This window comes from Trachurus trachurus (genome assembly GCF_905171665.1).
Source record: "Trachurus trachurus genome assembly, chromosome: 13".
Classification (NCBI taxonomy): Eukaryota; Metazoa; Chordata; class Actinopteri; order Carangiformes; family Carangidae; genus Trachurus; species Trachurus trachurus.
Window position 1 is genome coordinate 37974673 of NC_139892.1, and position 144179 is coordinate 38118851.

The 144179-nt window shown below is 41.4% G+C and overlaps 1 protein-coding gene across 1 annotated transcript; it reads right to left on the minus strand.

Moving 5' to 3' along the window:
* Positions 1-4941: 4941 nt before the first annotated feature.
* LOC310995925 (leucine-rich repeat and fibronectin type III domain-containing protein 1-like protein) lies at positions 4942-78070 on the minus strand (the record flags this gene model as incomplete). Its single annotated transcript, XM_083985137.1, has 9 exons — positions 4942-5080; positions 7660-7912; positions 12582-12765; positions 49152-49462; positions 53391-53603; positions 57933-58173; positions 65657-65823; positions 71518-71718; positions 77807-78070. 9 exons carry the CDS (start codon positions 78068-78070, stop codon positions 4956-4958), a joined length of 1959 nt encoding a protein of 652 aa, XP_083841263.1. The 3' UTR covers positions 4942-4955.
* Positions 78071-144179: the final 66109 nt, after the last annotated feature.

Below are 144179 nucleotides of genomic sequence, written 5' to 3' on the forward strand. Positions count from 1 at the left end.
GTTAATTGGCAACTCTAAATTGTCCATACATAGGTGTGAATGAGAGTGTGAATGATCTGTCTATATGTTAGCCCTGCGATACACTGGCGACCTGTCCAGGGTGTACCCCGCCCAGGGCCGTTGCTAGGAATCCTGGGCCCCCTGAAAGAATACTAAAGTGGGCCCCTACCCCCAGACTTTTCCACTTTTTTTTCTTAGACTATGTATGTATTATCATTTTTTATTTAGCCTACTGTGTTTTGATGCTAATGCAGTATTACTATGAGTCATTAGTCAGGGTCTTATGCAGAATAAATCAGTACAAAGATTAGATTTATTGGGTTTTTGTGGGCCCTACTGGGTGCTGGGCCCCTAGAATTATCATCACCTTTCTCCCCTATACACCACTTTCCAGAGAACGACGCTGGGTGTCGCCATGACACTCCATTCATTACATTTTAGATTAACATTAGCTGGGCTAACCGTTAGCTGTTAGCCATTAGCAGTGTCTTAAATAACTCAATAAACGGCCCATGAAATTTTTTTTAAATCTTTTTATTTTTAATATCCTAGTTACAACATGACTGAGCTAACTGGAGTAGTTTCATGTTGTGTCCGACAACGGGAGGGTTTTAACCATAGATATATAAACGTAGATGCCGCGTTCCATACTGCCGAACAGCGCCACCATGCGTCTGCTGGCGGCCATGTTGTGCAGGGCATAAGTTCTAAAGGACTGCCGTTCTAAACGCTGTAACCATGGTTGTAACCCCAGATTTTGATTAAATCTATTCACAGGCGTCATTTACGCTGGGGACGTTAACTACATTATCCTAGAAGCAGCTGAAACAGTGCGCACGGCGCAGAGCTTCCTGTAGGTACGCCGGAGCCAACTCGCAACAATGTAGCTTCAATTAAGTAGTTCTCAGACTCTTTCTGTCATCTCCCGCTTTGCACAAAGAGGGATTTCAAGACGCACCCATAGACTGTATAAAAAAGACGCACCACGGTGATATGCTTAATGTCTGGGTGCAACAAAGTCCCTGTTAACAAAATCAACATCTAATCCCTTCAAATTAAAGTTAGTGACTGTTTGGAGCAGCAGCTGACAGTGACAGTTTTCTCATCACTAAACCTGAGCCATCAGATCCACTCAAAGTCTCTTATTGTATATTCTGTGTTTTTCCTCTCTTTAAAGCAGATATCAGCTTCACGGCCGTTTCGGCTAATGCTGCGTTCAAGGCAGGCTTTTGAAACCGTAAGTTACAGCTTCAAGTCACAACTACGACTTGGTAGCGTTCCAGGTAACCCGTAGCTCGTGTTTTTACCATCCTGTTGTCTGTGAAAGTTCCCTATAACGGCCACTCGTAACTTCCGACCCGTGAACTCGTACCAGATCGAACTGGTATGACTTCACAGGAAGGAAAAACACAAAGTACGAGTTTCTTTGAACGCACCATGAGTTAGCAGCCCCCGCCCTTGTCAGGCATCAATTGGTCCTCGTGCTACGTCACCACATTCACGCGCATCCCTTGGCTGCACACACAGCCCTTCATGCCGTTCTCTCTCCTCATTGGATAACACTTGTATCCCACAAGGAAAATTTTCTCCTCGGGTTACAGCAGAGCAGAGTGACGGAGAGACTCGTGTTTAGGCTGAAATACTTCATGTAAGTGATTGCTGACGGAAAATAGGACTATTTAGGACTTATATTAACAAAAACATTCCACTGATATCTGCTTTAACCGTCTCGTTTGAGTTTTTGCCCGGTCAACCTGCATCTGGTGCATCTGCTGTTTCTCTCGCGCTCACTCGCTCACTCTTGATCCGCATATGAATATTATATAAAAAATAAAAAGGAAAACACACAGACGCGCAAATTGAAATGACCTACTGTAGTGTAGTCTAACAATTCAGTGACCTAGAGCTGTAGACCTGTAGATATCCCCAAAGAAATTTAAATCAAACGCAACTGGACTCGGTTATTTTGTCTAGGAAGACGTTTCACCTCTCATCTAAGAGGCTTCATCAGTTCAGCTACGCAACTGATGAAGCCTCTTGGACCTGGACAAATGAGAATATTCACAGGCTTAGACGTTCTGTGTCCTGCACAATATGGCGGCCCCGCTGACGTATCGCCAGATATAGAACGCGGCATCTACGTTTATATATCTATGGTTTTAACAGCTGACGTCCTGATGTTGGTTTGCTGCTGCTGTTAGCTTAGCTGTCAGCAGCAGCGAAGCTAACGGCTACGATAACCTGCCTAGTTGCAGAGGCGTGCACACAGAAGTGGTGGTGTTTGTTCGGTAATTTGTTTTGGAGACTTAACAAACATCAGATTAGTCAGGGCGGTTTTGGCAGCCTGGAGCCCCCACATTTGGTGCCTAGGACCGGTGGCTAGCGCTACCAGTTAGCCGCTCGCTAGAATGCTACTACGGGGTGAAACGGAAGTTGAAAACCGACTTCCGTTGTGGTGTGACGCAATGGATCATGGGAAAATAAAGTGGTGGATACAAGGGCCCTGACCCCGCCTCTCGACCAAAGTCAGCTGAGATGAGGCTCCAGCTCACCCACCATCCGGATAAGCCGTATAGAAAATGAATGAAGGTATTTCAAATAATTCAAACGTGGGCCATGACATAAACCTGTGACACATATAACCTGTTTCTGTGCTGAGGAACACTGAGGTTACCGAGGTTACCTATGCGAGGCAGCTTAAAGACCACTGATCATTACATGAGAATCAGTGAACTTTACACATGTACTGAACAGAGCAATGAGACGTTGTGGTTTTTATGGCTGCTGTTTTAACACAGTGTTGCCCTGTATTGATTTTCATAGTCTCTATTAATATGAAATCAATGGGGCTGTTACAATCTGTTTACTGGGCAGGAAACTGCACAGGTGTGTGTGTGTGTGTGTGTGTGTGTGTGTGTGTGTGTGTGTGTGTGTGTGTGTGTGTGTGTGTGTGTGTGTGTGTGTGTGTGTGTGTGTGCATGTGTGTGTCTTTTGCAGCTTGATAAAGTGGGTGATGCCTTTTTTACTCACCCTGAGGTAGCAATTCTGCATGGTTGCAACATCCAACTGTGTGTGTGTGTATGTGTGTGTGTGTGTGTTTGTGCCTTATCCAGGTGAGTGACTGTTCATTAAAGTGTATTTCTAATAGGGCTGTTCAGTTGGTGCTCAGTGGTGCAGGCTGAATGAACTTTGTCTGCATGGTTCGCTGCCTCTCCCCTCCATCCCTTCCTCTCTCTGGCTGTTTCACATTTCAATTTCAAACAGACGTCACTTGAAACTCTCTCTCTCTCTCTCTCTGTCTCTTTCTATGCTGCATTAAGTCTGAGGTGTGTCATATTGAACTGAATTCATTCAAGCAAGAAAAAAACACGAGTTACACCCACATATGTGGGAGCAGGGATGTCGGGTTCATTTTGGATAATCCTAATGAATACAATGTGGATTTAAGCGTTGTTCAACAGCCGGTAGATCCCGCCCAGCGCCTGGGGGGTTTATCTGGTCGGGTTTGAATCTGACCGGTGGCCCTTTGCTGTGAAATGAAATGTACTTTTTTTTAATGTATATTTCTTGAATTCAAGAAACAACCAGCCATCCAGTGTGAAATGATGGTCTGTTTGCTCCTGGGTTACAAGTTCACAAGTTTCCAATTACACCTTCAAAATGTATGTCATGGTTTTTCATGGCTTTTTTTCCCCACTTCATTTAATTATAGTGATACATGAATTCACAGCTAAGGTATGGACTAAGATGAGATATAGAGCATTGCACTAGTGTTAATCTAAAAATCTCTACTGCCTGTATTCCTAAACTTGAAGCTGCCTTCACCAGTTCTTGCTGACTGACCTATCCCATGCTCCATCCCATATTCCATGTTGTAAAGTGTTTTCTTGTCTGTTCACAACATCTCCTGGGTGAGGGATTCCTCCTCCTCTGTGTCTCACTCTGAGGTTTCTCCTGTTGCAGTTTTTTCTTGGGAGTTTTTCCCCAGTGGATGTGAGGGTCTAAGGTCAGAGGATGTTGTTATGATGCTGAGTAAAGACCTTTGAGACAAACCTGCCCTGTCTAATCTGGTTACGTTTTCCGAGAATCAATGAAAAACAATACCCCAGTTACTACAGAAGAGGATTAGGGCCGCTGTGGGGGAAAAAAAAGTGAGTTCTGACTTTCAACTCAGAATTCTGAGATTATAGATGAGGAGATTTTTTTTTTTTTAACAACAAAAAAAAAGTCTGAATTCTGAGTTTAAATTCTGACTTTTTATTTTTACCTATTCTTCCCTTTAAATGATTGTAACTACTTCTATATTATTCTACTTTTACTCTTCAGATACTGTTTCATCTATATTAGTAATGGTTCAAAAATGTTTTCAAGCTGTCAGTTTTAAATTAAATTAATAAATCAATCTTAGTAGACTTTAGCCTTTCAATTTCTTCAACAATTCAAATAATTTCCAATCATTTCATACTCTTCATATATTGTTTCATCTCTTCAAGATTGCTTCAGCAGTTTCTTCACTTAATTCTGCATTGTTTTATCAATTTATTCAGCTCATTCAGCTTCCAGCTTTCAGCATTCACCCGTATTTCCTTCAGGAAATGAATTCTCTAGTTTTGTTGTTGTTGTTGTCTATAATCTCAGAATTCTGAGTTTAAAGTCAGAACTCTCTTTTCCACAGCGGCTCTAATCCTCAACTGTAAATTACAGTACATCAGGAAGTGAATGACTCTCACCTCCATCCTTCCCCCCTTCCCTCCCCTCCCGTCCCGACAGCAGCTACTCACCGTTGAACGGAGCGGTTCCTCGGCGTGAAGTGGAGGTTGGTTCCAGGCACCAGCAACAAATAAAAAGAAACAAACAAAAAAGAAAAGAAAAGAAAAACAGGGGATGGGAGGTGGAGTATTGTTTTGGGTTTAAAGACTGATGGGTTGTGGGATGGACTGACAGTTTTTCATGTGTTATTGGGAGATGGCGTCATCCTCCTGGGTGGGGTTCAAGTCCACTACAGTCGTGCCTCGAAGCGAGGCTCCTCCCATCCCCTCTGACGACGACGACGGTTGGGAGGTTTTATTTGCGACTCCACCTGCGGGACGACAGCACGGGGTCAGATTATCAGAGGCGGGGGGGGGGACAAAGAGGAGGGGGGGTCACATCTGGTTGTTTGTTTTGTTTTATTGTTTGCACCAACAGACATACAACTGGTACAAGTACAAGATCAGTAAAAGACAAAAAAAATGTGCAGGAAAGATCATAAAGCGACCTCCCCCTTTAAACCTATGAACAACTTTTCTTAAGATTTTACTCCCCCCTCCCCACCGTATACCCCCCCCTCTTCAATCACATATGCACACACACAAGTGCATATCTTCGTCTCATACACAGATATAACATTCACCATTAGTATAGCAAAATAAATAAAAAATAAAATACATACAAAACCCAATGATGCAAGGATGTGACTAGGTCTGGAAGTATTGTTTGAGCTTGGTTTTAAATGTATTTAAAGAGAAACATGATTCTAAAAGAATAGGTGCAGTAAAGGGTTAAAAATAAACACCATGGGACATCTTTTCATCCTGGTACCTTTTAGAGTCTTAAAGTAGACACTTTAAAGATTAAGAAAGATCTCAAAATGTTTTCATTCAGTGCACAGGATTTTGGTATAGGGGAAAATATACATACGATTTTAGAATTGTCAGCTAATTTTTGATATTTTTGTCCCAAAATCAAGTCAGGATGTGTTAAAAACTTAAAAATAACTATTCTATTGAATTCCTTGGCCCCAAATTGTGTAGAAAAACGTGTTAATTTGTCTCTGTGAGTTGTTTACTTAAAGAGCTATGCCAATTTCATTTTCAGTTTTTTCAGCCTCGAATTTGGGATAGGGGCAGTAAAGGGTTAAAAATAAACACCATGGGACATTTTTTTCACCCTGGTACCTGTCAGAATCTTAAAATAGACACTTTAAAGATTAAGAAAAAACAGGTGGGGAAAAAAAATCAGTATGTGCTCGTGGACCCCTGTTTCCATCTACTAATGTTTTCTATCATTCCACAGCACTGCACCTTGATAGACAAATGAGAATTTAGCAACAGAGGTCCTACAGAAAGGAATGTGTAAATCATTCTTTCTTCTTGTAGAATATGCATGGTAATGTGAGTTAAACTCAAAGTAACTTTGAAAAAAAATAGGTAGAGATGCAGGACGCAAATTACTTTATACATAAGAACCCCTGTTTGGTACTTAGTCACCTCATAAATTGTAAGAAGTTGTAATTGTTTAAATAGTGGTTTTGTTGGGGCTAGATAGGAAGAGTTGGTGGCTATTCTTACAAAGGATTTCTGACATCTGTGAATTGCTTGTAAATAAGAAGAGTAGGTGCTGGCCCAAATTATATTGCAGTATGAAATGTGAGAATAGATTAAACTGTAATACAAGATTAGAAGTGTACTTTTTTTCAAATGTTGTTTTACCCTTTTTATAATGCCTAAAGATTTTGAAACCTTTTTACAAACAAATTCACAATGATTCTTAAAGCAAAGTTTTTCATCAATGTAGACACCCGAGAACTTCGCTGATGAAACTTGTGCAAGTACGGTATCATTGATATAAATGTTAAGCCAGGAACACACCGCCACGACGCTTCCCGACGCCGACGGCTTTGGGCGACGAGTCTGTCGCCTCTCGTCGGGAGAAAGGAAAAAGTGAAACACACTGCCCCGACTGCCGACCAGAGCGATTGAGCGGCGAGGACTCCCCCATAGAAATACAGACCAATACAGACCAGGGGCAGCCCTGCTCACTGTTCATTCAAACAAACTAATGCCACTGCCACAGTTAATTTCATCAATGAGACCAACATTTATCTCCCCAAAACAGTTTAACCAGCCACGTTTTAACAGCGCTAAGCCTAAATTAAAACAGTTTTAGCAGCTGCTGTGGCTCGGTTGCCGCGAATTGGCGATAGCCGATGCTAATTTCTGTTAGCCCGTCTATGGTGTTTTACATTACACATTAGCATTAAGCTAGCGGGCTTTATATGCTTAGTTGTGAGCTGTGTGTGTTTTGAACGTTGTTTCAAACTATGTGGGTTTGATTGAACATCTTTGATGTTTAAATATATATATATTGCCGCTTAATATATTGCTTTACTCCTCTTTTTATTTTGTATACCATTTTTACTGTAGCACAGGCTAGAGCACCGTTTGTTTACTGTGGTCACTTCCGTCCCTCCCACACACCGCGCTGATTCGCTTAGGGCACCGCCAATCAGAATCGCCATAGCTAGCACACAGCCAATCAGAGTACCCGACGAGTCTACTCTCCCGACGGCCGACGAGTCCCGACTGAGCATGTTCAATCGGCCCCGACGAGACCCGACAAGACCCGAGGCTCCCCGACGGAGAGGAACACACCAAACAGACGAGCTGCCGACGCCCGACGGTCGGCTCGGTGTGTCCCTGGCTTTAGCTTTATCTGCAATATAATAATAAGTTTTTATTTCTGAAAATAATGAAATTAGATTTTTTGACATTCAGTGATAACTTATTTAACTTAAAACAATGAGAAAAATGGAGAAGTCCAGTATTAGCTTTAGCAATGAAGGAATCAAAATTCTTGTCGGTGACAAAGAGGTTTGTATCGTCAGCGAAAAATGCTCACCTTGGCCCGCAGAGGAGGAGGACGGAGGCAGAGCCACGATGTTGGTTCCTCCTCCTCCTCCTCCTCCTCCTCCTCCTCCTCCTCCTCCTCCTCCTCCGTTGGTCTGGGAGCAGACGTTGGCGTGGCGCGCGGCGGCTTTCTGCTTGTAGTGGTTGCTGTGCAGCTTGTACTTCATCAGGAGGATGAAGATGAAGACGAGGACGGAGGCCACGATGATCCCCCCGATGATGATGATCATGGTTCCACCCAGGAACTGAGGAGACAGGATTCAGAACTGTTAGTCTCTCAAAGAGGTGATTTAAAGGAATAGTTCCCCAAAAAATTAAATTCATTATTTTTTCTTTCTTTTCTTTTTATTAAGGAGTTCATCATACAACACAAACAACAAGACAAACACAAGTAAAATAGAAAATAGAAAATAAACATTTTGCATCTTATATGCAATTTGGGATCACAAGCCCCCAGCTAACCACGCACACTAACTACCTAACTTCACCTACCTACCCTTACTAACTATATCTTTCCTAGCAGTAACGGGCCCGGGCCGCTGCGTGTTCCGCTCATTTCAAAATTCATTATTATATATAGTCAGATGCACTTTGAGGAATAAAAAACTACTTAGGAGTATTCATCGGGAGAGTGAGTGAATAATGACTGAATTTCATTTTTTGGTGCACTATTCCTTTAATCTCAGACTCAAGACTTGCAGCTGTAATGAAACAAACTGCTTTTATAAAGCTGCTTTTTACCTCAGTGTGAGGTCTGACCTCAGAGACACTGAGCCAGTCTCTGCAGAGCGTACTGTACAAATTGACATTTATGTGCAGCTCCATGACAACTGAGCGAATCCATCTGCCGAGGAAGATTGTGTGTCATGATTGAAAGCCCCAGACCATGACCTCCAGGCATTACATATTGTTTCCTTTGCTACTTACTTATTTTATTTCTCTCTTTGTATTATCTATGAAGTTTAACCTTGTGGCCTCCTCTGTGCTGTGGAAAATTCAATCATTAAATTGTGCAAGTTAAATAAATAAAAGCAAGCCCCTGAACAGCTACTAAATGCACCTTGAAATGGGATTATATTCTTCGCTATTTACTTGTTAATCTTTTTTTTTTTTTTTTTTTACATCTCTGATGGGAACATAAATCCTCATCATTGTATCACGACATCACAACATTCTGTCACCCAGTGTGTGTTGACCTGTGTCACTGTTTCATCCTCTGTAGATGAACAGGTCCTGTTTACTTGAACTAACCCTGCATTTTAAAGGGATAGTTCAACATTTTGGCAAATTGGCCCATTGCCATAATCCCTATAGTCATAGCAGTAGGTTCGTTACCTTTAATTGTCGGTGCAAGCTGTTTTTAGAACGGCGGAGCAGAGCCGTGAGCTGCTCAGAGCTACGCTACGGAGGCTCATTATGGGATTTCTTGGTTTCCCTCATCAAACTCATCAAATACACAATCCAACAACTCGAAAACGCTCTGGTGGACAAGTTGTGACCTGCACATTCACCACGCTATGAGATAATAACACAACGTTACCAGACAGAGTCGTTTTTGAGGTAAATTCATGCATAACAGCCAATGCGCGTTACAGATGGGGGCAGTTACAGTTAAGCAGTCACTGCATTTGCCTCGAAAACAACTCAGTTCACAAGGAGTGAAATGTCTCAATTATTCACCCCCCTGTCAGCTGTCACGTACACTGGGGTGGGACATGATTAGAACAGAAACTTGACAGTGAAAACTTCTTTTTTTACTTTTTTAAAAATGTAATTAGAGTGTCTAGTGTGTCTTTGTAAGTCATGTCTGTTAAATACTCCCAGTCATTGTCGTTAGAAGTGATTTGGGCATAATAACACACAAAATGTTCAAATGTTCCCCAGCTTCAACAATTTCAAACTGTGGTTTTCATCATGAATCCATTCACACAGAGAATAATTTTTAAGTAAAATATTCGTCTGTGAATATTTCACATTACCTTGTCTTTTATTTGTCATGTCCCCATTGTGTTAGGGACTTTATACAGCTAACAGCACTGAAATGATTTCCCCTTAGTTACAGTTAACCCATGTGACACTGAAACTGGCCTTTGACCATTTAGCTATACAATGTTTTCACTTCGTTTTATCATCATAGATATTTTTAAGTTATTAAATTGTGTCTTAGTTAGTGTATGAACTTGTGTGTTGCAGTTGTGAAATTCCCTCTGAGTGTCCCTGATATAATGTTATTCACAACAAAGACCACAAAAATCTAATCATCATCTTTCAGTCAGAAGGAATGATGGCTCATAATTTGAACACCGGTGTTGCTGAGATATCTAATCTACAAGAATGACAATGATGTGTCTCTCCAGCCCTGGCTGTTGCCTGTGGTGACAAGATACCATCTGAATAAACCACCTTCTGTATGTTATTGTTTTCTTGTCTGTTCACAACATCTACAGTACTGCATCTCAGTCCATCCTGGGTGAGGGATCCCTCCTCTGTCTCTCACACTGACCTTTCTCCTGGTTTTTTTTTCTTTGGGAGTTTTTCCTCAGTTGATGTGAGGTTCTAAGGGCAGAGGATGTTGTTATGATGCTGAGACAAACTGTTGTAAAAATGAGCTTTACAGATAAACTTGCCTTGCCCTGTTGCCACATAGTTAATATTCCACATTATAAGACCAGTGCTGAAATAAAACCCTGTGTAGGAGGCTTCTTACTGAGTAAGTTTGACAAAGTATCGATGTAGCCTACTCACATCTGGCAACTTTTTAACATTTTTGGCTACCTTCTTTATGATAGACGTTATCAATATCTTATTATGTTTGTTTAACTGCTATTGTCATGGCACGCATTTTGTGGCCTCTAGATGTGTGCCATTTTAGTCTTATTTTGTTGCAATCTATATTGTCTATATTGTTAAGTGTTTTCCTATTGGTCATGTGGCCGTAAGTTACAGGTAGTGCAGTCATTCTTGCTCCATGCGGTCAGGCAGACAGCTCCTCTCCTCTTTTCTGCTATACGACCGCCTTAGAGAGCCTTTGCTTGTAAGTTTTGTTACTTTTTCTGTGTTTTTCTTCAACAGGGAATATAAATAATTTGAAATTCTTAACTTGGATTTAAAAACAAAATAACTTTGATAATATAATTTGCTAAATGCTAAGCAAAGCTAAACTTAGCTTATTGTTATGGATTGTGCATTGAGACTGTAATTAATGTAAATTCATTCTGGGTTGTATTTTTGTGAGTTACTAAAGCACTGTAACTTTATATTCATTTCAGTTTTACAAAAAAAGGATGGAAAGAAGATTAAAAAGTAAAGAAAAGTAAACATATTCCTGTGTCCGACTTTCTCTAAATCCTGCTGTTATAACTATCTGTCAGTTTGTGCATAATGGTACGCCTCAGGGACAGAATAGCTATGTAGTCGATGCAAGCAGAGTTGAAGCTAAGTCGTTTTTGGGGGAAAAGAGGCAAGTAACTCTGATGAGACTCTGCTGAGACTGAGGTGAAAATACATTTGCCTTACAATTAGTTGCTAATCCTTATTTGTTTTTCCGGTAACACTTTACTTGACTATCTCTATAACGCATTATAACCATACTCATAATGAGTTATAATGCAGTTATAGCACTGTATAACTATAATTATAAACACTCATAAATGATCACAATGCTTTATAACAATAATCATAACACATTATAAAGCATTTTATCATGACTTATAAGATCTTATAATACATTATAACTGTTAGTAACTCACTGACAATGCCCACATCGATAATACATTATAAATATAATGTGTTATAATTGGCTTATAAACGTGTATAACTATCATTATAAACACTCATAAATTACCATAAGGCCTTATAACAATAAGCATAACACATTATAGAGCATTTTATAATGGCTTATAAGGTCAAGTATTATAATAGAGTTATAATTGTACTATGATGTCTTATGGTAATTGTTATAAAGACTTATGATAGTTCATGAGTGTTTATAATGATAGTTATACACGTTTATAACTATATTTATAATGCATTTATTATCAATGTGTTATATTAACGTCTTATAATACTTGACCTTATAAGTCATGATACGATGCTTTATAGTGTGTTATGCTTATTGTTATAAAGCATTATGATCATTTATAAGTGTTTAGTTATACAGTGCTATAACTACATTATAACTCATTATAAGTATGGTTATAATGCGTTATAGAGATAGGCATCAAGTAAAGTGTTACCATTTTTCCTATCCCCCTGTAGGCTACATGCAGGTAAAGCAGCTAATAAAAGCCCATTGACCCCCACTCCACTGCCAGTTGAGTTTGTCTCTTCTGTTCAGACTGAGGACACACACCGCTGTCGTCATATGTACTTATAGAGCACACACACACACACAGGCTCAGTAGAGTCAGTGAGCTGCCAGCCGCTGGGCAAACTGGTGAAACAGATCTGTCACAACTTGTTCACGTGCTGTCATCAAAGTATCTGATCCCGCGTGTTGAAACGTTTCAATTGGTGATTGTGTTGTTTTAAAAACTCGAGGTGAAGCCAGTGTGTGTGTGTGTGTGGTTAAACAGGTGACAGGCCGGTGTGTCTGTGCTGGAAATGAACGGGTCCAGTCGAGCGTTGTGTTCACACTCCTGCCTGTTCAGAAGTTTCGCCTGATTTTTAATCGGTTTCAGTTTCTATTGTGTCTAATTTCTCTTTGTTTGATCCAAATGTGTTCAGAGCTGGGTTACGGCTCACACTGAGAGAAGCTCCGCTGTGCACCGAGTGACAGGTTTCCACAGCTACACATGAAATGGAATAAATCCATCCCGCGGTGTCCCCAACAATTAGAGATTGACTCAGGAGTTGCAGAAGGAAGAATTCCTGCTGCTGAGCTCATCACGTTGTCCGACACGTGAAGACACTGACCTGGTCTCGTATGGAGTGACAGCGTCCGTACTCTGTCTCCGTGGTGAAGGACACGCAGCCCACCAGCTTGGTGCCCGTCAGCGCCGTGATACCGTCGTCATACACGGCCAAGACGCACAGCTCATAGTCCCGCGACGACGCCAGGTCACTCAGCAGGAAGTATTTGTGGTTGGCCGGGATCATCCTGATGAGAGGAAGACAGAGACAGAGAGAGAGAGAGAGAGAGAGATTGTAAATCACAGTCATGCCAATAAAGCTTGTTGAAACTGAAACTGAGAGAGAGAGAGAGATTTGATTTGATTTGATATCAAAAACAGATGTCTGATTTCAACAGTAGATCGCTGATAGTCAGTTTGTGACTATGTGTGATTCACATGTGTGTTTTCACATGGGAATCATGTTATTTGCACATGGGAAACATGCGGTTTTGGCCCAATTTTATGTGAATCACATGTGAACTCCCATGTGAACCCATTTTTCACATAAAATTGGGCCAAAACCGCATTTTTCCCATGTGCAAATAACATGATTCCCATGTGAAAACACACATGGGAATCACATGGGAAGTTCATGTGGTAGCTATTTCTGTAAGGGGATTAGTATGTTCACAAAAACTTCACATACACCATCAGAAGTTGCTCCATGCGTGGATTATATGTTGACAGTAACAGGAACAGCGTTTTAGCGGGGGAAACTGTAACTTTTATGATTAGGCCTACTCGTTACTGAAAAAAGTTGCGTCGTTAGTTACGCTGTTATTCCCATCACTGATTCAATATGAAAGGAGGCTGAAAATCACCCTATCAACATATCTGTTGTAAAAAGTGTCTTTCTCTTCTATAATACACATTCAATGTGCAATCCAGAGGTGACATCTTTCCTTCTCCTTTCAAACAGGGCCAGAGCTCTGTGGGAAAAAGTAGGAGAGTCACAGCCCGAGGGGGAACGGGGATCTGACACAACACTGGAGGGAGCAGTAGTTCCATGGAGCTGTGCAACACAGACGTGCACGAAAAAAACAAGCGCCTCGCACTGAATCAAGCCGCTATGGGTTCGTGTTGGGTTGTGAGCGCACATGACCTGTGTCTTCATTGAAAAGTAACGGGTTTGTGTGCACAAAAGAACGAACAACGGGAGTCTCCAGTGTTATGTTGTAACGAGCAGGAGGGCCGTTGTGGTGAGCTGGGAACAGGGTGTTAGCGGCGGATGCTAACCACTACCGCTAGCCGAAGTTAGCATGGAGCTATCCCCTCACCACAACAGCCCTCATACTTGTTACCACTCGAGGCTTTAGTTGTCGGTGACGTCCGGGTATCCGTCCACAGCTCGAGCGCTTCACTCAGGCTGTATTTCTTTTTCTTTGTGGTCCTGACTGCTGCTGCTGCTGAGACGTGCTAGCGTTTGTTAGCATCCGGGACAGCTAGTACACCTAGCAGCCCTGAGACCTCCTACTCTGCTGCACATAGCCAAAGATATTCAATAAATGGAAAGATTCTCCATGAGAGGCTCCAATGATATGAAATGGTTTCACTTCCTGTCTCTCTAAGTGGGCGTGGCCAACCGTCAACACCTCGTCTGTGATCGTGTGTGTAAATACAATGTGTAGGTAGATGAAAGTGAGATATTTATATTTTCTTATGATAACATTAAATATTTACACTACTAACAGTCATATTTAGCATGACAAAAATAATTTAAATAATTTTCACGGGAGTTCGCGGCCGTTTGTTTGACGTTGCCTAGGAGATCTGAGCCAAATCTGGCGAGAGTGTGTCGTCGTAGAGACAGAGACAGGTCTGGAACAAAGTGGATTTTCTCCTCATGTGTCTGTCTGAAAGTTGCCATTTTGGTGTCAAACTGTTCAGAGGAGATCTGGCTTGTGAAAAATGAGTCCAAAATTTACTTCAGTGACTGTGGGGAGAAAGGACAGACCATAATCGGTGTTCACGTTAAATTGTCCCATTGGAGTCAATACACTCTATGCTGCCTCTGGTCTCCCTAAAGGGGCGTGGCCGAGCAGAAGCCTAGTGACATCATACAGGAAGCTGACTCCTCATGGAAGGTCTTGGTTTATAAACCGTCTTTGACGTAGCTTCACCTGAGCTCTGTCATTGGCTGGAGAGAAAACATCGACTCTCTCGCTCTCCACCCAGAAACGTCCATGTGCACAACAAAACAAAGCAAAAGACCAAAATACAGGCACAGGAGGAGGGGGAGGGGGGGCTGCAGACACAGAACTAGAAGCGCATAGGTGATGATTACTGTAAGACGGATTTCATTTGTATAAGTCTAGCCAAAACTCCAGACTCCTTTTACTCCTTTTAAGGTAGTGGCCAAAATTACCCAGGCGGTGCCTTTGCCTTAGATCGGCAGTGAAAACCCTGTGTAACACCATACCACCGCCTTTATCCTTTTCATGTCCTGCAACACCTAGCGGCAGCTTGCTCACCACAGGGGGTGTGTGCACAGTACCAGACATCTCTGACTTGAACATAAAGCAGTAAAGACTGGAGAGGTCAGATTACCTCTGAGCTGCCAGTCCATTGTTGATGATACAGTAAATACAGGGACAAAACAGAAATCAACTTCATTCACTGTGACTGTGACAGTTATTCTGTTGTGGAGAGGAACAATACTGAAGAGGGTGGCTGCTTCATATTGAAGCACACAGAATGACGGATTTCTTGTATGGTTTTTCCCTTATTCCACATATAAAAGGTTGAGAGAGCGTACTACACTTTTATAAAACTGTTCATATTATTGTGGTGCTGAATAAGCTGTTTCATTTAGAAGATACACGTTTTCAATATTGAGCCGAGACCATGTTGTGCTGATGCAGAATGAAACTTCTAGGTGTATGAAGCTTCTGATGGAAGTTTCCCCTGTAGCCTATAAATAATTAAGCTTTGGCGTGGCTTCTTTATCACAGCCTCAATATTTACACTCTTGCAAAAATACACAGCCTACTGTGTGAACAGTGAACAGCACAGTACAGGGCTACTGCTTAATCAACCTTACACCAAATTACATTATTTTCATAGCATTAGAGCAGAGTCCCAGGTTGTTTGATGAATGTTCTGCACCACACAACGACAAAAATGATGATCAGACTCTGAGTCTGTGAGTGGCATAAACATCGACATTCATGAAGTGTACCGAGAGAGGCTGGGGCAATCCAGCAACCGGTCTCAGCTCAATCATGCAGCACTAAGTAGTTCACCAACTGTAGAGCATATGTGCCAAGGACGAGCACATGTGCAGCGTCATTAATGGGCTCTCGTTTCACTGGTGATGTGCCAGATGTAGAGACCGTGGGGGGGTCCGGGCGAGTTATGAGGCTGCATGTTGTGATGAGTTGAACCTGAATCCAAACACAGGTGGAAACAGAGAGGAATCAACCTTGACGACGCTCAGCACAGAAGTGACATTCAGAAAACAAATATGTCATTTATCCTGTTTTTATATAGCCTACAATATATGAAAGTATACTTTTCAGTTGTTTTTTTTAATTGTCATTTACCTGAAATAACATTATTATAACTATAGGTACCCACAGGTTTCTGAAGAGTGGTTTTGAAGCTCATACTGTGCTGCCATCTTGGCAGTGTCTGACCCCACTGCCTAAATTGCAGCTAGAGGTGGGACTTACAGTATGTGGAGCACCTGTCACTTAAAGAGGCCACGCCCTAGATTAAACAGATTCTGTCAACTACCAACTTAAAGCTATAGTGCGTAACTTCTACGTGTCTGTAAATATCCGTTTCACCCAAGCCACTACAAGAGGAGATGATACAATGCTGATTAAGCCGTTGGGCTCCTCTAACACCTCGCGCTATTTTTCAGTATTTGTTCTTTTTACACTGGGCCATACACCATATTGAGGTGCCGGCCGTATCGTTGTAATAACGCAGAAATCCTCTAGGGTATAGAAGTTACGCAGCTTTAAAACACAATTCAAGAATATCTGTTGAAACAAGATGGAGGAAAAAAAAAGTCCCTGTTTATTTTCAGCAGGCAGGACTATTGTAACGGTGCATTCATAAGCTTCGTAAAAAATCTGTGAACCAGGTCGCAGCTACTTCAGAATCCTGCTCCCAGTCCTCTCTGACTCCATGACAGTGGAGCACATCATACTGGTCCTCAAATCACAGCCCTGTCCTGTTGTGGCTCAAACATAGGTTTTAAAACCCTACCCCTCCTCTAAAAGTCTGAAATGATCTAAGGCATACACACATTTCTGATTTTCTTGTTCATTACAAAGCATCCAGACCCCTCAGGTGAAGTGGGACAGAGTTACTCAGTGTTCCCAGAATCAGAGCCAAGCAAGGTGAAGCAGCTTTTAGTTTCTCTGAACACCTGCCATCTGCAGAGGCTCATTTAAATCACACCTTAAAGCATTACCAATAAATTATATTTTTAATCTTTAACAATTATCTTCTTGTTTTTAAGGGTCTTTTAAATGCAATTTTAATGTTTTCTTAATGTCTGATTTTTAATGCATTCCCATGCCTTGAAGCGCTGTGTCTGAACGGTGCTGCATTAATAATCCTGCCTCGTCTTTAAATTAAATGTGCTGCTGCTGGAGAGTAGAGAGACATCCTGTCCCCTATGTTTCAGTCTTGGACCCTTGCTGTCCACTCATGCAGATATATTTAGATTATTGTATTGTATTGATATTGCAGTTTTCATTCGGTTTCAGTCATGCTGAAGAGAAAACAACAGAGATCAAACACAGCAGCCTTATAAAGAGATGATCAAGGGAGTTCTCCAAATGAAAATAGAGTGAAACTAAAGTAACACTGAAGTGGAGAAGTTCATACAGAACAAAAGACAGAGGAAGAGAGAGAGGAGGGAATGGAAAAAGGTGGTACACTTTTCAATTTTCTGCTTGAAAACTTAAGGAAGATGAGGAAGACCATGGTGAAAGGAGGAAAGAAGAAAGAGAAAACAGACAAAGAGTAAGACAGAGGACGGGTGATGAGAGAGGGGAGATGAGGTGAGACGGAAACAGGAAAAATAGGGAGAGAGGGTGGAAGTGAAAATAAAAACGGAGAAAAATAAGCAGAGAGTGAGACATAATAAAGAAAGAGATGTCAGAAACAAGGGACAAGAGATGGATTCAGTGACAAGATGGGAAAAGATGAAAATATAGAAACTTTACATATTTCAGTTGTGGGTCAGATTCACAGAGAGAGAGTCAGTATCACCTCCTTATCTGAGTCAAAGGGTCAATTCTGTCTCATGCACAGGGTCAACAATACAAGAGAGACGACAGATACAATACTATTGTAGGCTATGTATCTGTTCACACACATTTTCCCTCTCCACTATTACAAGAGCTGAGTTTTTGACTTTTAACCCTCAATTTTCAATTCAATTTCAATTTTATTTATTTAAAGCCCCAGTATGTAACTTATTTGGCTTTTTATAATCACAAATCAAATGTTGCTTTCATAAATACGTATTTCACTGAAGTGGAATCACAGCTGCATACAAATGAAAGCTTTCTGGTTCCTTAGAATGAGTTGTTACAAGTCGTTACAAATACATAAGTGGGCGACGCACCGAACCGAGGCGGCCATGTTGCATCGTGACCGTAGGTAACCACGGAAACTGAGCGGAGCTGTGGGCTCGGCCTGTTAAAACTGTCACCACTGTGTAGTGTGAGGAAGGACGGAGGCACTGGTGTTGCATTCAGGTGCAGTCAGGCAGACGGCCGTCGGCAAACCAACCGGATGTCATTTTACTCCACCAGAGAAAGACGGTAAAACAATACCACATCACCATGACAACATATTGTCACATTGCCTGTATTGTTTTGTCTCGTGCTGGCGGACCACTTGTTTACATAGACGCTTGTTTATCCTGTTACATGCAGTGTCTGTTGTCTGTCTGACGTCTGCCCGATGTCACGTGAATGCAACATCAAGAATACGTTCAGATATGCAACCGCACCGCTAGATGGGGGGAATTCCTACATATTATACCTTTAAGAAATGGGACAGTATATATTAATGGACATTTTTAATGTAAATATGAATGAGATTATAGCCATATGGCTCATTTCCATCTATTGTCCCATTGTCAGGTAGGTGTTAGATAGAAAGACAGGACACAGAACCACAAAGCTGCACCAATTAGAAAGAGAGAGAATTGTGCACTATACTGCTGGATTCTATTGCAAGATGCCCGTAATAAAGTGCTGGATTGTACAGTAACGTGCTGATTTGTATTGCAGAATGCCTGTAATAAAGTGCAGCAAGCATACAACAAAATCTTGTAGTGGTGGTGGAGCTTGAACCATGAACATTTTTTATAAAGAAGTACAGAATCAGTGTATTTTACAGTGTTTTCCTGGTTCATTCCCTCAACACGAAAGTTGCTGTGAAAACTAGAGTTGCATTAGCACCAAAGCACCAACGAGGAATCTTTAACTGTGTCACCCCTATAGACAATGAAGAGCCTGGTTCTGAAGACTGATTCTTGGAAACTAATTTGAGTGGAGTTGGTGATGGAGGAAAGACGATGGAACAGCTCGTAAAGAGAGCGGAGAAAAAGAGTATTCTGGGGCGTAGAGATAGATAGAGATGTATAATTGAGTGGAGGAACATGGGAGCTGTGAACTAGGCCACTTTCTGATGCACCGAGATTACTGCTAACACACACACACACGCACACACACACGCACACACACACACACACACACATGGGGGAAATATAAACACACATGCAGGAATACAGACAGATGACATAATATGCTCAGAGTAGATGTGTGTTGTGATATGATATGGCCTGACAATCAACACTGATAGTATTATACTACATTATCTATTCATCACTGATTATGTAACCTCATTCATCAGTATTTTTGTTATAAATATATACCGTAAATCATATAATAATTAGAAGCCAGGGCTTTAATTTGCTGCAACTGCCAAACTGAACCGGCTTATATTAGAGACAGGCTTTTAATTCATTTCGCACAAATCCTTTGCTCAGCAAAGATGGGAGCATACTGACTGATTTTAAGCATGAAAGTGTAAGGAAAGGGCATGTATTCATTCAGAGGTTTAATTGGCACAATTAAACTTATTGTAAATAAATGCGTGTTGCAGCTCTTCCCTTGGGTCAGTCAGTTGAAGTGGCACCAAAGGCAAGAGCGCTGTGTTGTTTAATTCACTCTGGAAGTCATTTTCTTGACTATAACAGTGGCACTGAGAGTAAAAAAAGCAATTTAAGCGGTGCTGTCTAACTATTGAATGCATGAAGAGTCCTCAACCAGCCAGGTTGGGCCGACCAAACTGACTAGATGCGCTGGTTCGGGTTGAAACAAAAGACCTTGGGGCCTTGGGCTTCCTTTTTGTTCTTGGCTGGGTTTGTACATTCACAAGAACTTGCAGAAAATACATAGTTCAAGTTATATATTTTCTGAAAATAGGCCGGCTTTTATTTGCTCAAACCTGTAGCCGCTACAATCCAAGTGTCCTGAAGGGATATAGTCCAGAGTTTACTCAAAACAACGTAATTTCAGACATTTTTACAGCCTAAACAGTCCTGTATTGCGCGCTGATGTTCACACACGTAAACGCGAGAGCGCGCCCCAGGAAAATTCAATACAGGACTGTTTAGGCTGTAAAAATGTCCTTGATCAGTGGTTCTCAAAGTGGGGTCTGAGGACCCCCAGCAGTCCTTGAGAGGGTTCAAGGGGGTCCCCAACTTTTCTCTTTCTCTCTCTCTCTTACCATTTTTTTTCCCAGAGATTTCTCTACAACTTTTCCCCAAATGATGCCATTGGCCCTAATTTTAACTTACATTGACTAAAAAAGTAATGTTGTTCAGTCTCAGAACAAATATTTGTGTATTTCTGGTGTTTGCTTCAAAAAAAAAAGTTTGAAAACAACTGCCCTAAATGATGTTGTCTCGAGTAAACTCTGGACTATGTCCCTTCAGGACACTTGGATTGCAGTGGACGAGCAGTGTGGAGGAATATTAAATGGTTTTTGTGTAGTTTTATGGACGTTTTTGTGTCGGGCGCTATTGACTCTCATATACAGTAAAGTTTTCGTTATACGAACCCCCCTCCCGGGTCTCCAGATGCGCTTTGAGGAATAAAAAACTATTCATCAGCATGAGGGTGAGTCACTAATGACTGAATTTCATTTTTTGGTGAACTATTCCTTTAAAGGTTAAACGGTTAGGTCAAAGGTTATGGAACATCTGGACAGAAGCTCCTCTCTGTCTGGAGAAGGTCGAGTTTTAGAGACAAGCCAAAGTATAAAGAAGGTGTTTTGGGGTGAAGAGAGAGAGATCTCACATTGGCACTAGAGATGCTCCAGGATTCAGTAGCTATTATTGTCACATTCTTCTTTCTTGTAATGAACTCTTTTTTGAATGCAACTTAAGATGTGACACATCAATATACAACAACTGACTCAAACTATCATGTGTGATGTGAAAGGCGTCTGTCATGAGAATGATTATCAGCCCTCTTCTTGAGTTTTTCATGGGTTTTGCTCTAAACACACATTCCCCCGTGTGTTTCCAGAGGCAGGCAGCTGTTCTCATCAAATCAGCTCCCATGAACCCGCTGCACAGCACCTGTCCAGCTCAAACAAACAAACATTTTATATAATGAGCAGTTGATGGAAGACAAACACTTCTATCTCTGTACAAGACCATCAGTAATGGACGAATCAGACGAATAATGCTTGTTATTTTCCAGCAGACCTGCACCGTGTGGCTCGGGTCGAAGCGTGGTTTATATCCACCCTGACCTCAGCACCCTCTACACATCACAACACTTTCTGCAACCAAGCCTGTACCCTTGGTGCTGTAAACTGAGATCGTCCTGTTTGGATGTAACTCTAGGCTAAACTGGACAAAACTAAACTAAAGCTTCTGCCTGAGGGGGAAATATTTCATTAGATGTGTGAAAACGCATTGCTTAATGTTGTCGTATCAACTTAAGGAGTTACAGTAAACGTGGCTTCAGAAATTCAACATCATTCCACCTAACAGCACTGAGATTGTGAACTGTGTGAGCTGTTGGCTTTGTTATAGTTAAGTCGAGTGAATCTGAGCCGAGAAACACACACACAGAGACAGAGACAGAGACAGAGTGTGTGTTTGTGAATATATTTGTACTTGTACCTGTGTATACACCTTGTATTCTCTCCGTCAATGTGTGTGTCTATTTTCTGTGTGTACCTGTGGGTATTTGTACGTCCTCAGTGTGTGTATGTGTGAGCTATATATTATTCAGGTGTCAGACAGTGCAGGGCAGTTCCTATTTATCAACACTGGAGCGGAGGTGACGAGACAAGGAATGGAATTATAAAGCCTGCCCTGACCCTTTGGGCTGTTGTCTGTGTGTGTGTGTGTGTGTGTGTGTGTGCATACGTATATGTGTCTGTGTGTGTGAGAAACAGGGAGGGAGAGTAACAGAAAAATAAAAAGATAGAGACTGTGTTTCTAAGAGACAGCTGCTCTATTATAGAGGTCTGGTCTATAAGCGTTGCAGCGTTTGGGGTCAGTCTAACTGGTTGAGTGAACGCCCTAAGGCTCTGAGTTGCACGCACAGATACACACATGCACACAGATACACACATGTAGGGCTGGTACTGTTGTTGCCTGTGGTCTTTTAGTTGCTCGAGGTAAGAAAGACATGTATCAGCCTGAGGCCTGTTGATACAAATACAGGTCAGGGTTGGTGGTTCACTTCCCTGTGCAAGGCTCAGAGGGCAGGGGCAGAAGGTGAAATGATGATTAACAAAACCTTATAAGAAAACTTAAAGAGATAGTTCAACATTTTGGCAAATTGGCCCATTGTCATAATCCCTATAGTTTTAGGAGTAGGTTTGTTACCTTTAATTATCGGTGCAAGCTATTTTTAGAACGGCGGAGCAGAGCCGTGAGCTGCTCAGAGCTACGCTACGGAGGCTCATGGGATTTCTTGATTTCCCTCATCAAACTCATCAAATACACAATCCAACAACTCCAAAATGCTCTGGTGGACAAGTTGTGACCTGCACATTCACCACGCTATGAGATAATAACACAACGTTACCAGACAGAGTTGTTGTAGAGGGAAATGCAAAATGCAGAGGGAATGCACATCAGCGGTTTTGCATGAATTTCCCTCTAAAACAACTCTGTCTGGTAACGTTGTGTTATTATCTCATAGCGTGGTGAATGTGCAGGTCACAACTTGTCCACCAGAGCGTTGTGGAGTTGTTGGATTATTGTTTATTTGATGTGTTTGATGAGGTAAACCAATACATCCCCTTAGCCTAAAACTATAGGGATTATGGCAATGGGCTAATTTGCCAAAATGTTGAACTATCCCATTAAAGAGGTTGTGAAACATCTCCTAGAATGCTATACGGTTCAACATGATGAGATGTTTTCAGTTAAAACATGCTGGTAGGGAGGGACTCAAATTTTGATTGACATCTACAGTAGCCAATAGCGTGGAATGTACGTTAACCACCGCCTGTGGGACTGTCAGTTCTCCTGTAATCAGGACTTCTCTCCTCTCTCCACCTGCCGACCTCACAGGGGAGTCAGGGAGGATGAAACGTAAGAAGATGATATTGATTCTGTAGTGAGATTGTATATGTTTGAGCTTTAGTTGAAGGTAGCAGTGATGCTAGTGGGGGAGAGACAAACTGACAATTAAGATGTGGATGCAGGATTAAAGAAGGAAAATATATTTTTCATTCCATGGGGTCATGAATCTATAAAGCTTTGGCTTTTTCCTTTTGTACAGATGGATGGGTAAGTTGTACATGTAATATTACTCAAATTACTACTAGAAATATACACAACTGTCTTCAGTTGTTTCTACATGTGCTGCAATGGACAGAGGCACAGTTTTCCTGTGAATCACTCCAACATGTGGCCATTTATCAAGCGTGTGGCTCCAGCAATAATTCCTCAAATGCATAAAAGCTAGTTTGCAGAGTTAAACAATATTGGCTCGCAATATTTCATTCCTCATAAAAAAAATTTAATATGTCTTTTGTGTGTTAGTGTGTCCATCCAAATATTAAAGCTTCATCCCATATCCATATATCACCAACAGACAATAAGGCACTGAAACTATCTCCATCTGCTCATGTAAGTTTAATAAACAGCTTTAATGCCCTTATGTAAATCCAGTTTTATGGTGTATATGGAAGCAGGCTGATGTATGATGTGCTCAAATGAAATGAGTAACTGCAGCTGGAGCTTACTGCCAGTGAAGGTTACTCTTTACACCGAAGCTTTACGTCTTATATTAGCCTCGCCTTGGGGACAGAACCAGTTAGAGTCCTGCATAATGGAAAACAGGAAAGATCCAAGGTAACTGCAGTTAAAATATGTCGACAGAGTGTATCAGTTAAGGGTTTGAATAATGCTGTGCATGCAGTGATAGACTGAACGCTCAAGAGGATTTAAATGCACAATGTGGAATTTGTATGCTGCTAAGTCTCTCTTCAAAATAATAACAAAAGACAGACTGCAGGAAAAAAGCCAAAACTCTTTGACCTTTTCTTCTCAGCTTTGATGGGAAACATCACAAGGTCAAAGGAAGATGTGAAGGAGAATTCATAAGGACTTAAACTGAAAAGACACAGTGGTGGGAGGACCCCACATTTGTTACAATCCAGTTATAACACAGTCAGTGTGTTTACGTGCACAGCTAAGTTGAGCTATATCATAGCTCCAGTTGGGTGTCTCATTGGAATTCCATCCTTGTCCCAGTTTATGAGAAAAGAAACACGCCTCCTCCTCAACACTAGGTGGCGATATGCATTGTTCCTTTCTGGTTGACCTATTCCGTCACCTGGTAAACAACTGAGAGTTCCGGGTCGGGTTGGGACGGGTAGGGCTTCCTTTTAAAAAACAACAACAACAAAACACATCTTCTTGCTGGTTGTTCTGTGTGTTGCACTAAATCGGCACTGAAACATCAGGCCAGGCTTTTTTTTTTGGTTGTTTTTCTTTTTTGGTTGGGTTCGGCCGGCTTCTATGCTACACTTTGTGCCGCCTCTACTGCTACGCACATTGTATTGTATTGTCTTCAATCGCATTATTTGGGTGTTTTAGTCGGACCTGAAGAGCCATAATTCGGTTTTTCAACTGTCATGTAAACATATTGACTGAGGAGGGGCTTTAAAGGGGACATATTATGGAAATATCACTTTTTGAAGGCTCTTTAACATATATCTGGGCGTTTGTCTTGCCGTCCGGCCACCAAAATGTGAGAATTGACAAAAAAAAGCTTCCTAGATTGAAATCCATGTGGTTTTATGAGCTGTTCCCTCAGTTGTCTTCCAGTGATGTAACTAGGATTCAAATGTGCATAATCCCACCTCTACCTGGGACCGGTAGAAGGGGTGGGGCAAGCAGTGGTTCATTTGCATTTAAAGGGACAGACACTGAAAGCAGCCGTTCTGAACAGGGCTGTTTAGAGAGGATGAAAAGAGCTGTGATGTTTGATCCTTGGGGGATTTTGACCAAAGCATGTCACAGACATGTCTTTAAGACACCTGGGAACTATTTTAATTTGTGGAAACGGGGCAGAATATGTCTCCTTTAATCTGCTTGTTTTTCATGATGGTCCCAAACTTGGCAGATTTGAAAGAGCAGAAATTTGTATTTATACATTTGGATTTCCAAGTTCTGGATTACATCACAAACCATTGATTTGCTCTTGTTACATTAACAGGGGAGTGCATCGCTTTAAATGTTGCTGCTGCAGGGAACGGCTTCCTTTCAGAAAGGAAGACCCAGTATTTCCAGTGCTGAAGAGCTGAGACAGGTTGGACGGACTAGCTCTCATCATAATACGTTCAGGGTTATTTTGCTCAGTTTGAACCTTCCTGAGAAAAACAGAAGGCTCTTCAACTTCATCTCTCCTTTCCAAACCAAACAGACCAGGTGATTAAATCAGGTAAAAACACAGTATAAAGCAGTTTAATGTTAAAATCAGTATTTTGTCCAACCACAGAGGCATGATGGGAGCATGCCAAGAACGGCTTATTGAGTAAAGGTGTACCAATACAAAAGCCTACGGGGGGTGAGAGCCGGCCAACAAGCCGAGTGTGTAATTGACAGCAGTGAGTCAGAGCTGTACAATTAGTATTGAACCTGAGGGAAGCAGCTGGCAGGCTGTCAGCCATCTGAAGACACTGAGCTGAGGGAAGCAGAGAGAAAAGCTCTCCAATAATCCAATAATCCAAACACCAGGAAGAATGTGAGCCACAAGAGCCCGACTTTAATGGCCACGAGCTTTCATGGAACTTGATTCCAGATTCCATATTTTTGTGACGCACTTTACAGTACTGCTGCGGGACCACACTGAGCGCGACAATTAACTGCAAAATAAATCAATACCAACACAACTATCCTTCATTTTATCTCTACTTTTTTTTTTCACCCAATCCATTTGGATTCTTGGAAAGGTGACTTTATTGAGATTCCACAGGAGAATCTAGGTATAAAATATACAGGGATAATTCCCTTCATACCCTCAACACAAGGTCAGGGTGAGAGTTTCTCTGCATATCCTCACTTTCATCACCTCTCATCCTCTGAATATCAATAAGAGAAGCCAGAGAGCAGAGCAGAGCGAAACAGAGAGCGGAGAAATTGAGAGTGGATGGAGTGTAGGAGAGGAGGGGGAGGAGAAGAGACGAGGGGGACGGGGGAGAATGAGCAGAAGAAGAACAGAAGCCTCCTTGTGCAGATAAAGAGAGAGAGAAAAAAACCTGTCCAGGCACACTTGTCTAATACCACAGCTCATTCACAGCTCATTACACAAACACTGCGTGTTCTGTGTCGCACAGATAGCGCGGATGAAAGCGGGAGCAGATAAATAATGTTCTCAGCAACACGTGTCCACGGTGAGCGAGCTGCAGACAGTCAGTCAGTCAACTGAAATGCAGGTGTCTGAATCAGCTTTTATTGCTGCTGTTTTTATTGATAACGCACCTGTGTGTTACTGTTGTTGTGTTCACTATAACAATCAGCAGCAAATACAGCGGGTGCTGCTTGACTTTGTAAGCATCATCAATAACCCCTAAAACCACTCCAATATTGCCCAGATCAGCCAAATAAATTTTGTTGAAATATTGCCCATATAGGCAATTATGCTAATGTATGCTAATGATGTCAATTATGCTAATTGCCCAATATATATAAGTTAGCATCCGGCAGTTTCTGAATACTGGGGATCCATACTATCTATTTCTAACATAAAACTTTGGGGTACTCAACATTTCCGGGTACTCATTGTTGGCAAGTAGACTAATTGGGGAGGTGTGACAAGAAAATGTCAACCATGACAACCGTAGCGTCGTGTGTGATGCTACTGTAGTGGTCTTTTGCTTGGTTACGAAAAATAAAAGGAATAAAAAACTATAGTGGACCTGTTTCCTGGGTCTGGTGAAGACAACAGTATGACTGTCTGTCCTACAGAGAGAACATGAGGTATGTTAACTCATTCAGTGCCAAGAACAAGTTTTTTTTTTTTCACAGTTTACGCTAGAGGGCGCCCTTCCCTAGCCAGGCTGGCGCCGCCTACTGGTTCCGGCGAATTTCATTTGCCTCAACCATGTAGTCAGGAAACTAGCAATGCGTTTCGGTTTGCTCCGTCCGCCAAAACGGTAGGACCAATCAGCGAGCAGATGTGGCGATGACGGGCGATGACGTTGAACTGAAGCACCCAAACTTAAATACCGGTGTAGTTCCCAAGCTGCTGTAAACAGTTGACGAGATGGATGTCGGCGAAGCTATACGCTCTGTGCTTGAAACTATTCCGGATATTGAAGACTTAAAGCCAGAACAAGAAGCATGTTTGACGAATTTTTTGGAGGGCAAAGACGTTTTTAGCATACGTCACCGCCAAGCAGCAGCGATTAGTCGAAGCAAACGGAAGCAACCGCCTCCCGGAAGCAAACGAATCTCTACGGCTCGTGTTCAGACGCTATATGAAATGTAATGAAATAAGCGGCTGATGCATCAGGCTAGCCCTTCCCCACCCTGTGATAAATTTTGGTGATACTGTGATGAAAGGAAGCCATGTGATCATGCATCACATGACTAGATTTTATCAAAAGTCAAGCCTTATTTATCTTTCAATGACTTGGAAAGAGTTATCCATGCCTTTGTATCATGTAGGCTCGATTTTGGAATTCATTATGTTGGTCTTGACCAGAGCTCACTCCGCTGCCTGCAGCTGGTGCAGAACGCTGCTGCTCGCCTTTTGACTGGCACTAAAAAACATTAACACACCACTCCTGTTCTGGCCTCCCTCCACTGGCTTCCTATCCGCTTTAGGATTGATTTTAAAGTGTTATTAATTGTTTTAAAGATTTTAACTGGTCTGGCTCCTCTATCCTTTATCTGGCAGAACTTATACAAATCTGAAATCCAGCCAGAGATCTACGGTCATCCAGTGAGTTGTTGCTGGATGTACCGAGGTCAAAATTAAAAACCACGGGCGATCGCGCCTTCTCTGTGGCTGCTCCCAGACTATGGAACAGCCTGCCATTACATGTTAGACATGCAGGATCAATGGAGAGGTTTAAAACACACCTTTTCTCCTTGGCCTTCGGATCAATAAGGACTTCTAATCCTGGCTAGTTTTGTTTAAATATGTGCACTGTTGTTTATGACTAGTGTAGCTGTGCACGTTTGCGTATGTATATGTACATACATTTGTGTGTGAGAATGTGTGATGGCTACGCATGTCATCTTGTTTCTTGCACATGCATATGTTTTTGTTTCTGTCTCTGCTCTGTGAAGCACTTTGGACGACTGTCACAGGTCTTTTTAACTGTGCTATAGAAATAAAAGTGAACTTGAACTTGAACTAGAGTGCTACACGTGACCACAACAAACTCATCCAACCTATTCTTAGGTAGCCGTAGGAGCAGACTGTAGCAGTCAACCGCGGCTTATGCTCCGTACAGCGAACATAAACGGACCGAACCGGCCGCGAACGGACGGCCAGAAGCCCCCTGATCACGCCATCACGTAACCATAGCAAACAAGTGTCTCATCAAACCTATGAACCCTGGTTGAACCCTTTGTTTTCATGTAATCAAAGTCTTAGGTATTCACGATATCAAAACAAACTGGCTCTCTCATGACATAAACACATCTTGTCCCTTATCAAAGGCAAAGCCAAATTTTTTCTTTGATCCATCCCACCAATAATAGGCTAATAAAAAAAAGATTAGTTTATTTAGGTCATTTAAGAGAGACAGTCAGACACAGAGAGAGAGACAGAGAGAATCGTCGCAAAGTCAAAAATAGTCAAAATACAAGGTCCAAAAGAGAGTTCTGCTTGAAAATGTCTCCTTCACTTTAAACCTGATTTTCTCAGAATTATCCTCCCATAATGCTGAATTTGGAGAAAACATGCTGTATTCAAATGAGGATAACTAAAAAGTGGGACATGCTACAAACTCAATTGTTTTCCTGGTGAAAGTAGAGAGTCTCCCCTTTCATCTGAGATATTCTGTGTCATTTTAATGAAAATTGGCATGAATTTGTGTAGTCTGATCCTGGCATTAGGCAAATCACTTTCTTCTCTTTCGTCTTTTCTTTTTCTTTTTCATCAAATCACATTTTTTCCAGCTCCCCAAGGTGCCACAATTTCATCACATAAACTTGCTTGAATACCTCACATATTCCATCGCAATTTTAAGGAAAACCTACGGCATAATCAATGGTTTTTAGACAATCAACAATCACAAAAAACTCTAGGAGGACTGTATAAATGAATTGAATACAGATGTCAAAGGGTCTATGACTGGGCTCATCTATGAGCCAGCAGCAGGTTTGACGAAGCATCAACATATAAACAGGTTGATTCATCTCTGTTCTAACCCCAAACCCTCTGGAACTGATCCTGCCAGGATCACTGGCTCTGATGGTCTCAATAAAGACTGTAAGACTGTAACCTTGGTGCTTTAGAGAAAACAGAGACTGTTTTCGACCCCATACTGACACACAAAGTCAGACAGATTCTAACTCTTATGCAGACGTATAAGATAAAAATGTCTCAGCAGAAGTTACTGTACCGCAGATAAATATTTTCATACTTTCTCTGCTCAACAAAAACACGGGCTCCGTCTTAAAATAAAAACACACTTGCAAACAGAAGCTTCGCGGTCAGGTCTCGAAGAGTTTCTTCCCACTCCCTATGTATTTTCTTTTCTTTTTGGCATCTACAAAAAGAATATGTTCGCATCTACCTGGCAGAATTAATGCAGCTCATCTTTATTCAGATTTTTTTTTTCTGAGCCAAGTTTTAAAATCTTTCTGGAGATTTGTTTTATAACAGAAAGAGAGAGGCTGACAGTCATAAAATGCAGAGAAGGTGAGACGGCTGCATGGTGGAGAGAGTGGGCATCGTTAATGGGAGGGGGTCAGCACAGGCAGGTAGGGTTCACTTGTTACATGTTCACACGTAGCAACGCAGGGCTGCTGGGATGTGTGACTGAGCGACTGAGGCAGGTGTGTGAGGTCAAGAGATAATGGTGTCGGATATAGATAGTCCACTGTGTGTGTGTGTGTGTGTGTTGGGGGTTGGCTGGGATAGACAATGGAGGACAGATGAAGCTGTAGAAGAAATAGCTATGTTTATTGACAAGGGCTGTCAATCGATTTAAAGGGTTATGCCAACTTTTTTTTTTTTTTACGTGTCTTGCCTCACTCCCGAGTCCATGACCAGCAGATAGACACCATCCTTTCGACTGTGCGTGCAGTAACAAGGGAGATAGAGCCGTATCGCCCGTAATTAGCTTAGCTATAGGTTGGAAGAGTATCGGTAATGCTAGCCTGCCTCCACCTAAAGTCATCAGAGAAACTCTTCAGCGACTCTAAACAGAAACCGGCGGGCCGATCTTCCTCTCAGAGCTGACAAAACTCTCCGGTAAGGCATCTTGAGCGGTCAAATGCCGGTAACGGGACGAGATCGGTCAAAACGGAGGGTTCAAGCACAGAAGGTTTATTTTGGTTCAAGCTAGCTACATCGAGGGTAGGTTAGCTTCCTATTTCAAAGTAAAAGCACAAATTCTATCGTCATGGTGTATTTTCTGTATGTAAAGGGCAACGGGTGTTTTATTTTGTGAAAGTAACCGGAAGTGCGTTCGTCACAACGGCTAACTTGAGTAGCGCCAAATTCGTCCAAACAAAATTGTAAACAGCTGGTATTTAGACAAATTAACGACACACTGCTGATCTAAACGGCTACTTTCTCACCTAAACATGTTTGAAATGTGGATAAAGTGATATATTTACAGAGTTTAGAGCTAAAATGAAATCAGCTTCTGACTACTGATTTCGGCTCGGTTAGGAGGCAGGCTAACACTACCCATACACTTCCAGTGTTTGAGCTAAGCTAATTAGCGATGCGCCAGCTCTGATATCTCCCTTGTTACTGCACGCACAGTGGAAAGGATGGTGTCTATCTGCTGGTCATGGACTCGAGAGTGAGGCAAGACATGAAAAAAAATGTTGGCGTATCCCTTTAAGCATCTACAAAGAACTTTCATTTTGTGTTGATTTTGGCGACCCCTGTGGACAAAAGCAGAATGACGACTGCATTTCCCATGAGCTCTGGCGCGTAATTGCTTGTGTTTCCCCCCTTTTTGCCACTATGTAAGGAATAATGCCATGCAGACGAGGTGTCCATTATCATTTTTTAACAAACACCCCACAGCCAATCAGAACAGAGTATTCCCCCAGACCATGGTATAAAAAGGAATAAACTGTGAAGGTATAGGAAGAATGTTCTCATGCAGACAGATAGGGCAGGGACTGGATCCATTATGCTGCTGCAGTGTTACGCATCAAAGGGTGAAATTGCACATTCATGGACAGATTTAAGGAGATTTCCGTATCCAGATATACATTTATACAGATACGGCCTTAGAATATCGCAATATTAGGGGCTTTAAGCAGCAACAGATGGAGGAATATGTGTGTGATGTGATGATATATACATTCTAACACTTCCTGCTGTTGCAGCCCAGCTGACGGCCACAGGGGGAGGACTGGTGTACTGTACCATGTGATACGTTAAACACATTTTCACATTGAATTTAGCATAAATAATCCTATGAAAGTCCTGAGGATGAAGGGGTGATTCTGTTTGCTGTGGAGGAATCTGTCTGTAGACAACGAGGAATCAGACAGACAGAGCTAAGAGCAGTTCCTTGTACCGCTGGCTCTCCTGTTTTAATTTTCATGCAGCAGCCAGGATGGCGTAAGACTTGACCTCTGCTGTCTGTGGCTCTAACACTGAGAGCAGGAGAGAAAAGCTTTTTGAATTGATCTGAGGCTAAAAGCCCGCCTGTCATCTCCTGTACTGGATGTTTTCTAACTGGAGAGCCAGAGGGACAAAGTGACATTTGGGCTGATGGGAAAAAGAGCAGAGGGAGGAGAAAAAACAGATGAGCAAGTGAGACGCACACGGAGGTGATATGATGGAGTGAGGGGAGAGAAAGAGAAGATGACATTACAGTGACTTTCTAAAAGGTCTGTGCACTGGCAGAGCAAGAGAGAAATGGATGGAGGGGACAGAGGAGTGAGAAAAAAGTGAGTAGTAAAAGAGGAAAACTGATGCCTTATCATTTCAGCAGAATATGATCAGCTGTCGTTTCCAAGGCCCTTTACCCCGTCTTCCTTCCTCATTTCCATCCACCTCCTGTATCTCTGTATCAGCTGAGTCAGAGGAACATCCTCTCCTATTCACAGCACCACAGCAATCTACCCCTCCTCTATCCCTCCCTCCCTCCCTCCCTCCATCTTTCCAGTTTTCCATTCGGCCTCTCTCTCTCTTCTTTAATCTCTCCTTCGAGAGTCAGGCAGGATGGTAATTAGAAAGCCAGAACCCACACAAATTCAAATGCGCACGCACACACACACACACACACACACACACACACACACACACACACACACGGTGTGAGACAGAGAAAGAGGAGCAGAAGAGAATATTAAAGGAGGTAGAATCAATAGATGAATTTCCTTGTGCTGACAGAGGTTGATCTCTCCCTGGACCCATAATCCATAGAGTGCATGTGTATTAAGTGTGTGTGTGAGGGAGAGAGAGAGAAAGAGGGGGAGGGGGTGGGGTGGGGTGGTGAAGGGTAATGCTGGGCAGATTATTCTTGCCCCAGGGCAAAAATTGAGAAAAGGGAGAGTTGTAAAAATCCAGCCACTCCCCAACAGACACAGAGACAGAGAGATGGGTGAGGAAATGTCGATCTGTTATCTCGATGCTTCGGTCGTACACTTTTCTGCCAGCGCAGCAGTTGAACTGAAAACCTGAGTGTGTGAGGAAACTGAGATGAGGAAAAAAAAGAGAGTTGCTGAGATGGAAAGCAGAGCTGTTAACACTGACTGCACCATGAGAGCAGCTTTTAACTCTCTGTCCCTCTCCCATCCTCCCATCCTCCCATCCTCCTCTCCTCTCTGTCCTTGTCTTTCACACTGTCCTGGCTCCTTCTTGCTTGATGTAGTTCAGCTCAGCTCCGTGAGTCTGACACTGCTGGTTCTGGATATATTATGACAAAGCTGCCTATCAATTGGCTCAGTTCTCTCCGGGTTTAGTTACGAACTATTAGCTACTGGGGGAAAGGAGGACCTCATTACAAGCTGACCACACTCAGCTGTTACTGCTGCATTCTTCTTGGCTCTATAATGGTCCTGTCCCTGCTCAGGCTAGTTGCTGCCTCTCAGACTGGGTTTTCTTGTTCTGATCAGATTTTGTATGTCTCAGTTTAGCATGTATGGGGAATTCCTCCAACAAAGCTAAAGGAAAAGGCTAAAGAAAGCCTGGCTCATCTGAAAAAGCCAGGCTTAAAGGAGAACTCCGGTCATTTCTGACCCCTAAATCGTTGTCCTGATGGTCACCCAGTGTTGGTTGGAGCAAAAAACGCGACTAAAATTGATGCAGGCAAACCAGAGTTACACCATGGCTACCCGACGCTAGGGATAGCCACAACGCTAAAGTATGAGGGCAATTTTTTCAATCACAACAAACACTCAAAAAACAATCAAATATCTATGGTACATGACTGGAATCCTTATGACACACTACTGAACCCATAAACTGTACGGTTATACTGAGTATAAACAGTATAAACTTTGTGTTTTTGCATTTAGTCACTCACCTCAGACAGACGAACTCTGAAACATCCTGGAAAGACATTACTATCCGATTGCAGAGCGCCTGCTCTCCCCGCCACAGAAACTAACACTTTCTCCTTGTTGTGATGATTTCTTTACAAAAATAAACGGACATTACCACTGCACTGCTCGACCGTTTATTTTTGTAAAGAAATCATCACAACAAGGATAAAGTGTTAGTTTCTGTGGCGGGGAGAGCAGGCGCTCTGCGATCACTTAATAATGTCTTTCCAGGATGTTTCAGAGTTGAGCTATCTGAGGTGAGATGCAAAAACACAAAGTTTATACTGTTTATACTCTACACTATATGAGTTCAGTGGTGTCTCTAAGGATTCCAGTCATGGACCATAGATATTTGGTGTAACTCTGGTTTGCCTGCATCAATTTTAGTCGCGTCGTTTTTTGCTCCCCCCAACACTGGGTGACCATCAGGACAACGATTTAGTGGTCAAAAATGACCGGAATTCTCCTTTAAACTATAGCACCATGTCTTAGTTAAAGAGGAACTAAGCAGGATTTCTCCCGTGGCTATGCTACATTTTTACCTTAATTAAAAAGCTCTGGAGCTGTTATGTAAGTTGTACAGCGCTCCATGTATTGATTTTTCGCTGGCTTCATTGTAAACAAATGCACATGACCAGGAGGAGGGTTAGCAACACAGAGGAAAAGCCACCAGACTAGCATAGTTCCTCTTTAAGCCTCAAGTAGCGATGTGCGGATCCATACTCAAGTATCGATGTTTCTGATACCAAATGTGTCCGTCCGCACTTATTAAGGGTTGCCAACTATTTTCATCCCTGCAGACAGTAATTTAGCTGTTTAGGACCTATTCCTCACTGGTTGGAAGGGATCTGCTTCCGCCTCTGATGATGCAAACTACGGTAGTTTAATTTAATGTGGCTGCACTCACAGACCTAAAGAGAGCAGGTTTGGATGTTATTATTGAAAAGTGTTTCAAATGAAATAAAAATTCAGATAATTTGTGATTATCCTCAAAAATAATGTCCTAAATCCTAAATCAATTTTTTTGCCACTAACAATTCAAATGAAACCAGAAAAGGATAGTCTGTGTTCTAGTGTCATTGAGTAAATATAATTCAAAACTGTCTATTTTTTTGTATAATTCACACGCTTTTGTAAAATGTATTGGTATTCGGTTTTACTTGGCATCGGATTGGAAAATAATCAGTGGTATCACACATCACCAGCCTCAAGTTTTTCCACTAATGGACTCCAGACTTATCCAATAGGCTGACCTGCATAGCCTCACAACCTCAGGTATATGAGAGATGATCAAAAGAGTGACAGAGGTGAGAGGTGGGGCCCTAATTTCTTGGCGCAACTCACGGGGGCGCAGCGAAGCGAGCCCTGACGCAGCTGGCGCAGTGGCATTTTCCTCCAGTGCAACAAGGTGCGCAGCGGATTCGGTAAATTGGTGGACTGCTGTGCGCTGAGATGGGAGTGGTCGCGCAGCAGGGGGAGGTGTCGACAGATTCGCCGTGGCGCAGTGACAATTTGTTGCCGATAGACCGCGCGGAGAGTGCGCCGAAAGCTCGCCAGCTCCAACCTGGTCTAATGTCAGCGCAAGGCGAAGCGCAGCCAGCGCAGTGGCAATTTGACTGCCCAGCGCGCAGTGCAGACACGTCACCAAGACCTCACAGGCAGATTTCCACACTTCCAGGCACATTTAAATGCAATTAATAATAATAATAATAATAATAATAATAATCATCACAATAACCCCTATTTATTGTATCTGAATCAGCACATACACCTATATCTATATAGATTGTCCCGTCACACTGATGACCATCAAAGGCTTGCGTAATGGAAACTCAGCCTGACTGAATTAACACAGATGAAACCAGGGAGGGACTGAGACAGCCGTGGATGTCCCAAGAGCAGGTGTTGACACTACACACTGTGCCGTTGCAGATGATCAGCTATTTATTTATTTATTTATTTACTTATTGATTTATTAGGGGCCAGCGCCGCATCGTCACGCGACCATAACAAATACAACTGAAAACAAATAAACTATCATCTCTCACAGCAAACCACAATCAGCCTCGGCACCATAGTGAGCAGATATTAACATCTCCATCTCAGGTAAATTCTAAAGAAAAAAGAAAAAGAGAGACGCTCCGCGATGCCTCGTTACGCCCAGCTGTTTGTTATGTTGTGATCTGTGCACACTTGTTTAAATATAGGTTACTAAATATGAGTGTCTTTATTAATGGAAAAGGGCTGTGTGTGTTTTTTTTTTTGTTTTTTTTTACTGGGCAACAGCAATCTGTCAGAGCAAACATCATAACCTCCTCCCTCCCAGACTACTTTTGCACCATCAGCCCGTGCGGTCTGTTCGCGTGACCGGACACTGCCAGCTTGGACCGGACCAGAACATCAGTTTCCTCCCGTCTCACTTGCTCTGACAGATTGAGAGCTGTTGCCCAGTAAAAAAAAACAAAAAACAAAACACACACACCCCTTTTCCATTAATAAAGACACTCATATTTAGTAACCTATATTTAAACACGTGTGCACAAACAGCTGTGCGTAATGGATGCATCGCGGAGCGTCTCTCTTTTTCTTTTTTCTTTAGAATTTACCTGAGATGGAGATGTTAATATCTGCTCACTATGAGCACTATGCCAGGCTGATTGTGGTTTGCTGTGAGAAATGATAGTTTATTTGTTTTCAGTTTTATTTGTTATGGTCGCGTGACGATGCGGCTCAATAAATCAATAAGTAAATACATAAATATAGCAGATAATCGTGTAGTGTCAACACAGCAGTAATCCATCCTCATCTTTCATCTGTGCAGCCTTTGATCTGTCATCAGTGTGACGGGACAATCGATATACTGTAGATGTGCTGAATGTGTATGCTGTAATCTGTATGTGCTGATTCAAATCTTCTCTTCCACGGTGAAATCAAACGTCCGCCTTGCGCGCGCGGCGGATTTAAAGGTGAGGAGAGGAGCTCATTTGATTGGTGAAGATCTGACTCGGCTGTGTCAAACCCACTCCACGCCTTCTCTCCTCCCTCTATGCCATTTGCGCCGGTGGGAGGGAAGTAGGCGGGATGCGCTCCGCTGCGTCTCGAAGCAAAATCGCAATCTGCTCCTGGCCACTCCCCGTTGGCGAAGCGAAGGCGAGGCGCAGGGCAGATCCGCTCCGCCTGCACCTAGTTCACGAAATTAGAGCCCGTGGAGTCTTTTTTTTTTTTTTTTACCAGCTGAACAAACGCTGCTTATAGAGCTGTATGAAGAATTTAAAGATAAAAAACAGTTGTCATTAATAAGGTCAGGGAGACAGCATGGCAGAAAACTGCTGACAGACTAAATGCAGAGGTTAGGCAAGTGTCACAACTTTCCTCTGTATGAAATTCACTTCACAAATGACCTCACCCTCCCTTAAAGTGGATTCAATTTTATCAGTAATCTGGAAAATAGCATAAGGATGTTTCATAACTACATGACAAAATATCACGTATCATATAAAATTAGTTCCACATTGGCAAGTAGCCTATAATGTAGCCTAATCTATATTTTATTTTCATAATATTTCTTTATTCTCTTAATTTGATAGATTTTCCCTGTGCTTGTAGCCCATTCAATTTCAGCTGTGTCACAGTAGAGAAAAGGCTGTGTCAGTGGGGAGGGGAAAATCACTAGATAAGTTCCCAATGCAAAAAAAAAAGGAAAAGAAGAAAAAAGGTTAAGTTTTTTAACATCTTTTTAAATCCACAGAAATGAAAAAGTGGAAAAGCTGAGGCGATGGCGGACTAGTTCATCTGTAATGCATAATTTGTACGGCTGAACTGTGCTCCCCTGCAGCATGGGCAGCGGAGATAACCGCAATGATGGTCACTGAACTTCACTGAACTTCTAAAATGTTCATCCCCATTTGTCATGCCATTATGATAGGGCGGCGGTAGCCAGCAGGGAACAGCCGGCGGCTTCAAACTGGAAGATCAGCAGCTGGGAGAATGAACGAGTAACCCCCTACTCCTCCTCATCCTCCTCCCTGCCAACCAACCCCCTCCACGACTTCCATGATGAACCCCAGAGCTGCTGCTTCACCGGCCGCTGACTGCAGTTGGACAGTACTGGACGGCAGCTACCAAACGTGAATGTGAAGTAAGCTGGTGAAGAACGGCGGACATGCTTTTTTTTTTTTTTTTTCCTGGAAAGATAAAGGTGAGAAAGAGGCCGTGTACAGTTTGGGAGCTGTTAGTGGCGAGTTTGACAGAATCCTGACTTTTCTAACAGTGGGTGGGTGTATTTTAATGAGAGCCTGGAGAAGGTGGCGGCGGCGGCGGCGGCGGCTTTGAATCAGAAGCTTTGAGTCTCAACTGAGAACATATTTTCATCACAGCTGCACAGGTTTCAATAGCAGTGCTGATACTGCAGTTTGTCCACATTACAGTACAAACGTAAAAAAAAAAAAAAAAAAAAAAATCAGTCTGGTTGCTACACTCTTATAAATGTTGGGTTAAAAACAACCCAATTTGGGTAGTTTCCCGACCCAGCGCTGGTTAAATATTGGACAGAACACACGCTGGGTTAATTTAACCAAACAAATTGGGTTGGTTCCCTTAAAGGCCTCATGCTGTTCACTTTTCTCTGGGTTTATTTACCTGCTGATATCCCTAACAAGATGTATCATTGGTTTTGAGTACCTGTGATCTGCTTAATATGGTTTATACTGCCCCTTTCTGTTGCCTCTTTCTGGAGCTCTAGCAGGCACAGGTCATTTGGCCAATCAGAAGAGAGAATGAGAACCTCTCCTCTGATTGGCTCACTGTTTTTGAGTGGCGTGTGGTCGGGCCAATCACAGGCAAGTAACTGAAACCTAAGCTGCATTCATAAAAATTGAAAAAAAAAAAAAAAACCAACTGGTCGCGGTGGGTGGAGTTACCTTGTGTGTGACATCACAGAAAGGAGGAAGTGCTATCCGCTCGTCTTAAAGAGACAGTTCCTACAAATGGGTGGTGTGCGTTTTTCCGTTTATGACCAGTTTGATGCATGGGGCAGTATATACGTGGCCCAGAGACCTCCCCAAGCACAAAAAAATAACCACAATCACATTTTTCATGCCATGGGGCCTTTAAAACAACAATTGGGATGTTTATACAACCCAATTGGGTTGTTCATAACCCAATAAAGGGTTCACATTGACTACACTGGTGGGTTCTTAAAACCCAGCAAGTTGGGTTGCTAAAGTACTCAATCCCTGAAGCTAGTACTCAACAGTGCGTCCCAAACTTACATCTTAACAACTACATTGTGGCAGGCTATAGGGTTCTATAGTAACATTAACTCAGACAGAGACTAACTTTAGATCTTGTAGCAGCTCCTGTGCTTCATATACCACTTAACTACAGGAGAAATGCTGTTTATTATCCCCTGCACATAAAGGAAGGGAGGTCACTAACCAAACACATTACTTCACTTATGGTGTCAAAGTGCTTATTTCCATAACAGTAATTGTAAATTTAGTAGAACATTGAATTAGTAAATTAGTGTGAAGAACTGTATCACTAAAGATTGTGTAGCTGTAGCAGATAACATCTGTGGTGATATTTAACAGAAATAACCTGAACTTATATTCACAAACACACTGTCCCAAAGCATGCTGGGAAACTCCTCCCACCTACCCCCCAACACGCTACAATATGAAGCCTTATGTAATAATATAAAGTCAACTATATGGTAAAACAATAGTGGTCATGTAACACACCCTGCTTTGTACAGAATTGAGTCTCATCCCATCAGTGGTCTGAACATAGCTGTCGGGGTGGAGTTAGTGGGTGGTGCTTGGTTGCGTATGCTCGAATGTCAACCCAATGTGTTGAGTTGTCCAAAATAAACCAACACAACGTTATAGAAATTACAACCCAACAGCTAATAACTCCATTCCCAACAGAAATAACCTAGCCAATTGGGTTCTCAGAATACCCAAATCAATGAAAATAACCCAATTAAATTAACCAACAGGCTCAACCTCGCAGTTGGGTTGAAAAAATAACCCAGCATTTTTGTGTGTGTGTGTATGGATATGTCATTATTGTGGACGGACTCTCTCACATCCCTGCCTTCCCTGCTCTGACTGTCGGCTTTAAGATTCAGTGGAGGTGCAGGCTGCAGAGGAGCTGCTTCACACTCAGTCTGACACACTTACATATCCACTGTTATTTAGAACAGCCTTGTAAAAAAAAAAGATCAAATGCTGCACACACTCACATGCTCCTGATCCCTAGAGTCTATGAAGTCTCTCAGTCACACAGGCAGCGGTGGGACAGATATCTAGCACGACAACTCCAACACGAGTACATCACCACAGCATCAAAAACAAACTTCACGTTGCCTTTTACGTTATTAAGTGTTGATGGGATGTAAGCAGACTGCAGCGCTTCTTGAAAGTTGCCGTTTTTCAATTCTCCACGTGTGCGTTGAAAACCCAGCACAGTTAACACTTCAACACCTTGCAGTTAGCTGTGTAGAGGATATTTTGAGATTACTAATTGGGCTTCACGAGTGAAACTACATGTGAGATCGCATGTCCTTTCTATCCAATCACATCGCTTTTCTCTCCTGCACTTTTAGAATATCAGTTCACAAAAGACCTGCCAGCACTGTGCTGCTTTTCACCTCAGCACACAAATAAACACATGTAGTCAACATTGCTTTTCTTGTTGCGTGCCTTGTACCTCAGCCTTGTCTCTTTGAAACTCTGTTTATATAATAAACAGGTTTTGAAGACGAGACGTTCTGCCTGGGCATTTGTGCACTGCGAGGAATCTGCAAGTGTGTGTGTGTACTGTATGTGTGTTATAAGCAGTTCCTTTCCTTTAATCACACCTGAGTAGTAAAATAAAAAGCCATGATTTTCAGCAAATAAGGCCCAAAAAGTGGCAATAATTACGATAATGAACGTGAAGAGCTCCAGAGTGCGGTGCTGCATGCATCAGTGTGGGATGATGAACTGCTCGGATGCTGCGGCTGCTCTGATTGTCAGGGTTTCTGTTAGAGCCCGGGACCAGACTGCAGAGAGGGCAAAGTGGGCGTCATGAGTCTCCTCTATTACAGTGTTCAGTGGAGAGGCCAATAACTCTGCCAGAGAGCTCCACTTGCGTTATAAAACGCTTTGCACTTAAAGTCAAAAGTATAAGCACTGCCACTGTGAGCTAAAATGGATGTTTTCACTGGAGCCGTGGATCGTACAGGAGGACAGAGAAGTCACAGCAGAAACCATCAGCACCCAGGCATCTGCTCAGCAAACTCTCACTTTAGTCTTTATGATTTATAGTGACCACACAGTTGATTACATTTGCCATATTGTTACCAGTGATGGGAATAGCTGCATTAAAATAAACGGCGTTACTAACGGCACTACTTTTTTCAGTAACGAGCAATTTAAAAAGTTACTGTTTCCCCCGTTACAATGCCGTTACCATTACTGACAATAAGATGCACCGTTATCAGCGTTACTTGACTCAAGAAGTACCATCAGAATATAATACACCCGTTTAGAGAGGAACTAAGTCCGGTCGCTTTTCCTCTGTTTTGATAACCCTCCTCCTGGCAATGTGCATTTGTTTACATCTATCACAATTAGTCCGGAGCTATTTAATTAATTCCACGGGAAGAATCCGGCTAGTTCCTCTTTAAAGGTATAATGCGTAGGAATTCCCCCCATCTAGCAGTGCAGTTGCATATCAGAACGTATTCTTGATGTTGCATTCACATGAAATTGGGCAGACGTCAGACAGACAACAGTGGTGGTCCGCCAGCATGAGGCAAAACAATACAGGCAATGTGACAACATGTTGTCATGGTGATGTGGTATTGTTTTACCGTCTTTCTCTGGTGGAGTAAAATGACATCCGGTTGGTTTTCCGACGGCCGTCTGCCTGACTGCACCTGAATGCAACACCAGTGCTTCCGTCCTTCCTCACACTACACAGTGGTGACAGTTTTAACAGGCCGTTTCCGTGGTTACCTACGGTCACGATGCAACATGGCCGCCTCGGTTCGGTGCGTCGCCCACTTATGTATTTGTAACGACTTGTAACAACTCATTCTAAGGAACCAGAAAGCTTTCATTGGTATGTGGCTGTGATTCCACTTCAGTGAAATACGTATTTATGAAAGCAATATTTGATTTTTGCTAATAAAAAGCCAAATAAGTTACATACTGGGGCTTTAATTAAAAAAATAAAGAAAATGACATTTAAGATTTAATTTTCAAAACATCCTCCAGCAAAACAGTACCAAAGTTAAATTTGAAATGTCAAATTGGAAAATTAAGAATTCAGAAATCAAATGAAAAAGCAGTTTGGGTTATTGATTATTCATTTTATTTTTGAGTCAAAAAATGCAGCTTTATTTTGAAAATGAAAAAGCATGTTTGTTAATCCATTTTAATTTGAATTATGAGACACATTTGCTTCGATAGTAAGGGGGCAAAGGGCTCAATCACTGACTCACTGACAAAGGGGCAGCCCACACACACTCACAGACTTCCTATGAACACACCTCTAATATAAGTCAGTGAGTGTGTGAGGAATTGGGCTATTGTGTCCATGGTACCTGCCCCTATGATAAAGATACATTCATTGCTTACATTCAATCAGTCTTCTTTGCAGCCAGTGCAGAAACATACCTGTCTATGGAAAGATGGCTGACATTCTCCACCTTGATGTTGTAAATGATCAAAAATTATAATTGACACAACCTTCCTGCTTCTTTGAAAAAGCTTTGGCTCTGTTGGATGATACCAGCTTGCTCTTCACCAATGAGCAGAGGAAGTTCAATCACCAAACTGAGTGTTGCTCAGTCTGAATCTGCTGGCAGCTCCAGTGGAGCGGCTGCAGGCCGTTAGGTAAACGCAGAGCTCAACAACAGCAGCTCCTACTAAAGCAGGAGAGAGTGATTTTCCCAGCCAAAAAAGCAGAAAATCAAACTGTTGACCTTTATTACAGAAGAAGTGCAGCATCTCTATGCCTGCAGGCTCAGAGTGAATGTTAAAAGAAGACACGGGCTCAGCGGTACCTGCTGTAAATACTGAAGCTGCTCTGAAAACACACAAGAAAGCAAAAGACGACTGGACCGTTTCTGTTTTCCTTTTTTTTTTTTTGCTCTGAGTTTGTTTAGACACAGAAGCAAACAGGCCACTCTTATCTTTCACTTCTGAAAAAGTAAAGCCTGTACTGTTTTATTAAATGTTTAGTTTGGGCACCAGGAGATAAATGGAAATGCAACGAATTGTAAAATAAAATCAGTAATGAGTTCCTTTTTTATCAGCATGAGACTGTGAATGTTGGATTCATCTCTACTTTTCCATCCCTCTGATACCACCCATAGGAGAGTCTGTTATATCTCTATATATTATCTATTATAGACCTGCCAGACCATGATTGGTTACGCGGTTACATAGTAAAGGTCATGACTCTGTGAGGTTCAGTTAAAGATTGTAATTTGGGGTTTGTTTAAGCAGACTACATTAGACGACCTTTATTGTCACGGTTACAACAATGGTTAACTTTGTCAAAGGCTCATGAATGATGGAAACAACATCAACAGCTACTGGTGGGAATAGAACACTGCTCTCCTGTGTCATGGTCCTGTATTGTTACATGTATACGGACCTTTCATATCAACTTGTTTTCTTGGTGTGCTAATTGATAAAAACCTGTCATGGAAACCTCATATTTCACTGATCTCATCTAAAATTAGGAATAATTGGGGAAAATCCAGTATCTTCTACACACAAAAGTTTCCCTCAACCTTTATTATTTGATGAATCATTCCTTTATCAGTTACCACAACATTGCTTGGGCCGGTACTCACCAAACAAAACTGCAACCAATTCTTAGGTTGCAAAAACGAGCAGTGAGAATCATTGCCTTTTCTCCTCCAAGAAGTCACTTATTATTGTAGTTTGGTAAACTTGGTATCCTCCATATCAGATCAGATTAGATTGAGATTTCACAAATTCTTCTCCACAAACAATCCATCCATCCATCCATCCATCCATTGTCCGCCGCTTATCCGAGTCCGGGTCGCGGGGGCAGCAGTCGGAGCAGGGATCCCCAGACTTCCCTCTCCCCGGACACTTCCTCCAGCTCTTCCGGGGGGACCCCAAGGCGTTCCCAGGCCAGCCGAGTGACGTAGTCACCCCAGCGTGTCCTGGGTCTTCCTCGGGGGCCTCCTCCCGGTGGGACATGCCCGGAACACCTCACGAGGGAGGCGTCCAGGGGGCATCCTATACAGGTGCCCGAGCCACCTCAGCTGACTCCTCTCGATGTGGAGGAGCAGCGGCTCTACTCCGAGCTCCTCCCGGGTGACAGAGCTCCTCACCCTATCTCTAAGGGAGCGCCCCGCCACCCTGGTGACAGAGCTCCTCACCCTATCTCTAAGGGAGCGCCCCGCCACCCTGCGGAGGAAACTCATTTCGGCCGCTTGTATCCGGGACCCCGTTCTTTCGGTCATGACCATAGGTGAGGGTGGGAACGTAGATCGACCGGTAAATCGAGAGCTTTGCCTTTCGGCTCAGCTCCTTCTTCACCACGACGGACCGATACAATGACCGCATTACTGCGGCCGCCGCACCGATCCGCCTGTCGATCTCGCGCTCCCTTCTCCCCTCACTTCCACAAACAATCAATTTCATAATTATTCAACCTGTAAAGCATCCCACCTTCGGAATTCATGGAATTCACTTTCTGCCCACTTTATTAAACTCCCTCATGTGTCATTTAAAAAGTCTGTGAAACATCTTTCTCTCTCAAGAACCTAATATATGTATACCTGATAGGTTGATTGTGTATTCCAAATGTACTTTTTTGTCTCGGCTATATTGTAAATGAGGTTGCTACCTCAATATATTTCTGAGTCTAAATAAAGGTTATAATAGCCTGATGTGTGTGTGTGTCTGTGTTTTATTCATGAGGGTGGTTGCATCACAGGTGTTTGGTGTGATATCTTACATTTATGTCCATCTTCATGCTTATTTAGAGGAGTCCTCTTACCAAGCACCTTGAGGGTTTTCCACTTCCTTGCATGTCTGCTCTGTACAATATTGCTATTACTTACTTTTAATATGTGCTAAAATAAAGAAACAAGTAACAAACAAACAAGTAACAGGAGGCTGATGCTTGTAAATCCACTAAACAAACTGTTTTTGTGCATAAACGTAACAGAACCACGTCCATCCATCATTAACTGTAGCCGAGTCGGATCATGTCTGTGCTTCACAAAAGATGTTCTACTGATGAAAACGCTCTCTGCCTTGAATACCACTTAATATTGCAGACTCGTATAATTACAGTGTGCATGAGGCATTAACTGATGACAACACTTAAGTCATGAACCCATCAGTACACTAACTCTGGAGAGAGGGAAGAGGCTTCTGGCTTTGTCACGGTCAGACTGCCTCATTGTAACGCTCTGACCCCCCCCCCCCCCCCCCCAGCGGTGAGACACTGATGAGGTCACTCCTGTGGCTCCATGTGAAATAATCCAGTTGGACCCTCCGCACTTGACCACGTGCACTTTGCCTTTGCCTGGAGCGAGTCGAGTGTCTTTGGTTGTTGGTTAGAAAGAGAATGATTGAGGCCATGGACACATTTCAAACTGTCATCTGTCAGCTCTCCAAACGCTTTGTAATAACACTCAATTATGCATTCTGGATGACGTTGCTAGGTTACAGAGCTGCCTAAGTGGCTGATGGGACCATCCAGTGGTGGCTCGGTGGTAGGCTACCGTGGGCTGACAGAGAGCAGCCCACACTCAGCCACTTTGGCAGCTCCAGCTCCAAAACATGTGCCGAAATCCACATCTGGTGATTAGGACGTGCAGATGGAGACGTCAAGTGGAGGAAACAGGAGGGAGCTCAGGTTTGGAGAGGAACAAAACTTTCACTGCTCAATTACCTTTTCATTTAATCACTCATTAGTCACGTTTTTAAATGAATGCACCGGTATCTGCTGTAGTTTTTTCTCATTTGTAGCTACTGCTGATTGGACAGCATGATTCAAGAAAAACACAAATCACTATGTAGGCATTCAGTGACTGTTTGTTGCATTGATTCATTCCTCTGGATATTGTTCTACATTATCTTTGTTTTAATACTATAGACATGCTTGACATTAATCGTAATGCTCTGCCTTGCTTCACCCATTAATTGTCATATTTGTGCTGTTGCATCCTTTGTTTCCTTTTTATTGCAGATATGAAGATGTCTGCTGCCTTTCGATCTTAAACACAGGGTTCCTACACATTCGACATTTCAAAATTCCATACTTTTTCCAGACTTCTTGGTCATTTCTTGAGGAGTAGCTTTGTTACCTTAAATGTTTGGTGCAAGCTGTATTTAGAATGGCAAAGCAGAGCCGCGAGCTCCAATAATTTGTGACATTTGAGTGATTAGATGTGTATCATGTAAATAAATTATGCAATTAATCGTTTATTCTGAATATGTATGCCATTATGTCACCAAATCATTTCCAGGAGATTATACAAAATAATTTCCCCAAATAATTTCACATAGGACCAAACCCAGAGAAGTACTAAGATAACTAGAGAATGCATTTCCTAAAAGGAAAAACGGGTGAATGCTGAAAGCTGGAAGCTGAATGAGCTGAATAAATTGCTGAATTAAGTGAAGAAACTGCTGACAATATCAAAACAATATCTGAAGAGTAAAACTAAAACATTTAAGAAGCATGCTGTATGAAATGGTTGGAAATTACCTGAACTGTTGAAGATTAGTATGAAGAAATTGAAAGTCTGAAGTCTACTCAAATAAGTTTAAAACTGACAGCTTGAAAAAATGGTCGAACCAATATCTGAAGAGTAAAAGTAGAAGTAGTTACAAAATACAAAATAATTTCCCCAAATAACTTCACATAAAACCAAACCCAGAGAAGTACTAAGATTAATATATTTCCATTTTCCATACTTTTCCAGACCTGGAAATGTATAAAATCTAATTTTTCCCTACTTTCCAAACATGCATAGGAACGCTGTACACATATCCACTGCTGTTACATTTAATTTCCTTTGTTTGTGTCTGCCTGACACCTGAACCCCGTTGTGGACCCTTGGACTCTGACATTGTCTCTGTAATCCCCCCGGCTGAGAGTTTAACACCAGAAAAATCTGAGGCTCTCATTAAGAGTTGTTTATTCTGAGGGGGGATTTTTCCCTCCGACACTCAACCGGTGCACCTCTGCCATGGAATAATCACCAAGCGTGAGCAGAAATTAATGCTGCTTTGTTGGTTGTGAAGGTGGCTTTTACTTTACTTTGCAGACAATCAGATTAAGCTCTACATTACTAGCACAAATAATGGGGATAATATCAGAACTCCTAGGTTTTTCACAAAAAAACAAAAAACGTTTTGGGAGCTAAAGATTTGAAGTGGTCTGATATCTGTTGCCTGAAGCCAAATCCCTTTTTATTTTAGTTTATTCCTCTTTTGTTGCTCACTGAGCTGCTCTCTCTCTCTCTCCCAAAAAAGAAAAAACCTGAACCAGCTCGAAAGACCCCTGAAACAGCCTCCTACGTGAGGAAGACCTTGGATGAAAACTGCCCACACAGGGATGATGTGTGTTTGGAGCAGAAATCACACACACACACACACTTGCAAATAGGGATCATGTCATAGAAGTTGTTAAAAACACAATGGTCTGTTCACTGCTGCGGTGACATGTTGATCGCCAACATGTGACAAATACCCATCACTGATAACACAGTGCAGGCTGTGTACTGAGGCGCTGAGCTGCCTACCTGATGCAGTTTTAAGAATAAACCCCAGCATCCTGCCTGTGTGTGGTTACACACCAACACAGCCAAACGCGGCTTAACTTTTAATTCCAATGCAAATCTCAAAGTTTCCAACGGTGACACAGGATGTCAGCTTCAGAGCAGCGTGGGAACAAGATGATAAAGAATATGAACCCTATAACCAAAAGCTAAAAATGATGTTTGGTTTTCCCTGGACCTGAACCCAGAGTATTATTGCATATATATATCGCACAGCCGAGTTTCTCAAAGGTTTCATCTAGTGCCGGTGTTAGGTACCAAATGTGTCCGGGGCCGCGACTGGCGATGACGTGGCACACCGTGATTGGTCGTGAGGATTTATAAAAGTTGTAGGTAGACGAAAGTGAGCTATTTATATTTTCTTATGATAACATTAAACATTTACACAACTAACAGTGATGAAAATGATTAAAATACTGTAATTAGCGCGGGCGTTCACAAACGTTTGTTTGACGTTGCCTAGGAGATCTGAGCCAAATCTGGAGAGAGTGTGTTGTTGAGCCTGAGACAGAGACAGGTCTGGAACTAAGTTCATTTTCTCCTGATGTGTCCGTCTGAAAATTGCCATTTTCATGTCAAACTGTCGAGAAGAGATGTGGCTTGTGAAAGATGAGTCCAATATGGGGCCAAGAGACTAACTTCGCCAACATCCGCGGTAGCATCCCAGTAACATATTACGCCACCACGACCAATCACAATGTGCCACGTCATCGCCAGTCGCCGCCCCTGACACATCTGGCAGCCCGAACACATCTGGTACCTACACCGGCATTGCAAGTAGGGGTGGGCAAAAATATCGATATGGCAATATATCGCGATACTTTATATTGCGATACGATATCGATATTCAATATTTAAATATCGATTTAAATTTTTTCTTTTTTTAAATATTTTTTTTGGCTTTGGATGCCTTTATTGATAGTATAGTTGAGAGAGACAGAGAGAGGGGGGATTGAGGACTGTAGCCTCTACATGGGGCGCCTGCTTAACCTCCTGCTCCACTCGACGCCCCCCAATATCCATATTTTTTCAAATAATAAATCATGTTTCAGACGTAAATCCAGTCCGACTTCCGCACCTCTGCTCCGCGAGGTGTCACTGTACTGCTACCTCAGACAGTGTGTTGTACATGCAAATATGTTGTTGTAACTTGCACTTGTATAAAATGGCATGGATCATTTGAATTACATTGTTTTGACTCAGTTTGTCCCATAAATTATCACTATCATCTGATGTACATGCAACTCAGATTTTAAGATGCATAAAGCCTTTTACATTTTTCAGTGAACTATGTAGAATATCGCAATATATCCCAAAATGTGGATATCGCAATATCGTATCGTATCGTGACTCAAGTATCGTGATGCGTATCGTATCGTGAGGTCATTGGCAATACCCACCCCTAATTACATGTATTGCAGATATCAGGAACACACGGGTGTTTTCTGTTTCTAACCGTTCCTGCAGTGAAGCCAGACCACTTTCAGCTTTCAAGTTGAATCACACTCTCTCCATCCAACCCACAGCAGCCACTTCTGTCCTACCTGTATATAAGTATGTCGTCGGTGGAGCTGTTGTACTGGATCTGGTACATGCGGACCCCCGGTATGTGGTTCTGCGGCGGCCACCTGATGGTGGCGGAGCCGGACGTCAGGTCCGACACGCTGACCCTCTGCTGGTCGGACCGGGCCTGACCTCCGCTGATGTTGGACTTGATGGAGGTGGGGATGTCCGAGGGCCCCGGGTCAGGGTCCAGCTTGGGGTCGAAGTGAGGAGAAGGGTTGACGACCAGCTCGACAGGCGCCGTGGCCTCCCCGGCCGCGTTGGAGGCGATGCAAGTGAACTTCCCTGAATCCTAGAGACCGAAAAGGCTCAAGTTTCATCTTATGTATTTTTTATTTTATTTTATTTCATTTTTATTTAAGGAGGACAATGCACATTAAAGCAGAAGTAAGCAATATTTTTGTGTTAATATAAGTCTTAAATAGTTATATCTTCCGACAGCAATCACTTACATAGAGTGTTTGGACCGAAACACGGGTCTGTCAGTCACTCTGCTCTGAGCCGAGGAGAAAACTTTTCTTGTATCCTACAAGTTTTATCCAATGAGGAGAGAGAACGGCATAAAGGGGCAGTCCTCTCTGTGTGTGCAGCCAAGGGATGCGCCTCAATGTGGTGACGTAGGGACGAGGACCAATAGATCCATGACGAGGGCGGGGGCTGCTAACTCCATCGGCTGACAAGACGTTATGGTGCGTTCAAGGCAACCCGTAACTCGTGTTTTTCCGACCTGTGAAGTGGTACCAGTTCGATCTGGTACGAGTTCACGGGTCAGAAGTTACGAGTGGCCGTTATAGTGACTTTCACAGGTAAAACAGGTCGGAAAAACACGAGTGGGTTGCCTGGAACGCTACAAAGTCGTAAGTTGTGACTTGAAGCTGTAATTTACGGTTTCAAAAGCCTGCCTGGAACGCAGCATTAGCCAAAACGACCGGATCGCTTACTTCTGCTTTAATGGACATAATAAAATGTAAAAGTGCCAGTGTTAGTCAACGGCTAGTTTCCGACTTGTAGTCCTCCTGACAAGGTGTTAAAAGCCATTAAAATAAACACAAGGACATGACAACAGAATTCATAAAACAGGAAAAACACACATGTATCCAACAGAAACCAACAGACAAAAAAAACTACAAAGAGAGACAATTAACATGACGCTACTATGACAAAAGAAAAAACAAAAACAGACTGTTTATGGATGGATAAGATGGATGAAGATGCAACAATTATGTGAGTGCATTTCCATAAAAAAAATGTAATGAGCATGATGTATTATGTGCTTCATTCATGATAAAATAAACTACAAAAAGGTCAGTGATTATTTATAATATATACACATCATCACCATGGTGATTGTGAAGCCTACTATATCTTTGCGTAACAACAATCGTTAACAATGACGATGACAATGTAAGTGGGACATTTATTGAGCCTCAGCCCTCGACGACTCTGTCCGGCATCCTTCAAACGCCTCTGCCAAGAATTACTGGCTGGATGCCTAATATTGAGCAGATAGAAATCTCCAACAACACCCCTGCACACTCTGTGGATAAAATAAATGTTCAGTTCAGTGTTCATTGCCGGGACACAGGGCTGTACAGCCAAGAACTAGACAAGAAAGAAAGACAGTTGGTTTAGCCTTTCTGCCTGCCAAAAGGATGAATTTGTCAAATTGGGAAATTCACCGACTAAAATGTTTCTCTATAGAAGCGTGGGATCCTGAGTTTTTAAACCTCCTAGGTATGGAGTGAGGGACAAATACACTAAAGGACATTAAGATTAGGACTGAAACCATTTGGAGTCAGGTGCGGGGGTGCATCATCATCGCAAATTGTTTTGATTGATTACGAAGTTGATGAGAAATCCTATGTTTCTGGTCCTGTGTTGTTTCGAAAACTGATCCAGCCCTGTGCAGGATCATTTTGAACCTTTCTGACAATTAAATGAATACTTACTGTAACTAAGAGAACATGCACTGTATATCCTCCCTCCATGTAGTATTGTTGTGAAATATGTCAATGTTTTGTTGTTTTTTGGTTTAGTTTGCTTGTCTTTTGTACTTTATGGGCCCTAATTTCTTGGCGCAACTCACGGGGGCGCAGCGAAGCGAGCCCTGACGCAGCTGGCGCAGTGGCATTTTCCTCCAGTGCAACAAGGTGCGCAGCGGATTCGGTAAATTGGTGGACTGCTGTGCGCTGAGATGGGAGTGGTCGCGCAGCAGGGGGAGGTGTCGACAGATTCGCCGTGGCGCAGTGACAATTTGTTGCCGATAGACCGCGCGGAGAGTGCGCCGAAAGCTCGCCAGCTCCAACCTGGTCTAATGTCAGCGCAAGGCGAAGCGCAGCCAGCGCAGTGGCAATTTGACTGCCCAGCGCGCAGTGCAGACACGTCACCAAGACCTCACAGGCAGATTTCCACACTTCCAGGCACATTTAAATGCAATTAATAATAATAATAATAATAATAATAATAATCATCATCACAATAACCCCTATTTATTGTATCTGAATCAGCACATACACCTATATCTATATAGATTGTCCCGTCACACTGATGACCATCAAAGGCTTGCGTAATGGAAACTCAGCCTGACTGAATTAACACAGATGAAACCAGGGAGGGACTGAGACAGCCGTGGATGTCCCAAGAGCAGGTGTTGACACTACACACTGTGCCGTTGCAGATGATCAGCTATTTATTTATTTATTTATTTACTTATTGATTTATTAGGGGCCAGCGCCGCATCGTCACGCGACCATAACAAATACAACTGAAAACAAATAAACTATCATCTCTCACAGCAAACCACAATCAGCCTCGGCACCATAGTGAGCAGATATTAACATCTCCATCTCAGGTAAATTCTAAAGAAAAAAGAAAAAGAGAGACGCTCCGCGATGCCTCGTTACGCCCAGCTGTTTGTTATGTTGTGATCTGTGCACACTTGTTTAAATATAGGTTACTAAATATGAGTGTCTTTATTAATGGAAAAGGGCTGTGTGTGTTTTGTTTTTTGTTTTTTTTTACTGGGCAACAGCAATCTGTCAGAGCAAACATCATAACCTCCTCCCTCCCAGACTACTTTTGCACCATCAGCCCGTGAGGTCTGTTCGCGTGACCTGACACTGCCAGCTTGGACCGGACCAGAACATCAGTTTCCTCCCGTCTCACTTGCTCTGACAGATTGAGAGCTGTTGCCCAGTAAAAAAAAAAAAAAAAAAAAAACACACACACCCCTTTTCCATTAATAAAGACACTCATATTTAGTAACCTATATTTAAACACGTGTGCACAAACAGCTGTGCGTAATGGATGCATCGCGGAGCGTCTCTCTTTTTCTTTTTTCTTTAGAATTTACCTGAGAGGGGAGATGTTAATATCTGCTCACTATGAGCACTATGCCAGGCTGATTGTGGTTTGCTGTGAGAAATGATAGTTTATTTGTTTTCAGTTTTATTTGTTATGGTCGCGTGACGATGCGGCTCAATAAATCAATAAGTAAATACATAAATATAGCAGATAATCGTGTAGTGTCAACACAGCAGTAATCCATCCTCATCTTTCATCTGTGCAGCCTTTGATCTGTCATCAGTGTGACGGGACAATCGATATACTGTAGATGTGCTGAATGTGTATGCTGTAATCTGTATGTGCTGATTAAAATCTTCTCTTCCACGGTGAAATCAAACGTCCGCCTTGCGCGCGTGGCGGATTTAAAGGTGAGGAGAGGAGCTCATTTGATTGGTGAAGATCTGACTCGGCTGTGTCAAACCCACTCCACGCCTTCTCTCCTCCCTCTATGCCATTTGCGCCGGTGGGAGGGAAGTAGGCGGGATGCGCTCCGCTGCGTCTCGAAGCAAAATCGCAATCTGCTCCTGGCCACTCCCCGTTGGCGAAGCGAAGGCGAGGCGCAGGGCAGATGCGCCTCGCCTGCACCTAGTCTACCAAATTAGAGCCCTATATCTTGAAAAAATCTGACATCCATCGATGGGCTCCTCCAAGAAGGGTTAGAGGTGATGAGAGCCTTTCTTTGTTTATTTTGAGAAAATAACTTTCAGTTATCCCCGAATGAGACTCCGATGGGGAGGGTGGGGCATGGTGTTGAATATGATATGTGGAATAAAACTAAAAGACACTAAAAGATGACGCTATGAAACTTTTGCTTATTAAAAAAACTAAAAAATCAATGAACAGAGTTGAGGATGAAGATGAAAGCACCGCTCTACCTTGACGGAGGCCTTGAGGATGTCCAGAGAACCGTTCTCATAGCAGATGGTTCTGGACGTGTTTCCCATCAGCTTCCCGTCCGGACTGACCCAATGTGTGGAAGGTTCGGGATCTCCCACCGACTTACAGCGCAGGCTGACCTCCTGACCCTCCATCACAAACATCTTGGAGGTGTGGCGAGTGATCATGGGCGGCTCACAAACAAACTCCTCCTGGTAGGGGACAGACACCAACCACTGCATGTTAATTCAAACTCAACATTAAAGGGACATTGTGTAACTTCTCCTGTTATCTAATCACGACAATCTATTATTTGGTTCAAAAGTCTGTTTTTCATTAACCAGTAATCCCCCCCATCAACAAAGTGAAGTGTTCCTTTCAGCTCTGAATGAGCCGTTCATATCATTCATATCTACATGGAGCGGGTAAGCTCGGTGCTGGCTGCCATGTGGTGTCAAAAAGGAGAAAAGGTGTTTGCGCTCTTGCTCACTGTCCAAAAAATCCTCTTTTCAGGTGCGTAGGCCAACAAACATTTGAGAGCAACAGGAGGAAAAGGCTCGCACACTGATCAAAAATGGCAATGTCCACCAGAGATTAACGGATGCAACAAAGATTTAATGGTCCATCAAACATAAAATATAAAATAAAGTAAAGAAACGAAAAGAAGTAAGACAAAAATGTTTCAGCCTACACAGCCATCTTCAGTCTGTCCTACACAATGTACCTTTAAAGCTTGTGTTACTGGATCTGAAATATCACAAATTGTTCTTCTTTTTTTTCTTCTTCTTTTTTTTAATCAATATATAAATATAAACCACCAGGAAAACGTAACAAAAAACAATAACAGATGGTTCAAGTGAGATAAAATTCAAGTGATTCAGAAAAAAAAACAGTACATTCCTCTGCATATGAGCTCGGGTTGACTTTTCGCTGGTGTTTTCTTCCAACAGACTTTCTGAAGGAGTTCTGTTGTTTGCGCATGAAGATTAAGTGATCTCAGAGTTTTTCAGCCCTTGCATTATTTAAAACCCACCCACTGGCACCTAAGCCTGGATAAAGTCAGCCAAAACCCTGGTGGAGTATTACTGCGGGGCCAAGCAGGGCCAGCCGCGGCTTACCAGGGCTTACTCATCATTCCTACCACTCAGCGCGTCTCCAAACCCTTCGCTGCCCCCCCCCCCCCCTCACTCTTGTTACCAACGGTGATGATTGCTGCCCTGGTGAACCTGCACCAATATAACCTTTCAGTCTTGTATTACATCCTGACCCTCAATTGCTCCTGTGAAGCTTAGGAGTAAAACACTGTGATTGAACCGGGCCCTTCCCCTGACGTCAGTGTTTGGAAGCGTGAAAGTATGAGAAGTTACACTGCAAAAACTCAAAGTTACACTGCAAAAACGCAAAATCTTTCCAAGAATATTTGTCTTATTTCTTGTCAAAATGTCTCATTTCTAGTCAAAACTAATCTCTTTACACTTAATACAAGACTCATCACCTAAAAATCTACTTGTTTTTAGATCATTTTCACTTGTTTCAAACAAATGTTCACTTAGAATAAGTAGAAAAATCTGCAAGTAAAAGGAAGTTTTCTGTGCTTGCAATAAGAAAGAAAAACTTGCTCCACTATCAGATTTTTCGAATAATTTCAAGTGAAAATATACTTGCCAGAAGTAAAAAATGTCTAAAACCAAGCTCCTTTTTATATGATGAGTCTTATTTTAGGTATAATGAGATTTGTTTTGACTAGAAATTACATTTTTGACTAGAAATAAGACAAATATTCTTGAGTTTTTGCAGTGTAGGCGTAGGATGGAGGAATATGAGCGCTCTGTAGTCTTATTATGGATGGAAAAATCTCATTTGTCCTCATTAGTTTTCAAATTCCAACCAGTGCTGGACCAGTGTATCCTCGCAGTGCACACGCAAAAAGCAGCAAAGCAGCTTTTATTGATTCTAAATAGGGAATTCCCCTGGCAGCTGATGGCTACTGTCTGACCTCTGATGGATGCTGTGGGGGCTCACTTGTCCTGGCAGCAGGAAAGAGGCTATTAACTCCCTCAGAATTAATATGCCCAGACACTCTAGTGCCACAGAGGTCTCCGACTCGACCTCTTTACAAGGCTAATCCTCTTACAGTGCTCCTACAGTACCTCTCTGAAGGAGGTCTACAACCATAACTCCAGCTCTGTGCATCATCCTCTCTAATACAATACCAATTAATCCCATCTTTATCTCATGTTGCACCTCCACTTATCACTGTAGCTCTCCAAACGGCCCAGGAGGGGGCAAAGCTCTCTATAGCTACGTCTTTAAAGTAATGTTGTGGACCACACACATTCTGCCATTATCTCTGCAGGTATCACCGTGGCTCAGTGTGGATTTTTCCAGGTGTTTAGATGAAGAATAGACCTCTCAGTGTCTCCTTAACCCTAAGTCCCCTGCACCTGACTGCACTATGGAGCAGTAGCACAGACACGTTGGTGCTGCTTTGTGCTTTCTGAGCTGCTTCACGGCGTCTTTTGTGGCTTTGGCTTTGAAGTAGGAGAAGATCATCGACATAAATGACTCTCCATTACCAAGAAAAAGTGTAGCAGTGTGACAAGAAGATCCTTCAGGTAAGTTAAAGGGATAGTTCAACATTTTGGCAAATTGGCCCTTTGCCATAATAGCTATAGTCATAGCAGTAGGTTTGTTACCTTTAATTGTTGGTGCAAGCTATTTTTAGAACGGCGGAGCAGAGCCGTGAGCTGCTCAGAGCTACGCTACGGAGGCTCATTATGGGATTTCTTGGTTTCCCTCATCAAACTCATCAAATACACAATCCAACAACTCCACAACGCTCTGGTGGACAAGTTGTGCGCTGCACATTCACCACGCTATGAGATAATAACAGAACGTTACCAGACAGAGTTGTTTTCAAGGTAAATTCATGCAAAACTGCTGATGCGCAAGAAATCCCATGAGCCTCCGTAGCGTAGCTCTGAGCAGCTCGCGGCTCTGCTCCGCCGTTCTAAAAACAGCTTGCACCGACAATTAAAGGTAACTAACCTACTCCTAAAACTATAGGGATTATGACAATGGGCCAATTTGCCAAAATGTTGAACTATCCCTTGAAGATGGACTATAATTTATGTAAACACATAGAGTAAGACTGATGGTGCTACGTCATGTTTGCTTCTGAGTTGATCTTTTTTTTTTCAGGAGTGGGAAGAAGCACAGGAGGAACTCCCAACAGCAGGTAACAGGTAACAAACGTGTGTTATATCAGGTAAAACACAAAAGGAGTCTCCAAAGTCCAACAGAAAAAAAAACAGAAATAACAGCGAAGAGGTCAACAAGGTCTGACAAGCACAAATGAAAATAAGAAAGAACAACACAAAAGACTAAGAAACCAATGAATCCAGTGAATGGTACAACAAAGAGAGGCCACACAGGAGGGACAGGCTGGACGAGACCTCCTAGTGTAAATACACAGACAATGAGACACATTGGAGCTGAGTTGGAGGGTGTGTTGGGATGAAGCTGGACTGATAGTTTGCTCATCCCATCATGCACCGTGTTCATCTTTTATCTCAGAAACCTGTTTTTAATGCACTATTATGGGTTCATGTTTCCAGGGACTTGTTGAGAAAAACAGCTTCAGTTCTACATTTACAGTAATGTGTATTAATGTCCACTGGGCCTTTTAAATAATATATAATACAACTACGGGTGAATGAGTGAAGGCCAAACACTGATCAGCAGGAAAACACACTGAGAGCACCATGGCCCCCAAAACACACCGAGGCCAAGGTCTGTGAGCAGCATGTTTAAAGGGATAGTTCAACATTTTGGCAAATTGGCCCATTGCCATAATCCCTATAGTCATAGCAGTAGGTTCGTTACCTTTAATTGTCAGTGCAAGATATTTTTAGAACGGCAGAGCAGAGCCGTGAGCTGCTCAGAGCTACGCTACGGAGGCTAAGGGAATTTCTTGGTTTCCCTCATCAAACTCATCAAATACACAATCCAACAACTCCACAACGCTCTGGTGGACAAGTTGTGAGCTGCACAATCACCACGCTATGAGATAATAACACAACGTTACCACACAGAGTTGTTTTAGAGGTAAATTCATGCAAAACCACTGATGCGCGTTGCCTTCAGGGGCAGTCTCTGTATTTCCCTCTAAAACAACTCTGTCTCGTGACGTTGTGTTATTATCTCATAGCGTGGTGAATGTGCAGGTCACAACTTGTCCACCAGAGCGTTTCGGAGTTGTTGGATTGTGTATTTGATGAGTTTAATGAGGGAAACCAAAAAAATCCATTAGCCTCCGTAGCGTAGCTCTGAGCAGCTCACGGCTCTGCTCCGCCGTTCTAAAAATAGCTTGCACCGACAACATATCTACTCCTACAACGGGATTGGGGCAATGGGCCAATTTGCCAAAATGTTGAACTATCCCTTTAAACTTTCATGGTCTGCTCTGATGAGAACTTTAAATGAAATGAAATGAAATGAAGGGAAGGGACGGCCACTCTTCATGTGTAGCTTTTACAAACCTCTTTGATGGTCCAGAAGTATTTCCCGGCCAGCTCTCTGGGCGAAGCGCAGGTCTCCAGGTCGTCCTCTCTGGTCAGCCGGCGCAGCCACACCAGCTCACAGTTGCAGTGCAGAGGGTTCCCGCCAAAACTCAGCACCAGCGCCGTGAGGGGAGAACCCTTCATCTTGGCGTACACGGGGATCCGCAAGAACAGCGGGTCAGGAGGAATCTTCTTCAGTTTGTTGGATGTCATGTCCAGTCTGATGATGGAGACACAGGAGGAGATTTTTTTATTTTCATCATATTTTCATGTGTGTGTTGCAGCAGACGGGCATGTTGGTGGAATCATCAAGTCTGTTTGGTTCATGCAGCGCAGACAAAGTGAGATCACATGTGTTGATTAGATCTGAATACTTTTACGTAGCCAAAGGCCAAGTGAGGGGAGAATCTAAAAGAGTATACAGCGGGTCTAGGTTCTATATTAATATTGTAGATAGCCTACATACATATCAAAGGCTCAGCCTCACAGAGAACTGCACACAGCCTGTATTCAGAAAGAGAAAGTTCAGAGCCTCCTCTCTTCTGATTGGCTCACTGACCTTCTCCAGGGAGAAGGCTGAGAGAGGAGATGTGTGAGTAATCTCGGATGACTTTTTGGTTCTCAAACCCAGTAAAATATCTTCTTAGTAGTAGAATGATTAAAGTAAACACAGAGAAAAGGAAAAAAAACTGTTACAAGTTTGGTAACACTTTACTTGTCAGGTGGGTGCATGGCAGATTCATAAAACCTTTTATTTATGTAATCTGCCATATTTTGTAATAAAATTCTTGAACATAATATGTAATAAACTTTAGCGCATTTTGCAATAAGTTGTTACATAATGCACCAAATTATTACGTTTTCTTCTTGAAAAAAAAGTGCAACAGGCGCATTTTGTAATAACTGATGCAATATGTAACAACTAACAAAATGCGGCAAAGTTTATTACATATTGCCTTCAAGAACTTTATTTCAAAATGTGGCAGATTATTACAAGATGCAACGTTATTACATAATGAGGTGAAAATGTATTACATTCAGGGTGCAATTTGCCGGGGGGGGATGGTGGGGATTTCCCCCCCCCCCCTCTGTTTTTGATGTCCCCCCCTCTGGTCATTTATTATCATCCCCGGTGGGGATACGTGTTGTCCCCCCCTCTGGTCAGACAGAGTAATAGCCTACTTTATAAAAAAACAAAACAAGGCAGGGGGTTCGATTGTAGCAATTACATGTATATTGTGTGTTTTTCCTCTCTTTAACCGTCTCATTTCAGTTTTTGTTGGTTGGCAATCATCTGGTGCACCCGCTGTTTCTCTCTGGCGCATTCACTCACTCTCGATGCGCATATAAATGTTATAAAAAAAATAAAAAGGAAAAAACACAGATGCGCAAATTGAAATGACCTACGTAGTCTATTCAATGACCACAGTTGATCCCCAGCTGTCGTGCCACACCTGTCACGTCTCTATGAACACAACTAGGCTACGGGCTTCTTTTTTGTTTTTTTGCCGCGGTCCGGCGCAGAATTAATAAAAACATAATGCTCGTCAGTCCGACCGCATCGGGTCCAGGGTCCAGGCTTCAACACTGGTCGGACCTGGTCGGGTCTCTGCTCATTTATTTGCTCAAACTTGGAGCCAGACCCGGTCCACTAGGAGACCAGAGTCTGGTTGAGAACGACTCAACCAGATCGCACCCTGATTACATTGTTACATAATGTGGTGTTATGGCGCTACAAGGTGTTCGTAATGCATTCAAGATGGCTTCATAAGGCATGACTCAGCATTCATACATCGGGTTAGCCTGGGTATACCCATGATGCCTTGCGCGCAATTTTATTCGCTCTGCAAGTCAGCCTGGAAACCATGGACCCAATTTTTCCCTCAACGACGGAGCCAATCACAGAACGGGGGAGGGGGCAGCAAGATGATGACACACTGAAGTGACTTTGTGGATAGCTTGTCGATCCAACATGGCGGCAGATGCTTTACCAGCGTTACAAAGTGTTTGAAGTAGTTTAGACCGCAAGTTTATTTGGAAAAAAGAGCAATGTTTAGCGTTTCTTTCCTCATCGGATTTCTGTCGCTCTACATACGACATCGTGGTCGTGATCGATATGATTGGCTGTAAGCTACATACAGACGCTTTTGATAGACATTCGTAGCGCCCAATAAACAGCTCTGGGCTTTAGTAAACCATGCCTCAAATACGAAAAGGCTAACATCGGGTTACATTGCTATAGAATAACAAACTGGGATTTTTTTTTCAAAATAAAAGTCCCCTATTCACAATACAAGTTACACAGAAAAGATTAATGCTGGATTTTAACATTTAGAATTTGACTTTTTGCCCTCAACTTTAACTTTCTCTGTTTAAGGCCAAACGTCTTTTTATTATATTATTATTTCTTAAATTAAAACCCTGTAAATTAAGTTAAGTGTGTTTTTGTTTTTGTTTTTTTATTTTTTCCAGCACATTTTTAATCTTGGCAGCACGGAGAAAGCTTTAAAACAGCATTTACACCATTTTGGTCTCATTGAATTTCTGGCTATGACTCTGATCACTTGACTTAAATCCAACACAGAGTCAGGGAGGGATTAAATAAAGTGAAGCAGCTGACAGTCAGTGTAATGATCCCTAATCCTCAACAGGGATGTGGTGTTCGGTCTGAAGTGTAGTGTATGTACATTTTACTATTTGAGCCCATTAAAATGTTAAGTGGCTGAATGTGTTCCTCCAAATCTTACATATCACGTTGTTGTTAGTGTGTCATGCAGACAGACAGAGAGCTGACAGTAGATCAGCTGAACAGACTGGATTACAGGTATGACATCATAACTAAAGGTGAGACAGAGGGAGGGAGGGAGGGGGAGGAGGAAAAGATGGATACACAAATCCAAGTTTCTCGTTTGCCCATAAAGGATGATTGCTTTGGTTTCCTTAATGCAAAACCGGCAGCTGGATCGATGATGTTTGTGCATTTCCCTTTTGCATTCTGCATAAAACAGCAGATTGAAGTTGAAGCACACAGGGCAGCCTGAGGAAACCTGCTCCAAAAAAATAAATTACTTCATTGCAAAATAACATGAGCCCACATTTGGCAAATGTTCCGAGGTATCAGCCACTCATCATCTCCAGTGATTTTCTCCAGAAATCACTGCTCCTGGTGTCAGGGACTAATCATATACATTTCATTATCGACTGTCCCTGAAATGAAATATTCAACAGTGGATTTACGCTAGTAACTGTGCAGAGTGATGAGCATGTTGCACTTTCCAAGATAGAAACTGGACACACCGTCAAACCAAATGGTGGATACCACACTTATAGCAGTGAAGAAAAGGAAATGCAGTCCGAGTCCGAGTGAGGCCAGGTATGGACCCGACGCTCCAGCGGCTCGATCGGACTGTATTTCCTTTTCTACTCTGCAGAGTGTGCATTTGGCATTTCTCCCTGTCCTCACTTCCTGTTTTATTTTGAAGTCTGTGTCCTACCCCTGTCTTCCTGTCAAGTTTCCCACCTGTTTGATTACCTAATGTGTATCACACATGTTGATTTCCCCACCTGTGCCTTGTTTCTCCTCATGTATTTAACCTCAGGGTTCTCCCTTTGTCTTTGTGTGTGTGCTCTGTCTTCTCATGTTCCTGTCCTGAGTTTTGAAAGTCAGTTAGTTTTTCAATAAATCCCTCAATGTTCAGGGTCTGAGTCTGCATTTTGGATCCATCTACAAACCATCAACCTGACAGCGTTCTGTCATTGGCTGGAGAAAACACCCCCACTCCCCACCCAGAAACGTCCCGATTACAACAAAACATCAAACTACAGGCAAAAGGGGGTGGAGCTCTGCAGACACAGTCGCCACCACACATGACTAGAAGCCCATAGGTGATGATTAAAGGAATAGTTCACTCAAAATTGAAATTTCACTCATTATCTACTCCCCCCTCATGTGGACTAAGGGCTGGGAGAAGTTTCAGAGTCCTCCGTGGCTTCTCTGAGTTACAGGGGGTCTCGGCGTAGCAGTGCATGTCCATATAACGGTTGCAAATGGATACCAACTGTCTTCGTCAGTGCGATTACTGACGCCGGCGCAAATCGCACGAGATTTGGACGGACCAGGAAGAGGAGCTTCAAGAAGCTTCCGCTACAAACAAGCTTGAAATATAGACTTATTTAATTTTTTTCGGGACAATTTCGCATTTCAGGGCTTCAATACAAGACGGACATTACATACGAGCAGCATGGAGGTATTTGGATGTTTTTTGGTGTGTCTTTTTGTTACAAAGACAGTTGGTATCCATTTGCAACCGTTATATGGACATGCACTGCTACGCCGAGACCCCCTGTAACTCAGAGAAGCCACGGAGGACTCTGAAACTTCTCCCAGCCCTTAGTCCACATGAGGGGGAGGAGATAATGAGTGCAATTTGAATTTTGAGTTTTGAGTTTGAGTTTTGAATTTTGAGTGAACTATTCTTTCTTCTTCTGCAGGTTTTCTTTTGTATAAGTCTATATTTTGTCTATTATGAAGATCCTACACACTCTAGGTTTAAATAAATGCATGTCAATTTGTCGGGAGCCAAGTGGATTTTCCCTACTTCGGTCATAAATTCAAATTGATCACTGTCAGTGGGGTTCAAATGTTATTCAGCACCTGTAGAGTCGAATTATTCACACATGTAACGGAGGTCCACAGGTAAAGCCATAGTCACGTGGTACCAGTGAGGAGAAGTAGCGGTACTGAAGTTAAAACTCACTCGCCCATAAAAGACGTGCTAACCCACTTGCCAAGTGGTCATTGACCTCTTGGCGAAACGGTTAGCATCGTCACCCACGGTGCGGGAGACCCGGATTCAAAACCCGGTCACACACAGATGCAATAGACTATGAACTATCTTGTTTTCTTTGTGAACATTGGTAAAAACTTTTCAAAGACCTGCAGAAAACAGATGAAGTCATTAACAATGAAACACAAAACTAGTCCGAACACTCACCCTACCCCTAACTCCAACAGTGGTTGAGGAGGTGCATTCTTAAACAGACGATCGATTCCTTAGTGTATCGGTTTCTGTTTTACTTTTCAGTCTTTTAACTCGGCCATATAAGTATTTTAAAAGGAGGTTCATCACAAGGTTCAGCTGTCATGGAGATGGCTTAGTTTGTCTTTTGTGTGTGAATATTTACACAGCAGCAGCAGAAGAGCTGTCTGAGGTCACTGTTTCAAATCAGTCAGTCCAGGCTACAGCTGCTGAACACCAGTTTGACTGCAAAGTGAGTGGAGCCAACCAAAGCTGAACCTCCATTCAGAACAAGATCTGCCATGGGAGGACTCCCTCTGTGATTCTGGTTCAGCTGTTTCCTGCCCTAGTTTGAAGTCTAATTGGTGAGAAAATCAATTTAATTAATAAATAGCTGATCAGAGGGCCTGATGCTGTAGAACAAAACATCATGTCAAACGGTTTATTTTCACTCTGATGCCTTCAGAAGATGTTCTTCAAGAAGACAGAGGCGCTGACGACTCTTTTATTCTTCATTCTTCCCAGCAGTTTTTGCCACTGGGAGATTTAGAGTTCATGTGGTTGCAGTCTTAAATTATGCATTCATCCAAAATTAACAATTTGAGCCCTTTTATTATACAACTCTGTAACTGCTACTTCATTATGCATGTTTTTTTCTTCTTTCTTTGTGTGTGTGTCTGTGTTAATACTTTCAACAGCTCCTCTGACCCGATCAAGCCTACAGGTTGTTTACCCTGCACGGTTCTGACATGAGGATGCTCTGGATAGTCTCTCTGACAGTCTGAGTGCTGCTTGGTGCTGAGCAGTGGTCAGACGCTGTACGACAGCTTGTTTGACGACGGGCCTGGTGAAAGTGGCTGAGGCTGCAGTATACAGCACACTGTAAAGCTAAAGCTATGGGCTAAAGGAGGCTCAACACATCCACCGTGCTAGACGCAAGGCAACTGCTGTATGTCACAGCCCTATGCAGCGTTCAGTGCTGACTGCACACAAACATACACAGGACTTGGCTGCTACGTTCAGATGCAATACACTGAAAAGGAGCATTCATTTAAATTCAAGGTGAGAGGAAGCAGAGAGATGATACATACAAACACACTGCTTAGAATTCCCAGTGAAAAGCACTTTTTATATATAATTTATTTATTTTATTTATAGTTTATACAAGGGACAAGGTGAATGCATGCGTTATGGCGTTTCCGTTTGGTTTGGTAATTTCTCAGTTAAGTTAAGATCACAGATAAATACACTGGTTCATTCTGCAATGAAAGTGATGCAGGTGAAAGAGTTCCCACCCTCCAGACGCTCTTTGATCAAACTCTTATCAGCCAGGCTATAAGAAGATCATGGCCGACTCCTCTCATGTCCTGCACAAAGAATATGAGCTGCTCCCGCCTTGTAGATGTTACAGAGTTCCAGTAAAGAATGAAAAACGCTACGTCAATAGATAAAGAAACTCTTTTATTCCTCTTTCAGTTAAAGCCTGGTACAGACATAACGATAATCTGGCTGATTTTGGGCTGATTTTCCCTCCTTCCGACCAAGGACAGCAAACGCCTGATTATCTGATGGCTCTAAATGTTATCCTATGACATTATCCTGTGCTGTGAGGTGTGTTTAGAGTCAATTTGATGACGATCTGCTTGGAAAATGGTCGGGACTGACGGTCGTAACTTTTAAACCTGTTCAATATTAACGATAAAAAGTCCTCTTGTGTGTGGGGGAAGCCGACAATCACCGACTCCATGGGTTGTGACGTGGAACTAGCCAATTAGCCGTATTCACAGCGTCGGGGTGGGAAGACTCAACGCCGCCACATAACAACCGTATCAGCTATCTAACCTCCGGTGTTCACCACAACATCTGATATCGACTAAAAACACAAGCTTGTTAGCAACTTCCAGGCTTGAATAGCGTGAAATGTATCTCGGGTGTGCGTTGACTATCCACTGTTTTACTGCTTTTCTATCTTTCTACATTACATTAGCAAGGTGTCATATCAACATTCACGTTACCGTTAGCAGTCACAGCTAACGCCAGCAAACATTTTTTTTTTACCCACTCCGATCGGTGACGTAAGGAAAGATGACACTGAATATGGTCAATAAAGAAGTGACATAGAAGCATAACAAACTATTATGTTTACCATCTCTATGGCTACCATCAACAAAACCTTCTTCTTCCTGCTTTGGTTTAACGGTTATTTTGGTTTAACTGCCTCCTAGAGGTCATTCGGGGTACTATGTCAGATCACGTTTGATCACGCGAGATTTCTGGCTTCGGGGACGAGACTCTAGTGTGTTGTAAGACAAATCTTTATGTTATGTGGGTGGTGTGCTGAATTAGTAACATCGGAGCACACACAATCAAAACTGTTCAATCAATGAATTTTTATCTTCATGTGTTGGGTCTCTCACAGATAAAAAAAAATCTGTTGAGATTGTGTGTAGCAGCCTTTACTCATGGAAGCAGTGTTGATTGTTGATTTATTGTATTGTGATTGCAATTTAAACCTGTCTATGCACCATGTACTGTACTGTATGTAGCAGCACCTGCATGTCCCAGACACATTTCCTTCAGGAATCTTGAATGCATGGATAAGGACAAGTTTATTTTCTTTTTCCTGCCAAGTCAAGACATGAAACCTGTGTGGGTGCTGTGTGGTTGTGAACACATGATCCTCACCTGGCCAGCTTGTGCAGGTTGGAGAAGATTCCCTCGGGGACACTTTCTATCAGGTTGTGGTCCAGACTCAGGGTGTTGACGGTGGCCAGCAGGGCGATGGTGTCCCAGGGGATGTCCACCAGGTTGTTGTAGCTCAGATCCAAGTCCTCCAGAGTCTCCAGAAAGTCCTGACAGAGACAGAGACAGAGACAGAAACAGAGTCAGAGCCGTGTGAGCATGACAGAGCATTTCATTGCACAGAGCATCGCTGCAACATTTGAGAAAAAACAAACCCACCCACCACCACCACCCCCACTCGTCTTTTTTTTTTCCTTATCTCAAAGACAGCTGAAGGAAAGCAAAGAAATACACAAAGACAAAAGAACGAGAGGGGAATATAATGGAAGGAGTAAGAGGAGCTGGATGTGAGTGCAGCAGAAAGACGGAGAGAGGAGAGATCGCAGCCTGCCGCCTGTTGTTGTTGCTGTAATTGCTCTCATAATTCACACAATCAGGACGGTGTTTGAATGTCACAATGACTCAATTCTCATTACAATAATCTGTGCTTTATTACTTTCTGAGCAAAGGCAATCTCATTCCTTATTGACACAAGAAACTTTAAAAGCTGTGGAGAAGGAGTGCAAAGAGCTGCGTGAGCAGAAAATCAGCCCTAAATTGCCTAAAATATCTCATGACGGTCCTGGAGGGAGAAGAAATGACACTGCTGGTTTTTATTCACACTGCTGAGAATGACTTAACTTTCATTTACTTTCAGTTACATAGTGGATGGAGGAGTGTGAGTCTCCTGGCAACCAGACTAATGCTCAAACAGTCAAATAGGTGGTAACTGTCAGTAGGTAGGAGGCCCGTGATTAGCAATTAGCAACAAGGTGGAAGTGTGAGACACAATCCCGCCAGACAAGAGGCAGAAAATAACTTATTCATCAAAGCGCGCTAAACTCCATAATAATAAATCCCACCAAATACAGCAAAATAAACAGCTTGAAATTAAATGTCAACTCAAAAGTACAAAAACCTTTCATCTGCAACACGGTCACATTGCACAGTGACTGAATGAAGTGCACAGGTGGAAACCAGCAGCACAACACTGACTCTATTAATCCGGTTTAATTAACATGACTAGAGGTGCTGGGCGTGAGAAGAGTCAGAATTAGCATCAAAAAGAGGAACATCCCAGAAACTCTGTGACCTAATACACTTATGACCTAACATAGGTCAATGGACACACACAGAGAAGACAAAGACATGAACTCCTGAACTCATGTGGTTAGTAGAAGAGTTTAACACAGACTTATGCTGGGTTGCTGCTTAACAGTGCCACTGTTTTACTCTAAAAATATATTATTATTAAACTATTATGGAACGTCAGGAAAAGGTCACTTTTGAAGTAGAAATAAAAGAGTCAGGGTGATGAAAAGATGACTGGATGTTGGAGTTGGATTGCAATTGTGACTCAGAATTCCTCACGATACTGGACTGTTCAAAACCTTTCAGAAGGATCGGTAACACTTTGATCCAAAAAATCAGGATTACTCTGATCCCAGCAGTCGGGTGGATTTCAGGAACAGAATGTAATTTAAATCAAATTCAAACTGGTTAAAAATGTGGTATTTATATATACATGTACTTATTTATATTTTGCACCCAGTTTTTAAACCATCACATCGATAAAGTAAATAAAATTAACATTTGGTCATTCAACAAATTAACTATTTTTTCCCCAATTACTGGACATTTAAATTAAATTTGAATTTTAAATTTGAAACACATGGATAATAGTCACACTGTTTTTGAGTAATGTATATTTGCTTATTTATTTATTTTTTGTAGGTCAGATAAGGTCTGGCTGTTTGAAAGACACAGAATGCAGTAGAAAAGTAAAGAGTCCAGTGACTTTTAGTTTCAAAAATGCATGCAAGCTTTTACTGACTGTAATAGTTTGAGCAACTCAACTCTGTTCATTTCCCTCAACACACACTAGTTATTATTAGAAACAGAGAGGGAAGACAGATAGGATGCTGATGCATTCGGTAATCGACTTGTCAGGGCTTTCCCACAACTAGCAAGCAGTTGGAGGAGAGTGGGTGAGTTCTTCCTCATTTCAATAGAAAGCAGGCACAGCTAGCAGGTGTTTGATGCCTTGTATTATGTGCTTGGACCCTATTTGTACTGTTGATGAAGATTATTTTGTAGCACAACCATTTTAGTGTTGTTTAGGCTTCATAAACGGGGTGTGGTTACGTTGAGTGACAGGTTCGCAGACAGTTACCAGCCGTTAATTGGTTGCTTCGAGTTCAGTTGGCGGGTTCTCGGCCGGCAAACCGCCGCACCTCTCCAAATATGGAAAGTAGACTTCCACTAAAATCCAAGATGGTGCAGTTCAAATGCCCGTAGTAGGAGCACAAAACAGACTCCCCCAAACCAATGGGTGACGTCACAGGTGCTACGTCCATTCTTTTTAGGCAAGGCAGGGCAATTTTATTTGTATTGTATAGCCCGTTTTTACCAACAGTTTGTCTCAAAGGGCTTCACATGGCATCATAACAACATCCTCTGTCCTTAGACCCTCACATCCACTGAGGAAAAACTCCATGGAAAACCCTTTTAACAGGGAAAAATCGGAGAAACCTCAGGGTGAGCAACAGAGGAGGGATCCCTCACCCAGGACGGACAGACTGGACAGAGATGTTGTTACAGACAAGACAGTTTACAGTTTATGACACAGAATGTGCGAAATATGGAAATGTTAGCAAGAGTTGACAGTCTATGCATGACACACAGGGTAAACAGAGGATGGTAAAACATGAATTTTAAAGTGAGGTGAGGAAAGCCCCCAGCTAGTGTGTGACAATCACAGTTTCCTGAAGGGATTGTCATCTCCAGTGAGGGAAGTAAGTTAAGGACATGTGACACAGTTGAAATTCACACAGCACATGCGAACGCATAGTGTGTACTGTACACAGTGTATGCAGAGCATTGTGGAGTAATGCAACTGCCTTAGGAGGGAAAACATTTAATCATGTTCGTTTTGTATCATCATCACCCATTTGTCATAATGTGAGCAATTAAAACTGCAGCATCAGGGAGTTCAGAGTTCACACGTTTCCTCTAAATGAAAGTCCTGCAGAGGTTTAAGAGCCGGTCCAGAGGGGACCCTCCGAAACCACGGCGCTGGACTTTTAATGAGCAGAGAGAGAGAGTGGACAGTGTCATTTAATGAAGTGCAGAAAACAGTTTATTTTAAGAGCCTGGTTATTAAAAGTGCGTCCAGCTGACAGGCCGGGCTGGTTCTGTGGGGTCTCACAGTCACTTGACCCTCAGCGCCACAACAACTATTCTGAAGAGCTTCCAATGACTTTGCAGGAAGTTTTCAACTAACTTTTTTGAGAATCTTGGCAAATGGCAATCTTTCTGAACGCTTCGTTAGTGACTCAGATGCGTCGTTGGCGGCACCGATCCAAAGTTGTTTGGTTTAAAATAGTTTGACTTGTTTCAGTGTAGAATGGGTAAGAAGAACATATCTAATGTTGGGCAGGACAGCCTGTGTGTTCATGATTGACTCACTTATTAGGAAACTATGAACCTTTGAACTGTGAATTCATGTTGCCTATTGGCAAACCAAAACCCAATTTGTAGAGAGACAAAGTTTTAAATTGAAAAAATGATTATAATTTATAGCCGATGAAGGCCTGAGGGTAATTGGCCAATTTGTCTGACTAGATTCATTCAGCTAATGAGACCTTGGCCCAAATTGTCCACATTAAATTTAGCTAACAATGAACAACAATGAATAATGAAAGAAATAAGAGAAACTGGCCATGTCTACAGTTTGACCTCCACTGTAATGCACTGACTGAACCACGCAGTCTGAAGACATGCAGCTTTTATTCATTTGTATGTGTAACAGCCGTATAAAGACACGTGTCCAATCAGTTCACTATCACTGAACTATGAGTGTGAACTACTCCCAGTCATTTTCATCTGTAGGAAATGAATTTCTAAGTTGCTGTTTTTAGGTGTGAACTGACACAACACAGTGGCAGGTATACAAGTCAGCTGACTGCCACATGACATGGAAGTCCACCACTGGTTAGCCGGCCTACAGTAGTTGCTATATTTACAGGAGAGCCTTTGCAGAAAAGCATGAACTTTAATGACATCTTGGACAAACCCTGATTATCTCTATATAAAAGTAAATATAAATAATGAATGAATTGCACAGTTTTATTCCATCAACAACAAAAACTATCATTTAATATTGTTTGAATCTTTTAAACTGTGAACACAGATTCTCTCCTGTGAACTACAGATTTCTGCTTAAACCATCAAGATCGTAAAAATTGACTGTCAGGCTTAAAGGGATAGTTCACCCAAAATTGAAAATTCACTCATTATCTACTCACCCTCATGTGGACTAAGGGCTGGGAGAAGTTTCAGAGTCCTCCGTGGCTTCTCTGAGTTACAGGGGGTCTCGGCGTAGCAGTGCATGTCAATATAACGGTTGCAAGCTTCTCGAAGCTCCTCTTCCCGGTTTGTCAAATTTGGACGAACCGGGAAGAGGAGCTTCGAGAAGCTTCCGCTACAAAACAAGCTTGAAATAAAGACTTATTTAATTTTTTTCTGGACAATTTCACATTTCGGGGCTTCAATACAAGAATAACAACAATAAAATCTTCAAATCTTGATAGGATTGTTGTTTTTCGTTCCTTATCATAGGGCTATGTTTTTGCCACTACAAACTAATAACAAAAATGTTCCATGGATTAGTTTGAGGATCATTTCAATTTGAAAAAGGTCACAGCAGTCCATGTAAATATGAAAAAAGAACAAGGAAAGATTAAGGTGCGTTCACACCGGACCTTTTATTTTTGTCGCGGAGAGTTGGGATTTCTCATCTCGAGCGACAGAGCGAAAAAACGCTCCGGCGCTCCGAGCCCCAGCGTTTTTTCACCTGGGCGATAAAACGCTCAATCCCTCGTTTGCATTGACTTCACATGTAAACTCGTCGCTCGTTCGAAAAACAAAAGGTCCAGTGTGAACGCAGCTTTAGAAGAATGAATACTGCAGAGTAGAGATGTCACGATTACTTGTTTTCACAATTAATTGTGGTATTTAACGCCACAATTAATTAATCGTAAAGATTCTTAAATACCGTCACTTTCCATAAAAGATTATGTTGGAAACACAGAGGCAGATGTGCAGAAAAGTTAAGGTAAATGTAAGAAATACTGGTCCATTTACCTAACGTAACATACAATTGGTATAGGAATTGAAATGTTAGCATCTCATTTGTGATAAAAAAAACAAACAAACAATTTAAAAATGGTATAGATGACAATTAATGATTTGAATATTTAAAAAACTTCCCCTGGAGGATTAATAATTGGTTATAGATGAATAGTAGATACTTAAAATATTTAGTGTAAAAATTTGTAATGTAATTATATTTTGACTGTATTTGATTTTACACATTCATATGTTGAGAAATTAATGAATGCATAATAATCGAGATAATCGTAATACCGTGATTATTTCTCTGACAATAATCGTACAAAGAAAATCTATAATCGTGACATCCTTACTGCAGAGCAATGGACCCGAGAAACACTGGACATCTTCATAAATTCCTGAATTCTCAGAGATACAGTAAGATAAACCTGATGCTCTGTGAAGCTGAAGCCTGAACATAGGACAGTAGGCCACATCCTGTCCAGTGTTTCCCCCAGTAGCTGTAAACTCATGTACAACAACAACAGCAGTTTCAGGTGCAACAGAAGAAACACGGGTAATTGCATGACTGCAGCACTGCAGCACTGCAGCAGGGCCTTGTGTTGGTATCATGTGGGGTTCCTCATGTGTACCTGAAAGGCTCTCTCTGAGATGCTGTGCAGCTGGTTGTTGGCCAGGATGAGGTGCCTCAGGTTGACCAGACCCTGGAAGTGGGAGTCGTCCAGCACGGTGAGGCGGTTGGCGTCCAGGTGGAGGGCGTGGAGGTCCTGCAGGTCGGCGAAGGCGTACGGCCGGATCTGACTGATGGTGTTTCTGCTCAGCGTCAGGTGGATCTACAAACACAGGGGAAGATCAAATTAGTTTTTACCCCCAAATAAAAACAGAATCAAACTTGTTCTCTGCTGATCATATTCTCCTCCCATCCTTTTCAACCCTTAAAACGTGCACCAGGAGATACACACTCTTTAACATCCTGTAGGTGACTAACTGGAAGGTTTTCCTCCATTAAGTTATTATCTATCACTAGTCTTGTCTGGTATAAGCATATTAGCATATTGATCACAAGATTTAGTTCATCTGGTCATTGTGTATTATTCAAAATGTTGTATCAAATTAGAAATGGATGTAAATATTGATTACAACAACATATTATCCCTGCAAAGTTATGTATATTACAACAGTTATAGTTGTTATAATACAGTTTTATGTTGACATTCAGGTTGCAGTTGCATTTATAGTAGAAAGAAGAAGGCAATGCAGTCCCATTTTTGGCAAAAGAAAGTGGTTGTTATGCCAAGATGGACAGAAATGTCCTAAAAACAAAATTCCACCCACTGTAATAGTATAAGTATAGTATATATCTATCTTTGTGCCACGTTTTTGATGTATGAAAAGTGCTTTATAAATGAATTTTAATTTGATTTTGATTTGATCTATCAATTATTGTTTTGTAGATATGCCTTATGAGTGTAAATGCATGCAAACAAATGTTTCTTTAGTTTTTTGCAACATTTTTTGGGCAGTCGCTATTTAGTAACAAAGCTGCTTGGTAAAACTGAATGAAATCTGTTCAAAAACGAAAATGCGTGAAATAAATGACCAGGAAAAGCAATAATGCATAATTTCTCCCCATCAATTAAAATTACCATTTTAATGCTTTTTATAACATATCCTGGGAGCTACAATTCATAAAATCCAAAATATACCAGACTTAAAAAAAAAAAATCAATGGGAATGTGACTAGCAGTGACATTAAATTACTTTTTCACTCCTCATTTTCCATTCCTGCCTGAACCTCTGTAAGATTATTTAATTTTATACCAGCAATAATTTATTGAGGCTTCGCTCTTATGTGAAATCTATCCTGGTTTAGAATGACTCTCTTCCTGTCCTCCTGTGCAGGGAGGTCAAAGGTCGCGGTTAGCAGATGAGCCAGCACTTTTCGAGCTAACAGAAGTTCAATACTTTGTTAAAAAAAAGTGGTGCAGCAAGTTGGACCCCGAAGGCTGAGGGGATTAAATCAGCAGTCAGGTGGCAGGATGCTGTTCAAACACTCGGTCACCCTCTAACCTGTCTTCATTAATAATAATCTACGTAATTAATAGTAGAGTACGGCGGGTCAGCTGAGACATGTGTTCAGTGGAGGACTGCTGTCCCTCACAGACTCTATCTGGACATGGAATTACAGATGACATTATTATAAGATAAGCCTGGACTCTATTAAAAAGTTAATCAGACTATTAGAAAACACGCAGTTGAGTTGAGTTTGTACATGACTGGATGTATATGGATTACCATTCTGTGAAGATGCAGAAACATTTTCTATTAACACCCAAGAAAGGGTCAATCAACACCCACACTTTTGTAAATGTGTTTTGGAGGTGCACCGTGATCACTAGAGACGTCTGTGTGGCGCCGCGTTCCTGCTCGCTGCCGGATAATTAAAACCTAATTTCCCACGTTGCCTTGTGTGTGTGTGCAAACATCATCGTGTTTGCGTCGCGGTAATGACGCCGGAGAAGAAACTTATTTCTCACACATTAAGGAAGTCTCCAGCTGCGAAACGTTATTTCTATTTGGCATTTAAATCTTGATGGCGTTGGTGTTTCTTCTCTCTGTGCTGCATGTGCTGAAGCGTCTCCACCTCCGCTACATGATTAGAGTGGATGTAATCTGCAAAGTTCTGTCAGTGCGTTACCTTGCGGGAAGCAGATGCTCCTGCAATATTTATGCTTTCGGCAGGGCCGTTGCTAGGAATTCTGGGCCCCCTTAAAGAATACTAAAGTGGGCCCCTCCCCCTAACTTTTCCTTTTTTTCTTCTTCTTAGACTACGTATGTATTATCGTTTTTTATTTAGCCTTATTTGTTTTGATGCTAATGCAGCATTACACTGCAAAAACTCAAGTATCTTAGCAAGAATATTTGTCTTATTTCAAGTCAAAATGTCATTTCTAGTCAAAACAAATCTCATTCTACTTAAAATAAGACACATCATATTAAAAGTAGCTTGTTTTTAGACACTTTTTACTTCTTCAAGCAGATTTTCACTTGGAATAAGTGGAAAAAATCTGATAGTGGAGCAAGTTTTTCTTCCTTATTACAAGCACAAAAAACTTACTTTCACTGGCAGATTTTTCTATTTATTGTGAATCTAAGTGAAAATGATCTAAAAACAAGTTAATTTTTAGGTAATGAGTCTTATTTTAAGTGGAAAGAGATTAGTTTTGACTAGAAATGAGACATTTGGACAAGAAATAAGACAGAGTTTTTACAGTGTACTATGAGTATTAGTCAGGGTCTTACGCAGAATAAATCAGTCATACAAAGATTAGACTACTGGGGTTTTTTATGACTTATCACCTTTCTCCCCTATACAACGGCCCTGGCTTTCGGTGTGGAATAAGCATAAAAAAAAGGAAAGTTTCTTTTCTGTTTTTCATGTTGGTGGCAGCAGTAAAAACACTTTTCTATAGTCACACCATTAGCTTTAATCTGTGTTGTTCAGCTTCATTCTGAACTCTACTGTGTTGGTTCGCTTCCTTCACTTCTTCTTTTCACTTGTGACTCAAATAGACACGTGCAGTATTTCCCAGAATGGCATTTAATAGTCCTGTTCAACAGATATTTATGTTGTCCTTACGAATGCGGGCTACACTTTACAGCTGGGGGAGATAACTCAAGAAAATGAATATGTTTAAGATGTTCTATGACTGCACTTCTCAGAGACAGAGCAGTCACTCTGCAGCGCCTGCAGCTCTGTGACCAGACATATACTGATAATGGCTTTAAGTGCAGTTGTTACCATGGTAAATGTACAGAAGTGGGGTATAGAAGTATTTAAAGGAAGAATTGAGATCTCACAAAAAGCAACACAAACAAAAGAGTTGTGTTTGGATCGAAACAAATTAGGGTTTGTCTCTTTTCAGGAAGCCCACAATAAGAGTATGTTCAGGTTGTCCATCATACGAAGAGAGAATATCAACTTTTGCCCTCAAACAGGTGTTACAGAGTTCCTTCTTTCAACCAAAATAAATTCAAACATTCTTTTGTACAGTATATCGGTCCATCTTACTGCTGAACCAACTAAGATAAAATTAAGTCTTCTCTTCCCTGCCATATGAGATTGCTATTTTGGTATCTGCTTGTATGTTTTGCTATATTGTTTTCCCCTTGCATATATTCATGGATTCTTAATTTGTCTGTACAAATCATGTCTATGTTCTATGTTTGTCTGCGTCTAAGATTCTATCTATGTGCTGTGATTGTATTAGCTCTTGTTTTTTTCCTTTGATGGACTTTGAATGGACAATTTTAACCTAATGTTTGGACTCTAGGAAGAAAATCCAATGGAGATTCAATAAATGAAATGAAGTGAAATATGAATCCAGGGTCACAGATCTGCACAACTTGTAATGTATGAGGTTGTATGAAAGGGAATGTGTCATTTGTGCTTGTTTACCTGAGTATAATGTTGTATGTGGAGATCAGTATCTGTGCACTGTTGTACAATGTGGTGTGTCAGTAGGAGGTGGTTCATGTTATATGTTTCGTCCTTGTAAATTGTATTTGATTGTATGTCCTACACGTTATGTTCATTATTTTGTTATTATTAAATGAGCAACCCAGGGATGCAAAAAAGGAATTATCTTATCTTATCTTATCTTATCTTATCTTATCTTATATTATCTTCATCTGCACATGGTGTTCAGGTTGTGGTTAAGAAAATATCATAAAAAGCAGTCGTTAATGTTGGACTGTGACTCTTGTCTCCTTCTTGAAATCACTGTCAAACTTATGAAAAGGATTCAGCTGCTCTAAAAATAAAATAAATACAAGCTAATGAGCTGCTGCTATCTTTCTTTTTTCTGGCAGGTCACTTCTCATTCAGACTGGACAGACACAGCTGTGACTTGTTGGACCAAAATGAGCAGCAGGCACTGGCATGAGCTTATAGCCTGTGAGCTAACTTAATATACTTTGATTAGCATGTAAGTGGGCTCCGCTGTGTTCTCGCAAATGCGCTGGACTGACGTCTGAGACCAGAATCATTAGACACACATGAAAGGCGCCTTCTTCTGAGTGGTCCGAGTTGTTTTTTGTTTTTTTTGTTTTTTTTAAACATTTCCTTCCAGCTTCCAAATACGTATTAGTGGAGCTCTGATTGCTGCTGATTCTTCCAGGCTGAGAGAGCTCTGAATTCAGGACCTGTGGCATTCATTAAAATTTTTGCGTCGACATATCTGACACATCACTGGGATGTCTTTTGGTACGGTGGAGTGGAAGAGGACTAAACTCGCTCTGCAGTTGAAGAAGTCATGCTGTGATTCACTTGAGCAAAGTGCATTTTACATGCAGCTCAGAGAAGCACCCAACACATCAACAACATAAGGCTTTATATAATTCATGTTCCACCAGCTATCTCTAAAATTAATTACACAACGAGAACAAGATGAGAAATAGCATTACTGTCTCCTTCAATCACACTAGTTTCTCTTTAAGCCGTGTTTCCACCACTAACTCCACTCGACTCGACCCAGATATGGTACCAGGTTCTCTTCTGGAGGTCATTTCCATTACAGGATAGTAGAGAGAACCGCTTTTGGAATGGAGATTTAATATAGACTTATCTGTACATGTATTTATTGAAATGTGGTGATACGTCGTGTACATATGTAGCCACTGGTCCCGGCCGGCTGGTCCCATAGGGAAGCTCTTCACATCTCCGAAAACGTCGGAGCAAACGTCCAAAAAGGTGTTATTTAGATAAACTGACCACATGTTGGGATCTAAACAGTTACTTTATCACATGGAAAACATTAAGGCTTAATAAAGTAACATATTCACAGACCTACAGTAGGAATAAAACCATCTTTTAGCTGTGCAGGATATTCTTACATCTAATCTTAAAACATATATGTTCTCGCAAGCTTTTAATTCGTTTTTTGTCTGTTTGTCTGAACACATTGGCTTTTGTTTTAATATGCACTCACATGTATTGCATCTTGCTTTTATTCTGAAGCACATTGAGTTTATGCTTGCCATATGAAATGTGCTATATAAATAAATTGACATTGACATTGACATTGACATGCCGCGCATTGACGACGCAGTGACGATTCTTGACCAATCGGTGGTCTTTTTCCAAATAAAACGCAACGAGTTGAGCTGGTACCACACAGTAGAAACGCAGCATTAAGGGGATAGCTCAACATTTTTGCAAATTGGCCCATTGCCATAATCCCTATAATCTTAGGAGTAGGTTTGTTACCTTTAATTGTCGGTGCAAGCTGTTTTTAGAACGGCGGAGCAGAGGTGCGAGCTGCTCAGAGCTACGCTACGGAGGCTAGTGGGATTTCTTGGTTTCCCTCATCAAATACACAATCCAACAACTCTAAAACGCTCTGGTGGACAAGTTGTGACCTGTACATTCACTATGCTATGAGATAATAACAGAACCTTAGGAGACAGAGTTGTTTTCAATGCAAAATGCAGTGACTGCTTGCCGAAAAACTGCCCTCGACGGGAATATGGATTATGATAATGGGCCAATTTGCCAAAATGTTGAACTATCCCTTTAACATCCCTCTTTATCCAGAGTCCTGAACCATTCGTGTGAATACTCATCATAAATGCTGTGTGAGGTCTTGAGTAACGGCTAAAATGTGTTTTTTGAGGTCACATTGCCCTCTGACCTTTAACCCCCAACATCTAATCAGGTCATCCAAGTGAATGTTTGGGCCAAATTTGAAGAAGTTTCATCTACGTGTTCCTGACATACCAGGTACAAAAGAATGGGACGGACTGAAAGAACAAAAAAAAAAACTAAAAACAATATGGCCCCAGCTCTGGCTGCTATTCAAGTTAAACAAGAACAGCACAGTCTTATCACATAAAGGGTATGAGGAGAGGTTGAGTCCTGACCAGGCTGGACATGTTGGCGAAGTCCCGGTGTCTCAGCGTTGTGATGAAATTGTCCATTAGCCGGAGCTCAGCTGTCTGGCGGTCGATGTTGGGCGGGACGAAGAGGAGGCCCGTCTTGGCACACAGCACCGTGTAGGACGGCAGCAGGTTCTGGCAGGTGCAGCGCTTTGGACACAGCATGGAGGAAGAGGAGCAGGGGGGGAGGGAGGACAGGAGGACGAAGGAGAGGAGGAGTGGGCAGACCAGCGAGGAGACCACGTCCATGGCTGTTCTCTTCCTGCAGGAGAGATAACAGAGAAAAAAAGCAGGAGTCAGTTCAGTTGACGACGTCTTTCGGTGTTCCTGCTGCTAGATTTTCAAAATAAAAACCTCAGATCACTGCTTGGTGGGTTTGATTGACAGATTTTGTTCACTGCAAAAACTCAAAATCTTTCCAAGAATATTTGTCTTATTTCTTGTCAAAATGTCTCAATTTTAGTCAAAACTAATTTCTTTCCACTTCAAATAAGACTCATCACCTAAAAATTAACTTGTTTTTTAGACAGTTTTCACTTGTTTCAAACTAATTTTCAATTGAAATAAGTAGAAAAATCTGCCAGTGAAAGCAACTTTTTGTGCTTGTAATAAGAAAGAAAAACTTGCTCCACTATCAGATTTTTCTACTTATTTAAAGTGGAAAATGTGCTTGAAAAAAGTAAAAAGTGTCTAAAAACAAGCTACTTTTTAAATGTGATGAGTGTTATTTTAAGTATAATTAGATATATTTTGACTAGAAATGACATTTTGACTAGAAATAAGACAAATATTCTTGGTAAGATTTTGAATTTTTGCAGTGTTGTTGTCTCCTTGCCCCCCACCGTCACCACTGCTGTTCCGTTATACAATATGAAAGATAAACTGTGGATATTGGGACATTTTTTTTTTTTTACTTCCCCTAACTTTCCAGATGAGTGGGTTACAGAAAAAAAAGTATTATAATAAATACTTCATGAGAGAGAGGAGATGAGGACACATATACAAGGCAAAGTGGGGGGATGCAGGGGATGATGGTAGCACGGAAAACGAGGGAGGTAAAGTGTTTTATTGTGTGTTGGCGCAGCCTGCGTTTCTTTCTGCTGAGTAAGTTGAAGCGGGGAAAATGAAAGTAAACAGTACTTATATCATCAATTAGGCTCGCTGCACTGTCGTGATTATAATCCGAGCAGAACATTAAAGAACACAAATTATGCTGTGTGTGGCTGTCTGTCTCACTTCATGAGTTTCATGGATGTTTTTCCTGCATAGAAATGAGAGCAAAGCAACTGTTCCAGCCAAGGCAATAAAGGAATACATTTACATTGATATTGATTTCTCTCCGTTCAGTTAGTAGGTTTGGCTCAGCCCGGCTCGGCTCGGCTCAGCGTGAATATATTCACACAAGGAGAAATCGGAGGCTTACACAGAGGAACAACGTATGCAAAAGAATACTACGCCAACACTCACATATAATGATTTTACATAATGAGGACTTATTGTTTTGTCCTCATAATAAGGAAGTCCTTGTTATATAAAAAGTCCCCACAACGTGAGTAAAACATGTAGCCTACCACTCACACACACACACACACACATACACGTCTTCATGCATGTGCGTAGACTCCCACATGTACCTCCTCTCCAAAAAAGTTCCTCTGACTTAAATGCTGAGTGACTGGAGGAAGGTCGATTGCAAATAACAGCGGAGAGAGACACACTCTTTTATTTACGGTACTGAAATATTCAGACTGTGCTTCAACTACAGCACAGAATACAGAGCAGGAAGTCTGCACATGTGCTCACAACAGGATATGATGTTAAATGTGAGGACGAGAGATGTAATGGAACAAGATAAATTCAGTGGAAATGATCAGAACAGAAGCGTTCGAAACCTGAGAGAGACAACACTTAAATGTCAGTGGATGACTGAAGCTCAGCAGACATTCAGGCTGTAATGAGCAACAACTGAAATCCACAACTTTGTCGTTTAAATGAAACAATTCAAATTTCACATTTAAACAGAGCACAATGCTGCAGTGTGTATGGTTGTGTCATCATTCAGCCTGGCATTGTTTCAGCTCCCTCCAATAGAGCTGCTTTCACTCTGTAGTCTCTATTATCATGACAAAGGAAGACGTTCAAACACGAAACATGGGGTAAAGACTAATATGTTAACCAGCAGACACTTCTAAGCTGCTGCTCTGCTGTTGCTACGAACCTGATTTTAGGTGCACCAGAAACCCTGTGTTTAAAAAAATATACTCCATAAATTCTTAAAGGTGTTCAGAAATTGCCTTATTTTTCCTGTTTATACCGCCTCCTTCCAGAAGTTTCCACGAGTGAGGAAAACAAATTTGATTGGGCGTTTATCGAGCGGGCGGGATATTCAATGTTTGGGGCGGGACCGGACGGGACACAGTGTTTCGAAGGAAGTTGATTGGATGTTGTCCAACTCAGTGTGTGTGTGTGTTTCACTAACGTAGCTAACTGTTCGCTAGTAGGCTAGCTACGTTATAGCTTGCTAACGTAGCTAGCTAGGCTAGGTGATGGACCGTAGGGATCTGCTACCACTCGCTGCCAAAGCGACTGGTTTTTCTCAGATGTTTGATTGACGGATGACGGATCCATTGGCTAATGAATCGTGAGAAACGTGACACATAATTTGCGCGCCTACATTATCCACTGCGGAAAAAAAACTACCCCACTTTCACCCTGGATTTACTCGAAAATAGAATTTTGCACAAAGTTTGGGCTACATCGTCCGATAGATGAGTGATTACACTAATTTAAAGACCCATAGTGGGATCAAATTCAATTTTCCTTTCTGAACACCTACAATATAAAGCCGTTGTTACTATACAGCTCCACAGAGAGGAGATGTGAAAACACAATGACATGGTATTTTGGTTTAGTTTAGTTTAACCTAATTAAACTAAATGTGTATTTTTAAGTATTTTAACAGAGGCCAAAGCAAAAACAAACTCACTCATTAAGATTCACAGTGTAGATGATTTTACTTTCAAACTTCAGACATTGTTGATAATTCCTCAATTTTCCAGTTTTATTATCTCAAGTCATCCTTTTGTTGTTTTATTTCTGTGTCCATCTCTTTTACCCAGATAATTCCATTCACCACTTTTTTTATCAAGGAGACTCAAAAGAAAAACTGTTGCTTTTTCAGTGGGCTCGACCTTTTCCTACGCACGGCCCGTCTCTGCAGCTGTGTGTTCTACCAGAACTAAAAGCTACGACAGATCAGGGAAGGTACACAGATGCAGCTGCACTCGTTTACATTACCATTTATATTTCGTTCAGTTGCATTATCCCTATGATTTGCACGTCCTTTCAAAGTGCAGTTTTGACAAGCATTTCGCACGATGGTAATTGTTGGTGACACAAGTGCCGTGTTTATCCTCGCTCAGCCAATGTTGTGGTTCGAGAGTGTCGTTTGCAGCAAGTTGTGACATTTTCGTCATCTAGATGGGGTCTGATTGAAAAATGCCGCTTTCACAAATGACCTATGGGCTTGTTCTTTGATTGAACACCGGCGTGACAAAATGGTGAGCCAGAGGGGTCAACGGTTTACATATCACCGAATTACAGATGTATACCGTGTACTTGTCAATGTTTACCTGGGAGAGAGAGATTACCCTCAGACAGATGTTGCAGTGGGAAAATGCTGCTTCTCAGAACAAATTTAAGTTGTATGAATAAGTAATAATACAAAACAAATCTTTTTCGGATTACAAGCATTTACTTCTCCGTGTCTGTGGACCCTCTCCTCTCTCCTCTGTCCTCTCATCACTCTCTTCCTGGCTGAAATATCTCATTTCAGTTGCACCATTTCCTGTCTCTCCCTCCCTGCACTTATCTCCCAGCCCGATCCCTCCCATCAACACTCTCTCCATATTCTCTTAAACTTTTTGCTCTTACTCTTTTCTCCACTGTCTGTTCATCCATTACTTTGTATCTGCTTTCCCATTCCTGTCTGTCATTTATTTCTCAGTCTATCCTTTTACCCCTTCCTGCACCACTCTACCATAGCCTATCACTCTCCCATCCATCTATCCGCACTGACTTTTTCCCCTCATTCCTATGCTCCTTTCACCTCTCAAGTTGTCTTCATTATTCTGTTCATTCTGACTCATCATAAAAAAGTAACATGTTTAATACCTTCGATCTGAGAAGTTAAGGTACACACGGTGATGCGATGACATCCATGTTACTGTGTTTGGTATGTAAAACACATGTTGAGCGACACACCCTCTGCCTTGTGTGAGATGATAATAGAAGGTATGATTGGGAGTTGATGAGTTCATTTGCATGTTGATTGAGTTTCCTGACTCGTGGGCATATTAAAATATCACAACCTTCCAAACATATGGAGGTGCTAATGAGAGTATCAGCATTTCCTTTACACTCTGAACTCCTCCCTGCTCTGTTTCTATCTTTATCCATGGTTTTTCTTCAGGGCGTACTCACAGAAGAGGGGCTCGCTCTCAGTGAACCACCCAATTTCAATAAAGATTAAACAAACGACAGTTTATGGACAGTTAATCATCTATACCTCCATTTATTTTACCACATGACTTTTCCTATAGTTTCAGGGGAGGCTTGAGCTTGACCCAGCTCACATTGTGTTTGATACAGTGATGCACCACATCCTGCTCTCCAACATGTGCATCTCAGGCAAAATGCTTCCATGGTCTGATTCCTCACGCACCGCCCATTCCCTCAGCGTGTCATGCCAAGGACAAACATCCTTATCTCATCCCCTTCCCCTCCCTTGGGATTGGTGCTGGGACCCCCTTCTCTCTGCAGGATATACAGTAACACCTCCCTAGGTCCAGTTATCTGCTCACATGCTGTCTCATATTACTGCTATACGGGTGACACTCAACTAAACCTGTCCCAGCAGATGACCCCTCAGCCACTGCGCTGATCCTGGCTGGTCTAGTCTGAATTAAGCCTGTAACGATACACCAAACTCACGATACGATTCTTATCTTGATTTCTGACACACGGGTTGTTACACCATTTGATTTGGATTTGATTGGATTAGATTGGATTGGACTTTATTGTCCCGTAGGGAAATTTGTCTTGGGGTTGAAGCCACTGCATCCTGACAGCTGAGAATATCACTGTCAGATATTATTACCCCTCTATTAAATATGAAAGGAGGCTAAAAATCACAGGACATGTCTGTTCTGATGATACAAGTCAGCGGTCCAGAAATGCTTGTTTCTCTTCTATAATACACATTTACATCTCGGAGGCGACATCTTTCCAAATTCTGGCTTCCTTCGCTTTTCAAACGGTGGGGTTTGTGCAAGACGCTACATCTTAATGTGCCCTCTAAAAGAGTTCAAAACTCCATCTGAGCACCGATCAACCGAGCCAGAGCACAGTGGATGTGGTGCTGCACAGCTCTAGCTGCGCGTGTATGTCTATAACATAGCGGGAAAAGAACATATAACTTAATTCAGTAAACTATAAAAACATGCTCCATGTGTTAGCCTATTTAAGTCAGACTAACTGACATAGTGCTAATGTAGTGTGTACTCACGCTAGCTTAAATTATGCACAATACCCGCAGTGAATTTGGGGCCCTGATTAAGTTTGGTAGCACTGGCAGCTCATGCTGTATCTGGATTGGAGGCACAAACTCTGGGAGTCGGAAGTGGCGTGTCAAAGTTCTGCCATATCAAATGACGACACAGGTTTGTGGGTTAGGGTGTCGCAATTTCAATTTCGATATGCGTATGGTTACAGGCTTAGTTTTAATATCAACATCAAAACCATCTTTTAATCTCTTACTTCAACCAAAGTTGCAGGAAACATGGATGTCATGTTTGATGATTGGCTCAACTGCAGTGCTCTTCTGCTGGGCCTCCATTCACAAGTTAAACCCCTTACAGATGCTCCATAGTGTGTCTGGTGATCAAGTCCTCCTCTATGACTCTACCATGACTAACTTGCTCATACTATGTATGTACCTTCACTGCACTTCTTTACTCGAGCTCCTTCACTTATTGAATCAATGAAGCACTTAATACTTACACTCAAGGTTTTCCTCCTGCACTGGAGCTGTATTATTGTCCCTGTCTTGTAAGTTACATTGGATAAAACTGACAAATGAGCAAATGTGCTGTAATGTAATTCATATTTAGCCGACGGTGGGAGAGATGGAGCTACTTCAACAGGGTTGGAGGGTCAATACAAGGCGATGTTTGCTGTTTATAGACAAAGACAGCTCATCTTAATAACACTGCCTGTCACATGGAGTCAGTCATGCACAAAAAGAAAACGCTCCAAAGACTCTCAGAAGACACCAAAAAGACAATCTCACCTACCGACAGGTGGTGCCTGCTCATTATTTTGGCTGACATGTGTTTGTAGTGTGAAATAAACAACAGCAAGGAGCAAGCAAAGGGGGTGGGGGGTAGAATTAGCAGAGAGGTAGTCTGACAATAAGAGGATGAAAGGGAAGGAGAGAGGATTAAATCTTAGATGAGGGGATAATGGGCTGACAGATAGAGGAAACAAAGAAGAGAAAGAGAAAATAAAGAAATGAACAAGTAAGCTGATGAGACACGGAGCAAAAGGGAGGATGGGACGAGATGGAGGGAACGAGGTTGATGGAACGAGAACGAAGGGCAGAGCAGGGTAGTGAGAGAACGATGGAAAGAGGAGAAGTAGAATGGATGCTCCAGAAGTGACATTTTCCAGCCAGCTGGTGGGGATGTTGTTCTACAGCTTCTACAGAGAGCGGCATGCACAGAAATACACATACACACCTAAGAAAATCGCATATGTGGATCAAACACACACACACAGACACACACACACAGACACAGACACACACATATCCAAGGCTAATGGAAGAGCTGGATACTGCCGGTGGAGGCACAGAGGACGACAGAAAGAAAAGTGTGAGGACTGAGCCAGACAAAGAAGGAAGGACCACTTCACATTTGCATACTCTGAACTCATTTCTTCTGCGCCTCAATAAGCCCCTGCTGCCTTTATCTCCTACACGCTCCTGCTTGTGTAATCCACACACCGCAGCCCATTGTGCGTTCCACATCGCGTGCCGGTGCCGAAACAGCGGCACGTACGTTATGTGTCATGTTTGTTCAAAATGTGACTTTTCTTTGCAATCATTCCGCTTGTGCCCTTAGAAATAACTCTGATGTTTCCACGGCGCCATTATGGTACAGCGAAAACAATTTGGGGGGAAAAATGTAATGCTGCCCGTGTTTCATTTTTTTATCTAACACAATGAGGGGAAGGCTTTAATGAATGTCTCTGCAAAAATGTGAATTCAGAGAGTCTCTGTTCCCAGACAGCAGTGGAAGAATAAGAATCATGCTATAGATACACGGACAATACTTTTCAGAGCATTGTGTGCAATTTATTTTGTCTGTGGAATTGTAAAAGAAAAATGAAATAAAATGCACCAGTGCCTCCATTAAATAAGAACAATCTTCATTGAGGTTTAAAACTACATTAATGGACTTAGTACACAACTCTTTAACTTGAGTCAGATACTGTATATTCTATTCCTTTACAATAAAGTGCTAGAGTACTTTTATTTTGAAAGAACTACGGATACTTCAAATAACTCCTACTGTAGCCTACAACTGACCTGCTTGTTTAGTTTAGTTTATTCGTTTAATAAGGGACAATGTGCAATTACATTAATCATTTAAAGGAAAAAATGAAAAGATGGTTGCACCAGATTTAGCTCCCAGCTAATTTCCATCTGCAGTCCCTATACACATAACATAAAAGTAGTAAAATACACAGAATACAAGCTATTATACAAAGGTGAGGCCTAAACAGATACAGATTGACAATGGACAACACTTAGACAACAACATGTATGTCAGTTCATTGTAGATTTTTTATTTTACTTAGCAAACATTCTTTCTTTATTTCTAAACCTTTAAAAACTGCCCCCAGATCAGATCGTGGTCTGAGGCGATAAGATCTTCTGCCTTTATCTAAAGTAGCATCATTAGGGCACTGAGAGGTTCAAACATGGCCGACACTGGAGGAGTTGGCTGCGATTGTTTTTTGTCTCCTGCGATGAACAGTGTGTGTGGTCCATCATCCTTTCAAATTGTAAGAAAAATCATCCCACAGACTAAAGCTCTGCTTCAAAGTAAAAGCACTTCATAGAAATGTAGAGGAGTCAGAAGTAGAGTATGCTCAGAGCCTCCTCTCTCTCTGATTGGCTGACGCTGACCTGTTGTATCTACAGCTCCAGAGGGAAGCTTGAGAGAGGAGATGTAAAACTACACTGAGATGGTTTTCTCCACTTCAAACCACAGATATATCTTCGTATGGATCAACACTGCAGATAAAACACAGGAGAATAATGGGACCTTTATATCTTCACAGAAAATGCTTAGATGAGATAAATTCTGAACCATCATGTCAATCCCATCGCTGAGCTTCTTGAAAAGCTTCGAGAGCTTTGATCGTGTCATGTCGCATCACGTCAGGTTCCATCACCTTGGGTAATGTCACAGCGCTCGGTCTTTTGTTTTGAAAAGTATTGTCGGATCAGAGCGTGACCTGATTGTAACAAAACTGTGATTCCACAAAAAAAAGTGAAATTTTCTCTGCAATTCTCCATATGTCAAACAATATTTCACAGACTGATCGTGACGCGTCTCACAGCGCTGCCACAGCCTGTCTGTTCATCTGTCTGTCTGTCTCTCAGCGCTGCACTGCCACCGTCAGCACGCCGCTGATACCGCCTGACTGATGCATTTCAAATTGGATTAAAATCAATAATAAGTGACGGAGCCGGCTCCACTGACGGTGGTGCTCGCCCCGGTGGAGGGTGGGCTTCATTCATATTAACACAAACTGAGCATTGACATTCATACCAATGGAAATGTGAGATGTGTGCAGACCCGAGGCGGCTGCTCGACTCTCTGCCGCTCTACAGCGAGGAGGGGGAGGGGGAGGGGGAGGAGCCACATTAGCCTCCGTTAATGAGGTTGCTAATCTCCCTGAGGTCCACAAATTCACAAAAGTAACATTGATTGCAAATGTGGATATAAAGATTTACATGTAGCTGCATAAAAAGATTAAAGAACAAAGTCAAACGTACGGGACCCTCACATCACAGACCTGCAGTTAATTCGATTCTGTCCCCATAGAGCAACGTCTGATAAGAATTCTGCTTTTAGATTATATTAGTGTCTTATGTCAGGGTTTTTTCATGTGACCTAACACAAGCAGCAATTAGAAAATAATAGATGATACATGGGATGAAAGTAACACGCTGATTTTCTCAGAGCCCATACAGTACAAGTCAGATATGTCAAACTGTGTCTGCAAGTACAGCACTCATGACTTACAAGAGAAAAAAAGTCACGGGGATACGTCATATATTCACCGAGTTGCATTCAAGAACCTGTTTTCAATCACGGAAAGTAAATTCACTCGAGCAGTAAATTATTTCGACAGGTTGTGTTTGCTGTTTCGTTGTCATAATTCTGATCATTTGACAGGTGAATTAGTGCTCTAACACAGTGGTTCTCAAACCGTTTTACTTCAAGGACCCCTAAAATGACACAAACTAGACCATGGACCCCCATTAGACAGATTTTTGAAGCAAACACCAGAAATACACAAATATTTGTTCTGAGATTGAAGAACATTACTTTTTTAGTTAATGTACATTCAAATTAGGGCCAATGGCGTGATTTTTGGAAACAAAAACATTTAAACATTACTAGAAAAAAGTGGCAAAAAGTCTCAAAAAAAGAAAGAAACGTTTTTTTAATTCTAGAAAAAAGTGGTAAGATAAAAGTTTTAAAAAATGTTTTGAAAAAAAATGGTAAAATTTCTCAGAAACAAATCTAGAAGGAAGTGGTAAATTTTCTCAAAAAAAAAAAAGTTTTAAAAAATTCTAGAAAAACTGGTAAAATATCTAAAAAAAAAAGTTTAAAAATTCTAGAAAATGTTAATAAATTATATTCAACTGTAAATCACGCAGCATGATCCACCATGCAACGTCTCAATGAGCCGATCTACAAAGGTCTAAAAATAAAATCCAAATGTGCATCATTGTTCATTCTAAAAATGAAATGAAATGAAATGGAATATATTTATTATAAGATAAAGGTTACATATAACCAGAGGCATTGTCAGTCATTGAAGAATTCAACTTTATACCATTGTGTTACTTTTGTCCTGACTGATGGGGTCAAAATTAACAAAACGCAACTTCAGTTCAAAGTCAAATTATAGCAAAGTCGTTCCACATTTGTACAAAATAACACCTAGAGCACACATGTGAGTTGTCGATCACAACAAAAATTTGTTTCTGTCTGTAATGTTATCTGAAAAATGTTACTTTCATCCCGGCTCTCCCCTAATATAAGGAATAGATTCTCAGCACACGAACAATGACCACAAAGCAGTGATAGATGGAAAAGAAAAGAGGTATACATGATAGGGGTTATCACTTCTACCTACATACATACATGTATTTAAATTAACATGCAAGAAATCCTTTCAATAGAAACAGGTCCAGAGATCAACTGCTGCCTGATGGTTTCACCCTGCTCATGGGTGTTATTAGAGTCAGACAGAGAGGTAAATGGAGCAGAAGTAACACAGCGTTGGGAATGACATAATTGGCGACCACACCTCGCACATCTCTTCAGCTGAAGGTTTTTCAACGTGTGTATTGTTGACAGAAGTAGTGTGTGTGCCCTCCATCAGCAGCGGAGAGCAGCCACATCATCTCCCGCCGGCCGCCGAGTGGCTGCGCCGGCACACTCTGGGTTTAATAATAGATTGACAAGAGCTGGGGTGATTTATCTCAAGCTATAGTCACGCAAAGCAATATCTCCACAGGTAACTTGAAAGCACTTGCTCCTCCGGCACAAACCATTCTCCGCAGTTTAAAGCTGCAGTCGTCAATTCATCATGTGTCCTGCTGGGACTTTTTTTTTTTTTTTTCAGACAACCAGGCTGTTTATGTGAAAAGAACTCTCTTAATTTCCCTTTAGCACATGAGTGTAGCAATTATAAATGGAGCTAAATGTCTTATGATGAATAGAGATCTCAGATCTGGACCGCCACCGTAATGTTATGCTGTAATGATTTAAATTAGCGTCATTGTCATTGAGTAAAGGCGCCGTGTCGCCTGATGAAGGGTGGTGACGGGGAGGAGGGGGGGGGGCTCAGAACAATAATGTGTATAGATAAAACTACAAGTTCCACAGCTTAGAGACAGAGAGGGGAAGCCATTAGTGTTCCTCAACTTAGAGAGAGAGAGGGAGCGAGAGGGAGGCAAAATTGCCATTTCAATTAACATCAATCACTGTCATTTGTGCAGACGACATGTTAATGGATTTTTACATACACACGGCACATTGTTAGACTGTATGTCGTGGAAATTGTCATTTATATTCAAATGTCACTTCATCTCCGCAGACATCACCGCTACGCTCGTTACAAGCAATGCTGCTTAAAGCTGACAGCTTCGACTGGGAGATAGAAACAATGGGAGAGGCCTGGATATGTAAATGCAGCATATACTGTCACATCCTCAGTCATCACTGTTAATTAACATATTCATTATTTATTTATTGAAAAAAATCATTGGATGTCAGGAGGATGAGTGATGTCACCATCCAAAGCCAATCATATGTGTTGAGTTCTTCCCCACGAAGCCTTTTATATTTCTTCAGGTTCTGGAAAATGCAGCAGCCTCTTTAAACTGCTCTGTTGGGACTCAGTTGTACGAGATTGGCAACCGCTGGTCTAAACGCTCAGGGTTTTGCCAAGAATCTTATCTGCAGCAAAATATTTAATCCTTTATTTTGTGGAAATATTTGGCATCGATGTGCTCATGGGCTACTTGAACGGAGCCAAGTCAATATTGGCAAAAGATATTGATCATCAGCGGGCTCAACCTTTAGAAATCCCACTGTGGTTTAACTGAATGAGACCACAAGATACGTTTCACTGAGTCAAGCAAAGCAAAGTTGCCCAGTAATATCACACAGCAGGACCTCGCTACACTCTGCACTCAGGCTCAGTGGCTGAGGTTTGGTGGACAACCCCTCCAAAACACAGAGGACTTTAACATGTGATCAGCTGAAGGGGGTCGTTAACACACTGCCTGAATTTACATTTAAAAAGAAATTGAAGATTAAATGTCTCATGAAATGGAAAAAAAAAAATGGTTTTCCCAGCTTCAATCCTGCATCCCCATCTTATTCATTGATTATTTATCTTGTGATATTGACTTAATATATGTCATCAATGTATTTTCTCTTCCTGTAACACAATTTGTTCATATTCGTTCCTAATTTTGTGTCCAATTCAAATTATTGACTTTTTATTATATCTATAAATCCTGCCAGTAACTGTCACAATGAGTATGTGCCAACGCTATGTTGTCATAGTTTGTATTGAAAGCAAAACAAAGTTGCCCAGTAATATCAAACAGCAGGACCTCGCTACACTCTGCACTCAGGCTCAGTGGCTGAGGTTTGGTCGACAACCCCTCCAAAACACAGAGGACTTTAAACATGCGGTGAAGTGAAGGGGGTCCTTAAAGCTACCATCCCAGACGGCTCATTTCTTGGCAAAATTATAAAAATCTGAGTATATCTGGTTAGTATTAGACAGTAATCAATGACATAAGTGATTTGACATATGAATGACAAAAGTTGGTCATCTGTGTAAGGAGCAGGGGCCAAAATTTGCCCGACCAATCAAATTAGTCACAGACAACTTTGGTTGGAAGGCCCACCTGTCAATCAAGCTGCCAAATCAACATGCATTCTGTTCTGCGCATGTTGTTTCCTGAATGGACGGAGGGGGCGGGTTCTTATCAGCTGTAAAATTTGGAGAAAAACAATCAGAAGTCCAGCCGCCTGGGATTGTACCTTTAACACACCATCTTTACATCTAAAAAGAAATCGGACATTAAATGTCTCATGAATTGAAAAAATGGGTTTTCCCAGCTTCAATCCGGTATCTCCATCATTTTTCATTTATCTCTTAATGTTGACTTAATCTATGTCATCAATGTATTTTCTCTTCCTGTAACACAATTTTGAATGTTTGATGACTCATCCTTCATTAATTTGTTCCTAATTTTGTGTCCAACTCAAATAGTTGAATTTTTATTATAACTATAAAATCTGCCAGTAACTGTCACAACATGGTAACATGCTGGACCTACAACCTATAGTGAGTATGTGCCGACGCTAGTTTAGTTCCTGTTTTATTTTGAAGTCCAGTTCTTGTCTTCCCGTGCTCTCATGTGTCTCTCCCCTGTGTGTGATTGCAGCACCTGTACCTGTGTAGTTCATCTGCATTGATGCCCTGCAGTAATGAGTTTTCCTGTGTGTTCCTTGTGTCTCTGTGAGTTTTAATACATCTTTTCATCGTACCATTTTTTTTTTCAGTGCCTGTATTTTTGGGTCCAGTGTCTGACCTGACAGGTGTGTGTGATCATGCTGACTCTGCAGAGGAGTGGGGATCTCTACTGCTGGCATAACTGGTTGAAAACGGTTGAAACCACTGGTTTCATCCTGGCCTGCCATAGATCCTCAGATGTCTTTAAAGAAAAGAGCACTTCAGGAAATGTATTGTTAATGTAAAAGAGAAAAATAAAACATTATTTTGGCATATTTGTATCTACCATCATCATGTCCACAGCAGAAAAAAGGTTATAAATCATCTTCATCTGAATTTAATCATGAGGTTGGTGCCTGACACTGAATACAACCACACACTGATCTGCTCTCGCCTCCTCTGAGGCAGTTAGGGCCATATCTGTAAATGATGTGAGCCAGCAGAGAGTCCCCACCCTCTCAACCAATTAAGTGCAAGTATTCCTAAGTTATTTGTCTCGAAAATGCAGCCTCTAGGACATCTGGTAAATTGCAGTTGACTAATAAATTTTGTGAAAAGGAGTCTACTCAAATAATTGTAATATTCTGTCCTCACATTGGTATTTTCCTACCGTCCATATGCAAACCAATACGCTCTCTGCCAGGCTGCAACAGCTGTTTGAGCCAGGCTGCAGGATCCACATGACAAAAATGGGAACAAGATGGTGATGGTTGCTGTGTTTTAATATCACTCTGTATTCCATGCATTCAGATTCATTAATATAGGCTATATCTGCAGGGTTTATGATGTAGTTATACCTAGTTTGTACAATGGAGACAGTGATGTGTGGTTACCTATATATGGATTCATAGATTAACATCTATGGGAAGAGTGGTGTGATTAGTTTACATTACCATACAGTAAACTGAAAATTCCTCCAATGGTATCCAGTCATTACTGTATAACCTGTTGTGATCATATATTATATTAACCACATGGAGTAATTGTTAAATAATTAGAAAATGGCTTGTGATCATTTAAAATAAGTGTCAATCATTGCTTTGTACTGTAAGTAAAGACAAATACCTTTTGCAAGTTTTAGTTATTACTCTACAAAATCCTGCAGCCTTGTAATGTGTCACTGCAGGAAAAAACACTCAAAAATAATTGAACTGACTCTCAGGTTAGAATAAAAGTTTTTTTTTTCTTTTTTCATATAATTAAAGTTCATGTGATAAGCTGTCAAAGACGAAAACCTGAAGCATTTGTTCTTCCTCCAGCCATTAAAATGATCGTTATCCATTATCGCATCTGTTTGAGTGAAGACACCCTTCATCATGCACTCTGGATGTACATGCACACGGCTCGCCCATTAGAAGCCGCTGCTCTTTTCTCTGTAGTGATGGATGTCTGAACACTGTCATTCATATTAATGCCACTGCAGCCAGTATCAATCACTGTCCAGCAGCTGCGCTCACAGTGAACGCAGCTCATCAGCAGCGTGGAATCTGGCCTCAAAGGCCACAAAGATCAAAGTCAAACAAAAATCTGCTTCACTTTTCATAACAATTCTACATAATAGGCCTTTGATCACGTACGTTGCACTATAGCCTACTCCAAATCAATGATTTTGGGCTTTGGTCCAGGAGAGTCACTGCGTTTGCTCCTGTTTGATCATTGAATTGCAAGGCAATCAGAGAATTGCTGTGTGCGCCTTGTTTGGAGCAATGAATATCATCATGGAGGTTTGTTGTTTGTCCTGCCCAGGAGAATAAAGCCAGTGCACACTGAATGACAAGGACATGGAGCGGTCCAGTGCTGGTAAAAACACAACACTGACGCAGTGGCCCACCACACCTGCTCCCGTCCTTATCTGATGGCCAGGCTGACCCTGGGCTCTGTGGTGGAAAGCCTCTCCAATCTGCACTCAGCAGTCAATCACCTGCGCTGATCTTTAATTCATGTTTCTAGCGATTGCAAACACAACATTTTAAGGGGAACTATGCAAGTCCGGTTGCTTTTCCGCTGTTTTGCTAACCCTCATCCTGACCATGTGCATTTGTTTTGAACGAAGTCAGCGAGAAAGCAATCGATAGAACGGTGGATAAGGTTATATAATAAAATATAATAATGGTTTGGATTCATATAGCTCTTTTCATGATACCCAAAGCGCTTTATTATTCACTCATACCACATTCACACCAGTGGTGGTAAGCTGCATCTGTAGCCACAGCTGGCCTGGGGCAGACTGACAGGAGCGTGGCTGCCAAGGCTCGGGTCTTGGCTCCATTCACAAGAAGTGACTCCGGGGCCGGGTGGGAACTGAGAGTGAAAGGCTGGGTTGTATAGTTATAGTTGCCATAGCGTGTTGTTAGCGGTATGCTCTGCAAAGCACAATAGAAACTCCAAAATTATAACGTTAATTGACCGGTGGATTAGCGTTAGCAATGGCTAAAAAGAAGGATTAGACTACAGTATATGACCATTTAAACAAGAAAATGATGTGGATTTCACATTATGGCCGGGGGGGGGGGGGGGGGGGGGGGGGGGGGTGGCAGTGTGTAAGAAACAGAAAGTAATAAAAACAAATCTTATTTAACGCTAGACAACTTGTATTAAATCATAAAGCAACAGGTGTTTTAGGGATCAGGGCTGGTATGTCACGGAGCCGGTTCCGACATATCTCGGGGCTGGAACTCAGATTTATAATAATAACTTGGGGTCAGTCGGTTACCGGGAGCAATTTTCACGGGTCCATTTGGGTTCATTCCGTCAAATTGGACCCGTGAAGACAACTAATTCATACACATTCACATGAGGCAAGGTGGGATGGAGCGGGGATTTGATTTGATTCAATTACTCTAAAGCTGTTTAATTAAGGTAAAAATGTAGCATAGTTGGGGCGGTGCGTGGCGCAGTGGGTAGAGCGGCCGCCCCGTGTGGAGGCTACGGTCCTCGGCGCGGGCGTCCCCGGTTCGGGTCCCGCGTCGGGCGGACCTTTCCTGCGTGTCATTCCCCCTCTCTCTGCCTCCCCATTTCCTGTCTATCTACTGTCATCACTATCAAATAAAGGCAAAAAGCCGAAAAATATATACTTAAAAAAAAAAAAAAATGTAGCATAGTTATGATAAAATTCCTGCATAGTTCCTCTTTAAGCTGCTTCTCGGTAACACCTGACTTACATTAACATCCAATTCAAAGCTCCAATGGAACAGGAGGAAATTCGTTGTGCTAAGAATCAAATAGTAGGAGTTAGTTTTGCATTATCAAGTGAAGCCACCAAGACACGGTGCAGGTTAATCCTCCGTATGAATGATATACGACATTTTAATCATTCGGAAATAGGAAATATAACGACAATCATCACTCTGATTTATTCTCTTACTGAAAACTCGTGCACGCACACACCTGCTCAACACAGCAGGTTTCTGCAGTTTCTCCCAGTCTGAAGATCACACCACCAGTCACGACAGGCTCCTTCCACACACTGTGCACTTCACACTGCTCTATAATGCAGTGCTACATCACAGCCTGCAACCTGACTGCTCTTCCTCCACATGAAACCCAGGTGATCGTGTAGCCCATAAGGAAGTGGTTTAGTATTCATACACCAGCAGTTTCAGCAGTGACACTGACGCTGGGCCACTCGTGCTTTTGATCAACCAACCAGTGCTGCTCTCGCCCCCAGTTTGACACGGCTCAACAGACTTAAACATGGGTCGATATATGTGACCTGTTCTATCAAAATGAGTCGGATGTTGCAACGTTCTATTTTTAGATAATCAGCTGATAACGTGGAAAACCCATAGAAAAAAAATTTTTTTTACCCTAATTTCAAAGCAATGACATTCAAAAACAATCTCCCAAAGTTTCACAGTCCAGATAATTGAGAAAAGGCAGGTAAATGATGACTAAAGTTGACTTGCAACTTAAACCCTCTGAAAATGAGCGTTGCATCGGTGCAAAACATGAAATATCTCCTGAACCGTTCATGATAGAGACGAGCTGTAAACTGCATCTGAATCGCGGGTTTCTCCGCTTTCCGAGGGTCATTGAATGTTGCCTCTAGAGAAGAGACGGGTACAGAAACAGATGCTAAACCGAGTAGCATCGATACTAACAGAGCGTAGCATCGATGCTAAACCGAACGTAGCAACGACACAACGCTTGCACATGTTTTACAAAACATGACAACTTCCGAACCGTTTATGATAGAGACGAGCTGTAAAAAGCATCTGAATTGTGAGATTCTCTGCTTTCCGAGGGTCATTGAATGGTGCCTCTATGACAACAAGGGACGGTATAGGGTGCGTGTAATCACGTGGTACAGGAACAGATGCCAGAGTCACTGGCAAAAACTTTAACTGCAATTTTCTCAGGTTTTAGAACAGAATAAGAGAGGAGATCATAATTCAAATGGCCATATCTAGAAAACCATCAAATGTATGACTTTGACTAGAGTATCATTTTAAAGCTTATTTTCTAATCTTTCCATTGATATCAAAATCTCAACTTTGAAATTTGGGTCACTGTGACTCATTTTGATGGATCAGGTCACACATGAAGACAAAGTGGACTCTCTATGGCCTTATAATAAACATCTATTTATCTCAAACATGGAACAGACAGCTCCACTCCAATAAAGCATCGTGTTCACAGTTTTCTCAGACGGCATTTCAACAAATTTCTCTATTTTGAAAGATACTAGAACACCCCTGTGGTAAAAAGTAAGCATATTAATCTTGCGTCTGCTTCTTCACTTCAGTTATAAAAAGCACCGAGGGAGAGAAAAACACTCATTGTATTATTTTATATAACTGCCAACTTTAAGTGTAAATCACTTTTCTCATTTAAGGTGGCTTGTAAAAAAGGAAGGAAAAAAAAACCCTCTCAGCCATAAAAAAGAAAGTAATTTCAAGTGTAGTATACCTCTCAGCAGTGAGGGAGGAAGTAATCTTGGTAGATTTCTAATGAGGGTGTATAATCTCAGTAGGCTGCGGGACCCCTCTGGTGACATTAACGCACCATTTGCATTTGCCAAGTTCCCCCGGGAACAGCTCATCTCCTGAACAAACAGGAATACCATTATCCCTGCCAGCCAGCAGCCCAATCAGAATGAGTTAAAGTCAGAGATGGTGATAGTTCACTGAAATCAATTAGAGATGCTCTCATGCCTCCCCTGAGCAATGGAACTTGTGTGAAGGCATCGGGGAATTATACGTAGAGTGATAGGTTTGTGGTTTTTTATTTTTATTTATTATTTTCTTTCTTTCTTTGATTCTTCTGTTATATAACAACATGATCATGTTGCCTACTTAAAACAAATGGGCTTTTGCTGTTGTGAAAGAGGTAAGTGGTGGAAAACAGATACAAAAATATCCATATTTTCCTTTATCTAGCATATCAAGAACAATCAATGGATTATCAATATTAGACACAAACTGTATGTACTTGCTCGTCTCAGGTATATAGAGGGACAATAGTCTATAAAAAGTGTTTCGTTTAATTTTTGCGGTAACACTTTACTTGGCGGGTGGGTGCATAGCACATTCATGATACCTTTAATAAAGTGTTCGTAATGCATTCAGGACGTCTTCATAAAGCATGACTCAGCATTCATACATCAGGTTACATTGCTATTGAAGAACGGACCTGGATTTTCTTTTCAAAATAAAAGTCCCTTAATTGTTCCTGGAAATACAAGAACAATATACCCCCATTCAGCATTTCATTGCAATAGTTCATGAATGTTACGAATGCATAGTGTGTTATGTTCCATCAAAGTCCCATTATCACACCTGGAAGTGGGCCTACTGGGACTTTTATTTTGAAAAAAATCCCAGTTTATTATTCCATAGCAATGTAACCCAGTGTATGAATACCTAATGAAGTTGTTGTGAATGCATTACAACACCTTATGGAAGGTCTTATGGGGGGGGGGCAGGGGGGGTGGCCCAATTGTTGAAAAACGCATGCTAAAGTGCCCCCTGGGAGCCAAAACGCGCGTTAAAGTGCCCCTTGGAAGCCAAAACACATGCTAAAGTGCCCTCATGGGGGCCAAAATGTGTGCTAAAGTGCCCATAGGAGCCAAAACACGTGCTAAAGTGCCCTCTTGGGAGCCAAAACACGTGTTAAAACAGGCCAAATCGACGGTTTTTAGTCTTAAGGTATTGCTATTATAAAACAGGCCAAATCGATATTAAAAAAGGGCAAATTTTTTTCGCCGCCGATCTGTGGTTGCCGGCTAAACGCATGATGTCGCTACGGTCTCACTCTTGTCATTTTCTGAAACTTGGCAGCCCTGAAAGTACCCTCTAGGAGCCACATCTAGGAGCCAAAACGTGTGGTAAAGTGGCCTCTTCAGTGGCGAGGACGCGCTATTATGTGCCCTTTTTTTTCCTTTTCGCCCCTGCCCTTCAAAAAGTCTGTGCACGCCACTGCCCACTCATCAAGTAAAATGTTACCATTTTTGCTAATACAGTGTAAATCATTTTTCCTTTTGTAAAGGAAATGGATAATGCTGTAATTTTTGCTAATATTATATTATTGTTTTGTTTTTTTTAGATTTATCTTTTGAAAACGTGAATAAATGAGGACAGTGCTGATTGGTAATGTGGCCTGTGTGTGTATTAATCACACCTGTGAACCCTCTAGTAATCACACTGAGCGAACCTGATGTAGCCAATCAAAGTACATGAAAGTCAAACTGTAGGCATCCCAGCAGGCAGCAGCTTCATTTGAGCCTAAGTGAGTAAATAAGTGAACAAAGGAACAACCACGGTGAGACGCTGTTAAAATCAAAATCAGAAGGATAAATGCACCTTGATAAGAGCAGACAAAATCAATGTCGGAACTAAAACACAAAATGAAACAATCGAACTGGTCTGCTTGACTTTTCTAAAAATACAACAAAACAAGACAAAAAGAACCTGAGGAAGCAGCAGCTCTGCTCCTAATGAGCCCGACAGAGTCTCTGCTCTCTGCGTGAGATGCAAATCACTACGACTCAACAATCAATACAAGTACCGCACAAACAAATTCAAAGTATTAAGACAAAGTTAATGACAGCATGAGGTGTGAGGGCGCAGACTGTGGCTGGAACAGCTCTGCAAACCCACGTTACATCAGGTACAAGTAGCAATTCATACCACAGTCTGTTTGCCCTCATACATTACCTACATTAGATTTATAAAGGGCCAGTTTGTGAATGGTCTGTGCATGCATATCAGGAATGAGACTTTATATCTATGAAAGACGCTCCATTCATACGTACAGAAACCATTAAAGCAGATATCAGTGGAATGTTTTTGTTAATATAAGTCCTAAATAGTCCTATTTTCCGTCAGCAATCACTTACATGAAGTATTTCAGCCTAAACACGAGTCTCTCCGTCACTCTGCTCTGCTGTAACCCGAGGAGAAAATTTTCCTTGTGGGATACAAGTGTTATCCAATGAGGAGAGAGAACGGCATGAAGGGCTGTGTGTGCAGCCAAGGGATGCGCGTGAATGTGGTGACGTAGCACGAGGACCAATTGATGCCTGACAAGGGCGGGGGCTGCTAACTCATGGTGCGTTCAAAGAAACTCGTACTTTGTGTTTTTCCTTCCTGTGAAGTCATACCAGTTCGATCTGGTACGAGTTCACGGGTCGGAAGTTACGAGTGGCCGTTATAGGGAACTTTCACAGACAACAGGATGGTAAAAACACGAGCTACGGGTTACCTGGAACGCTACCAAGTTGTAGTTGTGACTTGAAGCTGTAACTTACGGTTTCAAAAGCCTGCCTTGAACGCAGCATTAGCCGAAACGGCCGTGAAGCTGATATCTGCTTTAAGTTTTTTTTTTCTACTGAAAACACAAAATGATTGTGTTTTGTATTTTGTGAAGCACCTTAATAAATAAAGTTTATTATTATTATTATTATTATTATTATTATTATTATTATTATTATTATTATTATTATTATTATTATGAAATTAGCAATTGTTGCTATAACCTGGCTCAAAGCATCTCTTCTTGTTTTACAAGATTAATGTTTTTTGTGCATTGTCCCTGTTTTAAATTAATTAATTCATTCATTCATTCAAAGATGCTGTCTTCAGAAACCATTTTTTTTTTAAATTTTTTTACTGAAAACACAAAATTATTGTGTTTTGTATTTCGTGAAGCACCTTAAAGCAGAAGTGAGTGATATATTTGTGTTAATATAAGTCTTAAATAGTTCTATCTTCCGACAGCAATCACTTACATAGAGTGTTTGGACTGAAACACGGGTCTGTCAGTCCCTCTGCTCTGCTCTGAGCCGAGGAGAAAACATTTATCGTATCCTACAGTTTTTATCCAATGAGGAGAGAGAACGGCATGCAGGGCTGTGTGTGCAGCCAAGGAACGCCGTGAATGTGGTGACGTAGCGACGAGGACTGTTATGGTGCGTTCAAGGAAACTCGTATTTTTCCGACCGTGAAGTGGTACCAGTTCGATCTGGTACGAGTTCACGGGTCAGAAGTTACGAGTGGCCGTTATAGTGACTTTCACCGGTAAAACAGGTCGGAAAAACACGAGTGGGTTGCCTGGAACGCTACAAAGTCGTAAGTTGTGACTTGAAGCTGTAATTTACGATTTCAAAAGCCTGCCTGGAACGCAGCATTAGCGAAAACGACCGGATCACTCACTTCTGCTTTAATAAATAAAGTTTATTATTATTATTGGTGTTATTATTATTATTGGTGTTATTATTATTATTATTATTATTATTATTATGAAAGATGCTGTGTTCATACGTACAGAAACCATTATTTTTTTTATTTTTTTTTACTAAAAACACAAAATTATTATTATCTCAGTGATATTGTATTTTGTGAAGCACCTTAATAAATAAAGTTTATTATTATTATTATTATTATTATTATTATTATTATTATTATTATTATTATTATTATTATTATTATTATTATTATTATTATTATTACATGTATGAAAGATGCTGTGTTCATACTTACAGAAACCATCACGTTTTATTTTTTATTTTTTTTACTGAAAACACAAAACCATATATCAGGGTGTCAAATTACATCATACGCTGTACAGTTTCCCAACCTCCCAGAAGGACGTGAGCCTTCCCAGCATGCCTCTGGGCCCCTACGGTGACGTCATCGCTCATTACAGATTCCCAAACTCATCGACTGATAAACTGCTGCACCGTCACTGCTGCCAGTCACTCACTGTCCTAATCAAACGGAGGTTCAGGCACGCAGCGGGAGAGTCGAGGACTGGGATACACACGCAAACACACACACACACACACACACACACACACACACCTGTGCCTGTCTCTAACCACAGGGATCAGTTGTTTGCCCTCAGCTTGCTTGTAAAATAACGACTGGGTTGAAAGGCCCATTAGAAAGATTTGAGATTGTCGCCGGGGGAACTCGAGGAGGTTGTGAAATCATACACTTCCAACAGGGCAGTGTGTGTGTGTGTGTGTGTGTGTGTGTGTGTGTGTGTGTGTGTGTGTGTCTGTTTGCGGTGGCTGGCTGAGGACAATCAGTCATCAGTTAAATCACTTCATCTCATCTCTGTCTCAGTGTGATGCTGCAGCAGAAGCCAGGTCGTGTGCTGAGGAGGTTTGTGCATCATGTTTTTTTAAAGCACTGTGCTGCAGTTTGTAAGAGCCAGAACCCAAAATTTGTTTTTGTGATCTGAGCCTGGTTAACTATATCTCTGAATGTCACTAGTGTGTGTGTATCCATGTATAAACTCACTTGGGGAGACTGGATTTAAATAATTTTACAAGTTAAATCTGAGTGCTACAGCTGTTTATGGAGCTCTCTTTCTCTCTCTCTCTCTCTCTCTGTGTGTGTGTGTGTGTGTGCGATTGTCTTTTGGAGTCAGCCTTGAATAATTTTACATAATCCACAAATGAAGACACACACAGTGGAAATGAAACTGGCATCTGAAGCAGCACAGCTCTCTCTTCTCTGTGCTCAGCCTGTGTTTCCTTCCCGCTGATGCTAACAGGAACGTGTGCGTCGTCTATATGTTTGGAGCGAGATTAATGCAAAAGGAGATTATAACAACTTCATCGTGGGCACTGTAATCACATCACAACTTCAGTTTCAAAGAACCAAATTAAAGTGAAGCGTACATTCAAAGGGAAAAACTAATATCTCACCTTATGCAACACTGTTTATTTCCTGATTTCCTCACTAATTAGGGAGTGAAAGACACAGTAAACAACAGAGATTCACCTTCAATAAAGAAGAAAGAGAGAAAACCTAATGTCGGTGAATATATTATAATCTCACTTAGAACAATTTAAAATCTGAGGTGCTGCTGTAGAACAAGGCTTGAATATGTCTGTCTGTCTGTATCTATCTATCTATCTATCTATCTATCTATCTATCTATCTATCTATCTATCTATCTATCTATCTATCTATCTATCTATCTATCTATCTATTAGGGGTGGGAGAAAAAATCGATTCACATAAATATCACATTATCTTTTTTGACGATTTTTAAATCGATTTTTTTTTCAAAAATCGATTTTTTTATTTTTGTTGAAAATATTGTGCAATGTGCATTTGTTCGCCTTTTTTACATACAGAGAGTACAGGTTTTGAAAAGGGTTTAAGTTCACTTTATAATGGAGTATGTTAATTTATAGGCTCCTACAGTGTTTGTGTGCAGATAAATGTTAAAAATACAGACTAAAAATCGAGAGAATCGCAATTTAAATCCAATCGCCATCCAAAAAATCGTAGAAGAATTGAATCGGGAGAAAAGCATATCGTCCCAGCCCTATCTATCTATCTATCTATCTATCTATCTATCTATCTATCTATCTATCTATCTATCTATCTATCTATCTATCTATCTATCTATCTATCTATCTATCTATCTATCTATCTATCTATCTATCTATCTATCTATCTAAAGTCTGAAGGTTAGTGTTTTTGCTACATTGTCTTGACCTGGTTGGTTCTGGTTTCACTCTGCATTACATAATGTGAGCGAACCAAAAAACTTTCTCTGACATATTGACATCCTGTCCTCATTACTTATGTATGCTGCGTCTCCGTACACTTGACACTGATTGGCCCTTGTCAGTTTTCACATGATCAGGCCACATTGTTGTAAAAAAAAAAATGGAGCACACGCAGAAACATAAATGCAAGTACAACGCCTGAAACTTCAGACAAAAAAGATAAAAACAAACAAACAAGAAAACACATGAATAGACACACACAAAGATACTGTTTCCACAAACACTGGCTGTTTGTTGTTGACAAGAGGATTACCACGGCAATAAGAAGGAGCAGCAGCAGCAGAGAGGAGGAGGATGGACGAGGAAGAACGACAGGAGAATAAACAGAGCGAGTGAAAGAGTGAGAGAAGGACAACACTGCTGCTGACCGCTGGTCTGGTCTGGTCTGTATAATGTCTGTTTGCACCAGATATCGAACCCATCGCTGTTCTATGGATGAAACACTCAACTGGCTACCACTCAATCTCAGAGGACGCTTTCATTGGCTCCCATGTATTTTCAAATGTGGTCACTTTTATTTGTTATCCTTCTTACTTAAAACAATATTTAATTCCATACAGATCAGTATAGCTACTTCCTCAGACACTCAGATCAGTTGTTTTTCTCTGTCCCTGGAATTCAAAACAATCGGTAGACGTGCCTTCAATCACTTCTTTACATCTCTGTAAGACCTCACTAACAGACATCATTCTGTTGTTATTACTGTAAAGAGATATTTCAACATTTTGGCGAATTTGCATATTGCCATATCCCTATAGTCTTAGGAGTAGGTTCATTACCTGTAATTGTCGGTGCAAGCTGTTTTCTGATCGGCGGGGCAGAGACGTGAGCTCTGCACGGCGTGCGGTATTTCCAGCTTTCCCTCATCAAACTCATCAAATACACAATCCAGCAACTCCTAAACGCTCTGGCGGACAAGTTGTGACCTGCACATTCACCACGCTATGAGATAATAACACAACGTTACCACACAGAGTTGTTTTTGAGGTAAATGCAAAGCCGGAGGAACTACATTCCAGACACGTGATTTCAAAAGCGCAAGTAGTTCCAAGTATTCACTTCAAGTGTTGTAATGTTACGTAATCATACGTTGTTATTATTATCTTATAGCGTGGTGAATGTGCAGGTCACAACTTGTCCACCAGAGCGTTGTGGAGTTGTTGGATTGTGCATTTGATGAATTTGATGAGGGAAACGTAGAAATACCATGAGCCTCCATTGTGTTAGCTTCGCAGCTCACGTCTCTGCCCCGCCGATCTAAAAACAGCTTGCACCGACAATTAAAGGTAATGAACCTATACTCCAAAAACTATAGGGATTAAGGCAATAGGCGAATTTGCCAAAATGTTAAAATATCCCTTTAACTGTAACCATGGTGTATATTTTTATTTTTGTGTTGGCATGTGTTGGTCGCATGTGATTGTACTTGTATGTATCTGTGTTCTGATGACTCATCTCAAGCAGCTATCCCTCAAATAACTTCAGGTATATGCAAATAGGATGTTTTAACACTGATATGTAGGGCTCTATATTAAAATTAAAATTATTAAAACATAAAACAATAACATGATAGTGTCCCAATAAGTATCACGTATATGTCCTTACTCTTCTTTAAATTCTGTCTCAATGTTGAATCTAGTACGTAACGTATGTACCCTCCTGCATGTACAGTAGTTGTTACTATTACATGGTGTTATCTGGATGAGGCAGTGGAGAGAGAGAGGAAGGTCAGGAGAGAGGAAGAGGAGCAAAGTGCTACATGTCTGATTCAAACCCAACAAGGATTAATCCTACAGCAGCGCCCCTCAACACTACTGAACATCTCTCCGTCTCCTCATGAGGATTGAAGGAGGGAGGCAGGAAAAGGCTACACCATACTACAGTTGATTCATTCCCACTGAGAATAAAAACCATCCACCCACAGTTTTGTTTTATTGTCTTCATGTTCTGGCAGAAAGCAGACAGCCGACCAGATAATCATTGTTTTTTAGGCTAGAGAATAATGAGAGGCCGAGCCAAAGATGCATTTCTCCAACTTCTACCTTGTATAACAGTGGTGGAACGAGCAAGATGACAAAGAAATCTGCCAGCAGAGATGCATGAACATATGCTCCTGCACCTGCTTCTCCTCGCCTCCTCCTCTCATGAAGATAAAGTCGACATTAGAGCAGATATTAGGAAGGGCTTTGGTTTTTTTGGTTTTTTCCCCCCTCAATACATCATTTCAGAGCCTGGACAAATGTTTCAGATTTACTGAAAAGATGCACCTCTAAATTTAGACGTGGCTGAGTCATTCATTTCCCTGCTCAGCTTCTGATTGGTGTGCTCGTGGCTTTCAGTAAAATCTGATCTAATGCACACTGCAGAGGGCACAAAACACTCTGCTCTCCTCTTCATACGTGACCTCATCTGGGAATCGTACCCCGTGAGAACACATGAATGAGCTTGTTCATTCACGTCCCGCTTCGATTTTCCCAAGATAAGTCTGCGCTCATTAGCTTTTATGTATTTTCTTATCAGTCAGTCTGCTGGAAGCTTGAACAAATCATCTATGAATTCTTCTTTCTCGCTGTCACTGGAAAGTCAATAAGAATTTTTGAACTGTTCAATGTTTTATGCATGTCACCACTTCCAATGAAAAAACAATTTTACAGTAACAAACTGACTCACAAGTTTAGATTTGACTAAATGTCATTAGACATTGGAAGCTCAGGCAGTGGAATAATCTCTGGTGGAGATGTTACATTTTTCAGACTGTATGATGATAACTTTGGGACTTTGTTGTTTTGTTTTGCTGAACTGCAGTGTGTTTTACCATGAGGTGGTTTGTACTATCTTTGATGTAAAACATCTTCATTTACAACAGTGAATGGCAATGATACGGGATACATGTCCCCAGTGAAACAACAAAACAAAACATTTAAATGTATTTAAAATATAAGCAATGCCTTACAACCTGTCGGTCTCAAAGGTTTCCTTAGTAAAATGAATTTAGTTAAATAAAACAAAAAGACTGTGGAACAGTGACGAAACATTTAGGTAGTTTTCACAACTATTCATCCATTGGTTAGCCTCTACCACAGCTGACACAGGGCGAGGGCAGGGCACAGAGTCGACTACATTTTTACTCGGTCTCAGTCGAGCTGAACTCAGGATGTTCAACATTTTGGCAATAATTGCCATAATCCCTATAGTCATAGGAGTAGGTTTGTTACCTTTAATTGTCGATGCGAGCTGTTTTTAGGACGGCCGAGCTGCTCAGAGGTAAATTCATGCAAAACAGCTGATGCGCGTTGCCTTCAGGGACAGTTTTTCAAGCAGTCTCTGTATTTCCCTCTAAAACAACTCTGCCTGGTAACGTTGTGTTATTATCTCATAGTGTGGTGAATGTGCAGGTCACAACTTGTCCACCAGAGCGTTTTGGAGTTGTTGGATTGTGTATTTGATGAGTTTGATGAGAGAAACCAAGAAATCCCATTAGCCTCTGTAGTGTAGCTCTGAGCAGCTCGCCGCTCTGCTCCGCCGTTCTAAAAAATAGCTTGCGCTAAAGGTAACGAACCTACTTGTAAGACTATGGGTCAATTTGTCAAAATGTTGAACTATCCCTTTACGATAATCAAAATTGGTCTACCAAAGTATCTGCTTGTGTAACCATCTGAAACGTTGCACAAGTGGGAGGAAACTTTAGCAGGTTCTTTGATCTGTTCTTCTGCCCAGTCCAAACTTTGGTTCGATTACAGTAAATATGGTTTGGATTTTATGAAGTCATCTTTTCTTTTAATTTTTAAAACATCAATCCACATGATTATTATGGGTACTGATACTCTATACAGTAGTGGTCTTGAAAATGGATGCATTGGTCTTGCTGTCAGTCCACTTTCTGGAGTTCTCAGACCTCAACTGCTTTGAATCATGAGCAGCATTCCCAACATACAGCCCTGCATTGAGTTACACAGATTTACAACAACACTTATGTTAAAAAATAAAATAAAATCAAATAATATTACACAATGATTGATTTTAAAGTGAGTCTGCAGCTGTGGAAACATGAAAGACTGTGGAGCAAACACAAAGATAATTGTCATGGCTCTGGCTTCATGAGACATAAAATCCACTGGCTCTCACATGTCATCATCTTCCTCCTCCTAACCACAAATCCTTTCTCTTAGGTTGCTTAGTGTTTCCGCTTGTCATCCTCCACAAAAGCACATCAGACGTTCTTCTTCTTCCACACATTACGTAAAAAGACCAAATAGAAGCAGAGCTGGAATTCACTGGTCACATTTGCCCCCTTGTTCTGCAGGTTTCCCTTTTTTTTACCCCCCATCTAAGACCAGTGGAAGCCACTTCATCAACAACAATGCTAATCAACACTCTCAGCCTCACAGTGTGCCTATGGACAAATGGAGAGTAATTATGCAAATGCGAGTGTGCACATGCATGTTCATATTTACTTATGTGTGTCTCCAGAGTGAGCTCTTCACACGCGAGAGGAGGTGGATGAACAACAGGAGGGAACCAAGATGACGAGGAGAGGGAGAGAGTAGAGGAAGTTCAATAAATCAGAGAGAAGAGGAGAGGGTGGAAAGAGAGGCAGGAGATAAGAGAGGATTAGACGAGTGGGAGAGGAGAGGAGAGGAGGGAAGGGAAGGGAGGACAGACAGAGGAAAGAGAAGTGTGCAGAGAGAGAGAGAGAGATGAAAAAAGAGATGAGAAAGGCAGCAGGAAAGCTGACACCTCAACACTGCGGCAGTACATCCTGTACTCAGCACAACACTACAGAGGCAGATGAAAAAGAGAGAGGGCAGACTTGTACAGAGTGAGAGACTCACAGATAACAGATCGGGCAGAGATTGTACTGAATGTCTCAGACATCTGTTTAATCCTTGTTATTTGCGTATGTGTGTGTTTCAAGCTCGGACCGATATGAAGCCACTGAATAAAAGACTGTCCTGAACAGAACATAAAAAATAAATAAAAAATGAAAAATAAAATCCTGATCATGCAGCAACCTGTTGTGATTCCTCCTGAGAGAGAAAAGAAGCAGTGTGACACAAAACTGGATTCCCAAGCAAACAAAGCTATTTGCTGTTAGCTGTTAGTCCTTGCACACTGGGGACAGATTATTTTTTGTGCAGGTAATTTGCATGTCAATATTTATTTTTTTCTGATTAAAACTCTATTTTTCATGAGAAACTGGCCAGAATATACCCTAACATCAATCCTGAATGTCCAAGATGCAGTCACAATCCAGCTACGGTGGGTCACATGTTTTGGTCGTGCAGGTCTCTGAACAGCTTCTGACAAAAAATTTCAAAGCTGTATGAATGAATGAATGAATTTATATTTATTTACGTGTCGTGCACCAATTAAGGCGCCCAGCCTATCAGGGCTTACAAGACACATTATCATCATATTTAGACACCAAACAAAATCATCAGAGCACAGACAAAACCAAACAAAAACAAAAACCACATGGAATTCACATAAATAATTCACTTTTTCTTTTTGACCAGGCACTTTTTATGAAAGTAGCTATAGTAAAGACTTCTTTTCTGAAGAACCATTCCAACTTTACCTCATCATCAACCCAAAACAACTCAGGTTTCACATTTTGCATTTTCTGAAACAAAAACTGCCTGGCTTCATCATATAACAGACAATGAAACACAAAATGCAGTTCATCCTCAATTACATTTAAATTACATAATGTGCATAGTCTTTCATCCTCAGGTACTGAGTTAAACCTTCCTACTTCTATTGCATTGTATTGTATTGTATCTTACATTTGCGGTGTTAATGTAGATCCTGACTCAGTAATGGCCATCTTTGGGACAACACCCTCAGAAGAACACTTTACTCCCCTATGCCATAGCGTTTCTAATGCTGATGGCATGGAGGTTGATTCTCTAAGACCTCCGTCATTCAAACACTGGGTTAAGGAGGTTCTCTCTGTGATTCCACTGGAGAAGCTGAAATACAGCCGTAACAGTAGCAAAGACAGATTTATTAAAACCTGGACTCCCTTTATAGAATTTATTGAGAACATATCTTTCAGCTGACATCGCTCTGGTGTGCCAGCCTTTCCACACATAGAATGACCAGCTGGATCTGTGGAAGTGTCCCCGTCATGTTTTTGTGCAGGATTGTACTGTATGGGAGCCTCAGCCTGCATATGCTAGCTGTTTATGTTTTTTCCTTTCAGGTGGATGAATGTGCTTGCGTATGCACTTACATCTGTATATGTGTTTATAAGTATGTGTGCATGTGTGCACGTGAATGGTTGTATGTGCGTGAGTATGAGTGCATCCATGTAGCTATGAATGTGCAGGCGTAGGATTTTTTTTTTCTTTAGATTGTAAGTACATACTGTATACTACACATGTGAGTTTACATCTATATGAAGATATATTACTCTTTAAAAAAATTATTTTGGTAACCATTTCTTTTATGGTACAGTAACTAGGCCTACTGGGTATTTATTTATTCATTTATATACATATTTTTCTCGTTGGTCTTGTGGGGAGTGGGTGGGCGGGGTTGATGTGTTGTTTTGTGTTGTGTAAACTGAAAAAAGTCTTTAAATAAAGTGCTTTAAAAAAAAAGTGATTCTACACACAATGTGGAGGAGAGATGCTATGCAACACCTTGCTTTAGAAAAGCTGAGATTTACTCTTCGGGGCTCTGAAGAGAGCTTCCATAGGACTTGGCGCTCCTTCATAGAGTTAGTGGCTGGGCAGTCTACACTCCCCTCCTCTTTTTTTTTTCTCAACCATTTTCTATCATGTAAACTGTACGGCTGTATTTATTTTTACAAATGATTGAATGACTCATAGTAAATTAAAGATGTATAGGTACACTGTGGTAATCTTATAAATTGCTTCCTTATTGCTTATTATTATTATAATGTTTTATAATAATAATATTTTTGTATTTTTTTTGTCATGTGTCATGTTTTGTCTTATGTGGGATAAAATAAAAATAATAAAATAAAGTGATTCTTGTAGTGATTTTGAGTGATTTTTCTGAGCTTTCCCCGGCAACTAAACACATCAACAAAATCACGTTGTGTCGGGCAAGGAGGTACGTCACAACCCTACACAACACCATGACAACAGTATCCAGTATCCAGTATCTCATCACCTTTGTCTTGTTTGACAAGGGACACAACCATTACAAAGATAACGAAATGAAGGACGATGTGTGACGAAGCAGCAGGTTTGGCTAAACAGACCTGTGCTGAATACAGGGGATCAGTGAGCAGGTGTATGAATGTTATACGGGTTTAAGATACGACGTGGAGGTAAAGAACCACCTGATGCAAAGTAAACCTGTAGACTATGTTGCATATTTGCATCGCCGTTGGTATGAATGGTTTTGATGCTAAATATTCGCCGGCGAATACTTTGCACCAAAACCATTCATTTCCATGTGTGTAAAGGCCTTTGGGCTGGTGATTTCCTATATCACCAACAAGCCAATCGTTCATCTCAACACTTGTCCCGTCATATGTTGGAAAGACGAGCACTGCTCAGAGTAGATGCAGGAACATGAATTTTCCAGTGGCAGCACATCTCGTTGAATTTCATCAGCTTAGGCTACTTCCTCTCTAAGATGTATTGGTACTGAGAAGGTTTCACTCCCCTGAAGAGCAGGGGAATTGGATGTTTTACTTTCCAGGGGGGAGCATCACTGGAACCACCGTCTGACAACTCTGTCTCCGCGTGGACTGAATATACTGTGGAGTCAAACTTCTACTGTTTTCCATCATCTACCTTTATTTACTGGATACTTGGACTAAGTTTGTTTGTGATGTTCACTAGAAGAAACAGGTGGAATTTAATATATAATTGCCTATATGGGCAATATTTCAACAAAATTGACTTGGCTGATCTGGGCAATATTGGAATGGTTTTAGGGGTTATTGATGATGCTGAATCCATTTCTGACATTTTCAAAATTCAAAACGGCTGTCTTAACCGGAAGTGACCAGATTTTAACTGCCAGTGGGCCGATTTTGATGGATTTTAAGCCAAATCCTAAATTTTAGAGGATGCTGGTTGGACATATAACTCATGTATTTGAAGTAATATATAGTATGGGTCCCCAGCATTCAGAAACTGCTGGATGCTAACTTGTATATAGTGAACAATTAGCATAATTGACATAATTAGCATACATTAGCATAATTGCTATGGGCAATATTTCAACAACTGCTTGGCTGATCTGGGCAATATTGGAGTGGTTTTAGGGGTTATTGATGATGCTGAATCCATTTCTGACATTTTCAAAATTCAAAATGGCTGTCTAAACCGGAAGTGACCAGATTTTGAAATCCATCAAAATCGTCCCACTGGCGGTTAAAATCTGGTCACTTCCGGTTTAGACAGCCATTTTGAATTTTGGAAATGTCAGAAATGGATTCAGCATCATCAATAACCCCTAAAACCACTCCAACATTACCCAGATCAGCCAAGTAAATTGTGTTGAAATATTGCCCATATAGGCAATTATGCTAATGTGTGCTAATTATGTCAGTTATGCTAATTGCCCAATATATGTAAGTTAGCATCCGGCAGTTTCTGAATACTGGGGACCCATACTATCTATTTCTAACATAAAACTTTGGGATACTCAACATTTCCGGGTTCACAATGGGGCCCTATGGGCTGGCAAGTAGACTAATGGCCATGTGGAGTGCACACCAGTTTGTGGTAAGCATATGTTCACCCACCTGTCAGTCAAATAGGCCACACCCTCATTTGCACAGAAATTAAAGTCCTAATTAAATGTAAACAGGTGAGTTATTATAAAGATTCACCACCTGGACAGTCGTCACACAGGAAGAAATCGTATTTTTGTAGCTGCAGCAGTTGTTGGCTGGGTTACATGCTGTCATTCCAACATCGCACCATTTAGATATACCACCGTTCCGACATACCGCTATTCCGACATGCCATCGTCCCACCATTCCCACAAGGCTTTAATATAAGGAAATGTGCGTTACTCAACAGGTGACTCCCTCCTACTGATCTGGACTCTCTCTATCTATCTGGCCTGTCTAGCCTCTACCTGGTCTTTTTACTAAACTTGACCAACTCCTTTCATCATTGCCTAAGCTCAACCAGTGCAAAATCTTTTGGGGAAAAAATACGCTTTTAAAGGAATTGTCGGAAAGGCATGATGTTTAAAAAAAGAAAAAAACACAGTCATTCCGATCATAGGAGGCAAGAATTGTCGGAATGATGGGACGTTTGATAGAAAATGAAGTGTTGCCATTTAGACAATTAGACGCCTATGTCGGACTATTGGGATGTCGGAATGGCGGTTGCCCCCCTGTTGCCTGTAAATGTGTTTATTGGACATTTTAACATGGGAGTCTATGGAGAGTGACTCACTGTTGGAGACTTACTCTAGTGGTCATTAGAGGAACTGCAGGTTTGACCACTTTCTTTGGTACCATACTTCAGTACAAGGGTTGGTTTAAATTTTCAGCGATTTGCTGGCATGAGTGAATGTATGTATGGGTATAGGTAGCCTATATACTGTATACAAACAGAAATATGTTGATGTATTTATTTGCAAGGAGGGAAATATTAAACTACAAAGTGTCCTACATTTGTGTGGTGAATCATGCTTAATGGGACAGTATCACGCTGGAGTCTCAAGAGAGAGTTCTCTAATACTTATGACTCATTTGTGTAATGTTCCCCACAAAATGCATTTGCTGTTACCGTTTCACAGTATAGAGATGTGATTTCTAGGCCAGATTCAGTGGCAGTGGATAACAGGTGGACAGACAGTCACACAGAGGTGGCACAACCACTATTTTCCCATCCTGCCTTGCAGAGCAGCCGGAGAGGTCAGCGCCTCAGAGGGTTTGTTTTTCCTAACGGGCCAACACTGCCAGCTCTAATCAGCCCCAACAACCGGACCGCTCGGCCAAGGTCCACTCCACGCAGGAGCCAAGGTCGAGACAGCTGCTGTGAGAAAATGAGTCCACCAAGGGTGACACTGTGGAAATAAAGAAACCACAGCGAGCGGGTGACACGGCCTCACGAGGCGTCGGGGTGCAGCCGAGCACTGATGAATGGCTCCGAGGCTGCTTCCTCTCTCTGTGCAGCTTCAGACCTTCAGACCTTCAGACCTTCAGACCTCCAGGTGGAGAGTGAGCAGCTACAGACTCAACCCTGTTCCCCAAGACCGGGTTTTAATGAACCCTCCTCTCACTAGAATGTAATGAAATACAGGATGGTGTTGCAAAAACAAGTCATGTGCCACGGTGGCTTCAGGATGAACCCTGATCCTGTCGTCCTTCTGGGTCAAATTAACCCAATCTGTTCCCTTCCTCCATCCTTCCTTCTTTCCACAATCCTTAGTCCCTTCCTTCTTTCCTTCCTTCCTTCCTTCCTTCCTTCCTTCCTTCCTTCCTTCCTTCCTTCCTTCCTTCCTTCCTTCCTTCCTTCCTTCCTTCCTTCCTTCCTTCCTTCCTCCATCCTTCCTTCTTTCCACAATCCTTAGTCCCTTCCTTCTTTCATTCCTTCCTTCCTTCCTTCCTTCCTTCCTTCCTTCCTTCCTTCCTTCCTTCCTTCCTTCCTTCCTTCCTTCCTCCATCCTTCCTTCTTTCCACAATCCTTATTCCCTTCCTTCTTTCCTTCCTTCCTTCCTTCCTTCCTTCCTTCCTTCCTTCCTTCCTTCCTTCCTTCCTTCCTTCCTTCCTTCCTTCCTCCATCCTTCCTTCTTTCCACAATCCTTCCTTCCTCCCCTTTGTCCTTACTTCCTTCCTCTTTTGATCCAATTGACCTGATCTGTTCCCTCCCTCCCTCCATTTTTCTTTCCTTCCTTCTTTCCGTTCTTCCTTCCTTGAACGAATCTGCTTCCTCCCTCCATCTTTCTTTCCTTCCTTTTCCCCTTCCTTCTTTCCAAAATCCTTATTCCCTTCCTTCATTCATTCCTTCCTCTTTTGATCCAATTGACCTGATCTGTTCCCTCTCTTCTTTCCCTTCTTCCTTCCTTGAATGAATCTGTTCCATCCCTTCCTTTCTTGCTTCCTTCCCTTCATCCTTACTTCTTCCTTCCTTTTTGACCCAATTAACCCAGTCTGTTCCCTCCCTCCTTATATCTTACCTTCCTTTCCCTTCCTTCTTTCCTTCCATCTTTCCCTTTGTCCTTCCTTCCATCCTTCTTTCCCTTCGTCCTTCCTTCCTTCCTTGACCCAGGACCATGAATGAATCCGGTCTCATCATGTGTCATTCCATCTATCTGTTGGGAAACGGGTGCTGAGCATGAAGTGCCCCAAAAATAACTATTAAACAGTTGAGACTGCAGAGGTTATAGCAGGCAAACCTTGGGAAATGATACAAACAATAGAATAGAATAGAAAAGTAAGCTGGATTTTAAGTAGTGGAGTTGGTGTCTTACCCAGCATGAGCTGAGGCGGATAAAAACACAAACACAGACACACTCACGCACAAGCACAGTCTCATTCTTAGTCATACTCATGCTCACAGGCAGTTCGGATTTTGGCTGCAGGGGGGGGGGGACTGAAAGTTAAGTCTACGCACAGGGGACCAGATTTGGAAAGAACTTGCACCCCCTATTGTTCAAGTGAACAACTGTGTGGCTTATTTGGATCTGTCCTCAGCTGACATCCTCAAATTATTCTCCACAAGCAGACATTTCATCCCCTCATCAACTCCATCCTCTCTCTATCTGGGCCAAATGATTTAATCTGTTCTCATTTAAAAAGTGGGTATTATAGAGAAGACCCTGTTCTATCATGTTAAATGTACTACATGCAAACGCTTTCTTTGAGTTAAAGGTCTAATACATTGTGAGGGTAAATGTCCATGTGTTTGATTATAAAGCAGGTTTAGGTCTATACACACAGCCTGTATACCAAAACAAGCTGTCAGGACTTATATTAAAACACTGTCACTTCCATGTGATATAGTCGTAATATAGTCTTGTAAGTAAACACCCAAGGTAATTTATGCCACATTCTGTACAGCAGAAACTTAATAAAGACTGGTCAAACCCTATAATATGTGCAGACAATATCACCTCTGTGCTTTCATTAAATGACAGACATTTCTTGCTGGCAGACGGTGGAAAGAAGAAACCAGACACTAAAGAGATGTCGGATCATCTTTACATAAACTTTAAATCTGCATATTTACATAAACACGATAAAATGATTTATTAAGTGCATGTGTAGGTGGATGCTTGTTTTTAAATGACTGCAAAGGCAAATGTCAGCTTATATAATGGACTAGTTTGTGTGTAGTTAACATGCTTAGTGAGACCGTTTCTCAGCCCTCCCACTCTCATTAAAAAAACTAAACATATATATATATATATATATATATATATATATATATATATATATATATATATATATATATATATATATATATATATATATATTTATAAATTTACATGCCATCCACTCCAATTTGCATTTTCTACAAGTCCAACTTCATAAATGTCATTCAAGGAAAGTGGAGTTGGAAATGTGAAGCTGCAGTCCACGCTACAGAGAAACATATAAACTAAAGAGCTTATGGAAATGTTAACATAACTCTGTCTGCTGTCTCAGGTAAAGTCTGTTCAGTTTGTTTGTCAGTGTTTTCCTCTACAAACATTTTATAGAAGTACACAGAGGTTACTAATTCAGTAAGGAGAACAGTGGAGTATGAAAGCAATAATACTGTGAATGGCACACTGTTCCCAACTGGGTCTGAACTTCCCAGCTGCCAATCACCAAACATAACATTCACTTCTTTTTTTTTCTGTGTGTGCCTGTCTGCTCTGGAAGCTGTCTGGTACCAAAATGAAATTGTATACTCTGAAATATTAGAGTCCATCAGCTGCAGTCACTGGAGTACATTCAGCAACCAGTCACTGGAGCACATTTGTTTTGCAGGCTGACATTAATAGTTGTATTCCACATGAGTTACCTGCTGGCAGATTCTAGGACATCAACAGAGGCTGTAGTGATGATGGGAGCAGAGGACGAAGCCATAGGTGACGCAGCATGAAGAGCCACAATGGGAGTTGGGGTGGGGGTGTGCTGGAACAAAGGACTTTTACACAAGAGACGCTTTTTGTTTCTCTACACTGCAAAAATCAAAATCTTTCCAAGAATATCTGTCTTATTTCTTGTCAAAATGTTTCATTTCTGGTCAAAACTAATCTCTTTCCACTCAAAATAAGATTTATCACCTAAAAATCAACTTGTTTTTAGATAATTTTCACTTGTTTCAAACAAATTTTCACTTGAAATAAGTAGGAAAATCTGCCAGTGAAAGCAAGTTTTTTTGTGCTTGTAATAAGAAAGAAAAACTTGTCCCACTATCAGAATATTTCAAGTGAAAATATGCTTGAAAGAAGTAAAAAGTTTCTAAAAACAAGCTACTTTTTTAATGTGATGAGTCTTATTTTAGGTATAACGAGATTTGTTTTCACTAGAAATAAGACAAATATTTTTGGGAAGATTTTTTTTGCAGTGTAATGAGTGGCCGTCAGGGACTGTGTCAAACTTCAGGGACACAACTCGACCGTCTTCTTCAAAGGGCAGGGTTGAAAAAAATAAAATAAAAATAAATACACTGATTAAGATTGATCTTCATTTGAATAACCCAATATTGATACGTAACAGCCTAGATTGATTTTTTAATACACTCCGGTGGAGGTCTGAAGCTGTCTCTAGCAGATCTGGTCCCTGAAATGATGCAGCGGCCCTGAGCTGCACAATGAATTATACAGTTTATTAGTAAAGATGAAAAGACATGAACATCCATTCATTAATCATTCACACTTCTGACACTTCATTTCACTGAGGAACATGACAAAGTCAGTCTGTTGCACTTGGAGACTGTGCTGTTGGAGATGAAAACTAGCTTGGCTACAGGTTCCTAGCCTAGCCTGTTAGCTTAGCATGACCGTGGCCTGAGTGGATGTTTCCTATGTAATGTAATCAGATCCCAACTCACCAAATGTGGGTCAAAGATAATGACAACTAAGGGTGCACTCACACTAGGCAGTCTAGTGTGAGTGCAAGTGTACTTGAGTATCACATCAGAGATTATGAACACAAAACATGCACGACCGTTGAGTTTGGAGGACTTAAATTCCATCACAGATTCTGATTCTTTTGACTGTGCTGCTCTTGAACACTAATACACAGATTTTACATTCATCACAGCCTCGGTACAGCCTGTAAAAAAAATGCATTCTACTAGATCAATGAATGAATAATGCAAACTGAAGGCCAGTCAGATCCATTTAAACTTCACTCTGACAAAGACAGATTGGCGCCACTGTTCCCATGGTACCTGTCTGCAGACTTGGCCATTACTTTTCACTAATGCTGCATCTGGTCCAAGTGCGTTTGTGCTAAACTGTAGAGTTGCTTTTACAAAACTCAACAACTCAACAATAGGAAACTTCCTAATGGAGGCTTTTATCCCAGTTTGGGGTTACTCACAGAGGAAACGTGTGCTGTTCTATGTCTCATAGCATTCGGACCTTTTGTACCCTGTTGGTGACACTTTATTGTCCCTTCTGTCCACTGACATTTTCAGAGGAACTTATTAAAAATATTGAGCTGCAAGAGCCAAACATTGCAGCAGGACAGTGCGTTGCTGAAGAAAGCCACACTAGAAAATGTGCTTTTTTCTATCCCCAGCCACAAAACACAGCAGGACAGCTGTTTCTGAATGAACCAAGCTTTTTCATTAGATGTGGGGTTTGCATCGATATAAGAATGTCAATCAAAACATCTGGAATTAGTCAGTCACACATCAGCCTCAACTGAATCAAATGAAAGAAACTGAGTGTCCACAACTAAGACACAAATGACACTTAAAGGGATAGTTCAACATTTTGGAAAATATGACAAAAAATTGTCATAAATAATCCCTATAGTCATACAGTAGCAGTAGGTTCGTTAACTAAGCTGTTTTTAGAACGGCGGAGCAGAGCCGTGAGCTGCTCAGAGCTACGCTACGGAGGCTCATGGGATTTCTTGGTTTCCCTCATCAAACTCATCAAATACACAATCCAACAACTCCAAAACGCTCTGGTGGACAAGTTGTGACCTGCACATTCACCACGCTATGAGATAATAACACAACGTTACCAGACAGAGTTGTTTTAGAGGTAAATACAGAGACTGCTTGATGAAAAACTGTCCCTGAAGACAACATGCATCAGTGGTTTTGCATGAATTTCCCTCTAAAACAACTCTGTGTGGTAACGTTGTGTTATTATCTCATAGCGCGCCGTTCTAAAAATAGCTTGCACCGACAATTAAAGGTAACAAACCTACTGCTATGACTATAGGGATTATGGCAATGGGCCGATTTTTCAAAATGTTGAACTATCACTTTAAATTACACTCAGCTGTGGCGGACTTCAGTTAAACTGTCCTCTGTGGGATGAAAAGTGAAGTATACCATTTCTTAAAATTTCCTAACAATATAGAGTACTGAGGAGGTTATAAGAGCTGGCGGTCTGAAGTATGGGGCAATTTACTCGGTCTGAATGAGGGAGATAAATTGACCCTTGCAATTGCAGCAGTACCTGCCATCTCCCAGGGGTACATGTGTTGCACTCTCGGAGTGTGAAGGATTGGATTCGGGCACAGCCAGTGTGAATGTTGTTTTTTTTACACAAACAAAGCTGAGAATGGGTTTTTAAATGGAGAAACTATTGTGTTATCGCCTCGGAGAATATCACTGTTTCCCTCGCCACAGATTCGACAGGCAAGACCATTTTAAATAGAGAAACTGACATTCTGGCTCAAAGAATTTCATTTCTGTTTGTTCCAATCCAGAGAGTTTAGTGTCACATTGTCTAAACGCTGTTTCACTGAGTTTCCAGCCCACCAGGAAGGAGGATTATGTGGGAAGCCCAGAGAGATAAATACACACAGCAATGTTACACTTTATGTCCACCAATCATTTATTTAGTGATGCTGCAGCACCAGTAAAGGGACAGACTGCTCTGTCATCACCTTTAACCATCTCCCTGGCTTTTGGTTCCAGTTTTTTTGGTGCATCACAGTTTCGAAAAACTATCTGTCACCCCGCTGAAACAGCTGAGCTGACGGTTATAATAGAAAAGACCAAGTCACTCTTCCAGTGACCCCAGTTGGCAATTACAACTTTAGTGAAGCTGGAGGGAGGCAGAAGATGCTGTCTGAATTGATCTTTAGTAGCAGTGTTTTTGATGCATGGTATTGATTCATTCTGAAAAGGGCTTTTAAGGTACGCTGCAGGGTTCATCAACACGGCCCCAGTCAGGAGTTCACTCTGCAAAATCCCAGAAACACCTGTCTTCCTGATCCATGCAGCACATAAAATTGTAATTTGACAAATTCATTGTGGCAGAAGGAGAGTTTGTCACTCTTCCCCGGCTGCTGAAGAGAATCTGAGCCTGGGACGCCTCATTACTTGAGCCACATCAAGTAGATTACTAGGTGCCAAGGGAGGGCAGCTTAATGAAGAAATAACCTCTGGCGGGCTCAAAGACTATGTGATTGTTATGTTTTGTTCTTGGCGGATGATTGAAAATCATCACAACAGACAAGATGAGTCTGCGAGGGGCTGTCAGAAGTCTCATCCTCAAATATACACCTGAATACTCTTTCTAAATGCCTTCCACTATGTTGTACCAGCTCCACTCTACTCGCCCTTTTTGTGTTTACATTAGGTAAACGTATCTGGAACCTGTTTTAATTCCGCTGTAGGTTTGTTAATATGTCACTTTATCAGAGCAGAGAAGTAAAACCACACTGTGGACACTGAATATCAATACACGTGTGAGGTCAATGTAGAAACAAGGGAGCATGTTCTCCCAGGAATAAGACAGATCTCATGAATGGATTGAGTCATGACCACACTTGTCACATGGCTTTGGAGATATCCTCTAATGCTTTGGGTTGTTACTGTTTGAGTTCAGATTTTCATGGTGCCTTTTTAAGTTGTATGAGGATCCTTACTGGCCATTTCACATATCTTCTTACCATTTTTTTCATTTGATGTAGATGTGGTACAGCCAGTTTGTCCATGCCAAGTGTCTGAGGATCACTGGGATAGATTTAATACTTATATGGACAGTTTTTACTTCTCACAAGATGACTAAAGATGGCTTCCCCCCCCCCCCAATGTAGCCTATCCATTTGATGCATAGGCCTGCAAAATATGTTTGTTTTTTATTCTCTCTGCAAAGACTTTTTTTGACCCACTTGAAATGAGATGGTACATCTCAAGGGGCTTTCCTTTGAAAATAAAGTCTCAATAAAGACAAAAATACATGTGACTATAAATCAATTTAACATAGACAGATAAAAGACCTGTTGATGGCATACTGAAATCATACCAGCATGTCTGAAGACTGACATGTGTGTCACAAAATCCACGGTTTGGGTCGTAGCACGGTTTTGTGGTCACGGTTTTGGGTTCGGTATACATTGTTGTTTTTCACACCACAGAACCATTTATCAACATAAGATATATCCAATAATTCAACATTTACAGTTTAAAAACATTTACTGTAAGATGTCAAGTATAGTCATGTAAAAACTGAATGGATGTGCACACACCCAGGCTTATTAAATGACACTATAACGAGAAAGTCAAACCAAAGCGTTTTCATAAACCGTTCCCTCCTTAAAGGAGACATATTCTGCCCCCTTTCTACAAATTAAAATAGTTCCCAGGTGTCTTAAAGACATGTCTGTGTCATGCTTTGGTCAAAATCCCCCAAGGATCAAACATCACAGCTCTTTTCATCCTCTCTAAACAGCCCTGTTCAGAACGGCTGGTTTCAGTGTCTGTCCCTTTAAATGCAAATAAACCACTGCTTGCCCCGCCCCTTCTACCGGTCCCAGGTAGACAACTGAGGGAACAGCTTGTAAAACCACATGGATTTCAACCTAGGGAGCCTGAAAATTACAGATATTTTTGTCAATCCTCACATTTTGGGGGCTGGAAGGCAAGACAAACACCCAACTATGTGTTAAAGAGCCTTCAAAAAGTGATATTTTCACAATATGTCCCTTTTAATGAATTAATCCAGGTCTTCTTGAGACAGCCAACATATTCACACACTTTTCTCGTACAACCCCATGTAACCCCACAGGTTAGAGTAAACAGAGGCTTTTTCCTTTTCCTTTCATTTTAAGTGGTGGACAAACATGACAGGAGCATTAAAACACAGCTACATCCAGCAACTCACTCAGAAATATTGATCAGTCAGCTCATCCATCCAAATATTCACCAATCCATCTTTGTGCCCACCCATTAAAATGCCCATCCATCCATTCATCCAGCTTAATTGCCATCCATCTCCACTCACCCTGCAATATCTATTCATCTTATCCATCACTTCAAACGCCTATCCAACTATCCACCAATCCATCCGTCTCCCTGCTGAGGACAACATTTGTATGGGATGGGCAACCTGCAACTCAGAGGCCAACACAAAGGGGAAAAAAAGAGGATAAAGTGAAAAGAGGTCTGAGACAGAGGGAGTTTGGTGTGTTTTTGTGAGAGATACACAGAGAATAAAGGATTGGGGAGAAAGAGATGGTGTTGAAAAGACGAGGATGGTTGGGTAGTGGTCTCAGAGGGCTGAAAGTGTTTGTGTTGACCACTCATCAGTATGCTTCACATCTCTGCTTCAGCTCAGCGTGTCAATAGCAGGCATTCTTTCTTATTCTCCTTGTTTCTTCCTCGTCTCCCGTATTCCCATCATGCCCGCTGCCCTTCCTAACCTTTGCTATGCTAATGTTTCCAGGGGGCATTAGTTCACTCTGTAAGGACTTTAGCTGGGCTTTCTAACCTCTCAGCCGCCGCGTTACCGGGATTTCTGAAGAGCGAGGGAGTGAGACGCAGAGTTCAGCGAACCCACAGAGGAACCAGAAAGTTTCCTCGCAAAAAATAATGAGATGACAGAGTGTTCAAACTGTTGGACGTATGGGGGGAATGTTTCAACATGATTATACACCACAGTACAGCTCAAACACACACACACACACGTCTACTTTTGAATTATTGTGTAAGGCTGTACCTCCCTATGAAGCTGTTACACACTGAAATATATGAAGACTAATGGACACATTGTTCCATTATGAATTATTACTTGGTCTTGAATCTGAATCAAGTCACGACTGAGACTCAACTTGGACTCCTAAAGCATTGCCTTGGACTTGGACCCAGTCAGAACAGACTTGTACATGGGTTTCTGAAACTAGAACCAATGCTGCAGCTTAAAGGGATAGTTCAAAATAGTTTTTAGTAGGATCAGGGTTGTGCAATAGTTGTATTTCTTGCTTTCGCTGCTGTTGTAACTCAGATATCCGCTGGAGAAAATATTTTTTCATGGAGCGTTTATTGAGTCACTGAGTTATTAAAGTTAAACAGGTAGCTAACCGTTAGCCCAGCTAATCTATGATAACCATGACTAATTACAAAAATGTGCACACGTAAATAGTAATGTTTGTCCAATCATTGGTTTTATAGACTTTACAAACATCAGATTAGTCAAAACGGTGATATAGTGACATGAAAAATTAGATATAGCGAAACTCTCGTCCGTCACTATTGTTCTCATGCTGGTTTTCTACCCGGAAGTAGTTGTAAACAACAAGGTGATTCGTTCTATGCACTGTAAATAAAACACTATTATAGCATTTCCTTGTTTTAGTTTACGTAACGTGATTGATGTATGTATTATGCTATAGGCCGATAATGAGCTTCCACTCTTTGAAAGAGCAGCCACTGCTGCAGTACTCACTATGTGACTTGGACTGAGAGTGTCCTCCTAATAACGTTAATGAATAAAGAATAAAGGTTTAGCCCTGAGAGAGCACTTGCGGACTGGATTCAGACTTGGACTTGAACTCAGGTGGTGATGACTCAAAATACAAGGGCTTAGACTCAAGAAATGGTGACTACAACTCTCTCTGGTCTCTGCATGGCAGCATCACAGAGCCTGCAGTGTGGCTGCAGACTAATCATCCCCCTTTTTACACCAAAAATTAGAGTGTGGTTTGTAAATGTGGTTAAAACCCACTGAAAAAGATAAGTGACTCCTTCAGTGGAGAGACAGGTTTATTGGAGAGAACACAGACTGCAGAGAGCACGCCGACACAGATGCAGGGGAAGAGAAAGAGAGAGAGCTGCTGGCTGACATGTAAACTGTTCAAATTGATGTCTCTCGTCTCATCCCTTACTTGGTATTCCTGTCAGGATTTGGAGCCTCCTTGTGAAATACTTTGATAGGCGATTGTGTGTTTTAAATCCGTGTTTCTGGGCTGCAGCAGCTCCCTGCTTCATCCGTGAGCTCGGCAAAGCTGCCAGGTGTCTGGTGTAACAGCAGCAGCATCATGCCGGACAGGTGACTGGTGTGTTTTCAGTGTCAGTGAAATGTGTGTTCACCGTGCGGCGCACACACATCCCCATGTCTGCTGCAGAGTCATTTGACCAGGATGTGAACTCTGCTTAATCTTCTTCTGGAGTGCGATGGAAGTGGACAGTGCGTGGTGTGATAACAAGCAGTCACTCTTGCAGTACAAAGCAGAACAGTGGATTTCATATGTAATCTGCTGTTTATGTCATTATGTATAACTGTGCTCATGTCAACAAAAATGGACCAGAGCACTTCTATACTTACGCTACATGGTTCACACTATTCTTAAAAAGTTGATACCGTTGTTCAGGGTTATGTTTTACTTAATCAAAGATATCTCCAGAGTGCAAAGGATAGTGACTTTATTTTTTTTAATTTTTTTGCCGAAACTGGGACATTTCAGCCTTTCCAATGAGACCACCGCTGTGTGTGTGGCTCAGCCAGAAGCTGAGTAATCCAGCCTTAAAGGACACATATTATGTCCCTTTTCCACAAGTTAAAATAGTTCCCAGGTGTCTTAAAGACATGTCTGTGACATGCTTTGGTCAAATTCCGCCAAGGATCAAACATCTCAGCTCTTTTCATCCTCTCAAAACAGCCCTGTTCAGACCGCTGCTTTCAGTGCCTGTCCCTTTAAATGCAAATGAACCACTGCTTGCCCCGCCCCCTTCTACTGGTCCCAGGTAGGGGTGGGGTTATGCAAATTTGAGTCCTAGTTACATCACTGGAAGACAACTGAGGGAACAGCTCATGAAACCACATGGATTTCAACCTAGGGAGCCTGAACATTACAGATTTTATTGTCAATTCTCACATTTTGGGGGTCGGAAGACAAGACAAACACCCAGATATATGTCCCCTTCAGTGTCCAATCGGAGAGCTCGGTGCCATCACATGATGCGCCAATTGCTAAAGAGTGTGCATTTACATCAAGATGGTTGCTCCATTGCATTGCATGATCGCTACTATAAGTAAATCAGCCGTAAATGTAATAAATCATGCGTAGATTACAATTTAGAGCAGCATGGGCCTCATATGGAAGGAGAAAGTTTGTTCACTGCAGGAAATGAGACAATAAAACCAGTGCAGACAGAAACTCTTTTCATGCCAGATGAGTGGGACGTAAATAATATATTTTGTATCGTATTGGCTACCTGCAGGATATTAATAAAGATTGACTGTAAAATATATATAATATAATAAGTCTTTACAGTATTGGAAAACTTTCTTGTGAGTTGCAGTTAACTTTGCACACCTGAGTCACCTTTTGAATACAGAGAGCTGTGGAGCTGATGCATTACCTGAATTCCTGAACATATACGCATATGTAAACATGCATCCCATGAATCAAACATGGACTCACATCAGATTTAAGCTGAGGTTTAAGTGGGGAGAGGGAGTTTGTCCTGCCACATGTTCTGCAGCAGATAATGCTGTCAGCCTGAGGTTAGGAGGGAATCTGCCTCAGCTGGGTATTTAAGGTGGTTTGAGGTGAGCCCGAGGCTTTATGGGAGTTATATTAAAGAGACAGGCAGCCCAGATGAACTGGAGCAAACACGCACAAATCATTCTATTTGTTTCAGCCTGTTAGGAAAAGCTGGCAGCGAGGCAGGGTTGCAGGCGAAGGGGAACCCCTGGTGACCTCACTGCAGCCGCATTTTAAATCAACTCAACAGCACATTAAACACTTTCTTATGCAAACATCCACACGTTTCAAATTGGTCCTTTCAAAATTAATATCAGGGCTGTCAAACGATTAGAAATATTAACTGGAGTGGTTACAATACTAGTCTGTGATTAATCGTGATTAAAATACAAAATGATATATTGGTAGTACAGTATTGAAGCAATGCAATCTATGATCATACAGTTAATCCATTAGAATTTAAGGATGCAATTTTACAGATTGGTGAAAAATAATAAGACATCATAGTTCATTTTTTCCACATCAGCACTATATTTTGATTAGTGTGTTAAATAAATGCCTATGTATCCAACGTGCAGTTGTCTGTCTGACGTCTGCCCAATTTCACGTGAATGCAACATCAAGAATACGTTCAGATATGCAACCGCACCGCTAGATGGGGGGGATTCCTACATATTACAACTTTAAACAAATCAAACCACATGAATGCTTTGGAAACACATTCAATCCTTTTGAATTCAAGTGAAACTGGGCCCTGTCCTGCAACATTATATTGACAACAGACTGACAGACCTACATGTGATCGAGCTCCACATGCAGAATGCCTCTTATGCTTGTGAATGACAGAGACCTTCTAGCATGGCCACAGGCTGCACCGTCAGACAAAGAGCACCTGGTGTTGATCTACACGGCAGCAATAGAAGCACACACTCCTCTAAGGTTGAAAAATGAATTTAATGCTAAGAACTAACCTGCAGTTCCTCTACTGACCACTGGAGTGAGTCTCCAACAGTGAGTCAGTCTCCATAAGAATAAGAATCACTTCATTATTCAGCCAAAGAGGAATATATTTGTCTGTCAGCTCATCTACAGTACAGTTTGCAGATGAATTAAAAAGCCACAGATTCCCATGTTGAAATGCCCAACTTTAAACACTTTGCTGTGTGTACCACTCATTTTACTCCTCACTCTGTAGGAGTTTTCTTTAAATATGTATGTTTAGTTTATTGTCATGACTGTGGCCTTTATTATTTCTTTACAAGATGAGCTGATCCTGTTCATGTTTTATTTGTTAGTTTTGGGGTCGGGGGGAGGATCTTTTTTTTTTTTTTTAATCTGTGTGTGTTCCTTTTCCATTTTGAAAAACAATAAACTTAAAAAAAAAAAAGTCGAACTTTACAGAAAAACATGTTTACAGCCTGGTTTTTCATAGTTACGTTATGCTTTCCCACAAACTGGCATGTAGCAGCTCCACGGTGGCTCAGTTCACTCTATAACAAAGATGACATGGGCTATGTCCATCTTTATTATTTATTATCTATGGGGGTCACTGATGCCAAGAACAGTTCTGAGAGTCACTCTCCAAACTAATTACCAGCTGCTGATTGAGGGAAGAATTGTTTTCCTTAATGCACTGGGACTTAAACTGTGGCTCTTTTTGTTTCTGAATGTCTGGCACTATTGAACTTACAGGGTGGAACAGCTGACTAAGCACTGACAACAAAACACTCTGAAACACTCTGTGGCAAATTCCTGTTACATTTCTATCTACAGTAGACAGTATATCCGTTTTTTCAATTAGCCTTTGTTTATGTTCCTGCCTTTCCCCTAATGGCTCAGTTAATTACTTGTCGCCCCCTGATATAACAGGGTGGCCATGTTTTGATTTCCAAAAAGGATGACACTCGGCTCCACCTCGAGATACTTAAATGATAGGCTACTTTAAGTTTACACAAAGTAACACATACAGTATATATACATACAGAGGTTTGCCCATAAAATTGCAATAAATTTGTTTTCAGACACATTCCTGTCCCACAAAGGTAAATTGTGGAATAACTTTCACAGTGATATGATGGAAGAGATTTATCAATAAAGTTTTGACTTTATCTCTCGAGAATAAATCACTTTGTCACAATCATTTCATTAGAAGAGGTTAAACAAATATTTTATTACAACTTTATGGGTAACTGTATATATATATATATATATATATATATATATATATGGCTCGTATGCATGACAGAAAGTTCAGTTAAACAACAAAATAATATCTCTCTACAATAATATTGCCTTAGAAGAACTTGCCGCTCCATTTAATGTTGTGGAAGAAGAAAACAGACAGACAGAGAGAAGAAGAAAACCTAATCTTACAACACTCTCGATGGGCATGGGCAAGAGCACATAAGACCTTGGGGATTTCTCAATATAAACAGGGTTATTCTTCTATATGGAATAACCCTTCAATATGTATAGGGAAAAAGACATGCTCTTGGGGTACATGGTTGGCAAAAGGGATACGTGTTGTTAATGACCTCTATAAGGACCAGTCATTTGTATCATTTCAGGACCTTAAAGAACAATATGGTCTAACAGACAAAGGGGATTTCTGGAAGTATTTACAGTTGAGGAGTAGTGTGAGTTCTACTTTTGGATTAGAATGGACAGAGGCCGGAGAAAATAAGGTTCAAGAATTTCTCAATTGTCGTCATACTCTGCATTCAGCCTCTATGTTTTATAGAAAAATGTCAAATATTCAAACAAAAATGTGTGAAAGCTTGCGATTAATATGGCAAAAGGATCTTGGTGATGAGATCAGCGAAGATGTATGGCAGGATGTGATCTCAAATGTAGGTTGGGCTACAAGGGATGCAAGGAGTAAGTTCATCCATTATAAGATTGTACATAGATACTATTTTGCACCACTGAAACTGTTTAAAATGGGATTAACTCAGGACAGTAAATGCTGGAAATGTCATAAGGAGTTGGGGACATTCCTTCATGCTATATGGGACTGTCCTATGGTACTGCCCTTCTGGAAGGTGGTGCTGAAAAACCTTGAAGGATGGCTTAAACAACCTTTGCCAGAATCCCCACAATTATGCCTGTTAATGGATAAGGCTCTAATGCCACCAGGCCTTACCAAAGCAGAGGTCCGGGTGACAATAACTGGTCTTGTTGTTGCGGCTCGGCTCATACTACGCAAGTGGAAGAGCCCACATAAACCAGAGCTGGTGGAGTGGTTAAAACTCATGACAGAGACTGCCTTTGAAAAGACGGTTGCTAGGGTTAATAATGTTCCAAATAAAATTAGTCAGATATGGGAAGTCTTTGTGAACTACATAAGGGATGTGCCATAGAGGGGTGTAAGGCATGATTGGAAGGATAGTTACATTACATTGCATGTAATTGTATTTATTTATGCTTTGAATATGTATGAAGCATGAGGGGTGCCAGGGGTGGGGGCTGCCTTTGAGTTGTGGGATGAGTGTTCTGTTTTCATCAATGTTGTATTTTGTTTTTATTTTTTTCAGATGTTTTTTATTTTCTCTTTTTGTCTGTTTTTCTCCTCGTCCTATCAATCTGTTTCTCCTTTTTTGCTTTCTTGAACAGACTATTGATTTGTGCGATATCTGTAACACTTGAAATGTCTGTAAAGTTATGTTAAAACAAATACAAATTTGAATGACAAAAAAAAAAATATTGCCTTAGAAAATGAACCAAAAATAAAAGTCTGAACATGTGCCGCTGAAGTTAAACTCTGACGTGTTGCATGATACCAAGTGAACTATCAGGCCCCGCACTTCAGCAGTTTGTAATGAGAGAGATTTCTGCCCAAATATTTGCTCACACACAACAAAGCGCTGTAGTAATCTGTGCAAAGCACCATACATTTAAGTGCATGCTTAACGGTTCTGTGAACGACTATGAAAACTGGACATATTCACAAATTCATAAACCATTCATAAACGGACGCCCCGGACAGGATGTGAAAAGTGGACATGTCTGGGCAAAAGAGGACAATTTGTTCACTCTATGATAAAAGAGATCTGAAAACCATCCACAGGTTACAGCTTTTTACCACAAAATGCTGAGCACACATCGTTGTCCAGAAAGACTTAAAATTGTACACATCATATCATGTAGATCTTGTCTTGTGGACGCCTGTCATGAAAAATCTTTAAGCACAGGATTGTTGTTAAATCCACTGCTCACAGATTAGACAGAAATCTTATCAGTGCTATGCAGATGAGACGTGGCCAATGGAACATGAATACAACCACACTTCCCTTTGTTTTACGTGCACTATTTTTAGGGTACGTGGATTCACATGCACTGCCTCCACTCAAACCCACTGAAGCCAGTGATTTGCAATTAGGTTGACATTTGTATTCACAACTGGTGATAATTAGCACTCATCACTGTATCTTGTATTGAGAAGATGGCTTTTATCTCTCGATGGCTGATTAAAGGGATCAGCTTTGTTATTCATTCATTTTCAAAGAACCGGTCCATAAATATAGCACCAGTAAGAGGATCGTTATCGTATGGAGCGCTGGAGTCGCTGTGTAGAGGAACCAGGGGACGGAGCAGAATGACATCTCTCCCTGGATGCTCACATCAAAAACATATTTAATCATGAGCTGCACAGACATGTGATAGTTTGTGTAAGTGCATGAATTATTCCACACAACCCCGGTGGATTCATTAAGGTGCTTGCCATATGTGAAAAAAAAAGAAGAATTTCATGCTCAACGCAGATGCACAGTGCAAACCTGCCCCACAGGACAGTGCAGGGAGTATTCAGGTCTTTAACATAAAAAAAAGTCAGTGCAATGAAAAGTGAGTAAAAGCTTTTACTAACTAATTAAACTTTTAATTAATGAGACTGACCCATCTTAACATAAAATTTTAATGGGTTATGTTTGAAATATTTTACCAATGGGTCAGTTACTTTACTGCTTCATACTTTACGACACATAATTGTGGATATTTCCATCTGAAATGCAATGGAGCAGTAAACTGTAGCATTGGTAATGAAGTACAGGTAACTACTTTTTGTATTAATTCACTGCAGTAAAACTACTTTGAAGTAGATATATATATGTCAACAAAATAAATATTATTATTATGCCAAAATCACCTTTTCTTGTGGTGGTTTGTCATCGCCATGCCCTCAGGAAGATGGGTGAGGAACTCAACTACGCCATGTGACAGGAAGTATGTGGAATTTTTTTTTCTCAATATGATTTTCTAAGGTGTCTACTCACATATCATTGACATATAAAACATAGTATAGTATTTAGAAATGTATTTATAAGTGGGAAATGACAAGCATACACTTTGGCAACTATATTGCCGGTGAGCTTGAATGGGTTAAGAGGACATCTGATCTCTCCCTTCATGTCTACTATGTTCTGGAAACAATTGAGAAAATCTTGTCCTTGTCTCCAGGATGGACAAGTTGAAACAGCAGCTCTTCTGGTTCATCTGAGGAAACTCAGAAGCAACTTGAGGTTTATTCTTCCAGCCCAGATGTGCATCTGAAATATCTGTGGACTCACTCATCTGTCACATGAGGGGCGTTTTCCACTGCAGGAAGCGCCCCTGAACGACCATCTCCAGGAACTTTTTCAGGGACTAAATGAGTTCCTGCCTCAGTAGAGTCATGGCCCTGAAAAACTCAGTGGGGCTTGAGGTTTACTCTGTGCTGATTGGGTAAACTTAAAACGGGATGTGACACCAAGAGAAAGCAACAAAATAAGAAGCAAAACCCAGCATTATTAAAAAAAAGTCTATGGCAGAAAAAAACAGAATGATACAGATAAAGACGTTTAAAAGACATAGTAGTAGTAAAAGAACACTACAGGGAATCAATGTAAAGAATAATTCAACTGGCATTAATTCCAATATAGAGATTGACTATTTATGGAAAAAAAAACTGACTGATAATTCAATAGACAGTGGATTTTAAGAGCTTACAGGGCATCCATCCACCCACTGTCCACATCGCTTTTCCATGCAGAGTCGTGGGCGAGGCTGGAGCCAGAGACGAACAACCGCACACAAGCTAATATTCACACACTAACGGGCAATTCAACCTGGTGTGTGTGTGTTTGGACCGTGGGAGGAAGTTGGAGAACCCAGAGAGAAAACATGCAAACTCCACCCAGAGAGACCACAGGCCAGGGAAGATGAGGGTGCTAATACCACATCAAAAGCAGACACTTTTTAATAAAAAAAAAATCATGATGTTTCAAGAATAAAGGTTGTAATTTTCTGAGAAAAAAAGTTGTGAAAGTTCAAGAAAAGTGGTTGAAATTCTACAATTTGAGTTTGAATTTCCAGAGCAGCCTGAGCTGAACCTCACAGGATTCACCACGCTATGAGATAATAATATAGTTGTTATAGTAGTAGTTATAGTTGTTTTCGAGGTAAATGCAGAGACTGCTTGCTGAAAAACTGCCACCGATGGGAACGCGCATCAGCGGTTTTGCATGAATTTACCTCTAAAACAACTCTGTGTGGTAACGTTGTGTTATTATCTCATAGCGTGGTGAATGTGCAGGTCACAACTTGTCCACCAGAGCATTGTGGAGTTGTTGGATTGTGTATTTGATGAGGGAAATCAAGAAATCCCATTAGCCTCCGTATAGCGTAGCTCTGAGCAGCTCACGGCTCTTCTCCGCCGTTCTAAAAACTGCTTGCACCGACAATTAAAAGTATATTGCAATGGGCCAATTTGCCAAAATGTTGAACTGTCCCTTTAAAGCTTGTGATATTTCACTCTGAAATGAAAGCTCCACAACTTCACAACTGTTCTTCCATGTGTTGCCTTCATATACATGTATAGGGTTACCCAGTATTCATGTATTAACACTGTAGTTCTATCACTCTGCCTTCTCCAACTCCATTCAGCCAGACTGCAAAAGCCAATGATTGATGGCAAATGCGCGATCACATTTACTTTCCTACTGTTAGAGTTTAGTTGTGCAGTAACACAAGTTTAGTGAGGAGTGTTTTTTTAGAGTTGGCTGCACTTCCAGGTGAGGAGAGGCTATTTGTTTTTATCTAGGTGAATTTATGATGAGAATAACAAGGATTTGTGGCCCTCGGGCTCTGTGGTTTCCACCTCACCGGTCTGTCCCTGCTCATCTCCTCCTCTGCCTCCGTCTCACTTTCTTAATTTCATTTTCATTTCTGTGTTTTTCCCTCCTCCTCTCCTCCACAAGCAACTCTGAGTTGTTCTTACCGTAACATCTTTTCTTCCTCAGTGAAGCAGGAAACTGTGTGTATGTGTTTGTTTGTTTGTTTGCCCGGGCGGCTGTGTGATCTTTGCTTCGTCTTCATAGATTTGGAGCGTGTGAATGTATTCATGCGTGCCCGTGTTTTTTAAGGGAGCCAGCCTTTTTTTTTTTTTTTGCAAACACGCCAGAGGTTGTGTGTCTGCCAGGAGGAGGAAGGAAGTGTGTGTCTTTCAGTGGCTGTGTGTGCGCCACGTTCTGCCCGGTGGGCGAGTCATGCCCTGACTGGCACTAACCCTACAGGTTAGCGCCACAAGCTCCCATACATCATGCATGTGTGTGTGTGTGAGACAACACACTGAGGTGCATCACAGCGATAAGCTCAGGACAATCGTGCGTGTCTGTGGGCGAGTGTGTGTGTATGTGTGTTTATGTCCATGTGAGTAAAAGGGAAACAGAGATGGAAACTGAGACAATAAGATGCTTACTCGCCAGAAATGTCACTTTCAGAGCGAGAGAGGCAGAAGAAAAGAGGAAGACCTTTAAAACTGCACATTTTCCAGATTCATTCTAAAGCTGTTTATTCACCACATCATATCAGGCAGCAAACACCGAGGCATCTCCACAGAAGAAAAGACAAAGAAACAGACTCTTCCTACGTATTTAAAACCCAGGAAAGGAACTATTGAACGAGCACAAAACAAATTTGAGCTGCAATCAATCTGCAAGCGAGGGCGTAGCTACTGGTGACTGCAGCTACAGTTTGTGGCACAAACAAGGACCGAAACATGACTGTAATTGATGTTTGAGCTACTATGGAAGCAGGTTCCCTAGCTTTGCATTAAACAAGCATTTGCCCAAATGCTTGTTTAATGCAAAGCTATTTTAATTAAAAAATATGACATTTTAATATAATTAACATATTTCCTATTAAGAAGAAAGTATTTCTAACTATAAGAACAATAAATGTTTGAGATTTATTTGATATTTTTTAAGTTTTACATTACATGAATGAGAAAAATGGTCAGAGCGGACATGAGAAAATGACTGTAGTTTAACACAAAAAGTTATATATGTGAAAATTGTATATTTATTATTAACTTTTTTTCCATGAAAACTGTTAAGTTTGGGTCCCCAACATTCAAAGAGGTATAGGAGGCATAATACAACTGTCAGTAATACTTTCAGTGTCTGAAGCCATTAATTAAAGTTTACTTTCTAGCATGAGGTAAAATAAAAGTAAATAATAAATATACAATTTGCACATATATAACTTTTTGTGTTAAACAACAGTCATTTTCTCATGTCCGCTCTGACCATTTTTCTCATTCATGTAATGTAAAACTTAAAAAATATCAAATAAATCTCAAACATTTATTGTTCTTATAGTTAGAAATACTTTCTTCTTAATAGGAAATATGTTAATTATATTAAAATGTCATATTTTTTAATTAAAATAGCATAATTTCTCCATGTCCATCCATTTCATATTCCACCCCGTCACACCAATGTAATTTTGCGCCAAAATGCAATAAACTTCCTGTAAGGAAACAGGAAACAGGAAGTGACATCATTCAAGAGTTTGAAGGGGGGAAGTGCAAACAATGGTGAGTTCTGATTTTTCTTTTAGAACATTTTTGGTAAATTTTTCTTTCAAAACCTTCTCTGTTAAGCATAGCATATCCACCCCGTCACACACAAAAAGTGGGGAAAACAATTTTTAAATCAAAATTTCAAATTACATTTGTATAAATCCTTAATTTTACGATGTAATTCCATGCTAACTGCAGTGTTAGCTTTTAGCACATCCAGGAATTCGGCCATATTGCTTTAGATTTTCCACCCCGTCACATTCCACCCCGTCACACACTAAAGTGACGGGGTGGAATCAGTGGCACTGTTCTTCATATTGAATTAGTATAAAATATTTAAATCTCTATCACTTTCACTTTGGAAGATGAAGATGAGTCCTTAAATTTTGTCCATTCCACCCCGTCACAATATTCCACTCCGTCACACTATATTCCACCCCGTCACAGAATGCTGTACATGAAATAAAAAGATTTTTAAAAAATAATTTAAACAAACTATTGGTGTTTTTGAACAAAAAGACAACTTCTGAAGTGAATAACTTTTTGTTAGTCTTATTTTAATCTAAAATTACTGTTCAATTTGTTAACCTTTATCCTGTGACGGGGTGGAAAAAGAAACTCTGATTTCGGGGGTTTAATGTGCTAAAAGACCATCAGAAAAGGGTGTCTGAGCTTGAAAAATATGTTTTTTTGCAAGTGTTACATGTTCTGCATGCAATGAAACAAACAAAAAAAAAAAACGTTGAGATCAAAAAACTCAAATTTCCAAAGCCCAAATTTAACAGTTTTCATGGAATGACCCGTATGCCCCCGTTGTCCCTCACGTTAGAATTACAGATATCGACTCTTATTCCTCTTGAGAAGCCGACTCATGACCTGAATCACAAATTGGACATATTTAGGAGGATCTAGGAACCACTGCTAGCCTGACAGACTACATCATTAACATGTCTAGTCTGGCAACGAGCGGTAGACCTCGGCTCAATCCAGGGGGCGGGATGAAGGCTGTCTTTCAAACTGCCTCTGCACCAATAGGGTAGCGCTACGACCAATCAGAGCAAAGAGCAGGATGACATTAGCCTGACAAGCCAATTAAAATGTATGTCGTCATGGCGTTAAGCCGCCCAACGACTCTCTAAACAGACAGAGCGCTGTGATTGGTCAACACAATCGGTGTTCGAGACTCAAAAAGTTCCTATGGCTCCTTTCTAGACCCACCTACGGAGCAAAGAGATTTGCTGCCGCTAGGGGGCAGCTAGATTTCTAGGCTAAACCACTGCACTTCCTCCTACAGAAACTTTAATTCACCATCCGTCCCCGGAAGATGAGGGCTGACCGCATTAGGGGTGTACAGCCAGTGCACTATTTGTATTCGGTTTCGAGCTTTTAAAAAAAAAACTTTGTATTCGTATTCGGGAACAAACCGGAAGTGGGCACACTGACTCCAGCCGAGCTAGCGCTACGCCGAGCTAGCCGGCTAACTTCCGCTTTAGCTCTCGGCTAACTAGAACGGGAATAAAATAATTTCTTGGTGCGGCTCTTCTAGACTTTCGAAACGTAATCGGACTGAATGGATCAAATTCTGGTTGTGAAGCCAGTCGTTTCTCGGGGGTTGTGACACAAAAAAAAAAAAGATCCACCGTTTTATAGCCGTTTCTTTTCCCATTATTGTCTATGTCTAAGTTGTTGAACAGAGACCCTGGAAGTATCGGTGAGCACTTCCTGTCTACTGTAATGCAATGCATGCTGGGAGTTGCTGTTTCTTAGCCTAACGTGAACTAGACACAAATGAAACAAGAAAAGTCGATGTTATATAGGCTACACATTTTTAGTCTTGTAAGAAAAAGGTTGTTTACCTGGAACTAACCAACTCACTGAGTTTTCCTCCACACAGGCTCCACACGGCGCTGTATCACTCCGCCTCTACACTGCTGATCCAACAGCTGAGTGGAGGAATACTGAGTGAGTTGGTTACAGTAGTTCCAGATAAACGGGAGGTTAGGGTTATGGTTGGAGGGGCGAGTCTGAGTAATTTGACATATTTAAGCATTTTATAAGAAAGTAATGCAACAGTTAAAGACTGCTCCTTTCACATTCTCACTTATTTTATGCACTTATCATTATCTTTACTGTTTTTTTAATAATTTTATATATTCCAGCGCTCACTGTTTTGGGTAGGACTTTTATGTTTTGTTTTTCTATTGTGCATGCTCAGAAAATTGAAAAACCAATAAAAAGAGTATTTTTTAAAAGAAAGCTGAGGTAACACAGACATAGAGCTAAAGTCGTCCATCACCTGAAGCTTGCAGGAGTTTTGCAGAACCAGTTCTGGTTGGACACTTAATTTTTTCTGGTTCATATTCTGGGTGATGTGTTTCTGCACATTAATTTTCTTCATTAAATCTTACGTAGCAACTCATTAAAATTCTGTCACAGAGAACCTGGAGCTGTTTGGTTCTACATCCTATGGCAGACATGACGGTTGTCTGCTTCCGTTTCCCCAGAGGGAAACCAAGCAAACTTTATCTTGTTATCTCCGGGCTGACACCTCGTGGCTCTGGAGGACATCCACCAAGACCAAATCTCTTTCAACTCGACTGACACGCACCTGCCACCAGCACGGTTTGTTGAGCTGCATTTATAATGAATGTCAACCTGATGTGTCTTCACTGTGTGAGGCCTCTGTGAACATTGTGGAAAAGGAAAGTGAACTTTGAAAATGACACAGCAAGACTGAATTGTGCAGCTCAGCTCAAATATACGACCGCAGAACAGGAAGTCATGCAATTTATGTAACTATTCTACAACAGTGATGTTCTACAGTTATAACACTGTTATATCCGACATGCCGTTGTCCCACCATTCCCACAAGGCTTTCAATATAAGGAAATGTGCGTTACTCAACAGGTGACTCCCTCCTACTGATCTGGACTCTCTCTATCTATCTGGCCTGTCTAGCCTCTACCTGGTCTTTTTACTAAACTTAAAGGGACAACGAGGAGTTTTGGAAAGCAAAGTGTTTGTTCTCATACAACATTTACCATGAGCCTCGGTGCGCACGGTGAAATCCTTGGACCGGCGCAAGACAGACGTCTCGCCAAGAATGTTTTCATTCATCAACAAAGAAAGTCGGAGGTTCGAAGACGATCAGATACCATCGTAGTTCCGACCATAAATGACGATTCGGCGGCGTTATTCTCATGACTCGCCGGGCAGCGTCCGTGAAACCGAAAGTAAGGAAACAGCTCGCCCAGCGTTTCCACCACTAATTAAAATAACAAAATAACGATAGAGACAAAACGATATATTTATCGAAAATGGAGCCATTAACATTTTTTTTTTTTTAAGTAAATTTTTTTATTTGATAGCACAGTGAGATAGACAGAAAAGGAGGGGGCAGAGAGAGGGGGAATGACATGCAGGAAAGGTCTGCCCGACGCAGGATTCGAACCGGGGACGCCTGCGTTGAGGACCCTTTAACCAACTCCTTTCTTCATTGCCTAAGACCCAACCAGTGCAAAATCTTTTGGGGAAAAAATTGACTATTACAAGAATTGTAGGAAAGGCAGGATGTTTAAAAGAAAAAAAGAAAAAAATAGTGTCATTCCGACCATAGGAGAATGATGGGATGTTTGATAGAAAATTAAGTGTTGCCATTGAGACAATTAGAGGCCTAGATGTTGGACTGGTGGGATGGTGGGATGTGGGATGTGGGAATGCCCCCCCCCCCCCCCCTGTTGAACATCTGGAGAGAAACAATCCAATAATCCACACTGGGAGGAGCTTCCAGTAATGATGGTGGACAACCAGAAGACTCCCATGATGCCACTCTACCTCACGACGAAGGGATGGGCATTTGAAGAAATCTTTTTGATCGATCATTGGGAAAATTAACGATCAATTATCGATACAAGAGCACAGGAAAGAGAAACAAACTATGCAGGACATTTACCTTGAGTTTTGGACTAATTGTGATATTAGATAAATGACTCAAGTCATTTAAAGCGCGCCCCGTCGTATTTAATGAATTATTATATTTCACCCTAAAACCGTGTAATAATAATAATAATATATAACAGGCTAATAATAATATAGAGTTTATTGGTTGTTATGAACAAATAAAACCGGGGTTTATTTCTCCATAGCAACCTCTCTGCCCTCTACATGATCCCTTATAATATAATAAATCGATAACAATTTAACGTGATCGATAAAATTCTTAATGATCAATAATTGATCATCGATCATCGATTAATCATGCCCATCCCTACTCACAACATCAGTTTAATACGTCTAAAGTTAGTTTTTAATTGTGTAACCTCTGGACAGAAGTTAGTAAATGTCTAATTGTGATCACATGAGATCAAATATTCTGTTTTTATTTAACCCTTAATGAACTAATGATTTCCTGAGTGAATGAGTGAGTCATTGTGTTTTGTGAGCAGGGTTGTAAATATGAGTATGAGGGACAGCTGTGTTTGACCAGCCAGGCCTGAAACTCTCTCTCTCACCTACACACACACCCACCTACACACACACACACGCTGCTGTCGCTGCAGCTCTACTTGTGTACCTGCAGAGCCCCAACCTGGCAGAGCGAGTGTACATAGCTGCACGGCATGACAAGGTGAAATAGAGTGCACACTGGCTGGGACACGCACACACACACACACACACACACACACACACACACACACACACACACACACACACACACACCCCCTCTCTTCTCTCTCTCTCTGTCACATATAGTCACGTTAAAAGGCCCATAACCTGTAACTTACATAATGGTATCACCGAAACACTTCGCTCATAAAGTCACATTCAGTATACACACTTTGTTTCACTTAAAATAGCACACACACATACACACACACACACACACACACACACACACTGCCACAGAAAGAGAGCGGCCGTACCAAGGCTTCCATTTTAAAGCCCACTTAACCCCGGGTCGCCTCTATTACTTCAGAACGAGCCGTCAGATGAGTCGTCAGCAGGTCACTTCGTTAAGACTCCAGCTCGTTATCCTTAACGAGGCTCACACACCTCGCTGGCCTCTCCCGCTGCACTGCACTCTGGGATATCGCACAGGTTACATTTCCCAGGGTGGTCGGGGCTCAGTGATCATCATGAGGCAGGTAGAAGTCAACCCATGAGGTCACGCACATTTGACATGCAGGGAGGTCAAAGGTCACAGGCCATCACATCGACACGTTTCTGGGAGAACAAGACTGAGCTGACACATTCTTTCTATTGAACGACCAAGACGACTTCAGGGACGGCTTTAGAGCTCAACGCGCTGCAGCTTAAGAAAACACATGCAGATAAACAAACCTCTGATTATCAAAGTCACACAAGACAACACAAGTGTTTCCAGGGGGGAAACAAGAAAATTGTTCAATTCCCAAATGCGACTTTTGAAGTTAAAAGCAGCAAATAACAAATTCATTTTTGTTTTTATTCTGACAGTGCAGTGCAAAACCAAGACGGTTGCAGGGAGGCAGGATTACGTCTTCATGGCTCGAGTTGCCTTAGAGGCCGTGTCCACCAAACACACTTTTTGTTTGACGTTTTTCGACCCTTTTTTCCCCATCTGTTCATCTTTTAGAACAGCTCAGTTCTCATTAATGTCACTTTTCTCACACTGACCAATTTAAAAAAAATCAGAGAAGGAGTGGGACATATTAGGGGTGGGAAAAAAAAATCGATTCACATAAATATCGTGATATCCTTTTTTTTAAATTCTTTAAAAAATTGTGCAATGTGCATTTGTTCGCCTTTTTTACATACAGAGAGTACAGGTTTTGAAAATGATTTAAGTTCACTTTATAATGGAGTATGTTAATTTATAGGCTCCTACAGTATTTGTGTGCAGATAAATGTTAAAAATGCTAAAGACTAAAAATCGAGAGAATCGGCAATATCGTAGAATCGCAATTTAAATCGAATCGCCATCCAAAAAATCGTAGAAGAATCGAATCGGGAGAAAAGCATATCGTCCCAGCCCTAATGGCAACAATGATGGAGAAAGTTATCCTGGCTGTCGGTGACGACCCTGTTATATAAGATCTTCAATTCAGTTCAATTCATTGTCATTGTCATAATAACACAAATAATTGATAATAATTATATATGTGGCAATGAGAGCATCGTGCATCTTATGTGCTGGCATAGACCTTTTTGTGATAAAATATTTATTTTCATTTTCATTTAACAAGTTAAAGGACAATTCCGGGCAAATTCAACCTGGGGCTATAGTTTGCTGATATTTTAGGTCTAAAAGAATGAATCTAAGGTTTTCTTTTTAATGTCTCCTGTTTTGCAGTAGTTCTGTCTGTCCCTGCATCACCACAGCAGTGTATAATGGGAGAAGACCGATCTTACGCTGTTTAGCCTGCTCAAAACCACTTTTTTTTTTATCAGATGGCTATTCAAACATACACTGAGCAACAATACCAAGAGTGGGCCCAAGACATAAGAGTGTGTCATGGGATACCATACAACACAATGATAAGTACATAGACTTATTAAAAGTGCAAAAAGCCTCCTCCCAATTATCAATTATCAATTCTCATCATTAACCTCCTGCACCACCCGGCGCCCCCTGTGTGATACTTAGGACATGAAAACAACAAAAAGACAATATAATCCAAGAGGAATGAAGTGCAGCAGTGACACTTTCAACTTTCAAGCAAGAAGAATGGTGTCATGGCAGTAAACCACTTAGAGATAAGTGGAAAGTTGTATGAGCTGCAGCCATGCACATTCAGTCACAGTTTCATGGGTTAAAGCAAAAAAAAAATCTTTTGACTGAAATCCCCCCCCCCCACTAAGTGTTCCTTCGTCCAGTGTGCATACATTGTCTTGCCTTGTATTTTAAACCTGATGAAGGAACCTTGTTCTAAAAATGTTGTTTCTTTGATTCTTCAATAAATTATTCTGCATATGCATAAACCTGAAGATGCACACTGCCTGCAAACTCAGGAGTCGTGAAAAAGGTGAGTCACCAAACCCCGGTAGGTGGGTCTGGGCCCTGGGGGCTTCCACCCCCCAGAAAAAAATGGTGATTTTAACACATAAATGAAGCATTCTGGTGAACTCTGAGAAGAACATGAAGGGAACATTTGTTTCAGATAAAAAGCACATTGAGTTGCTACTGACTGAGGTTCCTATCATTGTAAGGCAACAAGGCCAGAATGGCTGGAGTGGATGAAACTTAACCTGAACTCAGAACTGGTCTAGTGGAGCAAAAACAAGTCTCATATTAATCTAGGGGTGTGGACCAGCCATTCAAGGGCCCGTTTCCTCTGCTATTTGTCCGTGCAGCGGTGCACCGCGGACGTGCACGGTAAAAAAAAAAAAAAAAAAAAAAACCGAATGCGCGCCGCCACGTCCGCTCGGACCGCGGCCACTCGGACCAACAGGTCCGCTCGTGCCAACGTCAACAGCTGCAGGAGACCCAACGCTACTACGTACCGGTATCTGCCTCCAGCCACGTCACCTGGTTCATACGTGCAGACAGGCCAGGGTTGCCAGATAGTGCGAAAAATATCCCCCACAATCTTACTTTTTTTATTCACTGATTAGCGAGAGAAATGACCGACCGGGAGCCGACCCCCCACCCTCCCCTCCTGTGCTATAGACCAATGTTATATTGTTTACATTAACAAGAAAGGAACACAGAAGTGTTGAAGGATGTTTTTCTCCTAACCCTGATAAGAGAGAGAGAGAGCACTCTTTAAAACTGAGGTTGACGACGCTGTCAGCACAAAAACAAGTGCTGTTGGTGGCCAGGGCCCCTTTGTAGTTGTCAAGGTCACCGTACAAGAACAACAAGAATGACATGTATTCACATCAGAGATGACTGGAGTTTCAATTATTGTCATTCTTCATCTTTATCGTTACCAAATATTTCTATCATGTAAGTGCAATACAAGGAGAGCTGCATTTAAATTGCAGAAAGTTTAGTAGTGAAAGTTATCCCAGTTTACCATAAACGAGGACTTCCTCCCCAGGATGAAACTGTTGCTGAGAGTCGTCGGCTGAATCTGACTGCGAGGTAAATGACTCTCCTGACTGTGCACTTTAAGTTTGAATAGGTCTGTTTCTCTGAATTACTTCAGCTGTCCTCGTTGAGTATATTACAATAAATTATCTTTGCAAATGCACGATAAGTGCAGCCATAATAATTAGTTCGTTAATGTTCCATTAAAATGCTCAATTCAATTTTAATTTTTTTGTTTCCTGCACAGAACATTGACTAAGTAGCCTCTGTGGCACTCGACTCCCACTGATATGTGAACACGCTGCACTTTAATGGCTCGTAGCATGTAGGAGACGTGATGCGCAGCCATTACTGGTAATGTGTCAGCATTACCGCTATTGTTCAGAGCTTCATTAAATATTTGTGCTTTCCAGACAGCACCTATGTGGTAGTTAGACCAATGTCATCAAGACTGCAGCTTAGACACACGCAGCTACTCAACGACTAAAATGGCTTCTAAATCTGTAACTACAATTAAATAGATATCATATAATTTTGAAGATTTCTTGTCAAGATGATGAAGTGTGAGTATTACAAAAAAGTACTGAACCAAAAGATCAGACTTGTACAAGAGATGAGACCATTTGTAGTTTTATTATGAAGCAGAAGTTCTGTAACTTTGTTAGCCCGGTCGACTTTCCTCTGTTTTGCTAACCCTCCTCCCGGCCATGTGTTATTTCTCATACGATGTGTATATTTGTGTAGACAGGTTACAGGATGTGTTTCTTTCGCATAGATGGAAGCCAGAGAACTTCCATTCTCCCTGTAACAAGTTTGTAGCTCAGAGGGTTGAGCAGGTAGCCCATTTACAGAGGTGATAGTCCTCACTGGCCCTGATTTGAACCTCCTGGCAGCCCTTTGCTGTGTGTCTTTCACCCTCTCCTTCTCCCCATTTCCTGTCTCTCTCTGTGTCCTATCAATTAAAGGCCCCCCAGAAAAGTTAAAAAAATAATTAAAAAAAGTTACAAGTCATTTATTTAAAGGTCCAGTTTGTAAAATGAGGTGAAAACAGTGACATCTAGCATTCCGATTCTATTATTTATCTATTAAATAATTCTATTGTTTCTTTATAAACGTGAAACTCTTGAAACCTGCTCTCTGGTTGGCTGGATTTTCCATTTGGGCTGCCGTACAAACATGGCGGCGCAACATGGTGACACTCTCTAAACAAGGCCCTTGCTAAATATATAAAATACGAATTATAAGGCTATGAAAACCAAACAGATTTTATTTTATAGCGATTATACACTTATACAAATATATTAATTGTTAGTATATTCAGATCTTGCCAATAAACCTTGACAAATATTACACACTGTCCCTTTAAGCATCACAATTACTCCAAAGCTGTTTAATGAAGGTAAAAATGTAGCATAGTTAAGGTAAACATCTTGCATAGATCCTCTTTAATACAGCCTATATTCAGACACTGAGCCTTTAAAGCAGCTGTCTGGGCTTCTGTAACTTCATGATGTCACAACAAAGAAGGCACTGCTTCTTCCCTAGGGCCATCGTAAAACTTAGCAGGATTTGGTTTTGTCTGTGCATTTACCTGAAATTATATTTTTTTAAAAAGCAGTCTTGACTAACTAGAAGAGACATTCAGAGCCTCCTCTCTGCTAATTGATAGCTTTCATGTGACGTCACGGCCCGTATGGAACGCCCCCCTGGCGGTCAAAACAATCCACTTCCCCGCTGTCCGCGGCTTAGGACAAGGCAGAAAAACACACACTGCTCCCTGCTGCTTCAAAAATACCGGTGTTATGGCCCAACTGGTGTCTGATTTAACTGGTTACCGTACCGAACAACAGCTGTGCTGCACTTCCGTCCGCAGATTTGTCACAAATTCACAAATAAAGCCGCAGTTCACATGTTACTGCAGCCATATGCTTCTGTGAGTGAACCTGGCTTATTCCTCCATACGGACAGTCAGCGCCACACTACTCTCACTCTGCACAATACTGCACACTATGACAAAGCCTGTCATGTTAAAGTTACGAACTAATGGAAAACACTCTGAAAATACGCTAAACAATATCATCATCCTCCAACAATGTCATTGTCCTTGCCGCACCGAGGTCGGTCCCGACCCCCGTTACCGTGTCGCTGCCGCCGCGGGCGGTCCCGCCGGGTTACCATCGCCGCCGCCGGTCCCGCTGCTATCGGACCGCCGTCATTGTTGCCGTCGGTAGCGGTGCGTAGCAAAGCTCCGGGGGGTAAAGAGGGGTCAGCTGGTCACCGTGCAGCCCAGCTAAGGGCTCTGGTTTGTGGGTGAGAGGAGCAGGGAGCCTGGGCTCAGTGGGCTGGAGCTCAGACTGTGGAGCTCAGCGGAGCTGCGGTACCAGGACGGTGTTCCCGCACAGGAAAGTTACAGGTACATTTCTACCACTTCAACGAGTTCAGAAACATTATTTAAAGATAAAAAAAATACAAAATGGGGCTTTTAATCAGAAACCAGTTGAGCCATAACACCGGAGGTATTGGTTGCAAGCGGTGGAGGATGATGGATTCTCCACCAGGTAAATGTAAACATCGCCCAACTCGAGCTTCGGCAGGGAACTGGTCATTTTAAACAGCTCGTATACAGCAGCTGGTGTTGAATATGGGTCACAAGTGCCCAAAACTTCAAAGTTGTTTTTATATCTTTCTTTCTCGGCTGCTGACAGATGATTTAAGTCATTACTCGGTTGTTTGTCCATAGAAAGTCCGTTGCGGGGCCACTTTGGAATGTTGCTTTTGACCGCCAGGTCCCTGGGAAGTGACGTCACTGAAAGCTATCAATTGGCCCACAGAACTCAGTTGCAGCGAGACACAAGAGATTTGATGTAAAACTACAAACAAACTCATCAAAGGTGGATGTGTAAAATATAGATCCTTCAAATGTTTTACTGCAGATCCAGTAGAACATATCCCTTAATGTTGCAAATATTTTTCAACATTTTAATGTCTCCAGTTCAACTTCTTTTGCAGCTTTAAAACACAACCAGTATTTCAAGAAAGCTTTCATTACCAAACAATCCTCCCTGCTCATCTGTGATGTGTTTTTTTCACTGTTTTAATGCAAAGTTTACTAAAGTTCCACCCATAAAAATAAACAGACCAAAGCAGAGAGAAAATGAATGGGAGAACAAGAAGCAAAAATAAATTAATGATCAGAGTGAAAAACCTGTATTTTCTCTAATAGCAGAGCCCAGCT